Genomic DNA, 133,585 nt, shown 5'->3' on the forward strand with positions numbered 1-133,585 from the left:
AATCTATCTACAAAATTGTACATTCAATTTGCAGTAAATGCTTTAGCTAGCTAGATTCTTTACATCCACTGTTTCACAAGACGACAGCCTGGTTTGCTGGTTGTTTCAGGAGTCCCTAAAACATTAAACAACCAGAATTACAATGCCATACTCATGTCACAACACCAATAAAGCTAACCAGCTAGCTGGCTAATGTTAGCTAGTCAGCTAGCTTGCTAAATCACAATTTTGTTAAATTAACTTTATGATTAAAAAAATATGCATAATCGTTTGTAACTACATTAACTACCATATTCCTGTCAACTGTACATTTTTTGCATGATTCATTATGACGTTATAATCACTTACATTTGCTTCCATCCTAGTATTTTTGTCAGCCATCTTTGCTTATGAAAGTCTCCAGCCTTGGGTCGCATAGCGTCAAATTTGTCATAGGAACCACTCGATTTGATTGGTCATTGCCGGTGATTTGCATAAAGTTGGGAAAAGTTTATATTTTTGACCGCCTCCCACGCCACCTTTGCACCGCCCAAATGCGTCCCGCACTCTCCGCTTCTCACTGCTTTCCTTCCATTGAAATGAATGGGAAGCAGTGTTTCACCCACCGGCATCCTGTGCTAGTGTCATGACTCCCACCGCAGGTGGCTCCCTTCTCTTTTCCTTTTCTGTTCGTTTGGTCTTATTGGTTGCACCTGTCTCTTATTTTGTTTCTTGATTAATGTCTATTTAAGCCTGTTAGGCCCACCTATTTTTGTGCGGGGTTGTTTTTCTGTTAGTGAGGTTGTGCGTGAGGTGTTCCTGCCCGTTTGTGCCCTGTGTTGGGTTGGACTATTTTCTGTCGATCTTTCGCCCGTTGTTTTGGGCATTTTGTTTTGGGAATCCTAATAAAGTCGGTTTCCCCAGTAGCCTCTGCACTCTGCATTTGACTCTGCACCCACCACTCCAGGTGTTTGTGACAGAGTCAGCAGGAGCAGCTGCACCTCCTCTCCCATCCATGGAGAAGCGAGTCCTCCATCATACGGCCATTTTTCACCATATCGGGTCAGCAATGGACCAGATGATGGAGAGGATGGACCGATGGGAGAGGAGTGGCCTCCCTACCTCACCCCCAGCACCACCTACCCCTCCTACGGCGTCCGGATCCGGTGCTCTGCGTCTGGCGCTCCCCAGGGACTACGATGGAACGGCGGCTGGGTACCAGGGGTTCTTACTACAGCTGGACCTGGCTACCGGTCGTCCGACTCCCTCCGGGGAGGAGAGCGTGAGCGTCCTCGTCTCCTGTCTAACGGGTCGAGCCCTGGAGTGGGCCAACGCAGTGTGGAATGGCCCAGACTCGGCGTGGGATCACTCCCCCGAGTTCAGCCTCCAGTTCCGGGCCGTGTTCGGCCACCCACCGGAAGGCCGAGCGGCGGGTGAATGGCTGTTTCACCTGCGACAGGAGATGAGGAGCGCACAGGACTTTGTGCTGGAGTTCCGGGCCTTGGCCGCTGGGGCGGGGTGGAACAACAGGGCCCTGATGGACCACTATCGCTGTAGCCTCCGGAAGGATGTCCGCCGGGAACTAGCTTGCTGGGATTACACCCTCTCCCTCGACGAACTCATTGACATGTCCATCCGACTAGACAACCTGCTGGCTGCCCGGCGGCGTCCAGAACGGGCCCTGTTAGTTCCACCTCCAGGCCCTCCCGCTCCAAGGGGGGACTCGGAGGAGGAGGCTCCTCCTGCACCAGGTGTGGTCGTAGAGGACACACTGCCGATCGGTGCTGGAGGAGCTCATCTGAGAGTCGGGATGGCAGGCAGAGCACACCTTGTTCACCCCAGGTGAGTCAGCACTAGACTCATCCAGAGCTCCCTGTTTGTCATATGTACCTACTAATTTCTTTCTCTGAGTTTTCTCCCTCTCTATAGCATAAGGCGCTAGCCGATTCAGGCGCAGCTGGGAACTTTATGGATCGTGGGCTCGCGTTAAGGCTAGGGATTCCCCTGGTGGCGCTAGACCAACCTTTCCCCGTGCACTCCTTAGATAGCCGACCATTAGGGTCAGGGCTGTTCAGGGAGGCCACAGTTCGACTGGACATGGTAACGCAGGGGAATCATAAGGAGCGGATTAGTCTCTTCCTTATTGATTCACCTGCGTTTCCAGTGGTGCTGGGAATTCCCTGGCTGGCTAATCACAAACCTGAGATTTCATGGAGACAGGGGGATCTCCGAGGGTGGTCAGAGGAGTGTTCAGGTAGGTGCATAGGAGTTTCCATCGGTGCGACGACGGTGGAGAGTCCAGACCAGGTTTCCACTGTGCGCATTCCCTCTGAATATGTCGATTTGGCTATCACCTTCAGTAAGAAGAGGGCGACCCAATTACCACCTCATCGACGAGGTGATTGCGCGACATACCTCCTGGTAAACGCTGTACTTCCCAGGAGTCACGTGTACCCGTGGTCCCAGGAAGAGACCGTGGCTATGGAGACATATGTAACTGAATCTCTGGGACAGGGGTACATTCAGCCCTCCACGTCACCCGTCTCCTCGAGCTTCTTTTTTGTGAAGAAAAAGGAGGGAGGTCTGCGTCCGTGCATTTATTATAGAGGTCTAAATTCCATCACAGTGGGGTTTAGTTACCCGCTACCTCTCATCGCCACGGTGGTGGAATCATTTCACGGGGTGCGTTTTTCCACAAAACTGGACCTTAGGAGTGCGTATAATTTGGTGCGTATCCGGGAGGGAGATGAGTGGAAGATGGCGTTTAGAACCACATCTGGCCATTATGAGTACCTCGTCATGCCGTATGGGTTGAAGAATGCTCCAGCAGTTTTCCAATCTTTCGTAGATGAGACTCTCAGAGACCTGCACGGGCAGGGTGTGGTGGTGTATATGGATGATATACTGATCTATTCTGCCACACGCGCCGCGCACGTGTCTCTGGTGCATAGGGTACTTGGGCGACTGCTGGAGCATGACCTGTATGTCAAGGCTGAGTGTGTGTTCTCCAAACAAGCCGTTTCCTTCCTGGGTTATCGCATTTCCACCTCTGGGGTGGTGATGGAGTGTGACAGCGTTAGAGCCATGCGTAATTGGCCGAGGAGGTGCAGCATTTTTTAGGGTTTGCCAATTACTACCGGAGGTTTATCCGGGGTTTTGGTCAGGTGGCTGCGCCCATTACCTCACTGCTGAAGGCGGGGCCGGCGCGCTTGCGCTGGTCAGCGGAGGCGGGCAGAGCCTTCAGTCGGAGCTGTTCACCGACGCTCCTGTGCTGGCTCATCCGGACCCCTCTTTGGCATTCATAGTGGAGGTGGACGCGTCCGAGGCTGGGGTGGGAGCAGTGCTATCATAGCGCTCGGGCACGCCACCGAAGCTCCACCCCAGCCCTTTCTTCTCAAGGAAGCTCGGTCCGGCGGAGCGGAACTATGACGTGGGGGACCGGGAGTTGTTAGCTGTGGTCAAGGCTCTGAAGGTGTGGAGACATTGGCTCGAGGGGGCCAAGCACCCTTTCCTCATCTGGACTGACCATCGTAATCTCGAGTATATCCGGGCAGCGAGGAGATTGAATCAGCGTCAGGCCAGGTGGGCCATGTTTTTTTTACCCGATTTCGTTTCACGATCTCCTAGGCCAGGCTCCCTTAATACGAAGGCCGATGCGCTGTCCTGTCTCGATGACACTGAGGAGCAGTCCATCAATCCTACTCCCATCCTTCCCCCTCAGTGTCCAGCGGGTGTTCAATACGTGCCACTTGGTGTCCGTGTTCGTTTGATTCGATGGGCCCATACACTACCCTCTTCGGGTCATCCTGGTATCGAGAGGACAGTGCGGAGTCTTAGGGGGAGGTACTGGTGGCCCACTTTGGTCAAGGACGTGAGGTTTTATGTCTCCTCCTGCTCGGTGTGCGCTCAGAGCAAGGCTCCTCGACACCTGCCTCGAGGGAAGTTACAGCCCCTCCCAGTTCCACAACGGCCGTGGTCGCATTTGTCGGTGGATTTTCTCACCGACCTTCCTCCGCCTCAGGGAAACACCACAATCCTGGTCGTTGTGGATCGGTTTTCTAAGTCCTGCCGTCTCATCCCATTGCCCGGTCTACGCCACTACAGACTGAGGAGGCTCTGTTTACCCATGTCTTCCGGCACTACGGGGTGCCTGAGGACATCGTTTCTGATCGGGGTCCCCGGTTCCGAGTTTGGAGGGCGTTCATGGAACGGCTGGGGTCTCGACCAGCCTGACCTCGGGTTTTCACCCCGAGAGTAATGGGCAAGTGGAGAGAGTGAACCAGGATGTGGGTAGGTTTCTGCGGTCCTATTGCCGGGACCGGCCTGGTGAATGGGCGAGGTACGTCCCATGGGCAGAGGTGGCTCAGAATTCCCTCCGCCACTCCTCCACTAACATGTCACCGTTCCAGTGCGTGTTGGGCTACCAGCCAGTCCTGGCTCCATGCATCAGAGCCAGACCGAAGCTCCTGCGGTGGAGGAATGGGTGCAGCGCTCGAAGGACACCTGGAGAGCTGTCCAGGAATCATTGAAACAAGCTAGTGGACGGCAGAAGAAGAGTGCTGACCAGCACCGCAGTGAGGCCCCCGTGTTCGCACCGGGGGACCAGGTCTGGCTCTTGACCTGAAACCTGCCTCTTCACCTGCCCTGCCGGAAGCTGGGGCCGCAGTGTGTGAGGCCATTTAAAGTCCTGAGGAGGATAAACGAGGTGTGTTATAGGTTAAAACGTCCTCCTTACTATCGTATTAACCCCTCGTTTCATGTGTCTATCCTCAGGCCGGTGGTAGCTGGTCCCCTGCAGGAAGGTGAGGTGCCAGAGGTCGCTCCGCCCCCTCTGGACATCGAGGGGTCCCCGGCGTACACTGTACGTTCTATTCTGGACTCTAGACACCGCGTGAGGGGCCTGCAGTGCCTCGTGGACTGGGAGGGGTACGGTCCGGAGGAGAGGTGCTGGGTACCGGTGGGGGACATTTTGGACCCATCACTACTGAGGGACTTCCACCGCCTCCACCCGGATCGCCCTGCACCCTCGAGGCCTGTGGTGGCACGCTGCGGGAGCCGCACGTCATGGGGGTGTACTGTCACGACTCCCACCAAAGGTGGCTCCCCTGCCTGTTGGGCGGCGCTCTGCGCTCGTCGCCGCCGGTCTACTAACCGCCACCGATCCCCTTTTCCTTTTCTGTTTGTTTGGTCTTATAGGTTGCACCGGTCTCATTTTTTTCTTGATTCATGTCTATTTAAGCCTGTTAGGCCCGCCTATTTTTGTTTTTCTGTTAGTCAGGTTGTGCTTGTTGTGTTCCTGCCTGTTTGTGCCCTGTGTTGGGTTGGACTATTTTCTGTCGATTTTTCGCCCGTTTCCCCGGTATCATCTGCTCTCTGCACCCACCACTCCAGGCGTTTGTGACAGCTAGTGTATCATGCCTGAAAGGAGAGGGAAGTAGACCTACGCTAGACAGAGCCAATATCAGGCCAGGGTGACAGCTCAAGTAAATTTATTGAAGTGACTTATTCTAAAAATGTATAACTACGGCATATAATTACTTTTTGCGCAATCCACTGTCTCATCAACCCAGCCAGGCACTTTATAAACTTGATCTCCACTATAAAAAGCATCTAGACATTATCTCATACTTCTTTAAGACTAACATTTAGTTTTCAACAGCGGAGATTTGTATAAACCTTGATGTCTGTCTTTTGCAACATTGTTTCACTATTCAAATTCGATCTCCAGCTGTCACATAGTAATGAAGGTGTCTGGAGTCGGGATGAGATGGACAGGGAGGCAGCCAGTCCAAATCATGAATCAGCATTTTTATAGATATATGCAAAGAACTATCAATAGAAAACAGGTCAAACGGAACAAAGTGCAGCTAGTTTGCAGTCTTTCCAACTTCAGTGTGAAGTGATTGTGTTAGCTGTGTTGTTGGCTAGCTCCTCTGAACAACAGTGTCCTGACAAGAGAACACATTTTCCATGCCAGATGAAAATACGCCTCATTAGCTAATTGTTATGGATGTATCCAAATAAAATGTCACTAAAAAGCTTAAACAAATGCAAATGCACCTACTTTGCTGTTATTCTTGCTGCACTTTTTGACGTGACTGTAAATTAGCTATAGTTGGCTAGCAGGCAAGGGATAAGAACGTTGCCAGCCAGTATGGCAATGGAACATTTAAAACGAACGACTGGGTCGCATCCATTGATACAGAACAGAAAGACTGAGCAACTGGGCCACGTCTCTGGCAACCGAACCGATAGAACGAACGACCGGTGTCAGGACTATATCTTGTGAAAGGATGAAATAGTATGAATACATTAATCAATATAAAGTTTTTAATGAAAATATGTCAATCATTATTTGAATATGTTGGTAACCCATTGTATAAAAGTGATAATGCCTTGAACCAGTGTTTGGAGGATATATTGGTATGGTTTGCCGGCCCTCGACCTCATCTCGGGCCTAACAACACCTGTGCAAATATATCCTCCGAACACCGGCTTCTCGGGCATTATCACCTAACTAGAACCAACCCGCTCCATCCACTCAATGCGTAATGAATGATGCACGAACCACACAAAATAGGTGACTCATGTGGAGTTAGTTGCTCGTGTTTGCCAGATGCATTGAGGTCAAATGACAACATTTCATGGTAGCCCTTTAGCATCTATAAAGGGTTTGTAAAGGATCTTTAGGCCTATGTAGAAAATTAAATGTTAATATTTCATTAAGAAATACTTTAAAACACAATAATAATGTGACCTAATGTGATCTAATTTCACCGTTTTCATACGATTCAGAAGAGTTAGGCCCCAATGACCAAAAAAAAAAAGTTTTAATGTCAGCCAACCATGACTGAATGTTCCGGGTAAGTAAACAGATATGATCAGAGTTAAGAAATTGTCATTTTTTACATGTACAGGTCCAGCGTTGTGGAGTAACTGATTACAGTTACATGTAATCTGAATACAAAAAAACTGTAACTCTAATCTGTTACGTAACCAGCCAAAATATTGTAATCAGATTACAGATACCTAATAGAAACAGATTGTGTTTAGAAAGTAACCTACAGGCCCATACCTTGCTTTTTAATAGTTACAAACTGAAAAACACATGGGTAAAAAAGCAAAGATTTATTAGCATTGGACAATGATCATCCACCATGAAGATTGTAACTGTAATTGCAGAGTCCTAGTGGATTTAATCTTTGCCAGATGAATAGAAACACTGCTCCAATCAGGCTCCACAACCACCACAACAACTCTTTAGTCCTCGAGGTTGACCGAAGAAGAGCCTTCATAGGAGTTTGTGTTTCACTTCCTCTTATGCTGCCCTATTTATCTCCATCATCATCGCATATCAGATGTTAGGGCATGCATGGTGGCAGAGAAAAACAAAAAGCCCATAAAACCTGTCCAGACTTATCTATCTAGCTCTCTGGCTGTAACACAAATAAGACGCATAGAGAGGTGATTATTGCCTGAGATTATAATGTAAATTGAACAGCTACGGATAGAAAAGAGCAGATGCTCTGAGCTTTCCTCCCAAGACCAAGACACTACTACTACTACTATTCCTGAAACCGATTTACTGTAACAGTTTACTACTATTCCACTTGTACACATTACCAAGAAAAGAGACAGCACTGCTCTACTCTGTCCAGTGTCCACGGCTGCCATCATCATGTCCAAGCTCATCTGTGTGGCTCTCCTACTGGTCTTTCTGGTCTCCATTTGGTGCCACAACACAGGTGAATATGCAGAATACTATATGTGGGTTTACAATATAGGTGATATCAGCTTCATGTCACACTTGAACAGTGGTGTAAAGTACTTAAGTAAAAATACTTTAAAGTACAACTTAAATAGTTTTAATGGGTAGCTGTACTTTACTATTTATATTTTTGACAACTTTTACTTTTACTTCACTACATTCTTAAAGAAAATAAGGTCCTTTTTACTCCATACATTTCTCTTGACACCCAAAAGTATTAGTTATATTTTGAATGCTTAGCAGGACAGGAAAATGGTCCAATTCACGCACTTATCATGAGAACATCCCTGGTCATCCCTACTGCCTCTGATCTGGCGGACTCACTAAACACACATGCTTCCTTTGTCAATTATATCTGAGTGTTGGAGTGTGCCCCTGGCTATCTGTTAATTTTTTTAAAGTGGTGCTGTCTGGTTTGCTTAATATAAGGAATTTGAAATTATTTATACTTTTACTTTTGATACTTAAGTATATATAAAACCAAATACTTTTAGACTTCTACTCAAGTAGTATTTTACTGGGTGACTTTCACTTTTACTTGAGTCATTCTCTATTAAAGTATCTTTAGGTGTACTCAAGTATGACAATTGGGTATTTTTTCCAGCAGTGCACTTGAATTAAACAACAAAGTATTTGTTGTCTGCATATAGTCAATTCTGTACAGATAGATTTATCATGCCTGAACACTACTAGGTCAATGACTAACAGATCTTTTACTGTTAAATGCACCTTTTGAATGGACTGTTGTTTTCTCAAGGGTTACTCAGTAATGAATTGTTGCAGTAGTTCAACATTTATGACAAAATGGGACCAATGATTAAGTTAACTCTTCCTCCACTCTGTGTATAGTCTCTTTTACCAAATGGTCTGTGAGGGACGTGCTCCGTAAGTGTCGGTGCAAAGGTGAGCATGCCTATTTAGTAAGTGTGAAATGATAAATGCCAATGGTAACAGATTCATTGTATTTGTTGACTATAAAGCAATTACTGTAAGTTAACACCACTGCCTAATTAAAAACCTTAACTCAAACTTAAACTTAATTCTGTACAGTCTCCTACAAAGGTTATCATCATCATCATCATCCTCACTTGCATACTTATGATGACTTACTGAATATGATATGAATATAAAGAGATGTGTGTAATTTAGAACTGTGGATTTCATTCTCTCTCCAGTTCTTCCCAATGGGAGAGAGATCTGCCTCAAGCCACTCTTTCCCAAAACCCCTGAGGAGACAAAGCAACTGATTAAATGCTTCTGCAGGAAATCTAACTTGTATAGTGAGTATAGTGTGTGTGTATGTGTGTGTGTGTGTGTGTGTGTGTGTGTGTGTGTGTGTGTGTGTGTGTGTGTGTGTGTGTGTGTGTGTGTGTGTGTGTGTGTGTGTGTGTGTGTGCAGTTGTTTTTGCTTTCTATAACTTTGTCTGCCTGTCTTTCTGTCTTTGTAGAACACAGTGCAAAGCTGAACTTAGAGACAAAGCGGGACTTGGAGAAATGTTCATTTATCTGGTCCAACCCCTTCTGAGGATGAGAGGGCAAGGGGGTGAACAAATGATTTTAAATCATTGTTACACCAGCATAATCAGTCTTTTAAACATGTCGATCAAATAAATAAATGATTTTTCTATATTATCAATTCACATGTTGTGTTTATATTCATTTTTGTGTATGTGTGTTGCGTTTTAGTCATAGTGTGAAAACATAATCACAACTTATTCAATCATGTTTTGCATGCAGAGCCCCTATACCATACAGATGAGTGCTTACAGTAGGTTTCACAGTGTCGGGTTGTCACACTCTAGAGCCCTTTTATACCTGCCGTTAACATGCGTCCCTTCGTCCTGAACTTGTCTGTTTAAACTTATGAGATGCGTATTTTAATAGTCTACACCTGTCTGAAAAAATTGGGCACAATAAGAATGTGGACAAGATCAACTAACTAAAAACAAACTAGGTTTACCTTTTTGTCTGTGGATTACTCGTCAGAGTAGAGAAGAAATACACTATTTTGTATGACTCCACGTCAAAATTCAGGTAAAATAATGACCCAATCTCCAAGGATATGTACATTCATGTTTATTGTGTGTTTTGACCTGCCCCCAAATTAATATAGTTGGTTCACAGTTGGTTCTGATATTTTAACCTGCATGTCAGATTACAGACTCACACCATTGGGCTTTGGCACTAGAGTTTACATCTCTTTCTCTCACTCACTCAATCACCCTCAAATCATTGTTGCATGAACAGGCCTTCATGGTCAAATTGCTGCGAAGAAAGCACCACTAAAGGACACAAATACTAAGAAGAGATGTGCTTGGGCCAAGAAAAACGAGCAATGGACATTAGAAAGGTGGAAATCTGTCCTTTGGTCAGATTAAATTTGAGATATTTGGTTCCAACCGATGTGTCTTTGTGAGACGCAGATTAGGTGAACAGATGATCTCTGCATTGGTCGTTCCGACCGTGAAGCATGGAGGAGTGATGGTGTGAGGGTGCTTTGCTGGTGACACTGTCAGTGATTTATTTAGAATTCAAGGCACACTTAATCAGCATGGTTACCACAGCATTCTGCAGCGAAACTCCATCCCATCTGGTTTGCGCTTAGTGGGACTATCATTTGTTTTTCAACAGGACAATATCCCAACACACCTCCAGGCTGTGTAAGGGCTATTTTACCAGGAAGGAGAGTGATGGAGTGCTGCATCAACTGTTGGAAAAGCATTTCTCATGAAGCTGGTTGAGAGAATGCCAAGAGTGTGCAAAGCTGTCATCAAGGCAAAGGGTGGCTACTTTGAAGAATCTCAAATATAAGATATATTTTTATTTGTTTAACACTTTTTTGGTAACTACATGATTCCATATGTGTTATTTTATAGTTTTTATTTTGCAATGTAGAAAATAGTACAAATAAAGAAAAACTCTTGAATGAGTAGGTGTCTGAACTTTTGACTGGTACTGTGCATAAATTCCTTATATCATATGATGCTGTACTTCCTATAAAGTCAGACACCTTTGGTCATTCTTAACACATACATAAAGGCTTAATGATATAAATACACATTTATTAATGTTTAGGGAATTATTACTAACAGCTAAAACAAAAAAATATTGAAGACGTTTTAAACATACATTTCCTTTTATTTGTATTTTTTTTCAGCGATCACTGCCTCATTGCCTGTGTCCGTAATGGGTCTGCGGTGAAATGACCACCCCTCATCACTGTCAAACTCTCCCTAAAACACTTCAGCGAGCAGGCCTTTCTAATCAACCTGGCCCAGGTATCTTGGAAGGATATGGACCTCATTCCGTCAGTAGAGGATGCCTGGTTATTCTTTAAAAGTGCTTTCCTCGCCATCTTAAATAAGCACGCCCCATTCCAAAAATGTAGAACCAGGAACAGATATAGCCCTTGGTTCACTCCAGGCCTGACTGCCTTGACCAGGACAAACACATCCTGTGGGGTACTGCATCGAATAGCCCCCGCTATATGCAACTTTTCTGGGAAGTTAGGAACCAATATACACAGGCAGTTAGGAAAGCAAAGGCTAGCTTTTTCAAACAGAAATGTTCATCCTGTAGCAAAAACTACAAAAAGTTCTGGGACATTGTAAAGTCCATGGAGAATAAGAGCACCTCCTCCCAGCTGCCCACTGCACTGAGGCAAGGAAACACTGTCATCACCGATAAATCTGCGATAATTGAGAATTTCAATAAGCATTTTTCTACGGCTGGCCGTGCTTTACACCTGGCTACCCCTATCAACAGTCCTGCGCCCCCCTGCGGCCCCCACAGCAACTTGCACAAGCCTCACCCATTTCTCCTTCACCCAAATGATGTTCTGAAAGAACTGTAAAATCTGGACCCCTACAAATCAGCTGGGCTAGACAATCTGGACCCTCTCTTTCTAAAATTATCCACCAAAATGGTTGCAACCCCTATTATTAGCCTGTTCAACTTCTCTTTCGTATCGTCTGAGATCCCCAAAGATTGGAAAGCTGCCGCGGTCATCCCCCCATCAAAGGGGGAGACACTAGGCCCAAACTGCTACAGATCTATATCTATCCTACCCTGCCTTTCTAAGGTCTTTGAAAGCCAAGTTAACAAACAGATCACCTACCATTTCGAATCCCACCATACCTTCTCCGCTATGCAATCTGGTTTCCGAGCTGGTCATGGGTGCACCTCAGCCACCATCGACCTGGCCAAGGCTTTCAACTAACCACCACATTCTTATCGGCAGACTCAACAGCCTTGGTTTCTCAAATGACTGCCTCGCCTGGTTCACCAACTACTTCTCAGACAGAGTTCCGTTATCCGGGCCTGTTGTCCGGGCCTCTGGCAGTCTCTATGGGGGTGCCACAGGGTTCAATCCTCGGGCCGCCTCTTTTCGCTGTATACATCAATGATGTCGCTCTTGCTGCTGGTGATTCTCTGATCCACCTCTACGCAGACAACACCATTCTGTATCCTTCTGGCCCTTCTTTGGACACTGTTTTAATGCTATGCTAGTTACACAAATGCTTGTCTAGCTTTGGCTGTAAAGCATATTTTGAAAATCTGAGATGACAGGGTGATTAACAAAAGGCTAAGCTGTGTTCCAATATATTTCACTTGTGATTTTCATGAATAGGAAGATTTTCTATTAAGATTTATGTCCATTGCGTTATGCTAATTAGTGTCAGGCGATGATTACACTCCCGGACCTGGGATGGGGAGTCACAAGAAGTTAAAGTAACAGCAAAGAAAGTTAGCAGGTCTGTTAGGAAACGCCTTTGTCACACCATCTGGATAAGGGGATTTCTGTGCTGTGCCAGAAACTGTAAATGTGAAGATGTGACTCTCCATTCAATTCGTATCATTATATTCCTCTTTCATTTACAAATCTCATGACGTGACAATGAGACATGGCTGTATCTAGGGGGATTTAAATTTAGCTGAGTCTGCTAGCTTGCACAATTTCGACTAGCTAGCAATTTCTGTGAATTCACCAAAATTATTTTAAATAACAACTGAGGTAGCTACAGTATATAATCTAACACTTAGCTACAATAAACTAATTTCAATTACAATAAATAAAGGCTAAACTTGCTTTTTTCTGTCCAGTGGCAGCATAACTGGGCCATTTGATTTGCGAACACATCACATGATAAGCATCTCATCAGCAACACTAATACATACTTCTGGGTCACAGAATAGTAGAAAAGTGTCAATAACCATTCATGATATATGAAACATAATTCTCTAACCATGAACAATTATTCCTATTTGGGTTTTGGGTTTCACCTGTCTTTGTGCTTTGGGTTTTAAAACATGTTCCAAGTTCAAATAAATTCCACCAATGCAAACCACTGTTTATGGAATACATATTGGCTTAGATTAAGAACTATTCTGGGTGCTGTCACACCCTGATCGGTTTCACCTGTCTTGGTGCTTGTCTCCGCCCCCTCCAGGTGTCACCTATTTTCCCCAATATCCCCTGTGTATTTATACCTGTGTTCTCTGTTTGTCTGTTGCCAGTTCATCTTGTCTTGTCAGGTATTACCAGCATGTGTTCCTGTCTTCCTGCCTTTTCAAGTTTATGTTTCCTAGTTTCCCCGGTTCTGACCATTCTGCCTGTCTTGACCCAGAGTCTGTCTGTCGTTCAGTACCTGCATGACTCTGAACCGATTACAAACCTCTGCCTGCCCTGACGCCGAGCCTGCCTGCTGTTCTGTACCTCATTGACAATGCCCTGGATTACGGACCTCTGCCTGCCCTGACTTGTCTTTTGCGGGAGTTGCCCATGGACCTCGACTCCCTCATAGCTTTGACCATCCGGATCGATGGGTGGCTACGAGAATGTAGGAGGGAGAGGGAATCTGTCCCCTGTCGCCTTCACTCTCCCTCGATTCCAACCTCAACTCCGAGGAATCTCGAAAACCCCTGAAGGCATTTCCGAGAGACTCCGACATCACCTGAGTGCTCACGGGAATCACAGAGGGCGGTCGACTCGCCTCCTCCAGAGCTCAAGCTACTGGGAAGGGCTCGATTGTCTCCAGATGAACGTTTACGCAGACTGAACACCAGAAGCTGTATGTATTGCGGGACTACAGGACACTGAAAGACCAGGCTCATCAGTAGGCACGAGTACTCTGGTGTGCTGTACAGGGATTTTCCAATCTCCCATTACTCGCACCCCTCTCCATGTCACTCTGTTATGGGATGACCAGGCCAAATCACTCCTGGTGCTCATTGATTCTGGGGCCACTGAAAGCTTTATCGATGCTACCTTAGTGTTGGAGCTTGGTATCACCACTCAGCCCTTCTCCATCCCCATGGATGTCAGAGCACTGGATGGGTGAACTACTGGCAGAGTGACCAGCAATACAATTCCTATTGACCTACAAGTATCAGGGAATCACAGTGAATGTATGCAGTTCCTGCTCATCGAGTCTCCCCATGTACCTGTGGTTTTGGTGTCACGCCCTGACCGTAGAGAGCTTTTTATGTCTCTATTTTGGTTTGGTCAGGGTGTGATTTTAGTGGGCATTCTATGTCATTTTTCTATGTTTTGTATTTCTTTCTTTTGGCCGGTGTCATGCATAGGTGTAATAGGTGGCAGGGAAGTCAGGCGCAGGAGAGTCAAATGGAGTGTAAAATGGAGTCTTTTAATAAAGTCCACGGAGTATGCTCCATAACACTAAATAACACTACATAACACACAAACATGGGTACGAGGACCCGACGCGCACCTATATAACAATCACACTACACGGACAATAAAACAATCTCTGACAAAGACATGAGGGGAAACAGAGGGTAAATACACAACAGGTAATGAATGGGATTGAAAACAGGTGTGTGGGAAGACAAGACAAAACCAATGGAAAATGAAAAAAGGATCAATGATGGCTAGAAGACCGGTGACGTCGAACGCTGAGCACCGCCCGAACAAGGAGAGGCAACGACTTCGGCAGAAGTCGTGACAGCCGGGTATGGTTCTCAATCAGGGACAGCTGTCTATCGTTGTCTCTGATTGGGAACCATACTTAGGTAGCTTTTTCCCACATGGGTTTTGTGGGTAGTTATTTTCTGTTTAGTGTTTGCACCTTACGGGACTGTTTCGGTTTCATTTATTCTCTTGTTATTTTGTATTAGTGTTCAGTTCAATAAACAAACATGAACACTTACCACGCTGCACTTTGGTCCGACTACTCTTTCTACCCTTCCTTACCTCAAAGCCGTTACATTTGGGATATTCATGGCTCCAGAAGCACAATCCCCTGATCGACTGGTCTACTGGTGCTATTGTGGGTTGGAGACCGTGCTGCCATGCTCATGCTCATCACCCATCTGCCTCCCCCGCCGGCGCAGGGTTCTTCTTTGTGGAGAAGAAGGACCAAACCCTGCACCCGTGTATCGACTACAGGGTCCTCAATGATATCATGGTAAAAAAAACGTTACCCTCTACCACTCATCTCCTTGGCTGTCGAACGTTTTCGGGGAGCGACCATCTTCTCCAAGTTGGACCTTCGGAACACCTACCATCTGGTTCGGATATGGGAAGGAGATGAGTGGAAGACTTCCTTTAACATGGCTAGCTGGCACTATGAGTACTTAATTATACCATTCGGGCTGACCAATGCTCCCACTGTGTTCCAGGCCCTGGTCAACAATGTGCTCCAGGACATGCTGAACCGGTTCGTGTTTGTGTACCTCAATGATATCTTGGTCTTTTCCCGGTCAGCTCAAGAACACATCCTCCACATCTGACAAGTCCTTCAGCATCTCCTGGAGAACCAGCTTTTCATTAACCTCTCTGGTACAAGTGGGACGGTAGCGTCCCACCTCGACAACGGCCAGTGAAATTGCAGGGCACCAAATTCAAAACAACAGTATTCCCATAATTAAAATTCCTCAAACATACAAGTATTATACACCGTTATTATACACACTTCTTGTAAATCCAACCACAGTGTCCGATTTTAAAAAGGCTTTACTGCAAAAGCACACCATGCGATTATGTTAGGTCAGTGCCTAGTCACAGAAAACCATACAGCCATTTTCCAGCCAAGGAGAGGGCTCACAAAAGTCAGAAATAGCGATTAAATGAATCACTAACCTTTGATGAGCTTCATCAGATGGCACTCCCAGGACTCCATGTTAGACAATAAATGTGTGTTTTGTTCGATAAAGTTCATCTTTATGTCCATAAACCTCATCTGAAATTGGCGCGTTATGTTCAGAAATGCATTGTTTCAAACAAACATTCGGTGAAAGTGCAGAGAGCCACATCAATTTACATAAATATTCACCATAAACATTGATCTAAGATACAAGTGTTTAACATACGATTAATGATAAACTTCTCCTTAATTCAACCGCTGTGTCCGATTACAAAAAGGCTTTACGGCAAAAGCACACCTTGCGATTCTGTTAGGTCAGCCAGCGCCTAGCCACAGAAAACCATACAGACATTTTCCAGCCAAAGGAGAGGTATCACAAAAGTCAGAAATAGCGTTAAAATTATTCACTTATCTTTGATGATCTTCATCTGATGACACTCCCAGGTATCCATGTTAGACAACAAATGTTTGTTTTGTTCAATAAAGTTCATCTTTATGTCCAAATACCTCCTTTTTGTTTGCACGTTTAGTCCTGTAATCCAAATGCACAATGCGTGGGCACTAAGTCCAGATGAAAAGTCAAAATTGTGCCATTACAGTTTGTAGAAACATGTCAAATGATGTATAGAATCAATCTTTAGGATGTTTTTATCATAAATCTTCAATAATATTCCAACTGGACAATTCCTTTGTCTTTAGAAATGAAAGGGAACGGAGCTCGTGCTCACGGCTGTGCGCTTGACTAAACTAAAGGCTTTCAACCAGACCACTGGTTCAAACAGATTCACTCCCCCTTCACAGTAGAAGCCTGAAACAACATTCTAAAGACGGTTGACATCTAGTGGAAGCCTTGGGAAGTGCAATCTGACCCCATAGACACAGTATATTGGATAGGCAATCACTTGAAAAACTACAAACCTCAGATTTCCCACTTCCTGGATGGATTTTCCTCAGGTTTTCGCCTGCCATATCAGTTATGTTATACTCACACACAATATTTTAACAGTTTTGGAAACTTTAGAGTGTTTTCTATCCAAATCTACTAATTACATGCATATTCTAGCTTCTGGGCCTGAGTAGCAGGCAGTTAAATTTGGGCACGCTTTTCATCCAAAATTCCGAATGCTGCCCCCTACCCTAGTGAAGTCAAAACATAGAAATGTGAGCTCCATTGCTCCAATATCTCCTTCCTTGGATACGTCATCGCTGCAGAACATATACAGATGGATCCAGACAAGGTGAGAGCGATGGTAGATTGGCCTCAACCCACATCCAGAGTGCAGCTGCAACATTTCCTGGGGTTTCTAACTTCTACCGCCACTTCATCCGAGGTTACAGCATCCTGGCTTCCCTCATCTCAGCACTCACCTCTCCCAAGGTTCCCTTGATATGGTCGCCAGCAGCTGACCAGGTGTTCTCGGACCTTAAACGTCGATTCACTACAGCCCCCATCTTAGTCCATCCGGACCCATCCCGTCAGTTTGTGGTGGAGGTCGACGCCTCGGATGTCGGAGTGGGGGCTGTCCTGTCCTGGCCGGGACCAAAAGCTGCACCCCTGCGCTTTCCTCTCCCATCGTCTTACCCCTGCTGAGAGAAATTATGATGTGGAAAATTGAGAACTCCTTGCCATGACTTACAGTCATTCATGAATACATTTTTACATATGGGTTGTCCTGGGAATTTAACCCAATATCCTGGCATTGCAATTCTCTACCAAGATGCATTACAGGGTTAGAGATGCTTTTTGGGGCCTCAATTTAATATGATTTATAAGGCCTATATTAAGCGGTGTTTATGTCACCCTTTATAAAGCACAAGTTTATGTCATATTTGACATAGTGGGTTATGTCACATTTGACATGGGTGGTCATCCCACACCCTTTATAAAGCATGACCTGTGGTTATAGATGATTTGTAACACATTTATGAAGTGTTTATGAAGGATTTGTGAAGCCTTTATAAGCTGCATGTCATTTAAAGCGTGACCACATTCTATTCTTATTTACAATAAAAATGACTCCAAAATGACACAATGCATAATTTACCATTAATTTCTATTGTGCAGAAAATAATCTGAAACACAACCAAAACAAACAGCAAATGTGTAGAGCCACAAGCTTGATGTAGTCATTGCATGCTATGAATATGGGATCAAATACTACAGTTTTGATTACTTTAATACACATATAAATTAATTTGTCACAATATTTTTGGTCCTCTAAAATGTAGGGACTATGTACAAAAAGTGCTTTTCACCCGATATGGATGAAAATACCTTCAAATTAAAGCTGTCAGTCTGCACTTTAACATCATAGTCATTGTATCAATTTAAATCCAAAGTTCTGGAGTACAGAGACAAAACAACCAAAAATGTGTCACTGTTGCAATATTGGAAGAATTGATTAAACTACCTTTGGGCTATGAGCAAAAGTATGCTTCTGGGGTCAAAATGACCCCAGTCGGTAGCTTGAGGGTTAAACATGTAAATCAAATAAATAAAGGATTTTGCTATATTTTTACGTCACATATGTGTTCTTGTGTTGATCCACATTATTTGCAAGTGGAAAAGCATAATGGTATTGGGTGTGTATATAAATTGTAAAGTAGCATTTACTACCATACTTAAGTCATTTGTTAAATGCATTGTGTCTCAGTCAGCAGTAGCCCCTATACACAACAGGAGAGTACATAGGTTTCAGTGGTGGGAATTCACACTCTAGGGCTCTCCTGATCTCTATCAACTCTCACTGACATCAGGGTCATCATTATATCTCAATGACAGGTCACACACACACACACCACTGGGCTTTGGCGTCAGTTACATCATCAATCAACAACAGGAAGTCACAATCTTCAGTTGACAGTTTAATACTGTGAGAAGTGTTTAATAGTTCTATTCAATATGGGTGATATACACCTGATTTGTTCTAGGATTCACACTCTTGGATGAATAACAGCAGCAAACAAATCAACGTCTGCATAGAAACAGGTTAGACAGCCCTATGGCGCCTCAAAAATCTGATTAGCAAGTTTTTTGTAAGTTTTCATGGGAACGTGAGTCCACTGCTGTTTACTCCATGTGGTTCAGTCATTTTACACTATAAACCCCTGGTAGGGAGGAGGAGCAGAGAGGTAAAACGTGACAGTCCAGTAATCTGAGAGGACTGAGCGATGCGTAAACCCTGATCTAGAGAGTCCTGTACAGGAACCCAGTCTTCTGTCCTCTCTTCTTCCTTCACACACTCTTAGAAAAAAAGGTGCTAGCTAGAACCAGAAAGGGTGCATTGGCTGTCCCTCCAGGTAGAACTATCTCGGGTTCCAGGTAGAACACTTTCTACAGAAGGTTCTACATGGAACCCAAAAGGGTTCTACCTGAAACCAAAAAGGGTTCTCCTATGGGGACAGCCAAAGAACCCTTTTTTGTTTTGCCTGTCTGTTTTACCTGTAAGACCACCAGTGTGGTGGGGGTGTGTCCCTGTCTTCCTCTGCTGGACTGTATCAGCTATGTGCCCCCTCTGTCAGGGAGTGATAGAGGCATAGAGGTAAGGTCAAACTAAAGGGCCTTCTTCATTGATTCATGGTATTACACTAATTAATCAATTGTTTAATTGATATAGTACTATCAGGAAGGCATATTATTAGAATATATGAATAATATTATATTAATATACAGTATATTCTCCCACGTCACCATGGTAATGTAATAACAGTCCAACAAAATGGTTTGCCAATGAAAAACTTCCATATTTTTTTGGTAAGCACTAATGTTGAATTTTTGTCGTTGTTGTTCAGTACCCCTAGTACCTTTATTTTTTTGCCGTACAGCGGAGGCCTAACTGAACTTGAATGTAATAGCAGTGTAATACACATGCATCTGGCTATGCAGACAACGTGCGCAGACGCTAGTAGCTGGTAGGTGTTGTTTGTCAACACAATACCCTGACATGGCGCCTGTTTGTCTCTAGGGCCTTTGAAATTGATGATCATCAGGTCACACAGTCTCAGTCACTGACTGCACTTGGCAGTAAGCAAATCTGGGCAACACAGTAGGCCAAAAGTATTACATTTCTATGGCCTGACTCCAAGAGATGGTCTCAGCCCACTGCCAGTGCTCATCAGTTCCTCTCTTATCGCTCTTCTTCCTCTCTATCAGAGACATTCAGTTCTGTCCTTTTGGTCCAAACATGCCCCTTGGCCCAGGCACCCTCTTATTGTTGATAAAGTGGGCTGTTGCTACTACTGCAGTCTATAAGCTATAGATACTTTCTGCTAAGCAGTATAGCAGTATGTGTCTGAAGGTTTTCTTATGGAGGAGCATCTGATTTTCTTGTCATGACAAATAGAAAGAGATTTATTCACCTGTTGGACACCAAACGTGTTCCTAATAATGCACGGGATGATGTCCTAACCATGTGATCTAAACAGAAAACCACTCAAATCAGGACCGCAATTACGATTACTCTGGGGTGGCCCTGCAGTACACTGCTTCTGTCTATGGAGAGAGCTCTTTTACTTGTTTCTGCTTGTCACCATTGACGTTAAAGAAAAAACAGGCCATTTAAATACTTGAAGACTAAGTAAAGATTTGAGCCACGCATGTACTGTATGTTATGTCTGTTGTCAAGATGTGTTGAGTTTGAGCAGTTCTAGAAGTCATTGGCATGTGAATGCTAGATAATTCTATGTGATATGTCATGCAGGCTACGTTAACACCCGTAGACAAATTCAGTTAACACCCTACAAGGGCTTGTTATTGTTTGTTTGTAACCACCTACACGGTTTGAGCTATTTATATATATTTTTTCTCTCTCTCTCTCTCTCTCTCTCTCTCTCTCTCTCTCTCTCTCTCCCTCCCTCCCTCCCTCCCTCCCTCCATGGGAAACATATATTTTTACATTGCCAAAGCAAGTGAAGTAGATAATAAACAAAAGTGAAATAAACAATAAACAAAATGTACAGTAAACATTACTCACAAAAGTAAGAATAGAGACATTAGAGAAAGAATACAGACATTCCTAATGTCACGTCTAAATACAGTGTTGTAATGATGTGCAAATAGTAAAAGTACAAAAGAGAAAATAAATAAACATAAATATGGGTTGTATTTACAATGGTGTATGTTTTTCACTGGTTTCCCTATTCTTGTGGCAACAGGTCACAAATCGTGCTGCCGTGATTGCACACTGTGGTATTTCACCCAATAGATATGGGAGTTTATCAAAATTGGATTTGTTTTCGAATTCTTTGTTGGTCTGTGTAATCTGAGGAAAATATGTGTCTCTGATATGGTCATACATTTGGCAGGAGGTCAGGAAGTGCAGCTCAGTTTCCACCTCCTTGTGTGGGCAGTGTGCACATAGCCTGTGGCGGTCTTTCTAAATAGCAAGGCTATGCTCATTGAGTCTGTATATAGTCAAAGATTTCCTTAATTTGGGTCAGTCACAGTGTTCAGGTATTCTGCCACTGTGAACTCTCTGTTTAGGGCCAGATAGAATCCTAGTTTGCCCTGTTTTTTTGTAAATTATTTCCAATGTATCAAGTAATTATCTACCTCTCTCTCGCTACCTCTCCTCTCTTTCGCTCCCTTACTCCGCCTTTTAAACAATGGAGAATGAAGGGATTATGAAAAACAGGGATGATGAGTGATATGCAGTATAAGTGGGTGACTCAGCTTAAAAACCCTTTCCTGCAGTCAAGTGAACACATCGCCCTCTATAGTTGCCTCATGGGTGGAATGTTATTAGTATTTTTCATTTATTAGTATTTTTTGCATTATTTCCAAAAACACGCCGAAAATACGAGTTTGAAAATGTTTCTATGTCAAACGGTTTTGTTACATTTCAGTCTTCTGTGATGTATATAAAGTGTAATATTGGGATGCAAACTCAAATTGAAATACATTTCAACTCTCTATCTGACATGATACAGGTGTCTGCTTCTTTGTAAAGCCCCTAACCATGTGTGTTAGGTGTATACCTTTGCTTCAAAGTAGATTTGTTTAAGATGACCAAGGAACACTCTGTCACCCTGATTTAGCACCCCTGTATTAAAGTAGCTAGAAACAATCATGTTGATGCTGACAACTGGTCTTTCCAGTCTGGGTAAATAAACAAAGAGGGTAATATCCACTGCTGCTTCTATTTGTATTCATTCTGCACAACATGCACACAATGAAGTTACCTAAACTATTGCCACAACAACAATTGTCTCTCAGTGACTCTTTTAACGTCACTTTGGGTGTGATGAGGTGGAGGTGGAATGCAGTCAGTCGATGTTCTACTATCTCTCAGGTTTATGTTTTAGAGGTTGAGATGACCTCCTTCAACCAACAAACCCAGATTCCAGGAAACATGAAAGGAATTGAGTCATTGTCTATGTTTTTGTGAAAAATTACACTGGTCATTCAAAAAATGTATTAAGTTAAAATAGACCTCACTTTAGATTATCCCACACAAAAATACTTAACTAATGATTACTAAATGGTTTATAATGACCTATATTATACATGTTATGAATTATCTTATTAATCATTAGTGCAAACTTTAAAAATGGTTTATACATGTGTTAATAACTAGCTTACTAACATTTACAAATGTAGGAGTAAAGATTAATGAAGATTATGAATCAACTATTTACTAACCAATTATAAATACTTAATAATTATGATTAATGGTTCTTATTGGTGTTATTATAAAGCACTACCGGACACATTTCTTCAATATTTTAATTGTTAATGTTAAGGTTTTCTTCTGTTGAAGGAGAGGCGGACCAAAATGCAGCATGGTTATTTCGATACATGTTTAATAAAAGATAAACATGAACAATACAAAACAATAAACGTAACGTGAAAACCTAAACAGCCTATTCTGGTGCAAACTAACACAGAGACAGGAACAATCACCCACGAAACACTCAAATAATATTGCTGCCTAAATATGGTTCCCAATCAGAGACAACGATAAACACCTGCCTCTGATTGAGAACCACTCCAGGCAACCATAGACTTTTCTAGACAACCCCACTAACCACAATCCCATAACCTATAAAAAAAAAAACTAGACAAAACACACCACATAAATAACCCATGTCACACCCTGGCCTGACCAAAATAATAAAGAAAACACAAAATACTAAGACCAGGGCGTGACAGTTAAACATTTTTTGGCCCCAGACTTTTGCAAGGGGCGGCAGGGTAGCCTAGTGGTTAGAGCGTTGGACTAGTAACCGGAAGGTTGCAAGTTCAAACTGACAAGGTACAAATCTGTTGTTCTGCCCCTGAACAGGCAGTTAACCCACTGTTCCTAGGCCGTCATTGAAAATAAGAATTTGTTCTTAACTGACTTGCCTAGTTAAATGAAGGTTAAAAAAGAAAGAAGTGTGACAGCCAAGCTTAGTACTGGTCTGTTTGTGTACAGTATAGCACATTATTTTAGGTGATTCTAGAGCAGGGTTGTTCCTGGAGAACTACCCTCTGTAGGTTTTCGCACCAACCCGCAGTTGTTACTAACCTCATGCAGCTGATCAACCAGCTAATTATTAGAATCGGGTGTGGTAGACTAGGGTTGGAGTGAAAACCTACAGGACTGTACCTCTCCAGGAACAGGGTTGGAGAGCCCTGTTCCAGAGAAACAGTAGCACTGCAAGCTTTTTGGAAGAATCTTGATAAACTACAATGCTAGCATACCTTCATATCTTCAATGCTACCAGATATCATAATTTAAAATAACTTGCATGGTTTGCATGGTTTGTCAAGCTTAACTTGTTTGGACACAAAAAAGGCTTGATGATAATGATTAGGGCCCTGACGTTTTCCTGACCATATGACCTGACCAGGAGACACTATGCATATAACAGTAAATTACAGTGCCCCAGAATTTCGAGTTTGTCGTGGTCGGGTCAGTCTTTTGAGGTGTGGGGCTTATGAGGAAAGCCTGTGTCTGACAGTCTCAACTATTTAGTCAAACTGGATGGACTAGTTAATGGGTGAAACAGTAAGCCATTGCCAAGTGTGTGTGTGCGCGTGTGCATGTTGAGCTTTTCCTACATATGCCACACTTCTTGCTTGGTTTCAGTCACTCAGCATTCCTCTTCACCATCCTCTTCTCTGAAGCTAACTCAGGTAAGACTATGTCTATGAGCAAAGACCAGGGAGCTTAGTCCCTCTATACGGAAAATCAATATTTGTGAAAATATGAAATATCTTTTGGCTATATTTTATATTTCAAATTTATTTTGAAATATAAAAAAATTGACCAAACGTATATTGAATATTTACACATATATTAAAAGATGTATTTATTTTCTGTATGTCAAAAGGAATGAAAGGGAAAGGGAAAGGGGAATCACATGCTGCTGAATGTAATGATAATTTACAAGCCTGGTCTCACTAGATGTAACACAGTAAACATAAATCAGGAACTCTCAAATTAGAATATGTTACGTATAGTATGATTACATAAGACAGAGGGTTACTTGTAGGGTGGTTGGTCATGGTGAGTGGGCGTATAATCCAAACATCTAGGAACCCCAAAGGGTGCGGGTTCGAATCTCATCACAACTTCAGCGCTTTAGCGGATAAGTAACTACTTACTAGTTTTTAGCTACTTTGCAACTACTTAGCATGTTAGCTAACCCTAATCCTAACCTTAACCCTTTAACCTATCTCATAACTCTTTAATTTAACCCTAACTCTAAACTTAACCCTTAACCCAAAGCCTAGCTCACATTAGCCACCTAGCTAACATTAGTGTTAGCCCCCTAGCCACCTAGCTAATGTTAGCCACAACAAATTGGAATTCGTAACATATCATATGTTTTGCAAATTCGTAACATGCTGTACAAATTGGAATTGGAAAACAAATCTAGAACCTAAAAGGGTTCTCCGGCTGTCCCCATAGGAGAACCCTTTTAGGTTACAGCTAGAACCCTTGTATGTTCTATGTAGAACCCTTTTAGGTTCAATGTAGGACCCTTTTAGGCTCAATGTAGAACCCTTTTAGGTTCAATGTAGAACCCTTTTAGGTTCAATGTACAACCCTTTCAGGTTCAATGTAGAACCCTTTTAGGTTCAATGTAGAACTCTTTCCACTGAGGGTTCTACATGGAACTCAAAAAGGGTTTTACCTGGAACCAAAAATAGTTCTACCAGGAACCAAAAAGAGGTCTCCTATGGGGACAACTGAAGAACCCTTTTGGAACCTTTTTTCTATGAGTATATAATATGAAATGGGTGACAGACATCCACAAATGAATACATAACATACCATACGAAATGTAACATGTCATACTAATTGGAGTGTTATGGATTTACAGTTTTACTCTATTACGTCTACCCCTGAGTCCAGGTTGAATTTACAGTTTGAGTTGGACTATGACTCCTTCTAGCTCATGTTCAAAGGAGCAGTTGTAAGGCCTGGGGACAACTAAGCTTTAAACACTAGGCTTCTCTGTAGAGCATACAGCATTTTGAATAACTTCAACTCGTTTTGAAGAATTTCACAAACTATCTTGAGAACTAGTTCTGGTGCCATTATTATGAAGCATGAAACATTGCCCTATATTCATTTGCTGGTGGTGTGACGTCTGTAAAAAAATATATATATACATATATGCTCTTTTTTTTAAATCCTCACAGAAGACGCCACCATGGCAAACACGATGGTCATCCAGCAGCCCAAGCCCTTTGTTCAGGCCATTACCTCAAACCAATGGAGCTCCGAAATCTGTGACTGCACCAAGGATATGTCTTCGTGTAAGTGTGTGTGTTTGTGTGTGCGTACGAGCATGTTTGTGTGTGTACATATATTGATCGTCTTTAAACAAGGCCTCTGTTACCGCTCAACTCCATTCAATGGGGGGCAAACTTGTTTCAATCAACAACATAACACATTCGTTTAGAGTTTGAGCTCCCGAGTGACGCAGCGGTCTAAGACACTGCGGTCTAAGATACTGCATCTCAGTGCAAGAGGTGTCACTGCAGTACCTGGTTTGAATCCAGGCTGCATCACATCCGGCTGTGATTGGGAGTCCCATAAGGTGGTGCACAATTGGCCCAGTGTTGGCCGGGGTAGTCATTGTAAATAAGAATTTGTTCTTAATTAACTGACTTGCCTGAATGAATAAATGTCAATAAAAAATTATCCCATGGGTAAATCACTGTCATTTCTTGTCCTCTATCTCCCTTTATAGGTTGCTTAGCATTCTGGTGCTTCCCCTGCTTTGCCTGTATAACGGCGAGGGAGGCTGGGGAGTGCCTGTGTCTGCCCCTGCTAGACGGCTTCGGCCTTATCCCCCCCGCCACCATGTCCCTGAGGGTGGGGATCCGCCAGCGCTACGGCATCGAGGTAAGGACACACAGAACACCATGACCTTGTCTAGAGTCATGACGTTTGGTTTTCTCATTGTTTACTGTTAGCACAAATCAAATCAAAGCAACATTTGTCACGTGCGCCGAATACAACAGGTGTGTGTATACCTTACAGTGAAATGCTTACTTACAGGCTCTAACCAACCGTGCAAAAAAGGTATTATGTGAACAATAGGTAAGTAAAGTAATAAAAACAACAGTAAAAAGAGAGTGAAAAATAACAGTAGCGAGCAGAGGTGGGACCAAGTCATTGTTTTACAAGTAAGTCTTAAGTCTTAGCACTCAAGTACCAAGTCAAGTCTCAAGTCACGACAGGGAAGTCCGAGTAAAGTCTCAAGTCAAGTCTCAAGTCCTAAACCTGAAGTTTTGAGTCCTAAACAAGTCATAATGTGCTCTTCACCAAATGTAATACCAAGAGTAATAGTTAGTATATTACATTTACGCAAATCATAAATGCTTTTAAAAATATGTATATATTTATTACCTTTCCCAATAAACGTTATATTTCCATGGAAATACATGGGCAGACATGAGAAAGACCCCCCCCAACAATAGTTATCGACTATCAAGGATCGTTATGGGGCGCAGTAGACTTGTACACAATCGCCCAACCTTAACACACACACACACACTTTCTCTCTCTTTCTCTCTCTCTCTCTCTCTCTCTCTCTGTGTGGTTACAGTAGGCTAACGTGTGTCAGTGGTTTTAGGAACAGCAGTAACATCAGGCAGGATCTAGGCTACCAACTGCCTAGCCAGTTGTAGCTCAATCTTGGGTGCAATGATCACATTCCCGCACTGACTGACTGTGTGGAAGCTCATTGATTTAACGTTAGGTTAGCCTACATGATACACTAGTAAAGTAATAAAATATATAGCTGTCGGCTATATTAGCCATGACTTTCCGTTCTTTGTGCAGCTTTAAATGTCGAACAAAGTTGGAAATTGTTGCGCCTCCGTCTGTAATTTTCTTCCTGCATGTTTGGCAAGTTGCAATCTGTTTTTTGTTGATACAGCTTCGTATTTCTATCTGAAAATAATAATTTTGGGTATCATCTTTCCAAGGGCTCCATCTGAATTCACCCGCCAACGTTCCTCTGCACTGCAACGCACAAGTTTTTCTCAGCTGGCACAACTTGATTGGCTGCTGTCCGATTCAAACTGTAATCCGTTAAATGAAGAGTTGATGCGCTGCACACTTTTTTTAATAGCATCATTTTTAATATTTGGGCTTGGGGAGGGTATCAAGTCAGGTCGAGTCATAAGGCTCAAGTCCAAGTCAAGTCACGAGTCATTGGTGTTAAAGTCAAAGTCGAGTTGCAAGTCATCATATTTGTGACTTGAGTCTGACTCGAGTTCAAGTCATGTGACTCGAGTCCACACCTCAGGTAACGAGGCTATAACAGTAGCGAGGCTACATACAGGCACCGGTTAGTCGGGCTGATTGAAGTAGTATGTACATGTAGATATGGTTAAAGTGACTATGCATATATGATGAACTGAGAGTAGCGGTAGTGTAAAAGAGGGGTTGGCGGTTGGTGGGTGGTGGGACACAATGCAGATAGCCCGGTTAGCCAATGTGCAGGAGCACTGGTTGGTCGGGCCAATTGAGGTAGTATGTACATGGGATGTATAGAAGAACACGAGTCATAAGGCTTGGCATGCCTTATTTCTAGAGTTTTTCCTGATCACAGGATCTGACCAGGAAAAACTCTGGGCTTTATAGTTCTAGGCCATAATTATTGTTGAAGATGTATTATTTAAACATTTTGTGAAAATAATGCATATGAATACAATGTCCATACAAATTATGTGTATCGCCCAGTTCCTTTGACTATACATGTGAATGTGTTATATCTCAAAATAGTGTACAACTATCAGTCCCTCCATCTCTCCAGTAATTCATGATCAAATCAAATCAAATTGTATTTGTCACATGCACCGAATACAAAAGGTGTAGACCTTACATTGAAATGCTTACTTACAAGCCCTTAACCAACAATGCAGTTTTAAGAAAAATACCTTAAAGTAAAGAAGAAATATAAGTAACAATGTTCACCTCACCTTCTAATCCGATCTCAGAACTCTCCTAACCAGTTCTAATGACCTAAGTTTCAGGAGTACCTGTGGCCCAGACCATTGCCACATTTTTTTTTTGAGTACTCAAACTCTGTTTCAATACCTGCATACTGAGGGTGTTGCCTGTGTACCAGTCTGTCTGTGTTAACATTCCTCTCCTTGCCAATCCTAGTCATGCAAATCAATGAGTTGTAATAATAGAACAAACTGATCGGAGACCAGGCTACTCAAGGATTAATGCATAATGTTCTGAAGATGGCACAGTGCTGAACTCCGATCAGACAGTCTATCTCCGCTAATTGATTAATTGATTAATGTAGTCAATGTTAACTGATCCTAGATCAGGTGTAATGTGATGTATCTCTGTCTCCTCCCTAAAAGGGCACCATGTGTAATGACTGTGTCTATTCATTCTTCTGCGGGCCCTGCACCTGGTGTCAAATGTCAAGAGAGATGAAGACCCGCCTCCAACCAGTCACTCTCATCAACCCACATGTAAGATAAGGACAGACCTCGTTCTTCCTCATCCTCTTCTTCGTCATCATGCACCATCATCATCATATATCCCTCCTCTTCATCCTCTTCCTCCTCCACCTTCATCATAGTCATTAGACTAATAATAATCAACATCATCATCATTAGACTCGTATTAATGGAATAGTAACAATACCAAGCCTGCACTTTCTACTACAGGAAGCTGCTGATGGGAGGACGGCTCATAATAATGTCCGGAATGGAGCAAATGGTGGATTTAATACCATCCCATTAATTCCGCTCCAGCCATTACTACGGGCCCGTCCTCCACAATTAAAGGGCCACCAATCTCCCGTGTTTTCTATCCTCTGTTGACTCTTCTATCACCGATCACTGCCACCAAACTCATCACCATTGAACGTCACACACGTGTACACCTGTACTGTGAGCCACCCAAAACTGTTCTCCATTCTGTTTCAAGCAGGTCTGCAATAGTATCCTGTTCTTAGGTTTTTCACGTTCACTTCCACCCGGCTGACAGCTGAAATAGTTTACTCTGTATCTGTAAAGGCCCTTTAGATTTTTTGGGGTGTGTGAAAGATGAATGAATATGTGTGTATAAATACATTTCCAAAACCCTTTTGAAAACTGGACCTTTTTATCTACCACTATACGAAATGTACAAAACATGTGCAAATGTATTGTAGAAACATATGAGAGAAATAGGTGTGACACATTTCCAAACAACAAAACATACATTCAGATATATCTTTCATGTTTGCAGTATAAATGTATCTTAATTAATGGTGAATACATGATTAAAAGATGAGTGCCTGTCCTGTCTCTGTGACGTTAATACAGAGGATACTGTATTTCACTGATCTTTAGTGAGGGTGTTAAATCTTATGCAAACCACACACATGCAAATAGTGACTGTTCTATAATTTAGTTCCTGAATTATATGATTTTTAATGCCACCTCTGGTCTGGAGATACCTATCACAAACCTGGATACAGCCAGGCATAGCTGTCCATTTCAGGTGAGTATATTTTATTAAGAGTCATAATTCAATAAAACAGGACTTAGATTGAACATGCCCCACTACTAGAATTATAGGGTGCAATGATTTGTATTTGATGGGGAGACTTATACATAGACTACATAGACTTATACGTTTTAACATCAGATTAATGGTGATTAATGGTTAATGGTTCAGCAAGTTGGCATTGGGGGGTATTTCATATTTGGCAGGAAAAAGTAACAATCCATTGATGTTTGTTGTTGCTTTTTGTTCAGGTTCTTTGTCCTTAGTCGAGTGGCCAGCCGGCCAGTCACCATGGCAACGAGTGTGATAATCAACAACCAGCATTCTCAGCCTCCTCAGCCCCAGACACCAGCTTTCATAGCTGTCCACTCTAACCAGTGGAACACTGGCATTTGCGACTGCTTCGACGACTTGCAAGTCTGTGAGTCTGTCTGTCTATTTGTTTGTCCATTTATCCAATGTCCAGCGAATCATTCACATTTCTCTGCAAAAATGTTGAATTCAGAGTTCACTATTTATTTACATTGTTCACTATTCATTCACATTTACATTGTATTTCGGAATACCTTGTTAAAACATTGTTTTATAAAAAGCACATATGTTATACATGACATTGTTCCGTTTTGACTAACGCCGTGCTTGGAATATTTTGAGACATCAATGGAGTATTATAGCCCATACACTCAGGTCCATAAATATTTGGACATAGTCCAAGTTATTATTACTTTAGCTGTCTACCACAGCATATTGGAGTTCAAATTAAATAATGAATATGAGCTGAAAGTACATACTTTCAGCTTTAATTTGAGGTATGCATTTACATCCAAATCAGGTGAATGGTTTTCTAATTACAGCACTTTTTATTTGTGCCACCCCCCTTTTTTAATGGACCAAAAGTAATTGGACAATTGGCTGCTCAGCTGTTCCATGGCCAGGTGTGTGTTATTCCCTCATTAGTTCATTTTCAAGTAAGCAGATAAAAGGTCTAGAGTTGTGTGACATTTGCATTTAGAATCTGTTGCTGTTAACCCTCAATATGAAGTCCTAAGAGCTGTCACTGCCAGTGAAGCAAGCCATCATTAGGCTGAAAATCAACAAACCCATCATAGAGATAGCAAAAACATTAGGTGTGGCCAAATCAACCATTTGGTACATTCTTAAAAAGAAAGAACACACTGGTGAGCTCAGGAACACCAAAAAGACCCGGAAGACCACGGGAAACAACTGTGGTGGATGACAGAATAATTTTTTCCCTAGTGAAGAGAAACCCCTTCAGTTGGCCAGATCCAGAACACCCTTCAGTAGGTAGCCGTATCTGTGTCAAAGTCAACAATTAAGAGAAGACTAGTAAATAGAGGGATTACCACAAGATGTAAACAATTGGTAAGCATCAAAAACAGGAAGACCAGATTAGAGTTTGTCAACAAACATGTAAAAAAGCCTGCATAGTTCTGGAACAACATCCTATGGACAGATGAGACAAAGATCAACTTGTACCAGAATGATGGGAAGAGAGAAGAGTTATGGAGAAGTGAAGGAACTGCTCATGATCCGAAGCATACCACCTCATCTGTGAAGCATGGTGGAGGGAGTGTTATGGAGAAGGGAAGGTACTGCTCATCATTAGAGCATACCACCTCATCTGTGAAGCATGGTGGAGAGAGTGTTATGGCGTGGCCATGTATGGCTGCCAATGGAGCTGGTTCCTTTGTATTTATTGATGATGTGACTGCTGACAAATGCAGCAGGATGAATTCTGACGTGGTTAGGGCTATATTATCTGCTCAGATTCAGCCAAATGCTTCAAAACTCATTGGACGACACTTCACCGTACAGATGGACAATGACCCGAAGCATATTGTGAAAGTAACCCAATACTTTTTTAAGGCAAAGAAGTGGAATGTTCTGAGATGACCAAGTCAATCACCTGACCTGAATCCAATTAATCATGCATTTCACTTGCTGAAGGCAAAATTGAAGGCAAAATGCCCCAATAACAAGCAGGAACAAACAGCTGCAGTAAAGGCCTGGCAGAGCATCGCCAGGGAAGAAACATCAAGTGATGTCTGTCGGTTACAGACTTCAGGCAGTCATTGACTGCAAGGGATTTCCAACCAAGTATTAAAACTCACAATTAAATTTATGATTATGTTAGTTTGTCCAATTACTTCTGAGCCCCTAAAATTGGGGGGGGCTATGTATAAAAATAGTTATAATTCCTACACGGTTCATAAAATTATTTTGACAAAACCATTAAATTAAAGATGAAAGTCTACACTTAAAACAGATCTTGATTGTTTCCTTTCAAATCCATTGTGGTGGCGTGCAGAGCCAGAATTATACAAATTCTGTCACTGTCCAAATACATATGGACCTGACTGACAGCGTTACTAGCCACTAATCAAAGTGAGTGAGATAAGTGTCGTAATCAGTGTTAACAGATCTCTTCCCTGACCTGCACTTTGCGACCCTATGATCAGGCTGTTTTGCCTACTGGTGCTTCCCCTGTTTCGCCTGCACCACCACCTCAGAGTTCGGAGAGTGTTTCTGTCTCCCCATGCTGGACGGATTATGTTCCTCCACCCAGCTGGTAGGGGTGCCAACCTGCATTCCTCCTGTGTCCATGTCCATGAGGGTGGCTGTACGTACCCGCTATGGCATTCAGGTGGGTTAATGAATGTCAATCTGAACGCCTGAATAAAGAAACTAGACAAGGAAGATTGTTAGGGTAGGCCTACAGACTGTGTAAACGTGAGGCAGTACACACAACACAGCAAATCAAAAAACATGTTATTTGTCACATACACGTGTTTAGCAGATGTTATTGCGGGTGTAGCGAAATGCTTGTGTTTCTGGCTCCAAAAGTGTAGTAATATCTAACAAGTAAAATCGAACAATACACACAGATCTACAGTAAAGGAATGGAATTAACAATATATAAATATTTGGGCTAGCAATGTTGGAGCTGCATAGAGTAAGATACAGAAGAATAGGATAGAATAAAGTATATACATATGAGATGAGTAACGCTAGATATATAAACATTATTAAAGTGGCCAGTGATTTCAGGTCTATTTATATAGGGCAGTCACCTATAATGTGCTAGTCATGGCTTTTTAACAATCTGACCTTGAGATAGAAGCTGTTTTTCAGTCCCTCGGTCCCAGCTTTGATGCACCTGTACTGACCGTGTCTTCTGGATGATATCGGGGTGAACAGGCAGTGGTTCGGGTGGTTGTTGTGCTTGATGATCTTTTTGGCCTTCCTGTGACATCGGGTACTGTAGGTGTCCTGGAGGGCAGGTAGTTTTCCCCCAGTGATGCGTTGGACAGACCGCACCACCCTCTGGAGAGCCCTGCGGTTGCGGGTGGTGCAGTTTCCGTACCAGGCAGTGATATAGCCTGACAGGATGCTCTCAATTGTGCATCTGTAAAAGTTTGTGAGGGTTTTAAGTGCCAAGCCAAATTTCTTCAGCCTCCTGAAAGCTTCTGTCCAGTTAATGCAACAGCCCGGTAGTCAGTGTAATCATACAGTATCCCAGGTTTGAAACCTCTGCTGATACCTCATTGCAAGTAAATACAAAATCCTGGGTGGAACATTGCCAGAATCAGGCAGGAATAAGCAAGAAATCCAAGAATCATCCAAACTGGGATTTCTAGAAAAACAGGGAATTTTGGGATCATAACCCTGTCTATATGTGTGTTCAGGGTGACATGACGGCAGACTGTGTGTACTCCACCTTCTGCAACATCTGCTCCTGGTGCCAGATGGCCAGGGAGATCAAGAGACGCAGACAGACCTTCACCGTCATCAACGCCCAGCCCACCATGCTGCCCGGTCAGCCCATGTTGATGGCCTCCCAGCCTGGGGTCATCACATCTCAGCCTATGATTACCTCTGCCCCTCAGGCCATCTTGAGCACTAGATTCATGTAACCTTTGACCCAAGACACAGAAACCACACTGGGTTAGCCACGCCCTCTGGTGGTGATTTCATAGAGGTGATGTAATGGAGGTGATGCACAATGTATAAGACTTGAGGCATTGGAATTCATGTCAAATCTTGCACATTTCCAGCATTTACTGTACATAAGGATAGCTGTGAAATGTAAGTATCTACTCTTTTAACTATGTCAATCAACCAATGCAGATTGTTATATAATAATGAACATTTGGTGGGTGCCTATATTGGTCCTATTTCATATGTGCAAGTGTGTATTGTATGCATGTGTGAATTGGAAATGTATTTTTTGCATATCCCAACTCCCCCTGAGACACCCTCTGAGAGCGGGGTCACGGCCAGGGTCTGCCATTATCAACGGCGACCCTGGAGCATTTAGAATTAAGTGCCTTGCTCAAGGGCACATCGATTCACACAATGTGACGTAAGTAAGCCTTCTGTTACCTTGAGAGCCAGACAGTTATTAATGTCTGTGGATAAGGCCAGTATCAGAGGGAGAGAGAGGGAGGGAGTGAGAGAGAGAGGGAGTGAGAGAGGGAGAGGGAGAGTAAGAGAGAGAGAGAGGGGAAGGCTGTAGCCCTCTCTGATAGGACTGTGCTAACAGTCACAGTGACTCATGTTCATCATTAAATGTTTATTTTTATACTGCTGTGACCTCCCTCCCTCTGACTTTCCAAAACAGTAAAGGACGTTACTGTACTTTAGGGAAGAGTGGAGTCCATCTCTAATGTCATGGATGTAATGTTGAATATGTTACAGTATGGTCCTACTGCATTTAAAGATTAAAACATCATCTACACAAAGATAATGTTAATGTGTAATGTTGCTTTGCCTGAAACGTGTATATTCTCAGTTAAACTCAATAAACATTTATCAAAAACAAGGATTTTCCAGTCTGCTTATGAAAATGTTACAATATAAACAATTTGACAATATATTACGCATCAAGAAACTGTCAGTTAACAAGCTCACTCCAGCTTGGTCTTTCTCCTGGAGCTCTTGCAGCACAGTCTGCTGCAGACAGAAACTGAGGCCCAGAGAGAAGCCCCGCTGAGGGCCAGGAGCAGCGTCGCCACATCCAAGCTGTGGTTGGAGTACCAGGACATGCTGTAGGCTTCGGTGTGCAGGTGGGATGACGTTCCTCAACACGTCTGCTGAACGCTGCATGGAGAGCAAGTCAGCAGCAGAGGGGAAGTGACATTTGAGCAGGTTGGCGTACCGATGGTTAATAAAGAAATATTGCGCCACCACACTATAGACATAATGCAACACATTTCTGGTTCTCTACAGGAAGTCCATGTGGTCAGAGAGATCTTTGCCCGACACGGGGACGTAGGACAGTGGCGAGGGGGCAAAGGCGAAGTGACCCTCTCCCGTGTTGATCCAGGGCAGGTTGAAGACCAGAAGGAGACGGAGGTAGTTGGCCAGGAGGATCCCTGTGGGCAGAGCAGGGTGTCAGCACCAGGTCAAACTGAGCATCCCAGAGCCGAGCCATGAACGCTGGATCACCATGAATGCTGGATCATCTGCGCCAGAACGTCCGCTCTGACGCAGATATTGTGGCCTGTCGGCTGCATGGATGTGATCTCGTACTGATTGAGGAAGGACCGCAGGAAGGGCGGCAGGGTCCGGATTCCCAGAATCGTTTGCAGCATCTTGTCGTGGAAGTTCTTGTCCACCTCGTCCTCCAGCATGAGGGCGGTGATGGAGCTGTAGAGAGGGAACTTCTGGGAGATGTACCAGCTCTTGGCAGAGCGCAGCACGGTGAGGTCGTGATCTCGGGAGTGGAGCTCATGGAGGATGACCTCCATGTTGACCCAGTGGCTGCCATCCACCGGGACCACCAGGATCTTCATACTGCAGGCGCTACAATGGCAACCATTGCCGGGCGATAGAAGCAGGAAGTAGAGGGCAGCCAAGAAAGGAGATGTCACTCTTATAATCATAGCTGTCTGTGGAGAAGTCATACAACAGATATGGAATTGATTAAGGAGGTGAAATCCAACACAATAAATAAAGAATGTGTAAAACAGAGCCAGCTCTGATGTGACTCATGTTTTGTTTTTTTTGTATTTATTTAACCTTTATTTAACGAGGCAAGTCAGTTATTTACAATGACGGCCTAACGGTGAACAGTGGGTTAACTGCCTTGTTCAGGGGCAGAACGACAGATTTTTACCTTGTCAGCCCGGGGATTCGATCCAGCAACCTTTTGCGCTAACCGCTAGGCTACCTGCTCCATGTGAGCTAATGCGAGCTAGTACTTTAGACGAGACTCTACAATACTTATTAAAGTGTGGTAATGCATCAACAAACAAAGTGTTGTATTATTTAATACAACTCAGAAAGCAGGCTACTGAAATACCATTATAGCCCAACTTCACTAAAGTCCATAGTGAATTTCAGTTTAATGAACCTTAATAACACTGCCCTGGTAACAACACAGTTAAGGCAATATGCTCTACAGAGGGGGCATTGTATCATATCGGTCTGCTTGGTCTGCTGGAGCCAGAGGCAGGGGACTGGAATATTAAGTAGTGAAAGGCTTCATGGATCCTGATCCATGACATGTAATATAAAATATAGACTTGCAAAGGTTACATGTAGAACAATGAATATATATATATATATCAATCTGAGTTCCCAATCTCCACACATACACACGCTCTGTTCTTTGCAGAGTGCAAGGGTAGTGTTGCAGTACTCTATTTGCATTGACAGAGGTACAGATGGTTTGATACACTGAGTGTACAAAACATTAGGAACACCTTCCTAATATTAGGTTGCACCCCATTTTGCCCTCAGAACAGCCTCAATTCATTGGGGCATGGACTCTACAAGGTGTCTACAGCGTTCCACGGGGATGCTGGCCCATGTTGACTCCAATGCTTCCCACAGTTGTGTCAAGTTGGTTGGATGTCCTTTGGGTGGTGGACCATTCTTGATAGACACGGGAAACTGTTGAGGGTGAAAAACCCAGCAGTGTTGCAGTTCTTGACACCGGTGCGCCTGGCAGCTACTACTCACCTTCCAACAGGACAACGACCTTAAGCATAAAGCCAAGACAACGCAGGAGTGGCTTCGGGACAACTCTCTGAATGTCCTTGGGTGGCCCAGCCAGAGCCCAGATTTGAACGCAATCTAACATCTTTGAGACCTGAAAAAAGTTGTGACGCGACGCTCCCCATCCAACTTGACAGAGCTTGAGAGGATCTGCAGAGAGGAATGTGAGAAAGTCCGCAAATATACAGTAGGTGTGCCAAGCTTGTAGTGTCACACCCAAGAAGACTTAAGGCTGTAATCACTGCCAAAGGTGCTTCAACAAAGTACTGAGTAAAGGGTCTAAATACTTAGGTAAATGTAATATTTAAGTTTTTTTAATATAAATTTGTTTTTGCTTTGTCATTATGGGGTATTGTGTGTAGATTGATGAGGATATATATATTGTTTTATCCATAATGCTGTAATGAAACAAAATGTGGAAAAAGTCAAGGGGTCTGAATACTTTCCGAATGCACTGTAGGGCCAGAGAACTACACAGACAGTGAAACATGGACAGACAGTGACACATTCAATACCGCCTTGCACACTCTTGCCTGTATCTAGCTGATCTAGGGTAAAATCATTTGTTCAACAGTTGCAAACAAGTGTATCTATTGGACAAATTCTGGTATGTTTATCCCCGTTTCATTTTGTTTGCTTCCGTTTAAGAAACGTTTTTCAACAGGATCGGCAGAATGAATACACCCCTGATCACAAGTAAACACAGTTTACTTTCATAGCAGCCACGTTGTATTCCTTCTCGCATCAATGCGCTCTCCTCCTCTCACCTTTTCCCTTCGCTTGTGGATTTCAATGCACACCAGCTGTATGTGACCAAGCGGAAAAACCTTTCCAAGCCAAACCATATCATAACTGCTACACACATCCTACATCAATGTCACCATATTACCTGAAGTAACATCATAGTCAACATATCTAATAGAACTTACACGTTAGTAAACCCACTACAATCACCTAGTAACATTAGTGTACAGTCAGTAATCTACTCAGTAAGCAGTTTAGCAGTTACACCGGCAGGCCCTGGTGGCAATACATTTGTCAAACCAAAAGCTTACTTACTTGGAAGAGTTCTAGTGTTGTGTTGGATAGTCATAGTCAGCTAGCTAACATAGCATCCCTCTGTTTGAGCCGGGTGTTTGAGTAGCCTAAACTAGCTAGCAAGCTGCATTTGCTAGCTAAGTACGTGTTAAGTGAAAGTGAATACATTTTTGAATAAATTAATTTGTTCAAAACTGTTAAACAATTGTCTTTCTCTCTCTCTGAGTCAATTACTCAGTTCATGTCAGTTCATGCTGCAAGAGCTCTGTTAGGTTGGAGGATGTCTCCAGAAGTTGTCATATGGAGGGGGGTGAGAACCATGAGCCTCCTAGGTTTTGTATTGAATTCAATGTACCCAGAGGAGGACAGAAGCTAATCAATTATTTGGTGACGTGAATATATATATATATATATATATTGTTTTTTTTTTAAATAAAATTCACTGAGGATGGTCGTCCCCTTCCTCCTCTGAGGAGCACCCACTGGTTCAAAGGCAATTACATATTTTTTACCTTGGCAATTCACTCTTTAATATGGCACACAGATTACACACTCCATGTATAAATAGTCTCAGGGCTTAAAGCTCCTCCTTTAACCTGTCTCCTCCCCTTCATCAACAATGATTGAAGTTGATTTAACAGGTGACATCAATACGGGATCAAAGCTTTCACCTGGATTCACCTGGTGAGTCTATGTCATGTTTTGTACATTTTGACATTTCTTTCGTATAGATAATTGACCTGAATGTCTCACTTATGTGATGTTGGGTTGAACAAAGTAATATAGAGATTCCACATAGATTTTGGCATCACGTAGGTACTGTTTCGCTCTTCTGTCCATGGCTGGAGTGTCCTTGTTGCTGTGCGCATAGTTGGTCAAGGTCCATTTAGAACAACACCCTGTGTGACATTTAACCATGTTGTTATTTGCTCTGTGTTAACTTTCGCTATAATGCTAAACTGAACCCTACGGTGCTGGCTCGGATGTTTTCTTTTCACATTGTCCTTTCCAGTAACTATAGTGTGGTGGACGCGTAACCTGGCAAGTAGGCCTACAGTGCAGCTTGGCTTGGCTCAGTAGAGTGAAAAGGGTATGTGTATGCAATATCTTAGACATCTTGCCAGTCAGACATTTAACTTTGAAAAGGCATTGTTCCTTAGATATTTAAGTCATTGCCATGTATAGATGATGAAATAGAGCTGTGAGTCATAAGACGCATTCGACTTAACAACATTTTTACAACTTTGCACTTTATTGAACATGAAATGGATAACTGTGATGGCTTACTCAGACATTAGCAGTGATAGTTCAACGGCTTCAGTAAATACCCCTCCATACAATTTCATCTTCAATTATGACTTGCTAAATTGTGATATAGTATGCTAAAATGAATGGATCTAGTAAAAATGTAACAAAATATTAATTGGGAATTGAATTTCTTTCATATTGCATTTCCTCAATCAGCGTACACATATGAGTTACCAGTAGGCCTACAGATATAGTAACTGCATAAATTAAACATCTTTATGGTCTACAACTTCTACAAACAGTTAAAACCATAAAACGCTTTCTAATGGCTTCCATGTGAAATAAACAACACTCAAAGTTGATTCTTATTAAAAATGGGCAACCCTACAAATCCCTTCCACCATGGGGGGTGAGGAGCTCAATGTTCTTTACCCGGCTGCTTAGAATACAAGCTGTCCCCCAGGATGTCCGAACATGGCATTCCTCCCTCATCTTCCCTATCTAACTCAGAGGAGGAGTTAGTTGCTTGTTTGTTGGTGTGATGCTCGACTATAAAAACCAGTCCATCTGGGATCTCGTGTATTAACTAGCGACGAGGAAGAGGACAAGGGACAGTCTTTGTGTTACAGGTCACAGTGAGTTTATCATGTCTTTCACTAAACACTAACTGTGCTTCTCAGTGAAACTGAGACTGGCTATCCGTGCACACTGCTGCTACCGTGATATGATGAGAGTGCACTTGAAGAAGTAGGCGATAGATATATTGCATCGCTCTATGTATTGTATCTCACTATATGTTTTGTAAGTTTGGATTACCATAGTTTCTATTGCCTTGTTAGGCAAAAACATCACATAGTTAGCATATATTGTTGTAGTAAAAAATATTTTAATAAGAATCTTTCAAAAAGAAACCAATATGCATGCATTTTGCTTTACGGAAAGATATACATTTTTAAACTGATCATTTTTCAACTGGATATTAGCATAAAATATGATAAAAGGCTGGACGCTCCATGACATTTAGAGATAATGAAATAACCATAATAATCATCCAAAATAATATACTGAATTGAATAATTTCTAAATGATGCACAGCATACTGTGAGAGAGTGGAGCCAGTTGATGCTGATGGATTCTAGTTCAGAACCCTGTGTAAACCTCCAGTACAGACTATCAACAGCTTGTTGTGAAATAGACAAATTACTTATTTGAAATTTGTGACAGGCACATGAAAAAGTACACTGTGTGTATTAGACCATTTTCATGCCAACATTACACTATTTTCTTTCTTCATAATGCATTTGAGTACATTACACATTTCTATTTGTTGTGGCTAACGTTAGCTAGGCTAGCTAGGTGTCTAATGTTAGCTAAGGGGCTAACGTGAGCTAGGCTAGGGGTTAATGTTAGGGTTAGGTTTAGGGGCTAAGGTTAGGTAACCTGCTGGCTAAGTAGTTAAAGGGTTAAGGTTAGTGTTAGGAGTTAGGTTAAAGGGTTAAGGTTAGGTTATGGGAAGGGTTAGCTAACATGCTAAGTAAATGCAAAGTTGATAATTAGCTAAAATGCCAAAGTTTTCTGTGATGAGATTCAAACACACAACTGTTGGGTTGCTAAATGTTCACATTATACAGCAATCTTTCCTGTCTTAAGTAACCTAATGTCTTTATCTAGCAATGTACACAAAATTGTGTACTACACATGAAAACATATACTTTTTCATGTGCCTGTCACAAATTTCCAATAAGCAATTTGTGTCTGGGTTGAGTACATGGTGTTCTATAGTCTAACTGTGATGTCTTGCAGCAGGGAAGGGCAGCAGATAAACATGATAAACCAATGACCTGTGGTGAGGTCAGTAGCTGAGTAAGCACTGGCTATTATCAAAGCCAGATTTATTCACAAATAAACAAATTTCACCATACAACATAACTTCAACAACCAGAGTGACATAGGCTATTATTAACTGATATTGACAAACAATTTTTACCAAAATGTAAATACAAATGTAGCCAAGATACACTGCTCAACTCAGCTCAGTCATAGACCAATGTATCATCCACAGTTACAACTGATAGGTGGCACTAAAAGACCAATATATAGACACATTTCATCTGAATAATTCGCAATGCAAACTCCATAGCATTTCACAACTGATTTACAAGCCACTCCTGCATTGTCTTGGCTGTCTGCTTAGGGTCGTTGTCCTGTTGGAAGGTGAACCTTTGCCCCAGCCTGAGGACCTGAGCGCTCTGGAGCAAGTTTTCATCAAGGATCTCTCTGTACTTTGCTCCATTCATCTTTCCCTCGATCCTGACTAGTCTCCCCCTGCCACTGAAAAACATCCCCACAGCACAATGCTGCCACCACCATGCTTAACTGTAGGGATGGTGCCAGGTTTCCTCCAGATGTGATGCTTAGAATTCAGGCCAAAGAGTTCAATCTTGTTTTCATCAGACCAAAGAATCTTGTTTCTCATGGTCTGAGAGTCCTTTAGGTGCCTTTTTGCAATCTCTAAGCGGGCTGCCATGTTCATTTCACTGAGGAGTGGCTTCCGTCTGGCCACTCTACCTTAAAGACCTGATTGGTGGAGTGCTGCAGAGATGGGTGTCTTTCTGGAAGGTTCTCCCATCTCCACAAAGGAACTCTAGAGCGCCGTCAGAGAGTGACAATCGGGTTCTTTGTCACCTCCCTGACCAAGGCCCTTCTCCTCCAATTGCTCAGTTTGGCCGGCCGGCAAACTCTAGGAAGAGTCTTGGTGGTTCCAAACTTCTTCCATTTATGAATGATGGAGGCCACTGTGTTCTTGGGGACATTCAATGCTGGGGACATTCAATGCTGCAGACATTTTTTGATACCCAGACAATTCCTTTGACCTCATGGCTTGGTTTTTGCTCTGACATGCACTGTCAACTTTGGGACCTTATATAGACAGGTGTGTGCCTTTCAAATCATGTCCAATCAATGGAATTTACCACAGGTGGAATCCAATCATGTTGTAAAACTATCTCAAGGATGATAAATGGAAACAGGATGCACCTCAGCTCAATTTCAAGTCTCATAGCAAAGGCCCATTCTACAACAATGAAAAAATAAAGTAAAAATGTATAAAAACATTTTTTTTATTTACATATGTATTCAACTTATGTATAAAAAAATTTTTTTTAAACATTTCTAAAAACGCATTTTTGCTTTGTCATGTGGTATTGTGTGTAGATTGAGGATTTTTAAAATCCATTTAATCAATTTTAGAACAAGGCTGTAACAAATTGTGAAAAAAGTAAAGGGTAGACCTAAATGAATACTTTCCATGTTGACTTTATATTTTAAATAAGGTTTGAACAAATATTCCAAAAATTCTAGCTTGATAAATCAAATGCATTCACAGGGATGTTGTCTATTCTCATGATTCAACAGAAGCATAACCCACAAATTGCAAAAGAACATGCATTTAGGTCTACCTTTACCTTTAAATTAAGTCCATTAGTCAGTCCTTCCCTCTCAGTGACAACAGAAGCCCATGTCCATTATTTTATTCTGCATGCACACAGCAGGGAAGGCACACATGTAGAATGGGTGTAATGCAGTTAGTCACATCCATTTTGTAGAAGCCAAAGCTCAGGCACCAATGAAGTGGCCGGAGAAGTCCCATTCCCACTGTATATACAAAGCAAAAGTACATGTCCAAGAGGTCTAAAAAAAGTCAGGGTAAAAACTATGAATTTGTTATGATATTTCAAACAAGTCTACAGTGCAGTACTTCGTCTGCCCGACAGCTAGCAATGAGGGAGATGGTGGTTGCCTTGACTGTCATGAATAAAGCCACGTGTTGTATGCTGCCTCTGTCTGGTCTTAACTTTCATTATATTTGACGTTCCACTCTTCGAACCCTGCAAAAGGTACATTACATGATGATTCCAACAAGGCATCCATTTGTCAGGTTGTTTTTACTAGCTACAGTTCAGGTCCACATACACGCTAGCCAAATACATTTAACCTCAGTTTTCACAAATCCTGACATTTAATCCAAGTAAGAATTCCCTGTCTTAAGTCAGTTAGGATCACCACTTTGTTTTAAGAATGTGAAATGTCAGAAAAATAGTAGAGAGAACTATTTATTACAGCTTTTTTTTCTTTCATTACATTCCCAGAGTGTCAGAAGTTTACATACACTCAATTAGCATTTGGTAGCATCGCCTTTAAATTGTTTAACTTGAGTCAAATGTTTCGGGAAGCCTTCCACAAGCTTCCCACAATACGTTGGGTGAATTTTGGCCCATTCCTCCTGACAAAGCTGGTGTAACTGAGTCGGGTTTGTAGGCCTCCTTGCTCGCACACGCTTTTTCAGTTCTGGCCACAACTTTTCTACAGGGCTGAGGTCAGGACTTTGTGATGGCTACTCCAATACCTTTACTTTGTTGTCCCTATGCCATTTCGCCACAACTTTGGAAATCAAATGTATTTATATAGCCCTTCTTACATCAGCTGATATATCAAAGTGCTGTACAGAAACCCAGCCTAAAACCCCAAACAGCAAGCAATGCAGGTGTAGAAGCACAGTGGCTAGGAAAAACTCTAGAAAGGCCAAAACCTAGGAAGAAACCTAGAGAGGAACCAGGCTATGATGGGTGGCCAGTCCTGTTCTGGCTGTGCCGGGTGGAGATTATAACAGAACATGGCCAAGATGTTCAAATGTTCATAAATGACCAGCATGGTCAAACAATAATAATCACAGTAGTTGTCGAAGTCAGCACCTCAGGAGTAAATGTCAGTAGTCTTTTCATAGCCGATCATTAAGAGTATCTCTACCGCTCCTGCTGTCTCAAGAGAGTTGAAAACAGCAGTTCTGGGACAGGTAGCACATCCGGTGAACAGGTCAGAGTTCCATAGCCGCAGGCAGAACAGTTGAAACGAGCAGCAGCACGGCCAGGTGGGCTGGGGACAGCAAGGAGTCATGCCAGGTAGTCCTGAGGCATGGTCCTAGGGCTCAGGTCCTCTGAGAGAGAGAATGAAAGAAAGAGAGAAAGAGAGAATTAGAGAGAGCATACTTACATTCACACAGGACACCGGATAAGACAGGAGAAATACTCCAGATATAACAGACTGACCCTAGCCCCCCCGACACAAACTACTGCAGCATAACTACTGGAGGCTGAGACAGAAGGGGTCAGGAGACACTGTGGCCCCATCCGATGATACCCCCGGACAGGGCCAAACAGGCGGGATAACCCCACCGACTTTGCCAAAGTACAGCCCCCACACCACTAGAGGGATATCTTCAACCACCAAATTACCATCCTGAGAAGAGGCCGAGTATAGATCAAAGATCTCCACCACGGCACAACCCAAGGGGGGCCGCCAACCCAGACAGGAAGACCACGTCAGCGACTCAACCCACTCAAGTGACGCACCCCTCCTAGGGACGGCATGAAAGAGCACCAGTAAGCCAGTGCCTCAGCCCCTGTAATAGGGTTAGAGGCAGAGAATCCCAGTGGAGAGAGGGGAACCGGCCAGGCAGAGACAGCAAAAAAGCTGTCCTTGAAACAGTCTTGATATGTTCGTCAAAAGAGAGTTCAGGGTGCAGAGTAACACAGAGGTCCTTCAGTTTTATTTGAGACTGTACAACCATCAAGATTACTTGTCAGGTTCAACAGAAGATCTCTTTGTTTCTTGGGACCTAGAACAAGCATCTCTGTTTTGTCCGAGTTTAAAAGTAGAAAGTTTGCAGCCATCCACTTCCCTTATTTGTTGCGATTGCAAACGTAATAAAATGGTGGTCCGATAGTCCAGGGTTATGAGGATAAACATTAAGATCCACAACATTTATTCCATGGGACAAAACTAGGTCCAAAGTGTGACTGTGGCATTGAGTAGGTCCAGAGACATGTCGGACAAAACCCACTGAGTCGATGATGGCTCCGAAAACCTTTTGGAGTGGGTCTGTGGACTTTTCCATGTGAATATCTAAATCACCAAAGATTAGAATATTATCTGCTATGACTACAGTGTCCGATAGGAATTCAGGGGTCTCAGTAAGGAACGCTGTATATGGCCCAGGAGGCCTGTAAACAGTAGCTATAAAAAGTGATTGGGTAGGCTGCATAGATTTCATGGCTAGAAGCTCAAAAGACGAAAACAGCGTTTTTAAAATTTGTAAATTGAAATTTGCTATCGTAAATGTTTACAACACCTCTGCCTTTGCGCGATGCACGGGGGATATGGTCACTAGTGTAACCAGGAGGTGAGGCCTCATTTAACAAAATAAATTCATCAGGCTTAAGCCATGTTTCAGTCAGGCCAATCACATCAAGATTATGATCAGTGATTAGTTCATTAACGATAACTGCCTTGGAAGTGAGGGATCTAACATTAAGTATCCCTATTTTGAGTTATGAGGTATCACGAACTCTTTCAATAATGGCAGGAATGGAGGTCTGTATCCTTGTGAGATTGCTAAGGCGAACACCGCCATGTTTAGTTTTGCCCAACCTAGGTCGAGGCACAGACACGGTCTCAATGGGGATAGCTGAGCTGACTACACTGACTGTGCTAGTGGCAGACTAGCTAGGGTGCAGGCTAGTGGCCTGCACCCTATTTCATTGTGGAGTTAGAGCCCTGTCTATGTTGGTAGATAAGATGAGAGCACCCCTCCAGCTAGGATGGAGTCCGTCACTCCAACAGGCCAGGCTTGGTCCTGTTTGTGGGTGAGTCCCAGAAAGAGAGCCAATTATCTACAAATTCTATCTTTTGGGAGGGGCAGGAAACAGTTTTCAACCAGCGATTGAGTTGTGAGACTGCTGAAGAGCTCATCACTCCCCCTAACTGGGAGGGGGCCAGAGACAATTACTTGATGCCGACACATCTTTCTAGATCCACATCTTTCTTTATCCTTTCCTACACTGAAATTACCCTTGCCTAACGATTGCATCTGAAGCTGGGCTGTCAGCGCAGCTATCCTCGCCGTAAGGCGATCGTTCTCCTGTATATTATGAGTACAGCGACTGCAATTAGAAGGCATCAGGTTAATGTTACTACTTATCTTTGGCTGTAGGAAGTCCTGACGAACCATGTCCAGATAAAATGTCCGGAGTAAAAATTTGAATGAAAAAAAGTTGAGGGAAAAACTAAAAATATAAACTAATTATAAAGTGGGCAACAAAACGCACAGCAGCACGTAAACAAGTCTGCAAGTTGTGTCCATATGCTTGCGGTCATTGTCCTTTTGGAAGACCCATTTGCGACCAAGCTTTAACTTCCTGACTGATGTCTTGAGATGTTGCTTCAATATATCCACATAATTTTCCTTCCTCATGATCCATCTATTTTGTGAAGTGCACCAGTCCCTTCTTCAGCAAAGCACCCCCACAAAATGATGCTGCCACCCCCGTGCTTCACAGTTGGGATGGTGTTCTTCAGCTTGCAATCCTCTCCTTTTTCCTCCAAACATAACAATGGGCATTCTGGCTAAAAACAGTTATATTTTTGTTTCATCAGACCAGAGGTAATTTCTCCAAAAAGTACGATCTTTGTCCCCATGTGCAATTGCAAACCGTAGTCTGGATGTTTTTGGGCGGTTTTTGAGTAGTGGCTTCTTCCTTGCTGAGCAGCCTTTCAGGTTATGTCAATTTTTACTGTGGATATAGATACTTTTGTACCTATTCCTCCAGCATCTTCACAAGGACCTTCTTGCCACAGCTCGCATTGATGTGCCATCCTGGATGAGCTGCACTACCTGAGCCACTTGTGTGGGTTGTAGACTCCGTCTCATGCTACCACTAGAGTGAAAGCACCGCCAGCATTCAAAAGTGACCAAAACATCAGCCAGGAAGCATAGGAACTGTGGTCACCACCTGCAGAACCACTCCTTTATTGGGGGTGTCTTGCTAATTGCCTATAATTTCCACCTGTTGTCTATTCCATTTGCACAACAGCATGTGAAATCTATTGTCAATCAGTGTTGCTTCCTAAGTGGACAGTTTGAATTCACAGAAGTGTGATTGACTTGGAGTTACATTGTGTTGTTTAAGTGTTCCCTTTATTTTTTTGAGCAGTGTATATCCACAGTTACACCTCCAATTGACTCAAATGATGTCAATTAGCCTATCAGAAGCTTCTAAAGCCATGACATCATTTTCTGGAATTGTCCAAGCTGTTTAAAGGCCCAGTCAAATTAGTGTATGTAAACTTCTGACCCACTGGAATTGTAATACAGTGAATTATAAGTGAAATAATCTGTCTGTAAACAATTTTTGTGAACATTACTTGTGTCATGCAAAAAAGTAGATGTCTTATCTGTCTTGCCAAAACTATAGTTTGTTAAGAAGACATTTGTGGAGTGGTGTAAAAATGTGTTTTAAGATCTAGTGACACCCCATCCCGGGTCCGGGACCGTAATCATCGTCTGACACTAATTAGCATAACGCAACGGACATAAATATTACTAGAAAATATTCCTATTCATGAAAATCACAAGTGAAATATATTGAGACACAGCTTAGCCTTTTGTTAATCACCCTGTCATCTCAGATTTTCAAAATATGCTTTACAGCCAAAGCAAGACGCGCATTTGTGCAAGTTTATTGATAGCCTAGCAAACCATTTTATCCAGCTAGCAGCAGGTAACTTGGTCACGAAAATCAGAAAAGCAATCAAATTCAATTTTGACCTTTGATGAGCTTCGGATGTTTTCACTCATGAGACTCCCAGTTAGATAGCCAATATTCCTTTTTTCCAAAAATATTATTTTTGTAGGCGAAATAGCTCTGTTTGTTCTTCACGTTTGGCTGGGAAATCGACCGGAAATTGCGGTCACGAAAACTTAGCTCCATAATATCGACAGAAACATGGCAAATGTTGTTTATAATCAATCCTCAAGGTGTTTTTCAAATATCTATTCGATAATATATCCACCGGGACAATTGGTTTTTCAGTAGGACCAATTGGAAAAATGGCTACCTCTGTATTTTACGTGAGAATCACTCTGAGAGCCATCAGGTGACCACTTACACAATGTAGCCGCTTACGGGTATTCTTTAACATAAATGCGTAAAACTACTTCACAATGCTGTAGACACCTTGGGGAATACATAGAATAAGTAATCTGGTTGATAGCCCATTCACTGCTCAATAGGGACGCATTGGAACGCAGAGCTTTCAAAACACGAGGCCCTTCCGGATTGGATTTTTCTCAGGCTTTCGCCTGCAATAGCAGTTCTGTTATACTCTCAGACAATATTTTTACAGTTTTGGAAACTTTAGAGTGTTTTCTATCCTAAGCTGTCAATTATATGCATATTCTAGCATCTTGTCCTGACAAAATATCCCATTTACTTTGGGAATGTTATTTTTCCAGAAATGAAAATACTGCCCCCTAGTCTGACTCCAACCTAAGTGTATGTAAACGTCCGACTTCAACTGTAGCTAACATTGTTCAATTGAAGGGATGCAAGCACCAAAATATTTAGACACGTCCAAACATGCACAGCTTACCCCAGACAATACCCACACAACATGTTTAAGCAAAAGCATGCAGGGCAGTGTCTGGAGTCAGCAATGGCTGTGTGTCAAGGATTTGAATGGATGGAAAGAAAGGCATGAATACCTTGGGGCCTTTCCTGAAGTTTTGTTGCAGGTTTAGCAAATATTTTTAACATAAAATCCCCAGAATCATAATCATTAGATTATCACAAGGGAACCACTGCCTACCCTGCCTCAAACAAGGAGGTACTATCTGGACTTAGAAACGCTTGTTTTTCTTTGCAAAATGTTTTGTTGCAGTGTGTGCCCTAATTAATGCAACCCAGATCTAGCTAAATGGCCAAAGCTAAAGGGTGTGTGGACCAGTGGAGGCTGCTGAGGGGAGGACGGCTCATAATAATGGCTGGAACGGAGCGAATGGAATGGCATCAGACACCTGGAGACCATTCCACCTATTCCGCTCCAGCCATTACCACAAGCGCACCCTCCCCAATTAAGGTGCCACCAACCTCCTGTGGTGTGGACTGTGTAGTATCTGTGTCTACTGAGCATGTAGTATTTGTAATGCCTGTACTGATGCATCAGTGAATGGAGAGGGTCTATAACGTGGGAGTGGAGGAAATTGACTGATAAGGTCCACTGTACTGTGTTCATCTCTGTATTTCATCCAGATTGAAAAACCATACAGTTATATTGTGTGGTAACTTAGGGAACCAATCTGCCCATAGTGGTACGAGGTGGTGCCAACTCTGAGAATACATCATATCGTGCATCTACTGTGTGGCTTGATGCTTCATTCTCACTGTAGCATAACATGGGAATACTGTTTCCACACAATGTAAAAAAATGTCCCCCTCCCTTCCTTCATAACAGTTTTATCTAGTGTTTCAGCATGTACAGCTTTAGAAAATAACCCAGTGGACATCTGCCAATTGCAGAGGCTGACATGTCGACTATGGAATTTATTTTGTACAGAAAAGACAATACCTCGATAAAGCTACTTTATAGTCAGACCATGTAATCTCTTTCTCAGTCCTTGCATTCTGTATGCTAAAACTGCTCATGAAAATCAAACCATTTCTATTGTATACTTTTTCTAAATATAACATATACTATCGTGGAGAAGAGAAGATAGAACATTTTCCTGAGATCGTAAACAAACATGTTTTTTTCTTGTTGTTTGTTCCCAGCTCCAATGACGTAATGGGCATGTGCGGTGGAACAGCGGTGGTCCTTCGACGAATACTCTGCCTCCTCATCTTAATTCGGGGTTGCTGCAGTAATGGCAGTGGGGGAGGTAGAATCCTGGTCTTCCCAGAGGATGGCAGCCACTGGCTCAACATGGAGGTTATCCTCCGAGAGCTCCACTCCAGAGGTCACAACCTCACCGTGCTGCGCTCTGCCAAGAGCTGGTACATTCCCCAGAATTCCCCTGTCTACACCTCTATCACCGTGAACCCTGCTCCTCCTCCGGCGGGCGAGGACCTGGGTCCTGACTTCTACACCATCCTGATGCAGCGCTCACTGAAACTCCGCAGGATGTTACCGGTCCTCCGTTTCCTGGAGCAGCAGAAGGACACGGCGGCCATGTTGATGATGTTTCACAGCGAGGCACTCTGCATGATCTCCACCATCTTGGATGACTCCGTCCTCGTCGCCAAACTGAGGGTGTCCAGATTCGACCTGATGCTCACCGACCCTGCCTTCCCTGCTGGAGTGCTCCTGGCCCAATACCTAGGCATGCCCATGGTTTATAATGTCCGCTGGCTCAACGCAGGCGAGGCCCACATGACTGTCGCCCCCACGCTGCCTTCCTATGTTCCGATGTACAACTCCCTGTTCAGCGATAATATGGACCTCCTGCAGAGGACAGAGAACTTCCTGCGTTACCTGGTCATCCTCCTCCAGGAGCACCTGGTCATCCTGCCACTCTACGCCAACCTGCTCCAACGTCACTTCCCCCCTGGTGCTGACCTGCTCTCCATGCAGCGCTCAGCAGACGTGTGGCTGATGCGGGTGGATTTTGTCTTTGAGTTCCCGCGGCCTACCATGCCCAATGTGGTCTATGTGGGGGGCTTCCAGTGCCGTCCAGCTGAGCCACTTCCTGCTGACCTGGAGGCCTTCATGCAGAGCTCTGGAAAGCACGGGGTGGTGGTCATGTCTCTGGGAACGCTGGTGTCTGCCCTGCCTAAGGAGGTGACTGAAGCAGTGGCCCAAGCCTTTGCCAAGCTGCCCCACAAGGTGGTGTGGAGGTTCCTGGGAGAAAGACCAATTTCCCTGGGGAACAACACCCTGCTACTGGACTGGCTCCCCCAGAACGACCTCCTGGGCCACCCCAAAACCCGCGCCTTCGTGGCTCACGGAGGCACCAACGGCCTGTATGAGGCCATCTACCACGGGGTCCCTGTGCTGGGCCTGCCGCTCCTCTTCGACCAGTTTGACAATGTCCTGCGGCTGCGGGTGCGCGGGGTGGCACGGGTGCTGGAGGCCGCCACTCTCACCACAGAGGACTTCCTGGAGGCCCTAAGGGATGTGCTGGAGAATAAGTCCTACCGCCACAACATGCAGAAGCTCTCTGGCCTGCACCGCGACACGCCCCTGTCCCCGCTCGCCAGTGCCACCTTCTGGATTGAGTACGTGATGAGGAACGGTGGAGCGTCCCACCTGCGCACCGAAGCCTACAGCCTGCCCTGGTACTCATACCACAGCCTGGACGTGGCGGCGCTGCTCCTGGCCCTCAGCGGGGCCTCTCTCTGGGCCTCAGTCTATGTCTGCAGCAGGCTGTGCTACAGGAGCTCCAGGAGGAAGACCAAGCTGGAATGAGACATGAATCTAAAGATGGCCCAAGATGGGTATTTTAGATGTTGTACGTATTTGACCATCAATTGGCACTTTTCTGTCAATGATTTAAAAAATTGCTCAAAAGAATCTTGAGAAAAATTTTACAAATTCAAAAAAGAACTCCAAAGCCCACCATAAATGCATAATAACATTAAAGGGAAGTACATGACTCAATAAAAACTGATGAAAAGTTATTTATATTCAGACTGGCCTTAGGGAATGTGGTGCCATGGAACTGTCAGATTACATATTGGATTTCAGTCTGGTGAGGGAAAGTACAAGATGACAAAGATAACAATCTCCTCTCTATGATATCATGTGTTAAAAATACAGCCTAGCCAACATTGTCTCACACTCCCATTCTCCTCAAACAATTTGAATTGTGTAGTCGTAGCTTTTCCCTGTGCCTGAGCTACAAAGTAATCTTGGTGCAAATTATGACTATACTGTATACCACAGTCGTACACAGCCAACAAATATGTTTGTTCAAAGGAAAAATATATGTCATCCTCATACTTTTCCACCTAAAAGCCCCAGTAAGAAGTCTCAATAAAGATGTAATTACTGTCATCCGAGTACAGTCAATTGACATTACACACTCCTTTTTCTGTTGAGTGGTGCGCGTTGTGTTGCATTTACACTGTCTCTTTGTTAGGCTGTAATCTCAGCCTGTCAGTTGCTTCCTCCTCCTTCTCCGGTGCAGAGGCTGATCCTCTCATCACATGGCCTCTGTGGCCTGTTATCTCTGCTTTCTGACACAGAAACACACACACGCAGTGAGAGGCATCCATTGTTTAAGAGAAGACAAAGGGGAAATATGTTATGTTACAGAATATTTGTTTCTTAAATGCTTTGCCTTAGTTTCCCCAACCATGAGAAATGGTCACAAATTCATAGATTGTTACAAGAATACCATCCATAAAGCACTTAGAATGTTTCCCTTCCTTCCCTACACTCATAAAACCTGTCTCCTTCTCACTCACTTTTTTTCCTCCTCTAACGGTAAAAGAAGGAGGGAAAAGGGAGAAAGAGGGCGGAGAGGAGTGAGTGTTTTTGTTCAGGAAAAGAAAGGGGTTCTCCTGTGGTTCTCAGGATGTTGCCCTTTAAGCCTGGAAAAGTGGGCTTCCTGTCCAGGGTAACAATCAGAGAATAGACTAGGCCCTGAGGATTATGACGCTGTGTTCCTTCAGCAGCAGACACAGTCACTTTGTGTTGTACACTAAGCAGCTGGAGGGAAGAAGAGGTTTGTGGAACGATTTCTACTGCATGGATTTTTAGAGCTGTATGGGTGAGGTGAATGAAAAGATTCTCAAAATAAGTTGTTTTCTTGGCCATTTTTTTTCCTTCTCTTTTTTTATGCTTAAATTGTATGGGTTTCACTTTTAATCTCATGCTCCAATGCAACTGTTGTACATAGTACAATACTGTACATGTTTGTGTAATGTTCTGATTTAATGTTGTAGAAATGCTGTACTAATCTTGTCATGATCCTCCTATCATCTTCATCCTTCTCCTCCTCAGGTTTTCCACCAGGATTTGAGATCACTGGATCCTAAGCAGAATGGAATTTGCGTGATGGATACCTGACTCTAGGAGCCAATAGAAACAATATGGACATATCACATGCATATGAATTTATAGATTTTATGAATGATTTGGATTAGAAAACTTCCTCTGTCGAGTGCATCTTTTTCCACCTTTTCTATCAGAAGTATTGCATTTATGAATGAATTGAATGGATATAAATCCAGAGACTGTCACACCACTGTCTCTCTCTGGGAATATAGATTTGCACCAGAGGGTGAAATAAGCACCTGTGTACTGTAGTACCTGGTTTCTTGTCAAGGGACTTTGAGGGTATCCCCCCTCACCCAGAGACTGTCAGAGACTATGTCCAACAGCAATGACAGCTGCAACCTCCCCCTGAACACCGACACACTTGGTCTCACCTACATCTACAGCCTGGCCTTCTCACTCGGTCTCCCTTGCAACCTGCTGTCCCTCTGGGGACTGTACCAACTGGGCCGGTCCGGCGGGGGTGGCTGTCAGCTGGTCTACATCCTCAACCTGCTGCTCTCGGACCTCCTCCAGCTCCTCACCCTCCCTCTCTGGATCCTCTATCTCCAGGGGGCGCACCGCTGGCCCTACGGCCGCCCCGCCTGCGAGTTCGTGGGCTATGTCTTCTACGTCAACGTCTACGCTAGCGTGGTGTTCCTCTGTATCATCGCACTGGACCGTTGCCTGGCGATAGTACACCCGTTGAGTAGTCGTGGCGTTCGGACCGTGCGGGTGGCAGCGGTATTGGGGGTGGCGGTCTGGACACTGACCTTTCTGTTCTGTTTGGGCGGGCTTCTTCCGTCAGTGTTTGATGCGGAGAGGCTGTTGTGTCTGGAGCAGTACCCTGTCAGCCTCAGATATGCTCACTTTAAGATTGCTACGGTTGTCATGGGGTTCCTGCTGCCCTGTGGTATACTGGGGTGAGTTGGAAACGGAGTATGAAGTATGCTTGGCTGACATGTTATGTGTGATTGCATAAAGAAATGGAGGAGTGTGTCCTGCACTCTGCATCTACATGTGTCTGTCGATAATGCTTTGATAAATATGAAGTGAACACTATAAACAACTTTATATTAACATGTCACATTACATGCAAAAGGATGTGTCAATGAGAGGAGTCTTGTTAAGTCACATCTAACATATTTATCTGACATGACCTTTGACCTTGGCCTCTATCTCTCTCCCGCACCCTCCCCTTACAGCTACACTTCCGCCCGCATAGGCGTGACTCTCCATCACTCGCCATCCGTCTCCGACCAGGGCCGTCACAAAATCACAGGCATCCTCATTGTCATCACTGTCATCTTCATCGTCGTCTTCGGACCCTACCACCTCGTCGGGGGGTACCGTTTCGTCTCCTTGCTCCTCACAGATGACCCCTGTGAGTTGGAGCGGTCCATTTTCCTGTGTTACCGGCTGTGCTATGGCCTGACGAGCCTCAACACCCTGCTGGACCCTCTGTTCTACATCTTCCTGTGTCATGACGCCCGTCTGGAGCTCCGCAGGTCACTGACGCCCTGTCTGGGACAGGGGCACACAGCCCCCAAACAGGTCAGACTCAGTCTCAGAGGGAATCCTGATCAGAGTGACAGTGTGTAGAGAGACTGGATTGGACACGTTTTTAAGTTTCCTGTTCCTTTGATTCTGAGGAAGAAGAATCTGGATAAACTGTATTATGTTACCCGTTTCTTGTTCTTTGATGGTCGAGAGGAGAGGACACATTTTGTGGTGACACCAGCCATACACTACAATGCAGTGTTTTCATAGACTTGCTCAAGGAACTGACTCCACTGGTTTGGCTGCTGAGAATAGGTGATGGGAAAAAAACAGCGATTGTGCCACCTAGTGGGGAGAGCATGTATGCTGTTGGCTGAAATTGGAAAAGGTGTTTCCATCTGCTTCACCTTTCTGCTGACAGTCATCTCTAACTTATAATGCACTGCAATAGCTGCCTCAGTTTATACAGCCATATGAATGACTATCTGTGGATATCAACAATAATGTCAAATATGTCTTGATTACTTGCTTATTGCAGTAAATAAAATCATTTTAAATACCTTATTTATTCATTTGTATGAGAAACTCTTATCATACCCAGTGATACTAAACATACACTAAAACATATTAACAAACACATACTCCAGAGACTAAAACAGACAGTCTGAGAGTCAGTCTTTGTGTCTTTTACTGAGGAGTGGCTTCTGTCGCCCACTCTACCATAAAGGCCTGATTGGTTGAGTGCTGCAGAGCTGGCTGACCTCCTGAAAGGTTGACCCATCTCCACAGAGGAACTCTGGAGCTCTGTCAGAGTGACCATTGGGTTCTTGGTCACCTCTCTGACCAAGGCTCTTTTCACCCAATTGCTCAATGTGGCCAGGCTGTGTTCTTGGGGACCTTTAATGCCGCAGACATTTTCTGGTACGCTTCCCCAGATCTGTGCCTTGACACAATCCTGTCTCAGCACCACCATAGGGAATTCCTTCAACCTCATGGCTTGGTTTTTGCTCTGACGTGCACTGTCAATTGTGGGACCTTATATAGACAGGCGTGTGCCTTTCAAAATCATGTCCAATCAATTGAATTTACCACAATGGACTCCAATCAAGTGGTAGAAACATCTCAAGGATGATCAATGGAAACAGGATGCAACTGAGCTCAATTTAAGGATCTAAATACTTATGTAAACAAATTCTGTTTTTTATTTTCAATACATTTGTCCGAAATTCTAAAAACCTGTACTTGCCTTGTATTAGGGGGAATTGTGTGTAGATTGCTGAGGATTTATTTTATTTAATCCATTTTAGAATAAGGCTGTAAAGTAACAAAATGTGGAAAAAGTCAAGGGGTCTGAATACTTTCCGAAGGCACCATAGAGACTTACAATGGAGAACTCGCTCAATTTGGGCTCCTCTCAAGATACAGATAAGCAGGTCTTTAGGATCAATTTCACAAGACCTGAAAAAAACCTACTTGGTTTTATCAACATTTAACACTCATTTAAGATCGGTGAGCGATTCTGGAATGGAATCAAAGCCAAGGGTCGCGAACGGCCTGCTGCACTGATGGGGCACATGAATAAATAATGAATCCGCATAGAGATATAAGCCCATTTTTATTATTCAGGGACAAACATTATTAATGTAAATAGTGAACAGTAAAAGGCATAGTATTGAACCTTGTGGCACTCCTTGGTTATGTAAAAAAAAAATTTTTTTTAAATAGACTGAACTCCATCAGCAGACAGACACTGAGTGTACAAGACATTACAAGCACCGGCTCTTTCCATGACATAGACTGACCAGGTGAATCCAGGTGAATGCTATGATCCCTGTTTGCTGTCACTTGTTAAATCCACTTCAATCAGTGTAGAGGAAGACGAGACAGGTTAAAGAAAGATTTTTAAGCCTTGACACAATTGAAGCATGGAGTGTGTATGTGCCAATCAAAGGGTGAATGGGCAAAACAAAATATTTAAGTGCCTTTGAACGGAGTATTGTAGTAGGTGCCAGGCACACTGGTTTGAGTCAGGAACTGCAACACTGATGGGTTTTTTCATGCTCAACAGTTTCCCGTGTGTATCAAGAATAGTCCACCACCCAAAGAACATCCAGCCAACTTGACACAACTGTGAGAAGCATTGGAGTCAACATGAGCCAGCATCCCTGTGGAATGCTTTTGACACCTTGTAGAATCCATCCCCCAATGAAATGAGGCTGTTCTGAGGACAAAAGAGCGTGCAAATCAATATTTGGAAGGTGTTCCTAATGATTTGTACACTCAGTGTACATTTACGTCTGTCGTGTAGATCATTTTTGAACCAGCTACAGGCGAGTTGGTCTACACAAATTTCAGATAGCCTCCATAGCAGGAGTGCATGATCGAATGCTTTCAACAGATCAATATAAAGGGCAGTGCGGTGCCGTTTCCTGTTTCCTAGCGCGTTAACCATATAAAGCAGCCAAGATGGTGCTCTGTCCTGGCCTAAAGCCTGACTGGTGCGCATTCGGAATAGATTTTCCATCTAAAAAAGGAGAGCAGCTGAGAATTTACAGAGACTTCTAATATCTTCGCTAGACATGAAAGTTTTGAGATTGTGTGATAATTACGAAGATAGCAGGGATCACCACCTTTGTGGAGCGGGAGATCAAGGGCCACCTTCCACACCTTAGGAATAATACCCAAGAGAATGGATAGATTAAAAAGATATGTGTCAAGGGTTCCACAATCATATGTACAGCAAGTCGTAGAATACTTGGGTCAAGCATGTCTGTCCCAGTGGACTTTTACCATCAATAACTAAGAGCGTCCAGAAATTCCCTAGTAGTGACTTGCCAAAGCGAGACCAGTGGGTCACCATTTACATTAGCAGGCAAGTCTGCAATTGAAAAGGGGTGCATCAGAGCCTACTTGGAATGGGTACCGTACAAAAGCAAAAAGCAAATATAAAAGCATACTAGCACATTGCTGAGCCTTTGGTTTAACACTACTGAAACCATTGCAAAACACACAAGATATATTCCTCAATCCTTCTGGTGTCTATGCTGTACATAACACGGATTCAAAATACAATGATTTATAAACGGATCATTATGTATCCCACTGTTGCAGAACCTAGACGCGAACCTGGCTTTGGCATCGGAACTGTCATTGACACAACACCTTCTCAGTTAGCAGGGTGTGGTTCCTTCGTCTTCTGTGCCGCCTCCTCCTCCGCCCTGAAGTCTCTTCCTCTCAGGCTGGGGGCATTGTTGAGGGACCTCCTCCCCCTCAGCAGCAGCTCTGAGGTACTGCTGGAAGATCTCTGCGTGCTTTGTCGCCGTGACCACTCCCCTAGGTCCTCCGCCAGCACGCTCTCCATTACTGCCGCAAGGGACTGTCTGATCTTATGGCACAGGTCCGGACAGCTGAACACATAGAGGATGGGGTTTAGCACACTGTTGAGGAAGGCTAGGCTGGCGGTGGGGGGCAGGCCGCTGGCCACGAGGCCCCGGAGGGAGGGTCGATACTGAGCTACAGCCTCCAGGATGCTGAAGACGTGGTATGGAGCCCAGCAGACCACAAAGCTCATCAACACTGCTACCACTAGTCTAACGAACCGGAAAGGGTGCCGGTTGCGGCCACGCCGCGCGATACCAATGGTCACTGATACATAGCTCCACACAATGACCACCAGGGGAAGAATGAAGGCCAGGAGGAGCTTAGAGAAGGCCAGGGCATCCTGGCGAGCCTCACACAGCTCTTTTAGGTCAAACTCCCTAACTGGGAGATACTGAGCGTAGTTATAGTAACACATGACTCTCCCGTCATGCCGATGAATAGTATCCCGGAACAGGTAGTACGGTACCGTACAGAGCACAGCCAGGGCCCAGATGATTCCACATACCCTGCCAACCAGCTGCACGTTCCTCCGGTTATGGACCCAGACAGGCTTGTGAACCACCAGACAGCGGTCCAGAGAGATGGCCGCAAGCAGGAAGGCGCTGACGAACATGTTGAGGAAGAAGATGGAGGAGTGGAGTTTGCAGAAGGTGGTGCCCAGGGTCCAGGTGCCTCCGCGGGCCAGGAAGATGGTGAAGAAGGGGAGTGACGCCGTGGCCAAGAGGTCCGAGGCAGCCAGGTTGATGATCCACACGCTGATGACGGTACGGCGGACACGGAAACCCACAACCCCCAGGATGAGAATGTTCTCCAGGATGCCGAAGGAGGAGACCAGGCCGTGGAGACACACCGTGGCCAGGCTCAGAGCCCCCACCTCAGCCGAGGAGTTGGAGGGTACGCTGGCGTTCACCATGGCCTGGATGAGAGGGCAGTAGCCGGGGCTGCGGCTAGAATTGGTCATCTTGACAGTTCGGATTCTGCTTCTGACACTTTGTCCACTTTGACTCTGAATTCCTGTGTACAACACTGCAAAGAAACAAGGCAAAGAGGCATTACGAATTAGGACTCTACTCATTCCGTATCTTGGAAATTCAGAGTTACAGCATGATTGAAATTTAGGAGAATATTCCATCAATGTTACACCAAACATACAAAGAACATGGTTGCCGTGTTCACAGAACATAAAATATTAATGTTCTAGACATGTTTCATGAGAATGTTGCAAGAACATTCCCTTGTATCAGTTGTCAGGAGATCGCCTGATCGTCAAGCTTTGATTGTTGAATTACCTGTGTAGGGCAAAAAACAAAATGTGCACCCAGGGAGGACCCCAGGACCGAGTCTGGGGAACATTCTACTGTATATACGTTAGTTCTCCTTCAGAGAACATTCTTAGCATACCTCTACTTCTCTGCCTCGCTTCCTGATGCTTTAATAAATCGTAAAAGCCATCTCCAAACTGGCAATTGTTTTTGATTATTAGCCATGATGGTTTCTGTCTAACACGACTGAAGTGTCAAGTTTGCCTGAAAAAGTTTAACAGCCACTACCATCTCAAATTGTTAAGAGCGAGAGATGGCTTATCTCTGTCTCACTCTCTCCACATCCTCTGTGCAAGTTTGCCTTGTCTATCTATATATGTGAAAGCCATTGCACAAATAGACAACTTCTGTTCTAGCTATTTGCTAGTTTCCTAATACAGAACGGTGTGTTTGTGTTGATGGAAATGTACCCTATAGTAGGGGAGAGTGGGGTAAGTTGAGCCATTTTTTACATTCAGCATCACTCTGTCAGGGGAAATAAAGATATCTACATATATTTCAGGGTGTTGTTTATCCATGGAAATAATCAGAATTCATGTAAACATAACAGTTTTGAAAACATAGCTTTTTGTAAAAAAGCACATCTTATGGGGTAAATTGAGCAGCGGGACAGGGTAAGTTGAGCCACCTACAAATTCCTTTAAAACCCTGTCTACCTTTATTTCCCAAACACAATTCAACACAATCACTTTGTCTTTTAAAGGGATACTTTGACATTTTGGCAATGAGGTCATTTAACTCATGGATACCATTCTCATGTCTCCATGTCCAGTATGAAGTTGCTAGCAGATACGCATGCGGTTTGCAGTATGCCTTCAACATACAACATTTAAAAAAAAAATGTAAGCACAGGCTTAACACCTAACAAACACTTTGTAATTCATTGCATTACCTCTGGGAAGAAAATAATTGCTCAACCATTGGCTCAACTTACCCCGGGGCAAACATTTGGACTTTACAGTGCCTTCGGAAAGTATTCAGATCCCTTGACGTGTTCCACATTTTGTTACGTTACAGCCAGGTGTGACAAGCTTGTAGCATCATACCCAAGAAGACTTGATGCTGTAATCGCTGCCAAAGGTGCTTCAACAAAGTACTGAGTAAAGAGTCTGAATATTTATGTAAATGTGATATTTCAGTTTTATTTTATTTTTTTATTTACTACAACAACAACAAAATGTTTTCAATTATATAGTAAGGCTGTAACCTAACAAAATGTGGAAAAAGTCAAGGGGTCTGATACTTTTCAAAGGCACTGTCTTAGCCCACACAGCTACAAGGATGCTAGGTTTAGGACTTTATATTGAAGCTTATAGAGGCCCCAACGGATCTATAGAACAATCATAAAATTACACATAACTTCTAATAAACTCATTTGACTTGATGAAAATCAGTTTTTTGGACCTACCTAGCTTACTGCTTTTTCCATGTGGTTTCTTCCTTCACAGACTCCGTGAAATGATAACCTCTTTCTAAATATTTGGTGAAAAGACACATCTTGGTTTCCGAGAAACAAGGGTGGCTCAACTTTCCCTCCTCTCCATCTAAAATGACAAGACAGCTTTTTTGTAAGCCTACATTTCTCAGTTAAAGTGAAAAATACAGAGCCAAAACTTAGAGTAATTTACTCTGGATCTCATCTATTTGTAGTCCACATACAAAATGTTTCTAAATTCCAAAATAGTTTTGAATGGATTACAAATAAAAACCCACCTTAACTGAGAATTCTCTCTCTACTGCTGAGTCCACGTTGGGAGACTTGCTGGCCTGGTTGTGATCAGTGTAGTTATGATTGGTGGGTATTCAAGCACACTGACACGCCTGCAGTTACACCCACTATTCAGTTGAACTGGGGATGAAAAGCATTTGACAGATTAAAGATCTTATCTGGCCTTGTTAATACACTGACTACTGATTATTGGTGATATAGCTGAAGAAGTTTCAGAAGAAACCAATTAAAAGGACCTCAACCCAACCCAAAATGTGTAAAAACTGTATTATTTTTTTAAAAAGTGGACCTGGGGAATGAAAGCAGTTCATATCCTCATTCCTCAATGCAATCTTATGGTTTTGATACGCTCTGCGAATTTTTTGATGCATTATATTTCTCTCTCACACACACAAGCTGTTTCTTTGCAGTGCTGATTAAGAGATTGCTGACGACCACAAAAATATGCTCAAATACCACACCCAGTTGTGATGTGTCGATGGGGAAACTTCAGACGTGAGTCACCCATTGTTTGCTTCATCAACGAGTGAGAAAGCATCCATTCAAACATTCACACAAAATAACTACTCTTTTCTCAACCCACGTGCATGGTGTGTATGGCAAAGCATCATTGACAGTAAAACAATAATCCAAGCACAACAATTGCATCACTAATTAGACTTGCGTCACAGTGACAGGTTCTGTAGAACAGGAAATTCTAAGTTATCTCAGGCAAGATGTGATGTGCCATTGTCCATCTGCGGTTTATTGCCTGCAGTTCTAAAAAAAAAAAAAAAAGGGTAGCCTTTCTTTGCATTGGTGAATGCAAAATGATTCCACTCAACATAGGCTTTTGGTACTAAAGGCACAGCAACATAAAACATTTCAAATGATATCTCAAAAGAAATCTAATTTAGTGACTGTGGACAATATATTCTGTTCTTATAGATTGATAAGGGCCTAGTTAGAATACTAGTTGGGTGTTTCGAGAAACAGACTGGCCAGAGTGCTAATAATGGGCCAGTATGGGAACCTCAAGGAGAAAAATGGGCTGGTGTGTTAGTAATGCCTGAGGCTATTTCTCTGGGGATCCCAATCCATACCTGGCTATTGCAGAACACCAACCTGGTCAAAGAGCAATTCGTATTATTCTGTATGTAAACCAAAACACTCTATTTAGTATGATATGTTACAGGGTTAAGGTTAGGGGAAGGATTAGCGAACATACTAAGTAGTTGCAAAGTAGCTAAAAAAGTAATAAATACTCGAACATTTGCGGAAATGCTAAAGTTGTCCGTGACAACATTCGAACTCACAACCTTTGGGTTGCTAGACATTCATGTTATATGCCCAGCCAACCACCCAACTTCCATTTTTTCCTGAAGTAACCATAGATCTTATACCAAACGTACCACATGTAAAAGAAACCATACTCATTTGAGTGTCAAGGATTTACATTTACTATGTTACGTCTCGTCTATGAGACCTGGCTGAGAACTGGTTTCATGCTAAACTGAACAGAGAAGTGGTAAAGTTGGGTCGAGAGGTTCTGTCCCAAATGCACTAGTTTTGACCAGACAAATAGGGTGACATTTGGAATGTAGCGCTACAGTCCACACTGATCTGCGGGTTACAACGGCGCACTTTTCAGTCCTGTTCATCAGATCCTGAGCCACCCATTTGTATCAATGTTTATCCTATCAGTTTTGAATCCCAATTTACACATTAACGACAACTACGTTAAAATGTCAACGCCTAGCAGCCGATGTTTTTCAAACGGGTGTACGGAATGATTGCAAAATATGTTGAGACAGTGGTGTACCTCTTCCTTCCTCTGAGAGCCTCAGATAAACTGTCGAAACTCATTCTATTATGAACAGGTTTACCCTTGAAATGTACACTTGCCCCTAGTGGACTAATTGCGGTCTGCCACCTAACTGCTTTAAAACAAAACGTATAGGAGGTCGTATGTAACACACAACCTACTTTACTCAAATCTGGGACGTCAGACGTTTTTCAACCTTCGGGCTAGACAAAGTTTCATGAATAATTATACCTGACAATTAACTGCACACACCTGGACCAGGTTTAAATCAGTCCCTGATAAGAGGGGAACAAAAATTTGCAGTGGAACCTGGCTTCAAGGTCCAGAGCGGAGTTTGAGGCATATAGGGAAAATAAGGTGCAATTTGAGACCCAGGGCGCCCTGCTGCCTCTGGAACAGTCATGAGTCACTCTAGAACAGGGCTCTCCAACCCTGTTCCTGGAGCACGATACTTCTGTAGGCGTTCAATCCAAACCCAGTTGGAACTAACCTGGTTCCGTTTATCAACCAGCTAATTATTAGAATCAGGTGCGCTAGATTAGGGTTTCAGCCTAATCTACAGGACAGTAGCCCTTCAGGAACAAGGTTGGAGAGCACTGAACCAGAGAGCTAAATGCTCTGTAACAATATTAGGACTGAAATGAGGGTTTAGCACTGTGTTTGTAGAAACATTATCAGCATAGGCTGCTGTAATAGACAAAGGAATCATTTCAAAAGGTTGGAATTAATCTAGACTATTCAATCTATGTTACTGTCTTTTGTATTTCAGCGACTCCTGATTTAGCCCAAGGGACAAATACGTAAAAATGTATCAAACAATGAAAAGTCCTTTATTGCCATCAGAACATGAGTGAGAAGACCAGAGACAACCTGACACAGAGTGAAGAGTTGACAGTACCTAAACAGTACTACTAACATACACAAACGTCAACATTCTCCCCAACCAGAAAGACAGGGATACAGGGAGCCAAGAGAGGGAGATACAGTATAGACAAGTGAGGTATACGTTTCACACAAACAATACATTAAGTGTTCAATCGGTCATTTAATCCCACATGCAGGCATGCACAACTGAATTCATTATTTGAAATAATCAGTGCTCTGCTCTCATACCATGACACAGAAAGACAGTTTAACCAAAAGGGGGCAACACAATCCAGTTTTTTAATCCAGTAAACACACCTCATCCCACTCAATACTTGTGGCTGTGAGAACACTGATGTGCCAGGTTTGTGTTAAAAACATATTGTAATACTTAAGAGTAAGAAATGGGGCTAATTCTATTCTTAGTCATACCAGTAAAAAAGGCAGCCATCTTGTGGGTCAATGAGTGGTGGAAAGGTAGTCAGAGAAGCCACTACAGTACTAAAGTGTCTAAGGCAGGGCTCTCCAACCCTGGTTCTGGAGTTACCGCCTGGAAGGAGCAAAAGCCTGCCTACAGGATGGTAGTTCTCCAGGAACAACATTGGAGCCCTGCTCCAAGGTATGGATTCTTAAACACATTCGATGTGGACATTAGCAGCAGTTCTAGTAGTGGATGACGTAATGGTGAAGCTGAAACGTGACCCTCTCCCTCATGCAAAGCTACTGCTAAATGATCATGCAAATTAGCTTGTTTATCGATTTAGAAAAATAGAGCGCAAACTCAGACAGAAGAAATCAATCAGTTCATCTCAGACAGTTGATTTCACTTCCATTTTATTTCACATTTTCTATGATGTGGAAAGAACAAAAGTAGTTGAGAGGTAACCAAGACGACAGTAACAACATGAGCCCACAAGCCAATAAGAGTTTGAGTCTCCTCCCTCACGCCCCTCGCCCGCTACCTTTTAAGAACAGGACAACCACCTTGCTTATAGTTAGTTAATCTCAAAAACACTCACGTCTCCTCCGAACATAACGTGGGGCGACCACACTGACTGCACCCCACCGCCCGTGACTGAATTGCAACAGTGTCGTGTTGCGGTTGCAGTTTGTGCATCTGTGTGTAACCGTGCGTGTGTATAGCTCTCCTCATCTCTTTTGAAGCTGCGCTCGTCACAGTCAGTCTCCTCACTCCCCGCACGCCACGCAGACCCTCTAGAAGGGTGAAACAACGTGGCCAGCCTTCTACAGTCTACCACCCTCCATCTCGTGGTCACCATGGCGTGTGCGTTGGGTCTCCCATGCTGCGGTTCACCCAGGCGTTTGTTAGTGTGGCTGGGAGCTACAGCGCCATGTTACCCTACCTCCCTATTCCACACAGCCAGTAGGCCCGGAGAAAGAGGCACTGTGAAGTTTTGTTTACAGTCTAAATCCATCGACTAATCAAGTACTCAATCTATTTCCTTGTCTGTCAGTCTGAAAGGCTGTGTGTAGGACCAGCCCCGGACACGAGCGTCAAGCAAGGGAGAGGGGAAGTGACACAACACCCCTTCCTATCCTCCCAGCCAATAGTGGCCTCACCTGCCATTGTGAACTCATCACTGACCCAGGGTTGCCAGCTCTCAACTGTGCACACGTACATACATACATACATACATACATCACATACACACACACAGCCCAAACGCTGTCCAGTCCACTCTTAGGGAGGACAAGAGCCTTGAGTTTCTTGTTTGGCACCAGACTCTCTGGCCAGTCATTCGTTCCCTCGTTCTTTTCTGTATTACCACAGTTAATACCTCTGCAATCATTTAACTCCCCCTTCCCTCGCTACTGGTCTGTTCTCTTCTCAAAGAAAAACCTCTTTCCTGTGAAACAAAAACAAACTCGTTTTTTTTTTTTTTCAAATTCAAGGCACAATGTCTATCAATAATCACATCTGTTTGACTTTCTGTCCATCATCACCAACTGACGTTTAGGCCAGGGTACGTAACGTAACACGCCTGACGCTTGTTCTTCACCTCTTGGACTCGTCCGCCCATCCCTCCTATCCTCCAGCTAGCATCATCTATCCTCCGGACCTTAAGACTGGTAAAAGACATGTCTGTTTGAATGGGAGAGCGGCCAAAAGTCCAAACCAGTGATAACATCAAAATAAAACAAAAACTTGCAAAAAAAATAAAAAATAAAGTCCCATCCTGTGTTTGTTATTTCTTTAAAAATCAAGTCGTATCCACCAGCTATTTTCTGGCAAGCTAGGTGTTTTTTATTTAAATAAGCACTAAGTACTGATAGATAGGATAACATACACCATTACGTGTGTTTTTAAGATGCTTTTGTCGTTTTTATGTACTCTCTCCCCCCTCTCTCTCATAGTAGTATGAATCTGGTATTTTGTCGTTTTTCACTCATCTGTTTTAAGGTTTAAGTAAATGCAAGCAGGGACAGAGTTTGCCATGAAGTCTTGCTCTAGACGTGGGTTTTTAGGGGGCGAGGCCTAGTCCTCTACGAGACGCCGTTGACAAGGGTCTCGCTGGGTGTGGCCATGCCGTTGCTAGGGGAACGCTTGGAGGGGGCCATGTGCTCGTCCCTCTTGGCACTGCTCCCGTTCTCCTGAGGAAGGAGAGCAGGGGAGGGAAATGGTCAGTTTAACAGGAACACTAAAAGCTGACATCTTCGTGTGTGTGTGTGCGCATACCTTGAGCTCGGGAGCAGCAAGTGTTTCCTGGGGAAGGGTCTGTCGGCTCTGGGACTCGGCGCGGGAGATGTAGTCCGCCACGGTCACTGCAGAACAAAATCAACCCAGAGAAAAGTGATGTAACCACGAGATCCAGTATAATGACAACCCCAGCGCTGCACAGTGAGGGGATCAGACTAAGGAAGGATAGGGTAGAGAATAGAAATCTATCCAAGGTCCAGACTGACAACATGGAGGGACGGTCTGACACACTACTCACCTTCAACTGGCAGTCTGTCACAGCTGGCGGATCCTCCCTCTGGGTGATTGCCACGGTTACGGCGACGGCGGCTCCTGTTGCGGCGCTGGGGTCTGCCCTGCTCATCTGGTAAAAAAATATTTTTATAATGGATAGGAAGTCTGAGAAAATAAACATTATACTTCAACCTAGTCTCACAGCATAACCATCTGGCGTTCTACAAAATTAAGCCTCAAGCCCTCCTACCCAGTCCATTCTCATTGGGTCCGGCCTGGCTGTCTGACTCTGTGGCAGCGGCGTCCATCACACTGGGCTCCTGGTCATTGCGGCGACGGCGAGAGCGTCTCCTGAGGTCTACCTCTCCCACCCCCTCACTGGCATCTGTGTCACCCTGCTCACTCTCACCCTCCAGCAGGGAGAACGGGTTGCTGTCCGGGTCCTTCAGCACTGGACAGGGGAGAGAAAATGAGGGAACGTGAGAGACATGGGAAGATGAGGCCTACAACATCAAACTGCACCACCTTCCAGTTATGAGAAACAACTAGACCATGGGGTTTGACCTGGAAGATGCCAATATCACCCGGGTCCGATTCATTAGGGCTAACTGTAGAAAAACGATTTGCTGCGAAATATACAAACGAGCGTTTCTTATTGGACAAGTTCAGGCAGTACTTCCCTAATTCCGTCCGTTATCTTCCATTTGGTGCTTAATGAATACAACTCAGTACCCTAGCTTGGACTATTATCCCCCCGTGTTGTACCGGAGCTGATTGAGTTGGAAGGTCGTGAGGCGGGTCCTCCGCGGCCACGTCCGGTGTTGGATCCACGGCCCCTGCCACCCCGGCGGGAGCCTCGCTCATCTCCACCCACGCCCCGTGGACGCTGGTCACGCTCATTGAGGTCCTCAGGCTCAGAGGCGTTGGACTGCTCAGAGTTGGTACCTGTAACACAGACAGAAACATACAGCATAAAAACAATGGTATAGAACAAGGGATGAGCAAAAACAGAGGATAAAGAGAGGGTGTGCATGAGGAAAGAGGAAGATGCAGGGTGGGGTCTATGTCAAATAGAGGGTGATTATATTTGTCCTGTTTCACACATGTACAAGTGTGTAACCTGTACCGTGTGTGGTGTAAAATGGAGGACTTTTTTTAAATATCCCACTCACGGCCAGGGATCAGTCATTACTAACAGCGACCCTGGAGCAATTAGGTTTAAGATCCTTGCTCAAGGGCAGATGGACCAATTTTTCATCCTAGTCGGCTCGGGGATTACGAGACCAACGCTCTGAACGCTAAGTTACCTCCCACCATACGTGGGATGTTCTACCGGTAGTCTAAGTATGTACCAGTCAACTCATGAGCAAACCCATGAGAGAGGGTGTTCTCCTAGTAGAGTCAGACTAGTTGGTGTTCACTGCAGCAAAGCTCAAAATTTAACCAGATCATCGTCCCTGAAGACTATTGACAGAGTGTAGCCTGCAAACAACTAATATCACACAGAACCAACAACTAACAACCCAGAACGGAAATTGAATTATTCAGATAAGAAGCATGCCAGGTTTGTTAAGTCAGAATCTGTCATAAACAGGGAGGGATCAAAGGAGTTGTATAGTCACCATATCCAGAGTACTGGCTGTTGGAGGGCCTGCGCCCTCGGCCGCGGCCTCCGTAGATGCGGGAGGTGTGGAGGTTGGTGGAGTTGCTGCTCTCGTCCGTCAGGTAGCCCTTCTCCCTGTCCCCGGGGCCTGTGCCCCCGACCCGACTAGGGGGAGCACGATAACCCACCCCGATCTGACGGAGCTGCTCGTCAATCTGCAGCCGCTCCAGACGCAGCTGCTCCACTTCCTGTTAGAGACAGAAGTACATGTTAGAACTTACATCCTAGACTCATTCCTATTGGGCAGTGTACAGTGCCTTGCGAAAGTATTTGGCCCCCTTGAACTTTGCGACCTTTTGTCACATTTCAGGCTTCAAACAAAGATATAAAACTATTTTTTTGTGAAGAATCAACAACAAGTGGGACACAATCATGAAGTGGAACGACATTTATTGGATATTTCAAACTTTTTTAACAAATCAAAAACGGAAAAATTGGGAGTGCAAAATTATTTAGCCCCCTTAAGTTAATACTTTGTAGCGCCACCTTTTGCTGCGATTACAGCTGTAAGTCGCTTGGGGTATGTCTCTATCAGTTTTGCACATCGAGAGACTGAAATGTTTTCCTATTCCTCCTTGCAAAACAGCTCGAGCTCAGTGAGGTTGGATGGAGAGCATTTGTGAACAGCAGTTTTCAGTTCTTTCCACAGATTCTCGATTGGATTCAGGTCTGGACTTTGACTTGGCCATTCTAACACCTGGATATGTTTATTTTTGAACCATTCCATTGTAGATTTTGCTTTATGTTTTGGATCATTGTCTTGTTGGAAGACAAATCTCCGTCCCAGTCTCAGGTCTTTTGCAGACTCCATCAGGTTTTCTTCCAGAATGGTCCTGTATTTGGCTCCATCCATCTTCCCATCAATTTTAACCATCTTCCCTGTCCCTGCTGAAGAAAAGCAGGCCCAAACCATGATGCTGCCACCACCATGTTTGACAGTGGGGATGGTGTGGTCAGGGTGATGAGCTGTGTTGCTTTTACGCCAAACATAACGTTTTGCATTGTTGCCAAAAAGTTCAATTTTGGTTTCATCTGACCAGAGCACCTTCTTCCACATGTTTGGTGTGTCTCCCAGGTGGCTTGTGGCAAACTTTAAACAACACTTTTTATGGATATCTTTAAGAAATGGCTTTCTTCTTGCCACTCTTCCATAAAGGCCAGATTTGTGCAATATACGAATGATTGTTGTCCTATGGACAGAGTCTCCCACCTCAGCTGTAGATCTCTGCAGTTCATCCAGAGTGATCATGGGCCTCTTGGCTGCATCTCTGATCAGTCTTCTCCTTGTATGAGCTGAAAGTTTAGAGGGACGGCCAGGTCTTGGTAGATTTGCAGTGGTCTGATACTCCTTCCATTTCAGCTTCATTAAATGGTACCCGCAAAACACCAGTCTCAACGTCAACAGTGAAGAGGCGACTCCGGGATGCTGGCCTTCTAGGCAGAGTTCGTTTGTCCAGTGTCTGTGTTCTTTTGCCCATCTTAATCTTTTATTTTCATTGGCCAGTCTGAGAGTCTGAGATATGGCTATTTCTTTGCAACTCTGCCTAGAAGGCCAGCATCCCGGAGTCGCCTCTTCACTGTTGACGTTGAGACTGGTGTTTTGCGGGTACCATTTAATGAAGCTGCCAGTTGAGGACTTGAGGCGTCTGTTTCTCAAACAAGACACTAATGTACTTGTTCTCTTTCTCAATTGTGCTCTGGGGTGTCCCACTCTCTATCCTGCTTAGAGCCAGTTTGAGCTGTTCTGTGAAGGGTGTAGTACATGGCGTTGGCCAAGAAACTGAAGATCTCGTACATTTCTCGCATGGAATAGCCTTCATTTCTCAGAACAATAATAGACTGATGAGTTTCAGAAGTTGGTTCTTTGTTTCTGGACATTTTGAGCCTGTAATCGAACTCATAAATGCTGATGCGCCAGATACTCAACTAGTCTAAAGGACAGTTCTATTGCTTCTTTTATCAGAACAGTTTTCAGCTGTGCTAACACATTTGCAAAAGGGTTTTCTAATGATCAATTAGCCTTTTATAATGATAAACTTGGATTAGCTAAAACAACGTGCCACTGGAACACAGGAGTGATGGTTGCTGATAATGGGCCTGTGTACACCGATGTAGAAATTCCATTAAAAAAAAGAAACTGCCATTTCCAGCTACAATAGTCATTTACAACAATGTCTGATCAACTCAATGTTATTTTAATGGATGAAAATGTGTTTTTTTAAAGACATTTCTAAGTGACCTCAAACGTTTGAACGGTAGTGTACATCCTAGACACATTCCTATAGGGCAGAGCACGTTAGAACATACGCTGCCTGAGGAAGACTAGCTGAAACGCGTTGTAGTTGGGGGTCCTGATGCACTATGCTAACTGCTCCCATATGTATTCTTAAATAAATATATTCTGTTAATAGTCCACTGAAGTTTATTGGAAAGTACTGGCCGCCGACTCGTCTTCTTTCATTACAACATAGACAGAAAGAATATCTTGTGTGGGCAAAGAGCCTGGACCTTGTGGGCTGGCAAACATTTATTTTGAAACATACAGGACCCATCCCAAAACGGCATCACATTCCCTATATTGTGCACTACTTTTGTCGGGAGCTTTACGGGCCATACTGCAAAAGTTACACGTGAAATTTCAGTATCTGAGGAGAAGGAAAAAAGCCTTTTCAAGACTGACATATCTTTTTCAGTTCTGCAGTGTGGGCAAGACGGTGGGTAGCCGGATCAGTTTAGGAGTGTAAGGGCTGGGGATCAAGTACACTGACAGCAGTTCACTGGGACCTTTTGGTGAGGTGGCTGAGGGTGTCACTTCAGAATGCAACAGCTGCTGAACAGCTGACCCTTGAGGGAGGTGGCTGACCAGGAGCAAGGGGGTGCAAGGATGGGTAGAGGTGTTATTTTGGGAGGCTAGGGTCCAGATAACCTGTAATCTACACCGCTACCCCCTCTTCCCAACACTGAGCAGGGGACTATTTATAAAAGCACGCAGGGTAAGGGTAAAACGGAGCTACTCTCAGCAGCTTTCACATGGAGGTAAATGGTGGATGGAGGGGGGACAGGTGACCACTGAAATGATCTGGAACCCCCACCCACCCCACAAGTCCCCATACAGTGTACAGTACATCACCTATTGGAAGACACTAGTTTCCCATATTCACAAGTAGGTAGATTAGAAACTCTTGCTCCTGATTCAGGGTCAGATATTAATTGCCTTCTATGGTTATGGGGGAGGGTAAATTGATCCTAGAACTGTGGGTAAGGGGAACGCCTACCATGCGTGTATATTCAGGCCATTGGCCCAGTCACAGTGCCTAGGTTTACTCTAGATATTCAGAGGCATATAGGGTCAACATTTACTGTGCCTTGAGAAAGAATTCATACCCCTCGACTTACTCCACATTGTTCTGTTACAGCCTGAATTCAAGCTACACACAATACCCCATAATAACAAAGTGAAAACATGTTGAGACATTCCTGCAAATTTATTGAAAATGAAATAGAGAAATCAAATTTACATAAGTATTCAAACCCCTAAATCAATACAGATTAGAATCAACTTTGGCAGAGATTACAGCTGACAGTCTTTCAGGGAAAGTCTAAGAGCTTTTTGCACACCTGGATTGTACAATATTTGCACATTATTCTTTTAAATTATTTAAGCTCTGTGAAGTTGGTTAATGAACATTGCTTGACAGCCATTTTGAAGTCTTGGGTTTATGTGATTTAAATCAAAACTATGCCACTCAGGAACATAATGTCGCCTTGGTAAGCAACCCCAGTGTACACTGGGCCTGTGTTTTAGGTTATTGTCCTTCTGAAAGGTTCATTTGTTTCCCAGTGTCTGTTGTTTAGCATTATTTTCTTTCTTTTTTACCCCCCCCCGATGACAAGCATACCCATAACATCGCAGCCACCAACATGCTTGAAAATATGGAGTGGTACACAGTGATGTGTTGCGTTTGCCCCAAATATAAAGCTTTGTATCCAGGACATTGAGTTTTAATTTAGTGCAATTTTGCAAAAGGATGCATGTTTTGGAACATTTTATTCTGTACAGGCTTCCTTTTCACTCTGTCATTTTGGTTAGTATTGTGACTATAACGTGGACCAAACCTCAGTTCTCCCACATTACAGCCATTAAACACACTGTCTTAACGTCAACATTGGCCTCGTGGTGAATTCCCTGAGCGGTTTCCTTCCTTTCCGGCAACTGAGTTAGGAAGGATGCCCGTATCTTTGTAGTGACTGGGTGCATTGATACACCATCAAAAATGTCATTAGTAACTTACCATACTCAAAGCGACATTCATTATTAAACATTTCCACAAACAATTCCACTTTGACATCATTAAATCTCAATTTAATACAATTCAGCCTGTAACAAAATGTGGAAAAAGAGGAGTGAATACTTAGAGGGTTGAGTGTCTATTACTTGTCTGGTGGTCTGTGTACAGGTTTCTGCTTGTGTGTCTCACCTGTAGGTAGGCCACATGGTACTCCAGCAGGGCCTGGGCATTGCTGATGTTCTCCTTAGTTCCCACAAAGACGAAGGGGACCATACCCTGGAGAGGAGGAGAGGAGGATTTAAGACAGTAGACTGGTAGAGCAGACTTACTAGTGGAGAGCGCGTCATGGATTTGAGGAGGGAGAGTCCTGCTGTTTAGTCATGGACATTTGTACATTTCGCAAGGGCCAAAGAACCGATGTATTTACGATGATGTAGAAATATGCTGAATGAGAGAGGGTTCTCTTTGAAGGAAACATTTTAGAAAACTTGCGTGTACGCTCACAATCACAAGAAAGCACACTAAACAACAAACACCAACCGATGAGACCCCAGCCAACCCCCCTAGAACGGGTGCCGTACAGACAGACATGCTGTGGAAACTGAAATGGGATAACTGGCAGCCTGTAGACAGAGCTTATGGTTTTACAGAAATCCCAGTTGAAGGACTGCTGGATTTCCTGCTTATTCTCTCCTAACTCCAGAAATCTTCCAACCAGAATCTCTGGAAATGTTGGGAAAGCGATCAGAATTTTGACAAAGACTATGGCGGTGACAGTGAAAACATAGAAGCGGTAATTAACACTGTGGTACGGTTATTGTTAGAGCGGCCGCAGCGCTCCATTCACCTCTTGTTTAGGGGCAGTGTCTTCTCTGCCAGCCCCCTGCCTGCCTACCTCCTCCCGGGGAAGCTTTTTGTCGTTGTCCCCCTCAATCCGGACCCGAACCACACCCGACTTGTCTACGATCTCCTGAATGACTTTTCCGTTCTTGCCGATCACTTTGCCTGGGAGAGAGGGAGGGGGGGAGAGAAAAAGTGGACGAGTCAGGAATAGTTGGACGAGTCAAGTTTATATTAAAATTAAAAACAATGGCACAATTGAGATGGTATCAATGTTTCTCAATACATGTATGTATATATACAGGACATTTTGTGATTGACTAAATCACAGGTATGTGCTTTAACTTGTTGAGTGTAGGGAGGAGGATTTTTATTTTTTTGGGATGAAAAACATACCCATTTGAAACTGCCTATTTCTCAGACCCAGAAACTAGAATATGCATTTAATTGTCAGATTAGGATAGAAAACTCAAGTTTTCAAAACTGTCAAAATATTGTCTGCGAGTATAACAGAACTGATATGGCAGGCGAAAACAGGAGGAAAATCAAACCATGAAGTGGCTTCTATTTTGAAAGCTCCATGTTCCATAGCATGCCTTCGCTCCATTTAAAGGGATACAAACCAGATTCCTTTTCCTATGGCTTCCTCAAGGTGTCAACAGTCTTTAGACATAGATTCAGGCTTTTATTTTGAAAAAATGAGCGAGAAAGATAACATTGCGTCAGTGGATAGCTGGGTGTTCGCAGAGTTTTGCTTGCGCAACAGAGTGGGGCAGCCATTGTCTCTCCCTCTCCTATTGAAAAAGTGATTGTCCCGGTTTATATATTATCGATTATATATTTTAAAAACAACCTGAGGATTGATTATAAAAAACGTTTGACATGTTTCTGTGGACATTACGGATACTATTTGGAATTTTCGTCTGCAATGTCGTGACAACTCGAGCCTGTGGATTTCTGAACATACCGCGCCAAACAAATGGAAGTATTTTGGATATAAAAATAATCTTCATGGAACAAAGGGAACATTTGTGTAACTGGGAGTCTCGTGAGTGAAAACATTGCTTTTCGTGACCAAGCTACTTTGATACTAGGTGTTCATGTTTTTTTCTAGTGATCGATAAACACAAACGCTTGGCTTGCTTTCGCTGTAAAGCATATTTTCAAAATCTGACACGACAGGTAGATTAACAACAAGCTAAGCTGTGTTTTGCTATATTGCACTTGTGATTTCATGAAAATTAAATATGTTTAGTAATTTAATTTGAATTTCGCACACTGCAATTCAGCGGGTGTTTTTGAAAATTATCCCGCTAACGGGATGGGGTGCGTCAAGAAGTTAACTCACCTACGAGGTTCCTGGGCACCTGGAAGTAGTCTTCTTTGAACTCCAGGAAAACCCTGGCCAGTTTCACTGCTTCTGGAGTCTGCAATGCAAACAAGCCATTATACACAGAGACAAAGACTGACACACACACCAAGACCCCTCTCTCTCACCTAAACACACGCACAAACACGACACGCCCACACACCTCTCCATAGATCCTGAAGGTGCAGCTCTCCTCCTCCAGTTCGATGGCGGTGACGCCGGGCACCTTCCTGGCCTGCTGGATGTTGGCACCGTGGGAGCCAATGGCCAGACCCATCAGGTCTTCCCTTACCTTCACCTCCTCCTGGTATGCTGACGCCAACTGCTTACTGGTCTGGGGGGCAAGGAGAAAAGGGTGTATGTCTCGACATTTTGATGGCCGGTCTCCACGTTACATTTTAATTGAATGAACATGATGTGCATTTGTACCTCAAGGTGTTTAGTGGCTTCTTCGTTGCGGGACATGAGCATGAGCTTGGTACGGATGCTGCGGAAGTGCATGTCGCTCAGGAGAGCAGCACGCTTTACTGACGTCTCGTTCGTTGACTAGAGAAAGAGAGAATTAGTGTGAGAAAGCTACTTTTACAGAGGAAAAAAGGACAAAACTATGGTCCGTATTAAAAACATGTCGTAGTTGTTGTGTTGATATAGGATCAAGCCCCCAGTCCATATAACCTTATGAATGACCTAAAAAGGCTAAATTGATCCTAGATCAGCACTCCTACTCTGAGAAGCTTAGTGAATACAGGCCCTGGAAGCAGTAGTTGTGATACTGACCAGCACGGTGAGCTCGTGTGAGGCTGCACTGTAGAAGATACAGTTGGCTCCGATGGCTTTCCTGAAGTCTTTGTGGATGTTGTCGTTTGCACAGCTGTTGGTCCAACAATAAACTCTGGGTGAATCCACAGTTACTCATAACAATAACAACACACTATGTAGCTACTGAGAGAGGTGGCATTGGCCTGGCCAAACACGACAAAGGTCAGATGACATTTCAATGTATTTAACTGTAATAAGAACTCCCTCACAAATAGCACCGAATAACCTACATAGTTCACTACGAGACGGAACAGTCAAAAGTAGTGCACTAAATAGGAAATAGGTTTTCCATTTCATGTCAAAGCAATATACTCCAGTGACTATTGGAGTAACACCCATAGACGGTCAGTCTGAGTGCAGTGCTACAGCGCCACCAGTGGTGAGGCTGGTGTAGTGCAGTGCCAGGGTCAGACACTCACATGTCCCGGAGGTCTTCTGGGACAGCGATGGGGACCTTGTGGAAGGAGTTTCGGGAGGAGGGGCTGTTGGGGTTGACGGGCCGGATGCGTTCGTGTGTGACGATCTCGTTGTATGTGGCGTCGCAGGCTGCGTACTCGATGACATAGAACTGAAGGGTTCAAATAGAGACAAGGGTTCTCAGAGAGAAATGGCAACAGAAATAAAAGTAGTGCTGAAGAGTATTTAATCAATAGAGACCGACCCATATGAACATATGGGCCAAATAATATGGAGGAGCCATATTCAGTCAGGCTAGACACGTTTATACTACCCAACTACCTAGTCAGCAAACACCGCAACAAATCTAAAAAAGACCAAGACTGCATTCATACCACAGACAACTTATTTCTCCATCACATTGAGGATTAATAGGGTTTTTAAGGAAAATAAATCAAAAATGGCACCCTTTAATATTTCATCCAGCTTAGCCTTTATTCATTTGATTGATGAACCAAGCCCTTTTTCTTGTCCCCTCTGGCTCAGAATGAGAGCGAGAAAGAGGGAGGAGAAAGAGACGGAACACACCACACGCCATGCTCTTAGACCAGTATTAAAACCATCACTAAACAGATCAGACATTCCAACAGGGCTTTATCATGGATCCAAATGCAGTTGTCGTATCTAGCGTCACACAGCACGAGGCCTCAATAACAAACACCTCAGTCTCACCCTACTGACCCATAGTCAGTCTGCCTGTTTGATTCCCATTTGATTCCCAGAGCTCCGGTCAAAAGTAGTGCACTATATAGGGAATAGGGGGCCGACTCGGGAAGAAAACACCTCGCCACTCCTGAAGATCTGAGAGGATTGAATAGGTATAAAACAAATGGTAGTTGCTTTCGAGTTCCTTCTCATAGACTAGGTGAAACTTCCCCCATAATTCCACCTAGAGAATGCTTTCTGATCTACAGAAGTGCATCAGGTGTAGGGGTCAATATGGAATCTAGAATCTGTGTATAGTCTGGGTGGCCCTACAGTATGGGCCAGCCTGCATTAAAAACAATGCGCTTCCTGCTGCCTTAGCTGACCCTATTAACCTACACTAGACTGCTGTCGGTCGGTCTGGCCAAGGAATGACTGAGGGATATCCCATAGTGGATGAGGAGGGTGTGCAAAACGCTGATTCATCACACAACATGCACATGACACGAGAGTGCACCAAATGACAACATGGACTGATCTTGATGTTGAAAAGAGGACTAAATAGCTAAAGTATTGGTTGAGAATGAGATATTCTTCATGCCTCTGTTCACAAAAGAGAGTGAAACTTGACTCCTTACGAACACACACCGTGCCCCCCCACCGACCCCATGCCGGCCCCAGCGTGCACCCAACCCCTAACTCACCAGTCCCTGACTCACCTCTCCCTTCATCATTCTCACCCGGGCCAGCCACCAGCCACATGGCTCCTGCTCGTTGGCCCTGGAGTACACCTGGGGAGGGGTAGAGGAGAGATGATTAAAACTGGACAGAGTTTATACCTGCAAGGGATGCAAACTTCCACTATGTCCCTGGTTTAAAAATTCTGGATTTCCTGTTTAGGCCCATTTCCTCCTGTATATAGGAATCTTCCAAACAAAAGTTCTAGGAAACCTGAGAGTTCCCATAATTTTGCAACCCTAATTCCTGCTTAGGGATGCATATAGCAAGGATGGTACCAGAGCAATAAGAGGAATATAACTGGACAATTACAAAAAGAGGGAATCTCTCTTTGGAAATCAATGTAGCATAAACCATCACTTTCAGGTGTGAAAAACTTATAGGAAAGTGATAATTGTGAATGTATGAGATATAAATTAATTATATGGACAATGAGATGAGTTTGTCTCAATGGTGATAATGAGTGCTGCTGTGATGAATGGAATCCTAGCTGGCTAATCACGTGACTAAATTGGACCGTGGTTAATCTCTCTCTATATCACGCTGCCATGGTGAACAGGACTCTGGGTAATCTCTGGACTAGCAGGGAACTGCCACATGGGTAGTAATCTCCAGCTATGACTGGAATCATGGCGGAGGAAGCAAACTAGACCGTTGATAGTGATATGGATTAATGTATGGTACAGGACTCTGTATGACATCACAGTAACACTGGGGGAAAACCGCGACCCCCCCCCCCAGAAATCCCAGTTGGAAGATTCCTGGAACTTTTCTAGAAGCAGTTCCGCAACCCTAGAGGGAGATAGTGGGGTTTGTGACATGACATGAACAGCCTGGCGTACCTCAACCTCCTCTCCCTCGCCGATGTCCTTGTGGTAGTCGGCTGGAGGCGGCAGCCGCACGTCACTGAAGGGCAGCTGTCTCTCTGGTTGCCAGCTTTTTAGGGGGACAGGGAGAGAGGCCAAACAATCAAACACACACCGGTCAGCCATCTTACAAACAGGAGACACCTTAAAGACTACAACATCAGCTAACTCCCTCTTCCGGTCATGTGATTTATGACAGGAAACAAGTCCACTACCCGTAGCACTTTCTCTGGCCTCTGAATGCACGTGCATGCAGGGCTCTACAGTGCAACCATTTTACTCGAATATATGCACCAAAATATTTTGCTGTGAGACCTGGAATGTCATTTTTCATTGTGCTCCTAATTGTCTGTGTGCACCTACATTAACTTAGGCACACACGTGCTCCTTGTAAAAAAAGGTCAGTGTGTAGAGCCCTTGTGTGTGTGTGTGTGTGTGTGTACTTCCAGAACATAGTCCCTAATGAAATTACTAAGAAACACAGCAAAACACAAGACAGACCCAAGAGTGTCAACCCCTAACATAAGGCTTAATAGTCCTGCTGCCTGAGGCGGTGTTCTCTAGCTGACAGACAAATCTCATGGTGACAGTCAGTGAAAGGGAGTAGTGTACAGTTGAAGACGGAAGTTTACATATACCTTAGTCAAATACATTTAAACTCAGTGTCACAATTCCTGACATTTAATCCTAGTAAAAAAAATCCGTCTCAGGTCAGTTAGGATCACCACTTTATTTTAAGAATGTGAAATGTCAGAATAATAGTTGAGAATTTCAGCTTGTATTTCTTTCATCACATTCCCAGTGGGTCAGAAGTTTACATACAATCAATTAGTATTTGGTAGCATTGCCTTTAAATTGTTCAACTTGGGTCAAAGGTTTTAGGTAGCCTTCCACAAGCTTCCCACAATAAGTTGGGTGAATTTTGACGTATTCGTCCTGACAGAGCTGGTGTATCCGAGTCAGATTTGTAGGCCTCCTTGCTCCCAAGCGCTTTTTCAGTTCTGCCCACAAATTTTCCAACTTTGGAAGGATGCTTGGGGTCAATGTCCATTTGGAAGACCCATTTGCGACCAAGCTTTAACTTCCTGACTGATGTCTTGAGATGTTGCTTCAATATATCCATATTTTCCTACCTCATGATGCAATCTATTTTGTGAAGTGCACTAGTCCCTCCTGCAGCAAAGCACCCACAAAACATGATGCTGCCACCCCCGTGCTTCACAGTTGGGATGGTGTTCTTCAGCTTGCAAGCCTCCCCCTTTTTCCTCCAAACATAACAATGGTCATTATGGCCAAACAGTTCAAATTTGGTTTCATCAGACCAGAGGACATTTCTCCAAAAAACTACAATCATTGTCCCCATGTTCAGTTGCAAACCGTAGTCTGCCATTTTTATGGCGGTTTTGGAGCAGTGGCTTCTTCCTTGCTGAGCAGCCTTTCAGGTTATGTCAATATAGGACTCATTTTTCTGTGGATATAGATACTTTTGTACCGGTTTTCTCCAGCATCTTCACAAGGTCCTTTGCTGTTCTGGGATTGATTTGCACTTTTCACACCAAAGTACGTTCATCTCTAGGAGACTGAACGCATCACCTTCCTGAGCGGTATGACGGCTGCGTGGTCCCATGGTGTTTATACTTGCGTACTATTGTTTGTTCAGGTTAACATGGTACCATCAGGCATTTGGAAATTGCTCCCAAGGATGAACCAGACTTGTGGAGGTCTAGAATTTATTTTCTCAAGTCTTGGCTGATTTCTTTTGATTTTCCAATGATGTCAAGCAAAGGGGCATTCAGTTTGAAGGTAGGCCTTGAAATACATCCACAGGTAACCTCCAATTGACTCAAATGATGTCAATTAGCCTATCAGAAGCTTCTAAAGCCATGACATTTTCTGGAATTTTCCAAGCTGTTTAAAGGCACAGTCAATTTAGTATAAGTAAACTTCTGACCCACTGGAATTGTGTTACAGTGAATTATAAGTGAAATCTGTCTGTAAACAATTGTTGGAAAAATTACTTGTGTCGTGCACAAAGTAGATGCCCAAACCAACTTCCCAAAACTATAGTTTGTTAACAAGAAATTTGTGGAGTAGTTGAAAAACAAGTTAATGACTCCAATATAAGTAGATGTAAACTTCTGAATTCAACTGTATTTTTGCAATGGGAAAAGCCATAAACTTACTGGGTGTAACTCAATTACATTTGATCCTAAGATGGCACCTATAATCTACAGTAGATAAATCATCTACATATAGACTGTGTGTATAAAGGCAAAGTGAGACGATTAGAATCATCATCATAAACGTCAGTGGATTACAGAACTAGTATATCGGGGAGGTAGTGTGCGTACATTTATCTAAAACACTAAAAACGAGAGCTCGGCCTAAAAACAGCTCAATGGACTGCAGCTTCGTTAACAAATTCACAGAAAGATACTTATGCTCACCAAGTGAGGGGGTTCATGATAGTTTTAATATAGGCTAGCATTCATGTAAAATAAGGTTGAACTGTACACAGGTTGAGGATATTGGTGACAATATGAACAAAGCAGGCACTCATAGAAAGCACAGGTTTCAATCAGTCATGTAGTATGTCACACAAACAGCTACTCCTCCACAAGGCGGGGGGTTGGAACAGCAGAACCATCCCAAGAATGTCAGGGGCCACTGTCCAGTACGCCTGCCTGTATACCTCAGAGGACTATATTTAGGGACACCACAGACAGACAGAGTCAACTAGAGGAAGAGGAACGGGGGGGGTAGGAGCTACTATAAAGGGTTTTGTGGACAGCCGTGTCCCGAGCACAGGTGGTGCTGAAATGGGGATTTCAGGAAGAAAGTAAAACAAACAAGGAGAGCGATGACTCGAGCAGCGTGGGCAGGCTGGTGTGTGTGTCTAACTAGAATAAAACCTGTGACTCAGTAACTCACAAATAGAGGAGCTACTACACGTCACGAGTGTAAATAACAACTTACTTGTTTTCAAATACTATTGTGAGTGAGTCTTCATGGACATCTTTGATGAACCCCTGAAAAAGAGGAGAAAAGGTTGATGCGTATGCATGTCAGAGGGTAAAAACAGGTCTCTAGGGCCGGCACGATTTTGGATGAAGAGTCCTGAAAATAAAACCAGTGGAACAAATGGCTGACTGAAGAGGGGGCGGGGGGGGCATTCGTGCAGTCGAGTCCTTTTCTACAGTAACATGGACTCAATGTGAGGAAACATTGTTGCGCCTTGCAAAAATGTAGAATGTTTATTCAAATGTTGACCGAAGTGGCTCAAGCAATGGAGTGTTTGTCATGTTAGTCGAGTTGAATCAACAAATCACGGCACATTGAAGGTTACACATCCTTTTACCTTGTTTTGCTCCCATGCGTACACTAGCAATGGTCGCCAGTCCACTCATTATCGTCTCTGACTTGAATGAGGACGCCTGTATTATACATTCGATTTGTATTGCGGTACATGCAGTCAGGAGCAGAGGAGAAAACAGGAGTAAAAATGTGTTGCTGTTCGAACGGTTACTACGGCGAACGCAGTAATTTGGCTGGCAGCTATCCACAATTCCATGACCGCCACAACCCTAGGTCCGACTGCACAAGCGTGCACGCAGATCAAAAGTGCACAACACGACCCGCCCCACTGGAGAAAGTTAAGTGATACTGGATCAACAGCCATTACAAGAGACTCCTCCTCCAAATCTGTCCCCCATCCATCAGTCAGCCCTCCACAGATCTGTCACACTGTGCCATTAACTCCCGGTAAGGGTGACAGTTGGGAGTAGGAGGGAGGTTGCCATGGTGCTCAGTGTTACACTGCCTTATATGGGGCCAAGAGGTCGCTGGCAGTGGCACTAGGGCCTGAGAGGGAGAGTGATTGTCAGAGCTTCACCTGCTGGAAAGGAAACCTAAGGTTTCGAGAGGCAGCGCAGGCGTTATGCATACTGAAAGGCCTTACAAGTGATAGCATCAGATTCCCTTATACTACACAATCTAACAATAACTTCAGTTCTACTGCTGCCACTTTTAGGCAGAGAGAGACGGCCCCAGAGAGAGACGGCCAATGAGCCAGAGGGACGCCAGATTGTGTTGTGACAGTGCAATTCAAACTGCCACTGTCTGTGTTGCTGTCACTCAAACTGCAGGCTAGTGCTACAGAGACGAGCTAGCTAGTAGTTACCAGAGGGGGGGGAGAAGAAAATAAAACACTTTGGATAGCTGCCTTGTTTGATGAAAGGAGACAGGCATAGTATATTCCAATACATGGCTTACTGAAGTAGTTCTAATGAATGGTGTTCATTTTACTACCAGGTCAAAGGCCAGGCATGCCTTTTGGCATGAGTGCAGAGGTTAGAGTGTCATTCCCGGTGGTACAGTGAGGTCACTCCTTCTCCGGCCATGTGCTGCACTAGGATAACTCCCCACATGCCCAAAGACGGACCACTCTGGCGTGGGGGTGCCAGGTCTACTCTACACAACCCTGGTATAGGACGACGTCTCTGTTAGCACCTGTGTAAGGAAGGTATTTTTTATTCTGTTTTAATATTGGACACAAGACCACAAATACCAGCAAATCTCCAAGTCACTTGAATATTGGAAATCTGTTCCAAAGTATTCCCACGCATAATGCTATAAGAGCCTACAATCTTCTGGGAAGGCTTTCCACTAGAAGTTGGAACACTGCTGCGTGTACTTGCTTCCATTCAGCCACAAGATTATTATTGAGGTCGAGCACCAATGTCAGGCGATTAGGGCTGGTTCGCAGCCGGCGTTCCAAATCATCCAAGGTGTTCGATGGGATTGAGGTCAGTGCTCTGTGTAGGCCAGGCAAGTTCTTCCACACCGATCTCGACAAACCATTTCTGTATGGAACTCGCTTTGTGCAAGGGGGCAGTGTCATGCTGAAACCGTAAAGGGCCTTCCCCAAACTGTTGCCACAAAGTTGGAAGCACTTTGTACAATGTCTACTCTCTTTGTACAATGTCATTGTATGCTGTATCGTTTAGATTACCCTTCACTGAAACTAAAGGGACCAAGCTCGAACCATGAAAAACAGCCCGAGACATTCTTCCTTCAAACTTTAGTTAGCACTATGCATTGAGGCAGGTAGCATTCTCCTGGCATCAGCCAAACCCAGATCGGTCCATCGGACTGCCATATGGTGAAGAGATTCATCACTCCAGGAGAATGCCCTTCCAATGATCCAGAGTCCAATGGCAGCGAGCTTTGTCACTCGAGCCGACGCTTGGCATTGCATATGGTGATCTTCGGCTTTTGTGTTGCTGCTCGGCCATGGAAACCCATTTCATGAAGCTCCCGACATTGTTCCAGAGGCAGTTTGAGAGCTCGGTAGCGAGTGTTGCAACCGAAGACAGATGATTTTTACACGCTAAGCGCTTCAGCACTCCGCGGTCCTGTTCTGTGAGCTTGTGCCCTACCACTTGGAGGCTGAGCCGTTGTTGATCCTAGATGCTTACACTTCACAATAACAGCACTTTCCAGAGCAGCACTAGCAGGGCAGAATTTTGAAAGACTTGTTGGAAACGTGTTGAAAGTCACTGAGCTCTTCAGTTTGTTTATGGCAATTGCATGGCTGTGTGCTCAATTTTATGCACCTGTCAGCAACGAGTGTGGCTGAAATAGCCAAATCCATTCATTTGTATATATAGTGTACATGTGATCGTATACAAAATTTAAGCAAGGTTTGAAATGGAGTTTTAGTCAAATATATCCATTTCGGCTTCTTGTGGTTAAGTTCCTGTCCACAATTTATTTGGCCCCATGACCATCCGCTCAAGAAAACCAGATCTATACATATACATAAACTAAATTTAAAAAAAAACATCCCTTTTTCAGTACCGTGTCTTTCAAAGAACATTTGTAAAAATCCAAATAAATTCACAGATCTTCATCGTAAAGTGTTAAACACTGTTCCCCATGCTTGTTTAATGAACCATAAACAATTAATGAACATGCACCTGTGGAACGGTCGTTAACTTGAGTGTAGGGGGTAGTATTTTGATGTTTGGATGAAAAACAAACCGAAATGAAACTGCCTATTTCTCAGGCCCAGAATATGCATATAATTATCAGATTAGGATAGAAAACTCTAAAGTTTCCAAAACTGTCAAAATATTGTCTGAGTATAACAGAACTGATATAGCTGTGCAGCAATGCTCCCCATCCAATCTGACAGAGCTTGAGAGGATCTGCAGAGAAGAATTGGAGAAACTCCCCAAATCCAAGTGTGCCATCGACAGAGCCGTCACAACATTCAGCCAGCATGATAGATGTTAACAAAGAGCAAGATCAGCCAATGACATTCCCATTCTTGCTCCTTTTCAACTAAATGGTTTATGTCACCACAGATCTCCATGTGGCAAAGTCATTATAGCGGTCATTATTCTTGACCTGTGAAACCTAGTGTCTAGTCACCACAGCTGACCCCTCAAGCAGGGACAACATTCCCCCTGGTCCTCCAGATCACGCTTAAAGGGGAAACCTGCAGTTCACACAACTGACAAATGGACGTATTTTGGATATAAAAATAATCTTTATGGAACAAAAGGAACATTTGTGTAACTGGGAGTCTCATGACTGCAAACATCCGAAGATCAAAGGTAAGCCATTCATTTTACTGCTTTTCTGACTTTCGTGACCAATCTACTTGGCTGCTAGCTGTTTGTAATGTTCTGTCTGCTGAAAGAGATGTCCTTACATCAACGCTTGGTATGCTTTCGCTGAAAAGCTTTTTTTGAAATCTGACACACCAGGTGGATTAACACCAAGCTAAACTGTGTTTTGCTATATTGCACTTGTGATTTCATAAAAATGTAATATTTTGAGTCATTTCATTTGAATTTGGCAATTCAGCGGATGTTGACGAAAATGATCCTGCTAACGGGATGGGATGGGTGAGTTAAGACACTAACAGCTTACAGATGGTAGGCAATTAAGGTCACAGTTATGAAAACTTAAGACACAAATGAGGTCGACCGGGCCTGTACTAGAGGTCGACCGGTAATGCTTTTTCAACCCCGATGCCAAATATTGGAGGACCAAAAAAGCTAATACCGATTAAACCGGATGAATTTTTTATTCATTTATTTGTAATAATGACAATTACAACAATACTGAATGAACACTTATTTTAACTTAATATAATACATCAATAAAATCAATTTAGTCTCAAGTAAATAATGAAACATGCTCAATTTGGTTTAAATAATGCAAAAACAAAGTGTTGGAGGGGTGAAAGTGCAATGTGTGCAACGTAAGAAAGCTAACGTTTAAGTTCCTTGCTCAGAACATGAGAACATATGAAAGCTGGTGGTTCCTTTTAACATGAGTCTTCAATATTCCCAGGTAAGAAGTTTTTGGTGGTAGTTATTATAGGAATTATAGGACCATTTCCCCCTATACCATTGGTATTTCATTAACCTTTGACTATTGGATGTTCTTAAAGACACTTTAGTACTGCCAGTGTAACAGTATAGCTTCCGTCCCTCTCCTCGCTCCTCCCTGGGCTCGAACCAGCAACACAACACCATCGAAGCAGCGTTACCCATGCAGAGCAAGGGGAACAACTGCTAGAAGGCTCAGAGCGAGTGACGTTTGAAACGCTATTAGCACGCGCTAACTAGCTAGCCATTTCACTTCCGTTACACCAGCCTCATCTCGGGAGTTGATAGGCTTGAAGTCATAAACAGCGCAATGCTTGACGCACAACGAAGAGCTGCTGGCAAAACGCACGAAAGTGCTGTTTGAATGAATGTTTACGCGCCTGCTTCTGCCTACCACCGCTCAGTCAGATACTTAGATACTTGTATGCTCTGTCAGATTATATGCAACCCAGGACACGCTAGATAATATCTAGTAATATCATCTACCATGTGTAGTTAACTAGTGATTATGATTGATTATTTTTTATAAGATAAGTTTAATGCTAGCTAGCAACTTACCTTGGCTTACTGCATTCGCGTAACAGGCAGTCTCCTCGTGGAGTGCAACGAGAGAGAGGCAGGTCATTATTGCGTGGGACGAGTTGACTGTAAGGTTGCAGGATTGGATCCCCGAACTGACAAGATGAAAATATATGTCTTTCTGCCCCTGAACAAGGCAGTTATCCCACCGTTCCTAGGCCATCATTGAAAATAAGAATGTGTTCTTAACTGACTTGCCTAGTTAAATAAAGGTCTTAAAAAATACATTTTAAAAAATACCGATTTCGATTGTTATGAAAACTTGAAATCGGCTTCTAGCTTGTACTCTGGAGTGGGATCGATTTGGAGGTGGAGGGTCCCTCATGGTCTGGGGTGGTCTTTGTTTGCAGTCATGTAACAGCATCAGACTGCCTGCAATGACATCAAGCTCAATCTCAACGCTGTGCGTTACAGGGAAGACACCCTCCTCCCTCATGTGGTACCCTTCCTGCAGGCTCATCCTGACATGACCCTCCAACATGACAATGCTACCAGCCATAGTGCTCGTTCTGTGCGTGATGTCCTGCAACACAGGTATGTCAGTGTTCTGCCATGGCCAGCGAAGAGCCCGGACCCGAATGCCATTGAGCACGTCTGGGACCTGTTGGATCGGAGGGTGAGGGCTAGGGCCATTTCCCCCAGAAATGTCCAGGAACTTGCAGGTGCCTTGGTGGAAGAGCGGGGTAAGATCTCACAGCAAGAAATGGAAAATCTGGTGCAGTCCATGAGGAGGAGATGCACTGCAGTACTTAATGAAGCTGGTGGCCACACCAGATACTGACTTTTGATTTTGACCCCTTTTGTTCAGGGACACATTATTCCATTTCTGTTAGTCACACGTCTGTGGAACTTGTGCAAACAATGTTCTTCCCCAAAAACATATCAAAATGACAATCTAGCTAACTATATAGCTGTCATCTAAAATAACCCTAATTTATAAGACAATTCTTATTTGATTAATGAGGGCTGGACCCATCTAAGTGAAGCTAGCCACAATAAGGATTAGCCACAATAATGGACTTTGCAGTTAGCGTTCAAAATGAAAGTATGGTACAATTCTACTATTTGTATTAATTTGCATCAGTCATTGACTAACTGCAAATTCCACTATTATGCCTATGCCTTAATTTGGCTAGCTTCACAACACACAACCCGGTCAAGACCTCACTAGCCACATGAAGCTTGCTGGCTACTTATAACGTTAGCTTTGGGCAACAGGGTTAGGTAGCTGGCTAGATATTCATTTTTGTGAACTCAAGTTCAATTTCAATAGGTGAACAACAAGTGGCAACCTAGTCAATACTTGCAAGGATTCCCAAATCATTGCTAAGAATAATGAAAATGACTGCAGTTTTTACTGGTCATTGTTTGCAGGCTGGTTGTATTGGTGCTAGCTAGGTACCAAGCTAAAGCTAGCTAACACAGAAGTTGCAGTCGAACAAATGATGCTCTATTACCAACGCAGAATTGTAAACACATCGTTCGTGGCCAGTGTTTGCTGACTTTTTTGTACAGCTTTGACAGGGCTACCGTCTCTTTTTTGACACGCAAAGACCTATACACCATTCCATAGTATGTATGTCATGAAGCTAATAGCAGTGATGCTATTACTGTGTAACTCCAGTAGGACATTATCGGAAAAATAGCGCACTTGGTAGTGTTAACCGTGCTTGACCAGTCGGCGAAAGCCAACGTCACCCACGACAGAACGGTTGATTGTCAAGGGCAATGAAATTAATTCTCTTGGCATTAATGGACTTCGCCTTCAAGTTGTCGTCTCACTGAAATTGTTACTCTTTCAAATGACTGCTTGACTCACACAGCAGACATTGTGGGGTAGGTTAGGAATGGTGTTGCACGTGTAGCGCAATTTTTTTTACGTGGCGTCATTACGTCATGTACCTACATTATTTAGGTATGCAAGTCAGCTTTGACATCGGTTTTGCGCATCAGCCGACAGATGTTGGTCCGATACCGATATGTTCACCGATATACTGTGCATCCTTACCTTTAGGAATACACAGGGAGAGACTGTGGAAGCCTATTATATTTTTTCCCACGTTCTCTCGAAATGGACTAAACAATATTGAGAAGTTATTTGAGAAGGCCAACATCCCGAAGTCGCCTCTTCACTGTTGACGTTAGAGACTAGTGTTGTGCGGGGTACTATTTAATGAATCTGCCAGTTGAGGACTTGCGAGGTGTCTGTTTCTCAAACTAGACACTTGTGCACAATTGAGTAATCGGACAAGTACACCGGGGCCTCCCACTCCTTTTTCCTCGTCTGGTTAGAGCCAGTTTGCGCTGGTCTGTGAAGGGTGTAGTACACAGCGCTGGCCAGGAAACTGAAGATCTCATACATTTCTCACATGGAATAGCCTTCATTTCTCAGAACAATAATAGACTGATGAGTTTCAGAAGTTGGTTCTTTGTTTCTGGACATTTTGAGCCTGTAAATCGAAACCACAAATGCTGATGCGCCAGATACTCAGCTAGTCGAAAGGACAGTTCTATTGCTTCTTTTATCAGAACAGTTTTCAGCTGTGCTAACACAATTGCAAAAGGGTTTTCTAATGATCAATTAGCCTTTTAAAATGAACTTGGATTAGCTAAAACGTGCCACTGGAACACAGAAGTGATGGTTGCTGATAATGGGCCTGTGTACGCCTATGTAGAAATTCCATTAAAAAAAGAATCTGCCATTTACAGCTACAATAGTCATTTACGACATTAATGTCTACACTGTATTTCTGATCAATTTGATGTTATTTTAATGGGCAAAAGTGCTTTTTTAAAGGGACATTTCCAAGTGACCCCAAACTTAACTATAGTTTGTCATTTTTTATTTAGCTAGGCAAGTCATTAAGGAACAAATTCTTATTTGCAGTGACGGCCTTGTTCAGGGACAGAACGACAGATTTTGACCTTGTCAGCTCGGGGATTGAATCTAATAACCTTTCAGCTACTGGCCCAAAGCGCTAACCACTAGGCTACCTGCCACCCCAATAAATACATATATACATAACCAGTCAAAAGTTTGGACATGCCTGCTCATTCAAGGGTTTCTCTTTAATTTTACTATTTTCTACATTGTAGAATAAGTGAAGAATTAACGATGAAAACACATATGGAATCAGGTAGTAAACAATCAAATTTTAAATCAAAATATATTTTGATGTTTTATTATTCAAAGTAGCCACCCTTTGCCTTGATGACAGCTTTGTTTACTCTTGGCATTCTCTCAACCAGCATCATGAGGAATGCTTTTCCAACAGTCTTAAAGGAGTTCCCACATATACTGAGCATTTTTTGGCTGCATTTCCTTCATGCTGCGGTTCAAATAATCTCGAACCATTTCAATTTGGTTGAGGTCGGGGAATTGGGGAGGCCAGGTCATCTGATGCAGCACTCCATCACTCTCTCGGTAAAATAGCCCTTACCCAGCCTGGAGGTGTTTTGGGTCATTATCCTGTTGAAAAAACAGATGGGATGGCGTATCACTGCAGAATGCTGTGGTAGCCATACTGGTTACGTGTGCCTTGAATTCTAAATAAAGCCCCTCGAGTCACCAGCAAAGCAGCCCCACACCATAACACAACCTCCTCCATGCTTCACGTGGGAACTACACGTGCGGAGAGCATCCGTCCACTTACCCTGCATCTCACGAAGACAAAGCAGTTGTAACCAAAAATCGCAAAATTGGACTCAGACTAAAGGACAGATTTCCACCGGTCTAATGTCAATCACTCGTGTTTCTTAGCCCAAGCAAGTCTCTTCTTATTGGTGTCCTTTAATAGTGGTTTCTTTGCAGCAATTCAACCATGAATGATTCAAGCAATCTCCTCTGAACAGTTGATGTTGAGATGTCTGGTACTTGAAATCCGAAGCATTTATTTGCATTTATTTTTATAAACATATCCTCTGCAGCAGAGGTAACTCTGGGTCTTCCATTCCTGTGGCAGTCCAGTCCTCGTGAGAGCCAGGTTCATTATAGCGCTTGTTGGTTTTTGCGACTGCACTTTTATAAACTTTAAAAGTTCTTGACATTTTCCGGATTGGCTGACCATGTCTTATCGTAACGATGGACTGTCATTTCTCTTGCCATAATATGGACTTGGTATTTTACCAAATAGGGCTACCTTTATTTAACCAGGTAGGCCAGTTGAGAACAAGTTCTCATTTGCAACTGCGACCTGGCCAAGATAAAGCATAGCAGTGTGAGCAGACAACACAGAGTTACACATGGAATAAACAATTAACAAGTCAATAACACAGTAGAAAACAAAGGGGGGAGTCTATATACAATGTGTGCAAAAGGCATGAGGAGGTAGGCGAATAATTACAATTTTGCAGATTAACACTGGAGGGATAAATGATCAATTGGTCACGTACAGGTATAGATATTGGTGTGCAAAAGAGCAAGTAAATAAATAAAAACAGTATGGGGATGAGGTAGGTGAAAATGGGTGGGCTATTTACCAATAGACTATGTACAGCAGCAGCGATCGGTTAGCTGCTCAAATAGCTGATGTTTGAAGTTGGTGAGGGAGATAAAAGTCTCCAAATTCAGCGATTTTGCAATTCGTTCCAGTCACAGGCAGCAGAGTACTGGAACGAAAGGCGGCCAAATGAGGTGTTGGCTTTAGGGATGATCAGTGAGATACACCTGCTGGAGCGCGTGCTACGGATGGGTGTTGCCATCGTGACCAGTGAACTGAGATAAGGCGGAGCTTTACCTAGCATGGACTTGTAGATGACCTGGAGCCAGTGGGTCTGGCGACGAATATGTAACGAGGGCCAGCCGACCAGAGCATACAGGTCGCAGTGGTGGGTGGTATAAGGTGCTTTAGTGACAAAACGGATGGCACTGTGATAGACTGCATCCAGTTTGCTGAGTAGAGTGTTGGAAGCCATTTTGTAGATGACATCGCCGAAGTCGAGGATCGGAAGGATAGTCAGTTTTACTAGGGTAAGCTTGGCGGCGTGAGTGAAGGAGGCTTTGTTGCGGAATAGAAAGCAGACTCTTGATTTGATTTTCGATTGGAGATGTTTGATATGAGTCTGGAAGGAGAGTTTGCAGTCTAGCCAGACACCTAGGTACTTATAGATGTCCACATATTCAAGGTCGGAACCATCCAGGGTGGTGATGCTAGTCGGGCATGCGGGTGCAGGCAACGATCGGTTGAAAAGCATGCATTTGGTTTTACTAGCGTTTAAGAGCAGTTGGAGGCCACGGAAGGAGTGTTGTATGGCATTGAAGCTTGTTTGGAGGTTAGATAGCACAGTGTCCAATGACGGGCCGGAAGTATATAGAATGGTGTCGTCTGCGTAGAGGTGGATCAGGGAATCGCCCGCAGCAAGAGCAACGTCATTGATATATACAGAGAAAAGAGTCGGCCCGAGAATTGAACCCTGTGGCACCCCATAGAGACTGCCAGAGGACCGGACAGCATGCCCTCCGATTTGACACACTGAACTCTGTCTGCAAAGTAATTGGTGAACCAGGCAAGGCAGTCATCCGAAAAACCGAGGCTACTGAGTCTGCCGATAAGAATATGGTGATTGACAGAGTCGAAAGCCTTGGCAAGGTCAATGAAGACGGCTGCACAGTACTGTCTTTTATCGATGGCGGTTATGATATCATTTAGTACCTTGAGTGTTGCTGAGGTGCACCTGTGACCGGCTCGGAAACCAGATTGCACAGCGGAGAAGGTACGGTGGGATTCGAGATGGTCAGTGACCTGTTTGTTGACTTGGCTTTCGAAGACCTTAGATAGGCAGGGCAGGATGGATATAGGTCTGTAACAGTTTGGGTCCAGGGTGTCTCCCCCTTTGAAGAGGGGGATGACTGCGGCAGCTTTCCAATCCTTGGGAATCTCAGACAATATGAAAGAGAGGTTGAACAGGCTGGTAATAGGGGTTGCGACAATGGCGGCGGAAAGTTTCAGAAATAGGGGGTCCAGATTGTCAAGCCCAGCTGATTTGTACGGGTCCAGGTTTTGCAGCTCTTTCAGAACATCTGCTATCTGGATTTGGGTAAAGGAGAACCTGGAGAGGCTTGGGCGAGGAGCTGCCGGGGGCAGAGCTGTTGGCCGAGGTTGGAGTAGCCAGGCGGAAGGCATGGCCAGCCGTTGAGAAATGCTTATTGAAGTTTTCGATAATCATGGATTTATCGGTGGTGAACGTGTTACCTAGCCTCAGTGCAGTGGGCAGCTGGGAGGAGGTGCTCTTGTTCTCCATGGACTTCACAGTGTCCCAGAACTTTTTGGAGTTGGAGCTACAGGATGCAAACTTCTGCCTGAAGAAGCTGGCCTTAGCTTTCCTGACTGACTGCGTGTATTGGTTCCGGATCTTCTATACTACTACCCCCTCAACTTGTCACAAGACAACTGATTGGCTCAAATGCATTAACAAAATAAATTACACAAACTTAACGAGGCACACCTGTTAATTGAAATGCATTCCAGGTGACTACCTCATGAAGCTGGTTGAGAGAATGCCAAGAGTAAACAATGCTGTCATCAAGGCAAAGGGTGGCTACTTTGAAGGTCAAATATATTTGTTTAAAACTTTTTGGGTTAATACATGATTCCAAATGTGTTATTGTATAGTTTTGATGTCTTCACTATTATTCTACAAAGTAGAGAACAGTAAAAACAAAGAAAAACGATGGAATGAGTAGGGCGGTCCAAACTTTTGACTGATATTGTATATATAAAGAAGTCAAAGGTGCTGCTCTCACAGGTTTCCTAGATAAATTAAGGGATGTCGAAAACGCTTGAAATGTGTGCTTGATATGAACGAGAGGAGATTAGTACAGTGCCTTCAGAAAGTATTCATACCCCTTGATTTAAAATCAACATGTGTTACAACCCGAATTCAAAATGGATAAAAATTTACTCTCACTCATCTACACAAAATAATGCGTGAGGACAAAGTGAGATTTTTTTTCTCACCAAAATTGTTTCAAATAGAACACAAGGGCCTCCCGGGTGGCGCAGTGGTTAAGGGTGCTGTACTGCAGCGCCAGCTGTGCCACCAGAGACTCTGGGTTCTCGCCCAGGCTCTGTCATAACCGGCCACGACCGGGAGGTCTGTGGGGCGATGCACAATTGGCCTAGCGTCGTCCGGGTTAGGGAGGGCTTGGCCGGTAGGGAAATCCTTGTCTCATTGTGCACCAGCGACTCCTGTGGCAGGCTGGGCGCAGTGCGCGCTAACCAAGGTTGCCAGGTGCACGGTGTTTCCTCCGACACATTGGTGCGGCTGGCTTCCGAGTTGGATGGCGCTGTGTTAAGAAGCAGTGCGGCTTGGTTGGGTTGTGTATCGGAGGACGCATGACTTTCAACCTTCGTCTCTCCCGAGCCTGTACGGGAGTTGTAGCGATGAGACAAGATAGTAGTTACTAAACAATTGGATACCACGAAATTGAAGAGAAAAAAGGGGTAAAATATTTTTTTTTAAATAGAACACAGAAATCTTATTTACAACCGAGTCAATACTTTGAAGCACATTTGGCAGTGTTTACAGTTGAGACTCTGGTTAAGTCTAAGAGCTTTCCACACCTGGATTGTGCAAATATTTGCCCATTGTTGTTTATTTGTATTTTTTTAAATCATTCCTAGACAACCATTTTCAGGTCTTGCAATAGGTTTTCATGTAGATTTAAGTCAAATCTAACTTGGCCACTTAGACATTCACTGTCTTCTTGCTAATCAACTTCAGTGTTGATTTAGCCTTGTGTTTTAGGCTATTGTCCTGCTGAAAGGTGAATTAATCTCCCAGTGTCTGATGGAAAGCAGACAAACAGGTTTTCCCAATAGGATTTCCCCTGTGCTTAGCTAAATTCCATTTTTTTATCCTGAAAAACTCCAGTCCTTAACTATGCCCACAACATGATGCAGACAGCACTATGCTGGAAATTAGTGGTGATACTCAGTAATGTGTTGGATATGCCCCAAACATAACACTTTGTATTCAAGCCAAAAAGTGAATTGCTTTGCCACATTACTTTATTCTATACAGGCTTCCTTTTCACTCTGTCAATTAGGTTAGTATTGTAGAGTACTAGAATGTTGTTGATCTATCCTCAGTGCTATCATATCACAGCCATTAAACTTCGTAACTGTTTTAAAGTCACCATTGGCCTCGTGGTGAAATCCCGGCGTAACCCTCATTCCTCTCCGGCAACAGTTAGGAACGACGCCTGTATATTTGTAGTGACTGGATGTATTGATACACCATCCAAAGCATAATGAACTTCACCATGCTCGAAGGTATATTCAATGTGGGGGTTTTTGTACCCATCTATCAATGGTGCCCTTCTTTGCAAGGCATTGGAAAACCTTCCAAGTCTTTGTGGTTGAATCTGTTTGAAATTCACTACTCGAATTAGGGATCTTACAGATAATTGTATGTGTGGAATACAGAGATGGGGTAATTCAAAAATCATGTTAAAACACTTAATGCACATAGAGAGTCCATGCAACTTATTATGTGACTTCTTATGCACATTTTCACTCCTGAACTTATTTAGGCTAGCATAACAAAGGGATTGAACACTGACACTTTAGCTTTTCATTTGAATGAATAGGTAAACATTTTCAAAAACACAATTCCACTTTGACATCACGGGGTAGTGTGTAGGCCAGTTACCCCCCCCCCAAAAAAAAAATCTAAATTTAATACATTTTAAATGAAGGCTGTAAGGCAACAAAATGTAAAAAGGTGTGAATACTTTCTAAACGCACTGTAAAGGTGAATGGATTGTATACTTTCAGGCCATAGAGACAAAATGTCGCAAAGTTCACAGAACAGGTGTGAGGGAGGAGGAGAATAAATATAGTCCAAACCAGGGGTATTAAACTCTTACCCTACGAGATCCTGAACCAGTTGGTTCTGTTCTACCTGATAATTAATGGCACCCACCTGGTGTCCAAGGTCTAAATCCATCCCTAATTAGATGGAAGCAATAAAAAAAATGCAGTGGAACTGTCTTCGAGGTCCAGAGTTTGAGGGGTTTAAACCACAAGGGGAGAGCAGAGCTAGAGAAAAAAAAACAGGACAGAGTGAATGAAAATTTGGACTGAAAGGGTGCTGAGATTAGGATCACCTGTTCCACCAACACCTGCTTCAGTTCTTCAGTTACTGTCAGGCAGGCTCAACTGAGCCATTCAACCATTAGCAAATCACTAGGGCCTATTCAACTGTCTGCCAGTACACAAACTGTCTGTTTTACTAAACTACAGCAAGCATTTGCACAGGGACTTCTGCCTTACTGACGTTAAATGTAGTCATTTGACTCAACTTGAATCACTGAATAAAATAACTGACATCCTCATAATGAAAATGAATGCATTGACTCCCTTATGTTGAGTCACCTAATTTGGTTGTCACTGTAGTGTGATGTTTGGAAACAGCCATGATATGACTGACTATCAATGTAAATAATTTGATTCACTGTACTAACGTAGGCTGACTCAGCCTCCTCGTTTGAACGAGAAATTGTTAGAAAAAAAACTTAAGGAACAATGTGAGAAAGTGGAAATAATTTAACAGCTTTATGGTAGGTACCTGCTTAGAAAGACTAATCAAATACATTACGTCAGTTAGGCTACTTACTTTGCTATGTCTCACCCGGGACAGTAAACAAACAGGTCGAGATCTCAGAACATTTTAGATTGTCCATCCTTCCACCGCCCTTATCCTCGCTAGCAAATGTGAGTGATTAGCTAGCAACTCCTACCAAAGAAAGGAGTGCCCCGAGAAGATGGTTAGCTGACTAGCTCAAGACAGCCAACAAAGTGTAAAATTGACATTTGGAATTGACCAAAACCAGGCCACAACAAGCGTGCTCCACAATGGCCAACGGTGACCTGATGAACAAAAAAAAAATCTAGGAATAGCGATCTTAACATTTTTTGGGCCTACTCTCAATGAATGATGCTGCTAACCAAAGCTGCCAGCTAGTTAGTTAACGTTACCAACGCTAGTTGGTATTTGCTAGCTAGTTAGAACAAAACTCTGTCGACATCAATATTTGCAATTGTTTACCAGTTGTGCATCCTTAGCTAACGTTAATCACTGCACTATTTCATTTACCTTGTAGAAGGCCCCGTTCGAACCGCGAACCTCCACCGCCAGCCCGTCCATAGTCGTCGGTAGGTCCGCACGACTGGGCTTCTCTGATTGAGCCGCTACGACTCCGTGCGGTTCCGGTACCACCCCCAGCTTCTCTGCCGCTGGCCCGTCGCCGCTCTCCGGCCGCTTGTGGATTTCCAGTGTTTCGGGAGGTGGAGGGAGAGGGGTGAAGGGATCGGGGAGTTGGGTGTTGATTATGGGATCAACGAATAGCTAACGTTAGCGTCTCCAGCGGTCAACTTCACGTTAGCTCACTACCTAGCTAACGTTAGCAAACTATCGACGATACCTTTGTTAGCTAGCGTGCAACGGCACTAGCAAGGTGCTGTCCTGCGTTGAGGGGGCCCACGGCGGTCTAGTTGCAATGTGCTTCAAAGCTAATGATGCTATGTGAAAGGAAGATGTTAGCAAGCAGCTAGCTTTCACCGACACCTTGATTCCGTCACTTGCGGGATGCCAAAACAGGCGTATACATGCAGCAGTCGGAGAGAAGTTACTGTATTAAGTCATCGCTGGGATTCCTTTTGTTGTTTTTTAAGTATATTTTAGCAAAAAAAAGTATCCTCCCGAACTAAGCGTTTGTGGTGCACTATCGCCCGACAACTCCTAATACTCCAACCACCCGTCCCTCAAACGCACGCCGACAGAGTACATCAGTGAGGTACTGAATGATCTCGATAAGCCCACCCCGCATTCTTGAGAGATACACCCAAAATAGCATACTGACTTATCATTGGTCAATATGACCGTAAATCAAATATAGATATTTTTCATTGGTTCAACAGTTAGAGGCCGGTCTGTGTTTCATCCAATAATTGAGCCAAATATCTATTTTAGGCATCTCTATTGGAGATACTGCCTGTCAGTTATGTTACCCAAATTACTGGCTCAAATGGCAATCTAATTTTGTGGACCTCTACATTCCCATCCTTATTGTGATTTAATTGAGTCCAGGGGTAGTCTATGAAAATTATCAAATCACGTTCATAAATGTGCAGACCACATTCATATTCATATAAAATAATTATTTGTGGAAGAAAAACAATGTACACTTTGCATTATTTTTTTTAGATCCATTAGTAGGTTACCGGGTATATAGAAATGTGAAAATGCAGATATTCACATTTGCAAGTGAAGTGACATACTTTCAGAAAAACGGCCTCAATGTCCAGTCCTAGTTAAGAGGTATTTTTTATACAATGACGCTTACCCCTGCCAAACCTGTAAAGGAGAGCTTGTAACAGCTGACTGAGCCCTCTACCAATCAGTGCCCAGTCAGTTGGTACATTATGCAAGAACCAAAGTTACAAAACCCCATCTGAGGGACCATGAATGACTATTATGGACCAGGGCACCTATTCAAAAAGTGTCTCAAAGTGGTAGTGCTGATCTGATTAATTTAAAGGGGTTAATCAGCAATTGCTACATCCATCTTTGGACTTTGAAATGAATGCTATAACGTTATACCAATTGAATCTTGAAGAATATCACTTATTAACGCAGCAGGAGCTTAGTTCAACTGTCACACTCCATCAGAACACAACATATAAGCATGCTTTACTCCATTGTTTGTAATCAATCCAATTGTAAAAAAAAATTTTAAAAAACATTGTATAGCTTTAAAACATGGTTAAAACTTCTGTCCTTGCATCCATAGCTTTTTCTATGAATTTGAGAGTAGTTACATTTCTCTAGTGCTATCCCTCAAAAAGAGCGGTCTGGTGGCCTCTTTGTTATTGTGTGAACTGCAGGTTTCCCCTTTAAGCATGATCTGGGGGAACAGGGGGAATGTCATCCCGGCCTGAAGGGTCAGCTGTGGTGACTAGACACTAGGTTTCACAGGTCAAGAATAGTGACAGCTATAATGACTTTGCCACATGGGTCTGACAGATCTATGGTGACATAAACCATTTAGTTGAAAAAGAGCAAGAATGTTGTAAAGCCCAGGGTGTAGTGGAGGAAGAAGTCAGGTGCAGGAAGCAGGGGGCCCCACTGCGTTGGCGGTCAGCACTCCTCTTCTGCCGTCCACTGGCTTGTTTGCGCGATTCCTGCCAGCCCTCCAGGTCTCCTTGGAGCGCTGCACCCACTCCTTCACCGCAGGAGCCTCGTCCGACTCGGATGCCAAGGTGCCAGGACCGTCTGGTAGCCCAACACACACTGAAACGGTGATAGGTTCGTCGAGGAGTGACGGAGTGAGTTTTGGGCCATGGGACGTACCTAGACCACTCGATGGGCCGGTCCTGGCAATACGACCGCAGAAACCTACCCACCTCCTGGTTCACACTCTCCACCTGCCCATTACTCTCGGGGTGATAACCGGAGGTCAGGCTGACCGAGACCCCCAGACGCTCCATGAACGCCCTCCATACCCGGGACGTGAACTGGGGACCCCGATCAGAGACGATGTCCTCTGGCACCCCGTGGTGCCGGAAGACGGGGGGAAATAACGCCTCCGCAGTCTGTAGGGCTGTAGGGAGACCGAGCAACGGGAGGAGACGGCAGGACTTAGAAAACCGATCCACAACCACCAAAACCGTAGTGTTCCCCTGAGACGGGGGGCGATCGGTCAGGAAATCCACTGATAAGTGAGACCATGGCCGTTGTGGAACGGGGTGGGGTTGTAACATCCCTCTAGGAAGGTTCCTAGGAGCCTTACTCTGGGCGCACACCGAACAGGAAGAGACATAAACCCTAACGTCCCTAGCCAAGGTGGGCCACCAATACTTCCCCCGGAGGACACGCATTGTCCTCGCCACCCCAGGATGACCCGAGGAGGGTAGGGTGTGAGCCCGCCGAATCAGTTGGTCCCGGATACCAAGCGGCACGTACTTAGGCCCAGCCGGACACTGAGGAGGCGCAGGCTCCACCCGTAATGCTCGCTCGATGTCCGAGTCCACCTCCCATACCACTGGTGCCATCAGCCTCAAGGCTGGAAGGATGGGAGTAGGCTCGGGAGACGGGACAGCGCGTCGGCCTTTATGTTCAGGGAGCCTGGTCTATAAGACAGAGTGAACCTGAATCGGGTGAAGAACATGGCTACCTTGCTTGAAGCGGATTCAGTCTCCTAGCTGCCCGAATATACTCCAGATTCTGGTGGTCGGTCCAGATGAGAAAGGGGTGCTTAGCCCCCTCAAGCCAGTGTCTCCACACCCTCATGCTCTCTCTAATTCTCTCTTTTTTTCTCTCTCTCGGAGGACCTGAGCCCTAGGACCATGCCCCAGGACTACCTGACATGATGACTCCTTGCTGTCCCCAGTCCATCTGACCGTGCTGCTGCTCCAGTTTCAACTGTTCTACCTTATTATTATACGACCATGCTGGTCATTTATGAACATTTGAACATCTTGGCCATGTTCTGTTATAATCTCCACCCAGCACAGCCAGAAGAGGACTGGCCACCCCACATAGCCTGGTTCCTCTCTAGGTTTCTTCCTAGGTTTTGGCCTTTCTAGGGAGTTTTTCCTAGCCACCGTGCTTCTACACCTGCATTGCTTGCTGTTTGGGGTTTTAGGCTGGGTTTCTGTACAGCACTTTGAGATATCAGCTGATGTACGAAGGGCTATATAAATAAATTTGATTTGATTTGATTTGACCACCGCTAACAACTCCCGGTCCCCCACATCATAGTTACGCTCCGCCGGACTGAGCTTCCTTGAAAAGAAAGCGCAGGGGCGGAGTTTTGGTGGGGTACCCGAGCGCCTCGGACGCGTCCACCTCCACTTTGAATGCTAGAGAGGAGTCCGGGTGCGCCAACACAGGTGCATCCATGAACAGCGCCTTCAACCTATTGAAGGCTCTGTCCGCCTCTGCCGACCACCGCAAACGCCCAGGCCCCCCCTTCAGCAGTGAGGTAATGGGGTCCGCTACCTGGCCAAAACCACGGATAAACCTCCGGTAGTAATTGGCAATCCCCAAAAACCGCTGCACACCACCCCCGAGGTGGAAATGCGATAACCCAGGAAGGAGACGGCTCATTTGGAGAACACAAACTTCTCAGCCTTGACGTATAGGTCATGCTCCAGCAGTCTACCAAGCACCTTGCGTACCAGAGACACATGCACGGCGCGGGTGGCGGAATAGATCAGAATATCATAGATATAGACAACCACGCCCTGCCCGTGCAGGTCCCTGAGAATCTCATCTACAAAGGATTGAAAGACGTCTGGAGCATTCTTTAACCCATACGTCATGACAAGGTACTCATAGTGGCCCGATGTGGTACTAAATGCAGTTTTCCACTCTTTTCCACCCCGAATACGCACCAGACTATACGCGCTCCTGAGATCCAGTTTTGTGAAAAATTGTGCTCTGTGAAATAATTCCACCGCCATAGCGATGAGAGGTAGTGGGTAACTAAACCCCATTGTGGCATTTAGACCTCTATAATCAATGCACAGACGCAGACCTCCCTCCTTTTTCTTCACAAAAAAGAAACTTGAGGAGACAGGTGAGATGGAGGGCCGAATGTACCCCTGCCCCAGAGATTCCATGACATATGTCTCCATAGCCAACGTCTGCTCCTGGGACAATGGATAGACGTGACTCTTGGGAAGCGCAGCGTTTACCTGTCGATGAGGTGGTAATTTAGTGGCTCTCTTTTTACTGAAAGCGATTGCCAAATCGGCATATTTCGGGGGGGATGCGCACCGTGGAACCCTGGTCTGGACTCTCCACCAACGTGGCACCGATGGAAACTCCCAGACACCTTCCAGAACACTCCTCTGACCACCCCTGGAGAACCCCCTGTCTCCACGAAATCTTAGGATTGTGACTAGCCAGCCAGGGAATCCCGAGCACCACTGGAAATGCAGGCGAATCGACAATGAAGAGACTAATTCGCTCCCTATGATTCCCCTGCATCACCATGTCCAGTGATTCCGTGGCCTCCCTGACCCTAATGGCTGGCTATCTAGGAAGTGCACGGGGAAGGGAGAATCTATCGGCACGAGCGAACACCCAGCTTGATGGTGAGTCCGCGATCCATAAAGTTCCCAGCTGCACCTGAATCGACTAGCGCCTTATGCTGGGAAGAGGGGGAAAAAAATCAAGAAACAAAATCAAGACAAACATGTGACCAACAGGGGGTTCTGGGTGAATTTGGTGCTGACTCACCTGGCGTGACCGAGAAGCGTTCTGCCTGCCCTCTCGACTCCCAGACGGGCCCCCCCAGCACCGATCGGCCGTGTGTCCTATCCTACCACAACTGGTGCAGGGGGAGCCTCTTCCTCCGGTACCCCTCGGCACGGCCCACCCTAACTCCATAGGAATGGGAGCGGGGGCGCTGGGTGGTGGAACGAACAGGACCCTCTCCGAATGCCTGCGGGCAGCCAGCAGATTGTCCAGCCGGATAGACATGTGGATGAGTTCATCAAGGGAGAGAGCGGTGTCCCGACACGCTAGCTCCCTGCGGACGTCCTCCCGGAGACTACACCAGTAGTGGTCTATCAGGGCCCTGTCGTTCCACCCAGCCCTAGCGGCCAAGGTCCGGATGTCCAACGCGTAATCCTGTGCGCTCCTCTTCTCCTGCCTAAGGTGGAACAGCCGCTCACCTGCCACTCGGCCCTCTGGAGGGTGATCAAACAAAAAAAAGCAGCGGGTGTATTCCGGGTAGTGCTCCTTCGCCGAGTCTGGGCCATTCCAGACCGCGTTTGCCCACTCCAGAGCATGGAGTGGGCAGGAGACAAGGACACTCACTCTCTCCGATCCCGAGGGAGTGGGCCTCAAGGTCGCCAGGTACAGTTCCAGTTGGAGCAAGAACCCCTGACACCCCGCCGCTCCTCCATCATAGTCCCTCGGGAGCGCAAGACGGAGAGCACTGGAGCCAGAGGGGGAGGGAGGAGAAGGGGGATCCAGAGCTGGTATGGTGGAGGACACGTTCCTCCATCGATGGGAGGGGGTTGGCAGCTGCTCCTGCTGACTCCATTCTTTAGGGGTGCGAGATTCTGTAATGCCCGGGGTGTAATGGAGGAAGAAGTCAGGCGCAGGAAGTAGCGCTACTTTTAATGCACCACAACGGTGAAATGACGCCATCCCAAACAAATTCCCCAAACAAGGGGAACTTAAAAAGTCCAGCAAAATACAAACACATGGACAACCGTGACCTACAGCCGTGTAACACGTATACTGAAAATAATCCCGCACAACCAGCAGGTGGGCCGGCTGGTAAATAAAGCCCAACCAATTAACCTAAACTAAACACAGATGCAACTAATAAACAGCAAAGGGGGAAAGGGGATCAGTGGCAGCTAGTAGGCCGGTGACGACGAGCGCCGAGCGCCACCCGAACAGGAAGGGGAGCCACCTTCGGTAGGAGTCTTGACAAATGGGAATGTCATTGGTTGATCTTGCTCTTTGTTAACATCTATCATGCTGGCTGAATGTTGTGACGGCTCTGTCGATGGCACACTTGGATTTGGGGAGTTTCTCCCATTCTTCTCTGCAGATCCTCTCAAGCTCTGTCAGATTGGATGGGGGGCATTGCTGCACAGCTATTTTCAGGTCTCTCAAGAGATGTTTGATCAGGTTCAAGTCCAGGCTCTGGCTGGGCTACTCAAGGACATTCAGAGACTTGTCCCGAAACCACTCCTGCGTTGTCTTGCCTGTGTGCTTAGGGTCATTGTCCTGTTGAAAGGTGAACCTTCACCCCAGTCAGAGGTCCTGAGTGCTCTAGAGCAAGTTTTCATCAAGGATTTCTCTGGACTTTGCTCCATTCATCTTTGCCTCAATCTTGACAAGTCTCCCAGTCCATGCTGCTAAAAAACATGATGCTGCTAAAAAGCATGATGCTGCCACCACCATGCTTAACCGTAGGGATGGTGCCAGGTTTCCTCCAGATGTGACGCTTGGCATTCAGACCAAAGAGTTCAATCTTGGTTTCATCAGACCAGACAATCTTGTTTCTCATGGTCTGAGAATCTTTAGGTGCCTTTTGGCAAACTCGAAACGAATTGTCATGTGCCTTTTACTGTGGAATGGCTTCCATCTGGCCACTCAACCATAAAGGCCTGATTGGTGTAGTTCCTGCAGAGATGGTTGTCCTACTGGAAGGTTCTCCCATCTCCACAGAGGAAATCTAGAGCAATGTCAGAGTTACCATCAGGTTCTTGGTCCCCTCCCTGACCAAGACCCTTCTCCCCCGATTGCTCAGTTTGGCCGGGCGGCCAGCTCTAGGAAGAGACTTGGTGGTTCCAAACATCTTCCTTTTAAGAATGGAGGCCACTGTGTTCTTGGGGTCCTTCAATGTTGCAGAAATGTTTCGGTACGCTTCCCCAGATGTGTCTAGACACACTCCTGTCTCAGGGCGCTACGGACAATTCCTTCGACCTCATGGCTTGGTTTTTGCTCTGACATGCACTGTCAACTGTGGGACCTTATATAGACAGGTGTGTGCCGTTCCAAGTCATGTCTAATCAACTTAATTTACCACAGGTGGATTCCAGTCAAGTTGTAGAAACATCTCAAGGATGATCAATGGAAACAGGATGCACCTATGCTCAATTTCAAGTCTCATAGCAAAGGGCCTGAATATTTATGTAAATATTATTTTTAATACAATTGCTAAAATTTCTAAAAACCTGGTTTCAATTTGTCATTATGGGGTATTGTGTGTAGATTGATAAGAAAACAATACATTGAATCAATTTTAGAATAATGTAACAAAATGTGAAAAAAGTCAAGGGGTTTGAATACTTTCCGAATGCACTGTATATATAAAATTCCTGTCAACAAACAATACAACACATGATAGTCCTCTGGCTCATCAAAACTCTGCAATGATATGAACAACTTATTTTCAAGTGTCTCATTTCATCCATCATACACACACGATGCCCAGAGGGCTGCAGGCAGAAGTTTACCGAGATCCAGGTCACTCTATGAAGTATACAATGACAATGTCATGAGTGACAGTGACACACACACACACCACAGCTGTGACCAATGATATTATCTCCACACACACATACATTAATGCATTGACAAGCGCGCACACACAAACACACACACACCAATGATATTATATCCAAGGTGCCCAGTGGGCTGCAGGCAGGAGTTTAGGGAGATGACTCAGATCCAGGTCACTCTATGACAGTATAACAATGTCATGAGTGACACGCACTCACTCACACACACACACACACACACACACACACACACACACACACACACACACACACACACGCACGCACACACACACACACACACACACACACAGACACACACACACACACACACACACACACACACACACACACACACACACACACACACACACACACACACACACACACACACACACAGGTTCCTCCCTCCACAGAGACACATTTGGTTGCCAGAGAGAACCTACAGTACACACTCTCATTAGCTGTGTGTCGACCCATCCACCCGTGTGTGAATTTGACTCTGTGTATCCAGTCTTGTTTTCTGCATCTCCACCCCTTCGAGGCACGGAGTAGACCTGACCATCACCATCACCTTCAGAAGCAGGAAGACTTTGAGATGTTTTTTTGTGGTTCTTCGATGAGAAGTCATTCTTTTTTATGCTGTATGCTATTTTTATGTCATACCCGGAAACTGAAAATTAAAATGGTTATGTGGAACCGTTCAAGCAGTTAAGGCACAACAAGTTTTAAACATTGTGTGGGTTAAAAGCACTTTCATTACCATTAATGCTTTTATATCACAATCAATACATTGCATCCTGGAATTTGTACGTGAAATAAATCATGAATTGTGTGCTTGCTTTTTAAACAATAACTTTATATTCAGCTCTAGAGCAGATGATAAGTTATTAATAAGAGAATAAAAGCTGTCATTTCATATAATAATACATCTAAGTAACTGCCAAAGTTATCGTAGCAAGAAAATGTTACTGACATGAATTTCATACAACAGTTACAACAGATCGGAACATGAACCATCGTTGATCCATTCTGTAAGTACCTAAACCCGTTCACCAATCAAAACACAATTGAACCACAACTTCAGTGTTTTGAGTGCTCTAAGAGCTCAGTTCCCAAGTCTCTTTAATCGCAGACTTAAAGCAACACATAAGCAACATCACTTGTGTGTGCTGCCACATTGCTCATGTGGGAGGCAACCCGTCTGCCTAGGGAGACTACCAGTAACCTAGAGATGAATCAAAGAGGAAGAGATGTCCTTTCTTATTCTGTTTACTGTGAAAAGACCAGACCAGCCCCTCTGATCCTAGCAGACATATAAAAACCAGCCTGCTACTAGAGTTTCAGATGGGACTTGTGATAGCAACCAATTAACACTGGTATAAGCTACTGACCTAGTCCCTCTGGCAGTAGTGAAATTAGATGTATTCTTTGTGACCTCAGAAGTTGAAAGGCCAGCAGTGATGATGTTGAATCTCTTAACTTGTTTTTTATTTTATTATTATTTATTTCTTTAACCCCTCCAACACCCCCCCTCTTCGGAGGACAAATATCTTCGTTTTTTTGCTACATGTGCATACATTTTACCTGTACATTTTACATACACATATAACATATACATTTGACATACATGGTACTTTTATATATAACAACAATACATTGGCAAACAAACTCTTTAATCCCAACCCTCAGCCACTCGCAGCCCATCCCTCCTGTCTCCATAGACCAACCCTCAGGCACTCTCAGCCCATCCCACCTGTCTCCATAGACCAACCCTCAGCCACTCTCAGCCCATCCCACCTGTCTCCATAGACCAACCCTCAGCCACTCTCAGCCCATCCCACCTGTCTCCATAGACCGCCCTTGTTTGGTTTCCATGTGCCATATGTTTTTCAATTGTGCTGTGATGTTTTACAAAATGTTTGAATCTTTGTAATCGTATATTAGCAACAGATTGTGAGCTAAAGATGAAAACCTTTCCAACGAGTATTATTATATTATTTATTGACTGGTTATGGCTTTTCAGATCGCCCAACACTGCTATTTGTAAGGTTAATTTTAAGTGGACGTAGTGATTTTTTAACCATTTGTGAGGGATCAGCCGGATCAAGTGGTCCGACTGCGCACTCTCCTGGAGCTGCTCCGCAGTACAGCCACTACTGATGAGCTCACCTGAGGCCAATTGACTGATTATTGGTTGTGTTCTCTTATTAATTATTGAGTGTAGGGAGCAGGATTTTCGTTTTTGGCAAAAAAAAAAGTACCCATTTGAAACTGCCTATTTCTCAGTCCCAGAAACTAGAATATGCATATACTTGTCAGATTAGGATAGAAAACACTCTAAAGTTTCCAAAACTGTCAAAATATTGTCTGTGAGTATAACAGCACTGATATTGCAGGTGAAAACCGGAGGAAAATCAAACCAGGAAGTGCTGTTTTTCCTGAAAGCTCTCTGTTCCATTGGATGCCTTGCCTCCATTTAAAGGGATATCAACCAGATTCCCTTTCCTATGGCTTCCTCAAGGTGTCAACAGTCTTTAGACATAGATTCAGGCATTTATTTAGAAAAAATGAGCGAGAAAGATAACATTGCGTCAGTGGATAGCTGGGTGTTCGCAGAGTTTTGCTTGCGCAACAGAGTGGGGCAGCCATTGTCTCTCCCTCTCCTATTGAAAAAGCGACAGTCCCGGTTGATATATTATCGATTATATATTTTAGAAACAACCTGAGGATTAATTATAAAAAATGTTTGACATGTTTCTGTGGACATTACAGATACTATTTGGAATTTTTGTCTGCGATGTCGTGACCGCTCGAGCCTGTGGATTTCTGAACATAACGCGCCAAACAAATGGAGGTATTTTGGATATAAAAATAATCTTTATAGAACAAAAGGAACATTTATGATGTAACTGGGAGTCTCGTGAGTGCAAACATCTGAAGATCATTAAAGGTAAGCGTTTTAATCTATTGCTTTTCTGACTTTCGTGATCAATCTACTTGGCTGTTAGTGTTTGTAATATTTTGTCTACTGAGAGAGATGTTCTTACATAAACGCTTGTTATAATTTCGCCGAAAAGCTGTATTGAAATCTGACACACCAGGTGGATTAACAACAAGCTAAGATGTATTTTGCTATATTGCACTTGTGATTTCATGAAAATTAAATATTTTTAGTAATTTAATTTGAATTTGGCTCGCTGCAATTCAACGGGTGTTTATGAAAATGATCCCGCTAAAGGGATTGGTGCATCAAGAAGTTTTTAAGGACCTGACTGAAGGGGCAGAAGGGAGAGAGTGATTATGAGCTGGAGACTATGTTTAATTCCAGGACAACAGGCTGCCCTGTTATAGGTTCCGCTCAAGCTGTTGGAGTGGCGTTGGGTAAAAACTGTTAGTTTATTTTTTATTTTTTTGTTTGGATAGCCATTACCCTGGCCTTTTTTTGTACAGTCCCTGAGAGAGTTGAAAGAACAACTCCCAATACAGATTCCTTATTTTTGTTGAAGTCACGTCTCTGAGTCTCATTTCGTGCTGTCCCGCCTTTGATTTCATCAGTGAATAGATACGGCCTTTCACACATTCCTGAACCTGTGACCAGAAACAAGCTATATTGGGGAAATACCAGAATAAGTGATCTATTGATTCTGTCTCTTCGCAACAATATCTACAGAGCTGAGATTGTTCTATGTCCCATATATATAGCATTCTGTTGGTGGCAATACTTTTATATAATCATTTAAATTGAAAAACTAATTGTTGAGTCAAGTGTCGTTTTTCTTTGTACCAGTTCATAAACCATGTGCCATGGAGTTGGTACATCGAAAATCTCCTTAAATTTACTTTGCAACCTGCATGGCGCAGCTGTCAACATTTTTGTCATCAGATGAAACTGGTTTATTTTTCTATTTATGCCAGTTCCTTTCAGCCAATTTGTATCTTCAATATATGGTAGGCAAACAAGTTCCCTACCTTCTCCCTTTTCCACTTGCCTCCTCCATTTTTGTGGTAGTGCTGCAATCAGGTGGTTGTAAATTTGTATTGAGCAAATGTTTCCATATATTTTCAATAACTGCATATGTGACATAACTACTCCATTTCTATTCATAATGCCATTAATAAATAAAAAAGGTAAACATTTATTTCCATAAAGAATGTTTTTTTATGAGTCAATATACACTGCTCAAAAAAATAAAGGGAACACTAAAATAACACATCCTAGATCTGAATGAATGAAATATTCTTATTAAATACTTTTTTCTTTACATAGTTGAATGTGCTGACAACAAAATCACAAAAAAATTATCAATGGAAATCAAATTTATCAACCCATGGAGGTCTGGATTTGGAGTCACACTCAAAATTAAAGTGGAAAACCACACTACAGGCTGATCCAACTTTGATGTAATGTCCTTAAAACAAGTCACAATGAGGCTCAGTAGTGTGTGTGGCCTCCACGTGCCTGTATGACCTCCCTACAACGCCTGGGCATGCTCCTGATGAGGTGGCAGATGGTCTCCTGATGGATCTCCTCCCAGACCTGGACTAAAGCATCTGCCAACTCCTGGACAGTCTGTGGTGCAACGTGGCGTTGGTGGATGGAGCGAGACATGATGTCCCAGATGTGCTCAATTGGAATCAGGTCTGGGGAACGAACGGGCGGGCCAGTCCATAGCATCAATGCCTTCCTCTTGCAGGAACTGCTGACACACTCCAGCCACATGAGGTCTAGCATTGTCTTGCATTAGGAGGAACCCAGGGCCAATCACACCAGGATATGGTCTCACAAGGGGTCTGAGGATCTCATCTCGGTACCTAATGGCAGTCATGCTACCTCTGGCGAGCACACGGGGGGCTGTGCGGCCCCCCAAAGAAATGCCACCCCACACCATGACTGACCCACCGCCAAACCGGTCATGCTGGAGGATGTTGCAGGCAGCAGAACTTTCTCCACTGTGTCTCCAGACTCTGTCACGTCTGTCACATGTGCTCAGTGTGAACCTGCTTTCATCTGTGAAGAGCACAGGGCGCCAATCTTGGTGTTCTCTGGCAAATGCCAAACGTCCTCATGGAGTCTGTTTATGACCGTTTGAGCAGACACATGCACATTTGTGGCCTGCTGGAGGTCATTTTGCAGGGCTCTGGCAGTGCTCCTCCTGCTCCTCCTTGCACAAAGGCGGAGGTAGCTGTCCTCCTGCTGGGTTGTTGCCCTCCTATGGCCTCCTCCACGTCTCCTGATGTACTGGCCTGTCTCCTGGTAGCGCTTCCATGCTCTGGACACTATGCTGACAGACACAGCAAACCTTCTTGCCACAGCTCACATTGATGTGCCATCCTGGATGAGCTGCACTACCTGAGCCACTTGTGTGGGTTGTAGACTCCATCTCATGCTACCACTAGAGTGAAAGCACCGCCAGCATTCAAAAGTGACCAAAACATCAGCCAGGAAGCATAGGAACTGAGAAGTGGTCTCTGGTCACCCCCTGCAGAACCACTCCTTTATTGGGGGTGTCTTGCTAATTTCCTATAATTTCCACCTGTTGTCTATTCCATTTGCACAACAGCATGTGAAATTTATTGTCAATCAGTGTTGCTTCCTAAATGGACAGTTTGATTTCACAGAAGTGTGATTGACTTGGAGTTACATTATGTTGTTTAAGTGTTCCCTTTATTTTTTTGAGCAGTGTATATATATATATTTTTTTTTTTTTTGAGAGAGAGAGAGAGAGAGAGAGAGTGTTTAATAATGGGATGGAAATCCTTTTGAGTTACATATCCTTAGGAAAAGCTTATATTAGCATAACAAGGTTGTTGGTTGAAGTTTGTCTATCTCTTTGTTCAGTTAATGTCAGGGGTGTTTGTAATTTACTCAAGCGTAAGGCTATTTTCCTGTATTGGAAACGGTTTAATGCAGACTTCTACTTTTTTACAAGAGAATCATGCTTGTTCTTCCGATCTATCTTTTTGGAAAAATCAATGGAGTAATGATTTCTGGTTATCATATGGCAACAACCACTCTGCAGGTGTAGCAGTTTTAAGAGGTGCATTTAAAGGGAAGGTCATCAGTCGTAAGACTCACCACTCTGGACGTTGGTTCATTTTAACAGTAAATTTCCACAGTGAAATGTTTTTATTAGGGAATATTTATGCATCCAACAACAAACAAAACAGGATGTTATTTCAAGAATTAAGAAATTAATAGTTATTTTAACAGTATTTCAGGATATCAAAGTTATCTTAGGTGGCAATTTTAATTCTGTAGCTAATGTGATGATTGACAGATATCCCCCTCCCAACATATCCAGCATAGTTAATCCTGAGTTTAATAATCTATGTCTAGGATTAGTCGATATTTGGAGATCTAAATATCCTGATAAAAAGGACTTCACTTGGAGTAAGGACATGTCCAGACAGTCAAGAATTGACTTCTGGTTGATTTATAATTCATTAGATAATTCTGTAGTCAAGGTATCAATTGAACCATCTATTCTTACTGATCATAAAGTTATATTCTTATCTTTAAATATGAATGGATCTTAAGTTAAACCGAATCGGAGTTATTGGAAAATCAACAGTAGACTGTTGGAGGAAGATAATTTCAAGATGGATGCCAAAGATATTATACGAGACAATTGGAGGAAAGCCCAACTATTTAAGTCTTATGGGAAATACTGGGAATTAATGAAGTATGAAATAAGACAAACAGCCATGAAGAGAGGTAAAGAAATTGCTGAACTTAAAAGATTGAGGGAAGATAAACTTAAAGAAATATTTTCTCATCTCTATGGAGGACCTTGATGAAGAAGGAAAGGCTCAGTTATTCTCTTTACAACTAGAAATGGACCGACTGTATGAAGAGAGAGCAAAAGGGGCATTTGTCAGATCAAGAAGGAGATGGTTGGTGGAAAGTGGAAGAAAAATATAAAATACTTTTACAATTAGAAAGAAATTCTGAATGTACGTCTTCATGAGCTCAATTTAGATAGCAAAGAAAATGAAAACCCCAAAGATATTTCAAAATATGTTTCAGAATTCTATGATAACCTTTATACCAGTAATGCCTTTCCTACTAGTGACATATCTGCCTTTCTAGACTCTGTCAAAGACTGTGCAAAATTCATAGATGAAGACTTCCAAAAGTCTTGTGAGGAAATTATTTCTATCAATGAAATAAAAAAAATGTGTCAGCAAGTTAAAAGAGAACAAATCTCCAGGGAATCTTGGCATTATCAGTGAAATCTATAAATATTTTCAGGAGGATATTATTGAATTAGTTTTTAAGGAGCCAATTTATTTAGGGGTCCTGCCTGTTTCTATGACATAAGGCCTAATTTCTGTAATAACCAAACAAAGATTCTATGATGTTAGAAAATTGGAGACCAATCACGTTAATGAAAAATTATGGAAAGCTACTTGCATCCATCTTTCCAGAAAGACTTTAAAAAGGTCTTGACCAAATCATTGACGATATCCAGTCTGGTTTTATGAAGGGCAGACATATATGTAATAATATTCTACTAGTATTGGACTTGACAATGAGCACATTATGGAAGATGGCTTTATTTTATGTGTAGACATTTACAAGGCATTTGATACAGTTTAACATTTTCTTTTTGAGACTTCGATATGTTGGTTTTGGTCATTATTTTCAAAGTGTAATTAAGACACTACAATAATATTAACAGCTCTGTTAAATTGTCCCATGGAACTTCACAAAGATTAGATGTGGAACTAAACAAGGATGCCCAATTTCCCCTTATTTTATTGGTCACACAAGTTATGGCACTTCATATAAATAAGGATTGTTTTAGCAGTATTCAGATACAGTTGCAAACGAGAACTTGTTCTCAACTAGCCTACCTGGTTAAATAAAGGTGAAATAAAATAAAAATTTAAATACAAGACAAAGAGAAAATGTTCACAATTGGCTGACGACACCATTTTTTTTGAAAGATCATAATGAAGTCAAAGCTATTGAGTGTATTAATGCCTTCACACATGTATCATATCTGAATATTAGGAAATGTGAATTATTTGCGTTGAAAAGATGTGACTTTAACTCAGTATGTAATATCCCTGTAAAAGATGTGATCACATATCTTGGTATTACAGTTAGCAAAGATCCGAAAGAAAGGGCCAGCTTAAATGTCTCTTCTATTGTAGAGAGAATTTGAAAGAGATTTAACTCCTGGTTATTAAGAGATCTTTATCTGGACGTGTACTTTTATCACAATCTGAAGGTCCAGATGAGTTTATACCTCCCTTGCCTTGGATGTTCCTCTGTCAGTAAATCAAATGGTTGATACTAAATTATTTAACTTCATATGGAGGAATGAACCTTATTATTTAAGAAAAGCGGTAATATGTAGCACCCAAGGTGAGGGAGGGTTGAATGCTCTGGATTTTAAAACCTCTAATATAATATTTTAAGATTAAATGGATACAAAACTATTTAAGAAATAAGGGTTGCATCTGGAATTATCATCCCTAATTTAATATTCCAACAAATTTGTGGTCTAGAATTCTTACTCAAATGCAACTTTGATATGGGTAAAATCCCTATTAAGCTTGCAAACATTTATAAACAAGTACTTCTAACTTGGAACCTGATGTTCAAACACAATTTTTCCCCTCATAGGTATACAATCTGGAATAATAAAGACATAAAATACAAAAACAAGTCTTTGGTTTTCCAGAACTGGTTTGACAACAACATTATTTGGGTTAAACAATTTATTGAGTAATGATGGACAACTATATGATTATCCAGAATTTATTAGAACACACAACGCTACATTCACTCCCAATGAGTTTCAAATGATTGTTAGCGCTGTTCCTAAAGCTGCTATTCTTCTTTTAGGAGAATATAACAATACTCCAAGTGCAACTGTTGAGGACTTTGTAGCCTCAATACAATTTAAAGGTATTGACATTTCAAACTATAAATGTAATAACATGTATATAAGGAAACTATGTTACTATTTCCTCTGCTAAAATGTACTGGAATGCAGCCCTAGGACAAGTGAACTGGAACAAAGTTTCGTTATCTGGTAAATATTGTATATCTAATGTGAAAGAAGTATCATACCAACTCATTCATAGAATCTACCCTGTAAAGACCTTTATTATACACAGATTTAAAATAGCTATTGATAACAAATGTGTGTTTTGTGATTGTGACCCAGAGACTCTTGACCATTTATTTTGGGACTGCTCTTATGTCAGAAGATTTTGGTGTGAGTTAGAAGATTTTATTTTAAAAGAAACAACTATCAATTTTAATTTTAAAGACTGACATTGTTTTATTTTGAACCAAATTATATGGACCCTGATTTAACTTTCATTGTTAATTTGTTTATTTTTCATGGAAGATTATTTGCCCATAAAATGAAGTGGGCAGAGAACAAACCCCTCTTCACATTATTTAAGATGGAATTGAAATATTATTTTGAAAGAATCAGTAAAAGCAATACGCACCATAAAAGTATTTAACAAATTGAAAATGAATCTTGATATGTAAGTCTGTTAGGTTTATGTACTCTTGATTGTTTATTTCATTTTTTTTGTATTTTGTGTTAATACATAAATAAATAAAACTGTTAGCTTGCTAATTTCAGGTAACGTCTAACGTTAATCATTTCCTTTCACTTCTGCCCACTCTCACCATCACAACTTCATTTGCAGCTAACTGGTATATTGACATGCCTCTCCTCTCACAGGCTTTGCGTTGACACAAATATGGTGAAGATCTTTATTGGAAACCTCCCTAACGAGGTCGAGAAGGATGAGCTCGAGGCTCTGTTTACTCAACATGGTGCAGTGACAGAATGTGCAAAGTTCAAAAACTATGCCTTCGTCCACATGGATGACCGTAAATCTGCCACCAAAGCCAACCGCAGCCTGCACCTCTTAAAGCTTCATGGCAGGCCAATCAATGTGGAGCCAAGCAGGGGAAAAAACCAGAGTCCGGTGAAACTTCACGTGGCTAACGTGGAGAAAAGGGAAGAAGATGCGCTCCCGTACCTTGTTTGAAGAGTATAGCACAGTCACAGAATGTGCTGTTGTCAAAAACTTAGCTTTTGTCCACATGTCCAACTCTGATGAGGCCATGGATGCCATAGAGGGATTAGACAACTCCGACTACCAAGGTAAGAAACAAAGACCCTCATTTAATATTCACTATTAAACTGTTGGGAAGTTTCAATGTTAAATATGGACTTTAGTTTTGTGTGTCACTGTCTGACTGGTAATCATGGTTTTCCTCTTTAGGCAGACATCTTCACGTTCAGAAATATCAAAAAGACGTCCCAGTCGGGAGGAAAAGGATTACGGCCCCCCACCAAATAATGGCGCATACTGGCCAGCACCTCACGGCTACCCTGTGGACAGGGGGGAGCCGGAACCCCATTATTACAGAGGTTGCATGTCAGGGGGGTACCCTGGCCTCCCTTCACTCCCTCCCCCTGGACGAGCCCCATACCCCCCAGAGCGTGCTTATGAGCGCGAGAGTGGTGGATTACTATGAGAAGTACAGAGCTCGCCCTGCCCTTTACGGTTGCTTCTCAGGCTATGGAGATGAGAGGCGAGTTGGCTCCATACCCCCACCACCACCCCCTTCTGCCATGGTTAGGGCGCGCCTTGCGGCCTCCTCTCTCGCCCGGTATGAGCGTCACCCCCTCCCACCTCTGTCCTCCTACTACGCCCGTGACCACAGTCCCATCAGGAGACCCTCTCCTCCCTCCATGCCCCGCATGGGTAACGGCTACTCCTATGAGCGCTTCCAGCTCTCTCCTCTGTCCAGGAATGCAATGTACAACCTACCACGTTCCAGGGACCCCTACGCTGACAGGGTCCCTCCACTGCCTCCTGCACGCTACTCTTACTGAACGCACACTGGCGTTTGACTCAAGGTGAGATATCAGAAACAGGGTATTATGCTATGCAAGTCCACTCCCTATCTAGCTCAATTTTTAATTTTTTTATATATCGAATTGGGGATAACCTCACGTTGACGCGTCATGTCCAAGGACATTGTTTCTCCATCTCCTTAGCCTTTATAAACTCTCCAAATCTGCTTCAACTGAACAATGTCAAATCGTAATATACCTTTATAAAGAATGCAGGGCATTTTTCTGAACCTGAGCGCGTTCATCCATGAGTACAATGCGCTTTGACTTGTGTGGTTTGCTCTCTTTCCAGGTTTAAATTATCTGCCAAGATTGTAGTCGTCTCCTGATGCACGTGGCGCTATACCCCACTTCGCCTGTGGCGGATTGCGTTGCGTTCACCTGCGACTTACTGGAAGACTCTATATTGCTTGCGGTCACTCCATACTTGAAAAAATAATGTAATGTTAATGGATGAAAACCTAAACTGTGACATTTATGAATGGAATATTTGAATAATAGTTAAAGAGCAATTTATGTAATTTTGGTAAACCTGAATGTTGCGAAGATTGTGGAGATATCTTTCAGAAATGTAAGAGATGTATCTAGCTACAGTTTGAGAAATAAACCACACAATAACGTTTTATTTATAACTTCGCTTTAATTGGTTTGGTCTTGGCTGTAGGTGGTATTTACCGGTATTCAAGACGTTTTGCGACGTAACTGTCGGCATAGTGATTTAACTTAACTACCAATGTATATTTGATTTGTTAGACATTTTTTGTTAAATGATATGCCGATTTTTATACCAAGATACCCCAAAGCTGCGTTTATGTATGATTTTCCTTTCTTTACAGATGACGTTTTGATTTCTATACAAAATACTCTTTGTCGTCATGGGAAGCCAACATGCATCAGCACTAACTTAATCTATGCCATTTCAGTCCATTCTACTGAAAATACGTTTTAGTGTTTAGTTATTTTCAAAGTAATGGGGGAAATTACCCACTTTATACATTTGCCATCGCAAAGTTCAAAATGTCATCTCTTGTGATCTCAAAGCGCTTTTAATTGCTCAATGACGCTTCCCATCACTCAACCACTAGATACCCTACCATGTTCCTCACCGTCACACTCTTAAATATATTTACTGTTTTGGCTTTTGCTCTCGCATTTATGACAATATTAGCCCTGGTGTTCTTAGTACCTGCTTTTTGTAGGTTGTTAGAACCATGATCTGTGGATAGGTGTTGTGGACACTGTACTGTAGGAGACTGCTGTTCTGAGGTAAGTAAGCCTGGGTGTCTTATACTGTCCAATGAGGATATATGGAGGTAATGTTACATTAATTGATAATTTATACAGAAGTATAATTTATCAAATGAAACAGTGGATTACATGTTTTAAGAACATTCTGCCAATCCCCCTCACCTACTTTAAATCACATTTGACATACTTTGCCCATGCTTAGTATCTTTTTTGTATCCTTTTCAATCCAACTGATCCCTGTCTTGTTTCTACCATCCTCTAGGCCTCGTGTTCTTTCCTTGCACAAGAGGTTGGTACGGAAGTGGAATTCTGCTCAAAGGTATTGTGAAATTATGTTAAGTGGAACTGTGAAATTATGTAGGTGTCGATAATGAAAATATTAGATTAGTCTGGTCGTTTATACTAAATGTCGGATCTGATTTATTTTTAATTGTATGGACACATTTTCCCCTGCTTAGTAGACCCTTTATAATTAAACTTGTCTCCATCCTATTTCTCCCATCTCTTCCCCTCTAGGCCAATTTAAAGGCAATGCTACCAAATACTAATTGAGTGTACGTAAACTTCTGACCCACTGGGAATGTGATGAAGGAAGTAAAAGCTGAAATATATCATTCTCTTAACTATTATTCTGACATTTCACATTCTTAAAATAAAATGGTGATCCTAGCTGACCGAAAACAGTTTTTTTTATTACTAGGATTAAATGTCAGGAATTGTGAAACTGAGTTTAAATATATTTGGCTAAGGTGTATGTAAACTTCTGACTTCAACTGTACATATCATAGAAATACTTGGAGATAGCACTACGGGACCATGGATTGTGCTGTTGTGAGCTTATTGGTCATGCTCCTGGCTGGGGTGTGGCATAGTGTTTCTCCTTCTGAAGCCACATTGGTTGAGTGTGGCACTGGGAAGACTTGTACTGTGGCCTTACTCAGCCTTAACCCTGCCACTCTGGTCTGCCCTGGTTCCTCCCTACACCCTTTGATCAAGTGGACCATCCAGGGAATCTTGGACACAGGCTACAGCTCATCTCCAATAGTGATCCAGACCAGTAGAGCCCCCACCAGTCTGCTGAAGGCTGACACCACCAACTGTGAAAGAGTGAATCTCCCCTAGTGTTACCTTCTGTGGACTTGGAGTACTCCGAAACCAACAGGCAAAGGTTTGGCTTGGGTCTGCAGAGAGCTCCAAGCAGGCAAAGAAGGAATATCAATCTATGGAGAGCTCTGTAACTATACTCCAATATCCAATACAGAGCTCTGGTCAGGATAGAACCAGGGGGTGTACAGGTTTTTCAATCATCCCTTATGGTGGCCAGCCAGACTCGCCCTCAGGCTCCTGCCTCCGCCGCCTTTGAGACACAGGACTTACCTCGCATCTAAACTCAGCATGCTCGCCAGTGAACCTCCTGCCTCTTTCTGCCCATGTGCAACCCTTAACCTCTGACCACATCAGACCAGCGACCCTCTGGCACAGTTTTCGACTGATAATGACCTCCAGTCACGCCTCAGAGGTGGAGAGCATAACCTTGTCTTCACTGACACCTGGGTCTGGACTCTATACCTGCCAGGTGCGGGATGTGACCCTGGCTCAGTTTGAGGTGCAGGATGTTTAGTGAAGTGCAGATATCACACGCATCCCACCATGGGCAATTGCCCAGGGAAAACTTAAGTGAGGCTGGGGGAGGTGTTCACAGTATGGGGTGCGTGGCAGGGTTGAAATTGCTGTGGGAAACAGAGAGAGGAAGAGGATTGGGTGAGTGTAGTTACATTGGAGACATATCCTTACTTATATTTAAGCAACATTTTCACACTGTGTCCCATTGCCTGCCATCAATGCATAACAAAGTGAAAGTTTGACCTGTGTGAGTAGATTTGCCTCAGAGGCAAGAGCAGCAAACTACTACAGGTTTAAGTTTTTCTATCTGTAACAGTGAGAGGTGTGGTGTCATTACAGCCACTAGAAGTGCTGTTTCATAACTTCCTTTGTTCTACTTAGGTTGTGCTATGCACAGGTCCTCAATGTGAGCACAGGAGAGGGGATCCCGGGTGCGGCCCTTGGGTCTGGGGTGGTTCAGAGATTACTAGAGAAATTACAAGGTTTCTCCATTGTCCTGGGCCAAGAGGTCATCATAGAAACATGTTGCCAGGACTGTCCGACCTCTTGTCTGCATGACTAGGATGACATTCCACTCCGCGGATCCTCCATCGGTCACTCCTGAAGCCTGTTGACATCACAGCCTCCTTGGATACTGTGCTACTGTGTCCCTCTGTCTCTGTGTACAGGTGAGCTGATGCCCATTTCCACTTCAGGGGCTCTTTAAGCTTTCAATAAGCCACCTACAACACACCAATCAGTCGACACATTTATGCATTTATAATGGATGATTCATGTATGTTATCAAAGTATAACGGGATATTTCAGATCCAACTACCAGTCTAACAATGTTACTACATTGTAGTATTGGTTCTAATATCTTTTATATTCTTTCTAATGACCTCCCTGCCTACAGCCCTGTATACTGGGAATGAGATGCACTGCCTCTAACCCAGCTGGACCTTCTCCAGAAGAACAGCTCCCACTCTCTGGATCTCTCACGGGAGAAACGGCTACCTCATCCACCAGGCCTCTCTGTCTGACTCGAGTCTACCGCTGTTTCCAGGGGGGGTGGCTGAGAGGGGGTTACCTCCTGCAGGTAGATGAGCATGAACGCATTCAGGTCCAGGCCCAAGTTGCGCTGGGCCATACTGGCTTCAGAGCTAGTTGCCCTGTCACTTCTCCTTCTCTGCCTTCATAGTTCTATTTCTGGTTACATTTTCCAGGCAAGTGAGTGGAAGAGGGGTTGATCGTTACCTAGGGATAGGGGACCTTGCCAATATGTCTTCACCGACTACAAGTCCTTTCATTTGAAGTTACTATGGCCTATTGTGATTCAGCTAGGCACTCAATGAATAAATATGATTGTGAGAAGATGTGAGAAATTGAATTTTACATTGTTTGACTGGCTCACTAACTTCAGCTCCAAGATAGAGAAAATAGGGGTCATATCATCTCACATGCAGGTAGACTAAAACATATACAGGTATAGCCAGTTTTTCAGAATGTGCCTTTGTTCCTCACAGGTAAAATGTGTTGCTTGTACTTGCCAAAGCCTTTAACACGATAATCAAATCAAAACTGTTTAATTGTTGTAATCAACATTTCCAAAACAGTGACATAACAATATCCTTCCCCCACCCTAACATCGTCCTTCATTGAATTCTGATACTTGCTCTTATTTGGGTATCATGAAAAAGGGTCATATTCACATTCTTTAGTGTCACATTTTATAAAATAACGTAAGTCTGAATAATACTTGGAGTGGGTTATAAGGTAGAATATAAAAACATTTGAGGTACTGATAGATTGTTGCCACAGTCAACATTTTGATTTAAGCTTTCAGAATGTTAAGCATTTTAAGAAAACTGATTCTAATTTAAAGAGAAAATAATACAATATGGCTGTTATTGTAGTAAAAGTAATCTATGAAAGAAACTCAATGCACAATTGCCTCACTGGGTCCTCAGCCTGGTACTTGTGTCCAGGGGCAATATGCAGTGTAGATCTGGAGGCATGTCATCAGCTCCTCTGTTTCCACAGTGTGAGACACCTCCATGATGGATCTTATGATGGCTGATGCAATTGAAGGGATGTTGTCTTTCACTTTCTGGTTAACTTGGTCTAAGAGAAAAACAGAGAGGAATATTCAATATTCACACTCCACCTCAGTCAGCATTTCCTCAAACATCCATTGGTTGAGTCATTCCACTGTGCTTTGAATGTAGCCTTTTTCATAGGTGTTCATGTTACATATCATAATCTGCAAATGTCGTAAGCACTAACAAGACTATCTTAATTAGATTTTACTGGTAACTAAACCATTCTGAATGTTCACTTCCAAAGTTTCTATATCTATCCTGTAAAGTTGGGTAAGCTGATCGAGGTAAAGACAGATTCAGGTTGGATATTTGTTAGATATTCACCTGTAGTTTTCCTTACGTCCACCAACAGCAATTAGGGACCGTCAACTGTGACAAATCAAAATGTTCTCATTTCAATAGCTCTTTAACCATTACTCCTTTGAATTTTGTAAACATTCTAATTTCAATAGCTCTTTGGTCACTCACACATTAACTTGGGCCTTCTCCCTGGGCCTTCCTGACCTCTAGGCAGGCACCCATTGACCTGGTGACCTCTGACTCCTGGCCTCTAGGCCTGCACTCCCTGGAACTACAGGCCTCCACATCTACTTTCCCTCCCCGGTCAACACCCCTCTTACTTGGTCTTAGAGTGTAGCTCCTGGAATTACTAAGACGTCTACAGTCCTGCTGTCAGGGACCAGGTGCACAGCATGGCATGTGGTTTCTGACAGCGGGACTGTAGACTTCTAATTCGAAACAGGCTCTGTGCACTTGGTAACCCGCCTGCTTTTTTTCTGCTCTCGGACTAAGTCCCCACTCCAACCTCCGGCCTGAGTGCTGCCCCCGAGTCCGGTCTCCCCTGCTTGGGCTCGGAGTGCCCCCTGCCTCAGAGGCGTCCTTGTGCACCTGATTACCTGAAACAAGCTCTGTGCACCTGGTGACCTGCCCGCTTTTATCCGCTCAGACTAAGTATCCAACCTCCAGCCCGAGTCTGGCCGCCCCTGCTCAGTCTGAGTGCCCCCTGCTGATTCTGTCAAGCCCGTTCCCTTGGCTGTGGTTTCACTAGATAGTAGCTAGGGACTGTGGGAATCTCATTCATCCATTCATGCGCGTCACTAATTAGATGACGAGGCATTTGGCTACCTCGAGACTCTTAAATATGCCCTGCCGTTTACCCCCGCTTCATCGAATTCTCACTTTGACCTGAGGGGGTCACAGCCAACCCGAAGGTGGTTTGAGTGCGACCGCGAAGGGTAGCATGCTACAGTCATATCATCAAATTGACATCCATTCGAGTCACGCCCGGTGGTATCAGAGACTTTTGTCTTACTAACTGGACATTAGTCGCTGCTACTAACCTTCAGCGGACTTTAACTGGGTTTTTACACCCAATCGACATCAAAAGCCAGTGCAATACTTATTGGCTTAAACCCAAATACCCCTCACAGTATCTATCTGCACAATTGCCTGGGTGTCGGAAGAAGCAACGAAATAATCATCCCCTTTCGATCATTTGCTTTCCCAGTCAGCCCTCCGGGACAGAGCCATAGGAACAACCTTTACTAGCGCTTCATTGATTTTCCTCACTTTGACATGAGGGGGTCACAGTCACACCACAGGTGATTTGAGTGTGACCGCGACAGGTGGGTACACTCCTTTTTGAATTTGATCAAGTTGACATTCAGTGATCCGTGCCCAGTGGGAACCTAGGTTTCTTCTGTCCGTTTTATGGTTCCGCAGCAAATCAATGGGCGTGGATGGCACTACCCACATCAGATGTTGGCCTCCCTCCTCAGACAAATTCTCCGGCCCGACCGACCCTGCCATTCAAGCCAATCCTTATCCTGAAGTTAAGTATCTTTTTTGCAAACTTCCCTTACCTACATTATGTGCCAGAGGCTGTTCATTTTGGGATAATTGCTGCTGATATGGGTATGGCCCGGCATGAGATTTGCGCTCACCGGACGACGCTGAAACCGCAATGATTTCCAGGGCCCCTCTCTCAAGGTGAACCCATTCCAGGGTGCCCTGCCCTTCACAAAGAAAAGAGAACTCTCCCCGGGGCTCCCGCCAGCTGCTCCGGGATCATTCACGTTACCGCTCATCTCTGACAGACCATGGACATTCTGAAATTTAAAAGTTAGAAAAATCATGTGCGATGAACATCGACAAACTAAAGGGTGTGCAATATAAGGGTAGTCAATGGACATTCTGAACCTTGTTTGAAGTCAGTAGGTCACATGACCAAGGAGCAATTGAAATGTTAATGTAAAAAGTGTCCTTTCGTTTACACTCTTAACTAATTCAACTAGGAATAGAAAATGCTGCTCACATTTCCACATGCTTATTCGCGTTGGTTAATTAGCAAATGAATGTCCAAATTGTGAAAATAAGACCTGTGCAATGTTGTGCGCAGTTTTTCCAACATCATGACACTTACTTGGTGTCTGTGGCTCAAGTGGATTGAGGTTTGAAAGCGTGAATATCCAACTTGAAATGGTCTTTATCTCGGTGGTAAGAATAGTTGTTTTGCCCGCAGCGTCTCAAAAGGTTGCTTTGTCTACTTGAACGGGTACAGCGAATTGTCTACTGACACGCCAAGTTGTGTGCCAACTATAACGAGTGTTGGAGTGAACAGGACAGCAAAAAACGGCAAGAGGACGATCGTTACGTCAGCAGCACCCGAAACAGCACCCCCAGTGGCAGTGACTGCTGCTTGCCTTGATCCTGTGATGGGAAATTATGTAATAATTAGCATGAGATGCTTAGGGAACGTCTGTTTTATGCGTTCACCTTTGAAGGCTCCATGCAACTTCCTTACGCTTTTCAGTAACAGACGGGCCCATATATCTATTTTATGACCGTGTGAGTACTGTCTTAAAAGACGCAGTGTCAATTAAACCAAATAATTATGTGATTCAGTTGCGTGTCAAATGATCTGTTTTGGGAAAGGAGAGTTTACTTCAATTGACTGCCATCTAATCAGAATGCCAAAAAAATCAGAAGCAGTGAAACTGATGGTTGCATGCAACACATAGCCCGACAGATAATGGCGGTAATAAAGTTGTTATTTTTAAACAGAAAAACGTTTGTTAAATAAAATACGGATAACAGGCAAGCTAATATATGTAATACCATTTGAATTAGTTGGTTCGAATGGTAGTATATTCATATGTACCTAACTAGGATAATAACCAACCCTACAAGCTATTTAGTATTATACATTTATAGCTAACTAATTCATGTCACAGACAGAGGTGGTCCGTATCGCTGGCCTACTCGTTGTGTGTTGGCTACATTGTAACAACTTGAAGTGTCATTGGTGGTCTGAATTACTCGAATAAACGTACATGTTGTTCCATTGGTCCATTCCCAGGCTAATCAATGAACAACGGTTGTCTAACCAATCAGCTGTGTTGACGCATCTCTATAGGCGGGCTTCTTTAGCACGCCGGTGTAGCCATTTTTTTCACGACCGTGAAGCAGTTAACTGATTGAGGTAAGCGTTCCATTCAATCTTTCTTGGTCAATAGAAAATAAATAGCTACTGCTAAAACATTTGACATTGACTCGAGGTATGAACTCTGTCTACCCGCATTGAAAAATATTCTGTTTTGCAATAAAATATTTTAGAGTACCGTTTCTCGAACGGGTACGTGCCTATTGGGGTGGCAAGCTAGCTAAATTAGCTACTTTAGCTAGGTAATGTAGCAAGACAACGAGATTTACAATATTCGACGCCGTTTTCTATGAATTTATTTTTGCTTCTATGAAATTTGGACATGATAATATTGCTGAAATAATAAACTTTTCGAGGTTTTAGAACGATCGGTTTCTGTCGAAAGTGGCTAGCTAACATTCTACTAGATTACTAGCACCCATGCTTGATGCCGATAACAAGTGCACCACTGTACTTAGTTTAAATGACAATCTCGCTGGTTCGCATAGTCTCATTAAGCTTTCCCCCCTCACATCAGGCTTTCTACAACACTGCTTCAAGTATGGTCAAGATCTTCATTGGGAACCTCCCTCGGGAGGCAGACAAGGATGAAATCCAGGTTTTGTTCTCCCAGTACGGTGCCGTCACAGAATGCGCCATCGTCAAGAATTTTGCTTTCGTCCACATGGATGACCGTAAATCTGCCACCAAAGCCATCCGCAGCCTGCACCTCTACAAGCTGCATGGCACGGCGATAAATGTCGAGGCTAGTCGCGGGAAGAACCAGGGAGCCGTCAAACTCCACGTGACAAACGTGGAGAAAGGCAACGATGATGAGCTCCGCACTTTGTTCGAGGAGTATGGCACAGTCTCTGAATGTGCTATTGTCAAAAACTTTGCGTTTGTACACATGGACAACTCCGACGAGGCTATGGATGCCATCAAGGGATTAGACAACATTGAATTCCAGGGTAAGATTTTTTTAAGTGTTATGCACTTTGAGAAGGTTACACATTTAGAAATGTGGCAACTGCTGGACTTCCACCTAATCATGTTCTTTGGCATTTCTTTCCCTAATAGGGAAACGTATCCATGTTCAGATATCAAAGAGCCGTCCCAGGTACGAGGAGGAAGACGACTACCCCCCACCCCCACCTGAGAGGGGGGGATACTGGCCCCCTCGTGGCTACCCCGGGGAGAGGCATGATCCTCCACCCCCTAGCTATCTAAGAGGTCGACAGCCACCCCCTCATCACGGGTACCCTGCCCCCTCCACCACCCCCTCCCCCTCGACGAGCCCCGTACCCTGAGCGTGCTTATGAGCGCGAGAGGCAGAGCTATGCCGTGGTGGATTACTATGAGAAATACAGGGCTCGTCCTGCCGCTTATGGCATAATGTCCTATGATGAGAGGCGTGTAGGCTCCTTACCCCCTCCTCCCCCGCCCCCTCTTCCATGGTCAGGGAGCGTTTCATGACCTCTGGCCTCGATCCATATGAGCGTCGCCCCCTCCCTCCTCCCCCTCTGCGTACTACGCCAGGGACCGCAGTCCCATTCGGAGGGCCCCTCCTCCCCCCATGCCCCCCGCCAGTAACGGTTACTCCTATGAGCGTTCCCGACTCTCTCCCATCTCTCGGCCCGCGATGTACAACCTACCACGTACCAGAGACCCCTACGCCGACAGGTTGCCGCCGCCGCCTGCGGCTCGCTATTACTAAGCAGTGTACACCGGCGTTTGACTCAAGGTGAGAATAGGCCTGCGCTACAAACATTCTAATGGGAGGTGAAGTAATACCTATCCTCTATATGGAGGTTCCAAGGTCACTTGATGCGCTCTTTAGACGGGCCTCATGCCTCAGTTCTGAGAGGAATGGTCTGACAGTCGCTCTTCGCTAAACCTTCAGAGTAACTGTGAAATGCTTGAACTGGGAGAAAAAGCATGTGTAAGAGAGCTCTGCGAGAAATCGTAATTCTTAATCCTCTCGTTGGCACTGCTTGTTTGTAGGCAACGATTGAGCTAAACATAAATCATGTATTGGTAAAAGTGAGGAACTGATATAGAGTATTAATTTGACCATTCAGATTGAAGTTGCTGATGAGAATAGAAAGATGAATGTAGATTGTTTATAAATGAAACACGTGTTCGCTGCGGGTGTAACGGGCGGTTGACGTGTGTGTGGTTTGCTCTCTTTCCAGGTTTAAATATTTCAACAAGATCTGCGTCGTCGTCTCCTGATGCACACAGCAATTTTACCCCCCTCGTCTGTGGCTGAGCGCGTTTCGTTCTCAGGAGGAATTGTAATGCATGACCTCGTCATTTAAAACCCTTTTATTACACTTGTATTGTTTCCTTATATTTTTTGCATTGTTTTAGTATTGTGCTTTAGCTATGTTTTTAGTCTCAGGCTCCCACGGGCCATTTAGTTGTGCGTTTTTATTTTACGTTAACATGATTTTGTCCTCTTGATATACTGTAACGTGTCATGATACAAACTTTTTGCTCTCAAATCTAATTTCTGAAATTTAATGATTGAAAGTTGCAACACGTTATTACGAAAAGGATGTTAATAATCGTGATTGAATATGAACACGTGTTTCCTTTGAACAACCATGCTAGTTTAAATTTAAATCTATCGTCTGAAATTATGCCAAGTTATGGATTATGGAAAGGTAGCGCTCTGCGACAATGTACAACAGCGTAATAAACCACTACGATGGACTAGTTTTTTAAATTTGTTAGTTGGACAAATATTTGCTGATGGTAGTGAGTTACACTAAGGTGGATAACATTCTTATTTGTGTAATCAGGACATGATTTTAATAAAACTGAATTGTGTAGAATTTTTAAAATCATATCGCAGATTCTTAATCTTATGATTCAATGGCGAATGATCAGTTGCTTCTCAATATACTTTAACCATTTTGAATGGGGATAAATGCTTGATAATGATCAAATGTCAAATAACGCTCTGTGTCCCCTCGACTTCAAGCGCTCAATCACAATTGAACTATGCCGATCTGCCCCTTCACTGCCCATCAATTTATTTCAGTGTCATGGGTTTGATAGAGCTTTATTGCCATATCCCCAGTTCTCACCATAATACACTCTCTGGAAGCATCTCTGGAGAGATGTTCTTGGCACCGCCTGCAGGAACCTAACCAGGTAAGATGGGAGCTGGGACCAGTTGTATGACACTTGGGGTTAAAGATTTTAGGTACACGGGAATCGGGAAAATGACACGACGTCTGCTTGGCATGGACAGGTAGTATAAATGCTAATCCTTTCCATACTAAAAATCTATGTGTCTGTGTTTAGACAGGCAGCCCAATTCTTATTTTTCCCCTCAACTAATTGGTCATTTGACAATTAAAAAACAAACATTTTTTAGTTTTTTTTCAAAGCTGAATGACAGTGTAAAAAAAATTATGCTGCCTGTATAAATGCAGCCTAATGTCTTTTAAAGGGGCAGTCTCGGATTCTGCAACATTTTTGGATCTTTAAATTTAGATATAGGCTAAACCACTGAATCTCGAAGAATATAACTTAAATGCCTGATGACCTTTAACTCCCACCTAAAAACACAAGTTAATCAGAGCTCCAAATATAAACCTATTACTCCATTGTTTAAGTAATCTAATTGTGAAAACACTATAGCTTTAAAACATGGTTAACTATCATTTTGAGCTTATAGATGGTCAGTCCATCTATCAAAGGCTCAGTCCATGAATTTCAGAGTGGTTAGTCATATACAGTTCTCCAGCCTCAGCTCTTAACCAAACAAGTGGCTGGGTCTTTGTTTGAATACCAGATTGCCCTTTTAAATATAACCATGATCTTGGTTGTGGAAATGTTAGGTGTCATTGTCAGGTGCAGATTTATTTTATAGATAATTCCGTCCATAAGCAAGTAGGGACACAGTCTTACGGTCAGCAGATACATATTGCTGTGGGGTTTATTAATTTAGTGTACACAAGCAAAACATTTTGCTGTGAAAACAAGCATTTCTTAATGGACACGTTAATGCTACTGAGTCCCCCTCTGTTTTGGCCCTTTTGGTTCCTATTGAATACACCCCTATGTTTGAAGTTCTAGACCCCTGGTAAGTTAAAGTAGAATTCATTAAACATTCATATGTATTGTAACCTATACTGTAAATGGTTATATTGGTTTGTATAGCTGTACTACTGAATTACATGGTTTTATAAGAGTCCCCTGAATGTCTTTCTGTGTCATTTCCTAATAAAATATTTAAACTGATCTTGTTTGTTCACTCTGGGTTGATAGTGTTCTCTCCAAACAAGGTATTTGTACATGTAATGTTGGAAGGCTGGCTCTAGCTTTTGAGCGTTGTAACAGATTTGGTTGGGGGGAGCACCTGGTGGCCCTCTTTCTTTGGGGTGGTGATTAAAAACATACAAAGTTTATTTATTTTATTTCACCTTTATTTAACCAGGTAGGCTAGTTGAGAACAAGTTCTCATTTACAACTGCTACCTGGCCAAGATAAAGCATAGCATTAAAGCTACACATTTTGGCATGGGGCGTAGAGAATGTTACTTTTAAAGAAAGTTTTCTGCAGTACTACACATTTTGCAATGTTGATATCGGAGTGAGGGCAACTAATCAACGAGGGCCCCCTGGAGGTCAGGGCCCCATCCAGTATTTTGGCCATGATTACAAGTGAAGATCACTAGATAGCCATGTCTGCTAACAATCTGAGTGACTGATGCACAAAAATGTTTGAATTTACACCTTGTGTATTCTAACGCTCATCAGTAAATTGAGACCCTGTTAGTTCCTGGTTGCTGGGGCCCCAAAGTGACTGATTATGCCTGGAGCCGGCCGTGCAAGTGAGACTACAGATCACTATAAATTCTGTTGGGGGGGTAGATTAACTCTTTCTATAAGCCATCATAGGACTGGTGATGAGGTCATTTGGGTGTGGCTGTTCCTTTTGTGGAAGCCAACTGCCCTATGCTGGGTAGTTTGTGCAGATCAAAGAAGTCTTGGCATCCAGTGCCTTCAGAAAGTATTCACACCCCTTTACTTTTTCCTCTTTTTGATGTAACAAATTGGGGTTGAAATTAATTACATTTTTTGTCATTCTACTTACAATTTTCTTCCACTTGGACAGAATATTTTAACATTTGAAAAAGAAAACCCTAATATCTTGATTAGTCTCAGAGGGTTTAATATTTATCTATACATGTTAAAATCACATTTGGCAGTGATAACTGCTGTGAATCTTTCTGGGTAAGTCTCTAAGAACTTTCCACACCTGGATTTTGCAACATTTACCCAAAGAATTGTCCTTAGATCTACAAGATATTTCTGAGGAAGGGTATAAAACTATTTCTAGTGTTGAAAGTTTCCAAGAGCACAGTGGTCTTCACTAAATGAAAACAAATTTTATTAGTCACATGCGCCGAATACAACAGGTGAAACAGTGAAATGCTTACTTACGAGCCCCTAACAATGCAGTTAAAACAAAATACGGATAAGAATAAGAAATAAAAGTAACAAGTAATTAAAGCGCAGCAGTAAAATAACAATAGCGAGACTATATACGGTGGGGGGTACAGAGTCAATGTGGGGGCTACCAAGGAACTTGAAGCTCTCAACCTGCCCCACTGCAATCCTGTCGATGAGAATGGGGGAGTGCTCGGTCCTCTTTTTCCTGTAGTCCACGATCATCTCCTTTGTCTTAATCACATTGAGGGAGAGGTTGTTGTCCTGGCAACACACGGCCAGGTCTCTGACCTCCCTATAGGCTGTCTCGTCTTTGTCGGTGATCAGGCCTACCACTGTTGTGTCATCAGCAAACTTAATGATAGTGTTGGAGCCGTGCCTGGCCATGCAGTCATGAGTGAGCAGGGAGAACAGGAGGGGACTGAGCACGCACCCTTGAGGGGCCCCTGTGTTGAGGATCAGCGTGGCGGATGTGTTGTTACCTACCTTTACCACCTGGGGGCAACCTGTCTGGAAGTCCAGGATCCAGTTGCAGAGGGAGGTGTTTAGTCCCAGGGTCCTTAGCTTATTGATGAGCTTTGAGGGCACTATGGTGTTGAACGCTGAGCTGTAGTCAATGAATAGCATTCTCACATAGGTGTTCCTTTTGTCCAGATGGGAAAGGGCAGTGTGGAGTGCAATAGAGATTGCATCATCTGTGGATCTGTTGGGGCGGTATGCAAATTGGAGTGGGTCTAGGGTTCCTGGGATAATGGTGTTGATGTGAGCCATGACCAGCCGTTTGAAACACTTCATGGCTTCAGATGTAGGTGCTACAGGTCGGTAGTCATTTAGGAAGGTTACTGATCTTTGGCACAGGCACTATGGTGGTCTGCTTAAAACATGTTGGTATTACAGACTCGGACAGGGAGAGGTTTAAAATGTCAGTGAAGACACTTGCCAGTTGGTCAGCACATGCTCACAGTACACATCCTGGTAATCTGTCTGGCCCTACGGCCTTGTGAATGTTGACCTGTTTAAAGGTCTTACTCACATTGGCTGCGGAGAGCGTGATCACAGTCTTCCAGAACAACTGGTGCTCTCATGCATGTTTCAGTGTTATTTGTCTCGAAGCGAGCATAAAGTAGTTTAGCTCATCTTGTAGGCTTCTGTCACTGGGAAGCTCTCGGCTGTGCTTCCCTTTGTAGTCTGTAATGGTTTGCAAGCCCTGCAACATCCAACGAGCATCAGAGCTGGTGTTGTACGATTCGATCTTAGTCTTGTATTGACGCTTTGCCTGTTTGATGGTTCGTCGGAGGGCATAGTGGGATTTCTTATAAGCTTCCGGGTTAGAGTCCCGCTCCTTGAAAGCGGCAGCTCTAGCCTTTATCTCAGTGCAGATGTTGCCTGTAATCCATGGCTTCTGGTTGGGGTATGTACGCACTGTCACTGTGGGGATGACGTCATCGATGCACTTATTGATGAAGCCAATGACTGATGTGGTGTACTCCTCAATGCCATCGGAGGAATCCCAGAACATATTCCAGTTTGTGCTATCAAAACAGTCCTTTAGCTTAGCATCTGCTTCATCTGACCACTTTATTGATCTAGTCACTGGTGCGTCCTGCTTTAATTTTTGCTTGTAAGCAGGAATCGGGAGGATAGAATTATGGTCAGATTTGACAAATGGAGGGCGAGCTTTGTATGCGTTTCTGTGTGTGGAGTAAAGGTGGTCCAGTTTTTTTTCTCCTCTGGTTGCACATTTAACATGCTGATAGAAATTTGTTAAAACGGATTTAAGTTTCCCTGCATTAAAGTCCCTGGCTACAAGGAGCACCACCTCTGGGTGAGCTTTTTCTTGTTTGCTTATGGCAGAATACAGCTCATTCAATGCGGTCTTAGTGCCAGCCTTTGACTGTGGTGGTATGTAAACAGCTATGAAAAATACAGAGGAAAACTCTATGTAAGTAGTGTGGTCTACAGTTTATCATGAGATACTCTACTTTAGGTGAGCAATAGCTCGAGACTTCCTTTGATATCGTGCACCTGCTGTTATTTACGAAAATGCATAGTCCGCCGCCCCTTGTCTTTCCAGACGCCACTGTTCTATCCTGCCAGTGCAGCGTATAACCAGCCAGCTGTATGTTGATAGTGTCATCATTCAGCCACGTCTCCATGAAGCATAAGATATTACAGTTTTGAACGTCCTGTTGGTAGTTTAATCTTCTGCGTAGGTCATCTATTTTATTGTCCAAAGATTTCACATTTGCTAGCAGAAGGGAAGGAAGTGGCGGTTTATTCAATCGCCTACAAATTCTCAGAAGGCATCCCGCCCTTTTTCAGTATATTGTTTGCATCGGCCGAGTCAGACTCGTTTTTAGGGAAAAAAAGGATTCTGCCAGTCCATTGTGAGTAATCACAGTCCTGATGTCCAGAAGTTATTTTCGGTCATAAGAGATATTATTGGGAAATTTAGAAAATATGGAACTACCCATACTCTGCCTAGAGCTAGCCGTCCAACCAAACTGAGCAACCGGGCAAGAAGGACCTTTGTCAGGGAGGTGACCAAGAACCCAATGACCACTTTGACAGAAAAAAATGCAGAGTTCCTTGGCTGAGATGGGAGAACTTGCCAGAAGTACAAGTTTCTACAGCACTAAACCAATCTGGGCTTTATGGGAGAGTGGCCAGACAGAAGCCACTCTTGAGAAAAAGGCACATGACAGCATGCCTGGAGTTTGCAAAAAGGCACTTGAAAGACAGCGCATAAGACAAAAGATAATGGTCTGATTGACTAAAATTGAACTCTGTGGCCTGAATGTAAAGCGCTATGTCTGGAGAAAACCAGGCACCTGTCTAACACCATCCCTACTGTGAAGCATGATGGTGGCAGCATCATGCTATGGGGATGTTTTTTAGTGGCAGGGACTGGAGGACTGGTTAGGATAGAAGGAACAATGAATGGAGCCAAATACATGAGAACCTGCTTCAGAGTGCCAAACGACCATAGACTGGGGGCGAAGATTTACTTTCCAACAGACCCCAAGCATACAGTCAAAGCAATGCTGAAATGGCTTCAGAATAAGAATGTGAACGTCCTTGAGTTGCACAGCCAAAGCCCACACTTGAATCCCATTGAAAATCTGTGGAAAGACTTGAAGATTGCTGTTCACCGCCTCCAGTGGTGATTTTAGCATGTAATCTTGGTGGAGCAACTCTCCATTTTTTTTAGATGCATGCAGCAAAGCCACTACACAACACAACACTAAACAATACATTAATTGCACTATAATGGTGACAAATGTTGCCAACAAACTGTTATGGCCCAACAGCAGTCCCAACCCCTTATCACTGCTATATCTGGCTATCAGCGGAGCCTTGTCTGGCAGCGAATCAGTTAATTCAGCCTCATTTACTGCCTTTTAAATAAACATAGCTAATATGGCAGACTTGCTTAAACAAATGTGGTTTCTACTGACAATTGGGATGTTCAAACTGTCATAAGGGGACGAACGGATAAGAGGAAAGCCGTCATTTCGATGAAAACATTAATGAGCGAGCTAGGACGGACGTAGTTAATCTAACTATTTGTTCAGCACTTTTTAAATGTACAGCAACAGAATTCAGAGCATGAGCTGTTCTTAACAGTATTCTCCCGGTACACCAAGTCACAACTGTAGGATAAAAAAGGGGGGTGTATAAGCAGACAATGAAAGCTCTAAAACAGGCTATAGGCTACATGTGCACCAGCAAGTCAGAACAGTAGGTTAAATTATGAGGGAAAAAGGGACCAAATTATTAGGGTGAGGTACATGGGCTACTAACAGCTTACTACACTTATGTATACTGTAGCTAAAAAAGTAATACTATCTCCCTGGCATATTACATAATTTACGCAGCAGCATACAATACATTTTTGTACTCACCTTTTTGTGGTGTGTTAACCTGAACGGGAACGTGGTGTGGCTGTCCTTGTGGGCAAATTTTGTCATCAAAGTCTGGCATTCTCTGGATATATGGTGCTTTTGGGATAACTGGGAACTCAGGGGAAAAAAAGGTTGAATCACAGTGATCTTCAGGTCGGAGCTCTAGAGGCCAGAGTTGGAATTCTGAGTTGGATGACCGTTCAAAAGGTATTTTCCCAGTCGGAGCTTGTTTTTTCCCCGAGTTCCCAGTTGTCTTGATCTTACTGAAGTCTGCGATTTCCCAGTTCCGAGTTTCCAGTTGTTTTGAAGCAGCAGAAGTCATGCTGGATTGACAGCATGGCCAATGTATTCAACCTTTTCTGGCCCATGGTGTTGAATGTTTATAATTTTAAGCTTGCAAGAGACCTTTAGACCCAGACTTGGACCACACACCCACTCCAACGAATAGCAGGCTAGTGATTGCTTTGCAACGCTTGCAGTTAGCCACTGATTCCTTCCAAACCACTCATTGTTAAATTTGCAATTTCCAACTTGTTGCGTAATGTATATGTCCAATGGTCGATGAGCACTGATACGTTTTATCTATAATTTGTCTTCATATGACAAGGATTTACCAGGAGATTGTCAACTTGATTCATGATGATGACTGCTTGTCTGGCTTGCTAGCTAAGATTTTGAAAGTATGATGTTGATATGATCAGTCC

The 133,585-nt window shown here is 43.6% G+C and overlaps 6 protein-coding genes, 1 long non-coding RNA gene and 2 pseudogenes across 14 annotated transcripts; 6 read left to right on the top strand and 3 right to left on the bottom strand.

Moving 5' to 3' along the window:
- Nucleotides 1-23,830: 23,830 nt before the first annotated feature.
- On the top strand, nt 23,831-30,200 carry LOC112259907 (cornifelin homolog B). Its single transcript, XM_024434599.2, has 5 exons — nt 23,831-23,971; nt 25,487-25,603; nt 26,041-26,195; nt 28,679-28,792; nt 30,068-30,200. The coding sequence occupies exons 1-5, from the start codon at nt 23,899-23,901 to the stop codon at nt 30,080-30,082; spliced, it is 474 nt and encodes a 157-aa protein (XP_024290367.1). The 5' UTR covers nt 23,831-23,898; the 3' UTR covers nt 30,083-30,200.
- On the top strand, nt 30,106-34,659 carry LOC112259906 (placenta-specific gene 8 protein). Its single transcript, XM_024434598.2, has 3 exons — nt 30,106-30,237; nt 32,297-32,481; nt 33,524-34,659. Exons 1-3 carry the CDS (start codon nt 30,108-30,110, stop codon nt 33,749-33,751), a joined length of 543 nt encoding a protein of 180 aa, XP_024290366.1. The 5' UTR covers nt 30,106-30,107; the 3' UTR covers nt 33,752-34,659.
- Nucleotides 34,660-38,507: 3,848 nt separating this feature from the next.
- ugt5g1 (UDP glucuronosyltransferase 5 family, polypeptide G1) lies at nt 38,508-53,319 on the top strand. Of its 3 annotated transcripts, XM_042328307.1 has the most exons (3): nt 38,906-38,967; nt 49,790-51,465; nt 52,962-53,319. In XM_042328307.1, the coding sequence occupies exon 2, from the start codon at nt 49,803-49,805 to the stop codon at nt 51,420-51,422; it is 1,620 nt and encodes a 539-aa protein (XP_042184241.1). In that variant the 5' UTR covers nt 38,906-38,967; nt 49,790-49,802; the 3' UTR covers nt 51,423-51,465; nt 52,962-53,319. The 3 variants fall into 3 exon arrangements, with proteins under 3 accessions (XP_042184240.1, XP_042184241.1, XP_042184239.1); XM_042328306.1 differs by lacking the exons at nt 38,906-38,967; nt 52,962-53,319 and adding an exon at nt 38,508-38,561 and having other exon boundaries at nt 49,790-52,010; XM_042328305.1 differs by lacking the exons at nt 38,906-38,967; nt 52,962-53,319 and adding an exon at nt 39,658-39,760 and having other exon boundaries at nt 49,790-52,010.
- An 11-nt stretch (nt 53,320-53,330) lies between these two features.
- si:dkey-165a24.9 (probable G-protein coupled receptor 132) lies at nt 53,331-54,596 on the top strand. The gene is made up of 2 exons (XM_024436358.1): nt 53,331-53,917; nt 54,200-54,596. The coding sequence occupies exons 1-2, from the start codon at nt 53,331-53,333 to the stop codon at nt 54,594-54,596; spliced, it is 984 nt and encodes a 327-aa protein (XP_024292126.1).
- Nucleotides 54,597-56,686: 2,090 nt separating this feature from the next.
- Nucleotides 56,687-61,651, bottom strand: LOC112259909 (prostaglandin D2 receptor 2). Of its 3 annotated transcripts, none has more exons than XM_024434602.2 (3): nt 60,911-61,651; nt 60,606-60,669; nt 56,687-58,901 (listed from the first exon to the last, which is right to left on the bottom strand). In XM_024434602.2, the coding sequence occupies exon 3, from the start codon at nt 58,834-58,836 to the stop codon at nt 57,661-57,663; it is 1,176 nt and encodes a 391-aa protein (XP_024290370.1). In that variant the 5' UTR covers nt 58,837-58,901; nt 60,606-60,669; nt 60,911-61,651; the 3' UTR covers nt 56,687-57,660. The 3 variants fall into 3 exon arrangements, with proteins under 3 accessions (XP_024290370.1, XP_024290369.1, XP_024290371.1); XM_024434601.2 differs by having other exon boundaries at nt 60,606-60,741; XM_024434603.2 differs by lacking the exon at nt 60,606-60,669.
- A 1,888-nt stretch (nt 61,652-63,539) lies between these two features.
- On the bottom strand, nt 63,540-96,991 carry LOC112259910 (fragile X mental retardation syndrome-related protein 1). Of its 4 annotated transcripts, none has more exons than XM_024434608.2 (17): nt 96,292-96,991; nt 81,188-81,240; nt 78,188-78,281; nt 77,327-77,398; nt 75,926-76,074; nt 75,465-75,558; nt 75,117-75,233; nt 74,851-75,021; nt 74,667-74,745; nt 73,374-73,483; nt 72,668-72,754; nt 68,149-68,377; nt 67,292-67,471; nt 66,777-66,977; nt 66,552-66,656; nt 66,293-66,378; nt 63,540-66,207 (listed from the first exon to the last, which is right to left on the bottom strand). In XM_024434608.2, exons 1-17 carry the CDS (start codon nt 96,340-96,342, stop codon nt 66,100-66,102), a joined length of 1,986 nt encoding a protein of 661 aa, XP_024290376.1. In that variant the 5' UTR covers nt 96,343-96,991; the 3' UTR covers nt 63,540-66,099. The 4 variants fall into 4 exon arrangements, with proteins under 4 accessions (XP_024290376.1, XP_024290373.1, XP_024290375.1 ...); XM_024434605.2 differs by having other exon boundaries at nt 73,326-73,483; XM_024434607.2 differs by having other exon boundaries at nt 77,312-77,398.
- A 16,975-nt stretch (nt 96,992-113,966) lies between these two features.
- Nucleotides 113,967-115,133, top strand: LOC112261040 (annotated as a pseudogene).
- Nucleotides 115,134-119,555: 4,422 nt separating this feature from the next.
- LOC121847429 lies at nt 119,556-122,787 on the bottom strand. The gene is made up of 3 exons (XR_006084279.1): nt 122,510-122,787; nt 122,031-122,195; nt 119,556-120,109 (listed from the first exon to the last, which is right to left on the bottom strand). It is a non-coding gene; the product is annotated as an uncharacterized LOC121847429 (long non-coding RNA).
- A 702-nt stretch (nt 122,788-123,489) lies between these two features.
- LOC112259913 lies at nt 123,490-127,765 on the top strand (annotated as a pseudogene).
- The last annotated feature ends 5,820 nt before the right edge of the window (nt 127,766-133,585 follow it).

Source organism: Oncorhynchus tshawytscha, linkage group LG10 (genome assembly GCF_018296145.1).
Source record: "Oncorhynchus tshawytscha isolate Ot180627B linkage group LG10, Otsh_v2.0, whole genome shotgun sequence".
NCBI lineage: Eukaryota > Metazoa > Chordata > Actinopteri > Salmoniformes > Salmonidae > Oncorhynchus > Oncorhynchus tshawytscha.

Bases quoted from the DNA above. Each gene is read 5' to 3' on its own strand.
- LOC112259910 (XM_024434604.2), bottom strand. From the start codon at position 96,342: ATGGACGGGCTGGCGGTGGAGGTTCGCGGTTCGAACGGGGCCTTCTAC. The intron at 72,755-73,325 runs GTGAATGGAGCG...CCTCCTCTCCAG, and splicing joins ACACTGCCCCTAAACAAGAG to GGTATGGTCCCCTTCGTCTT. The intron at 66,978-67,291 runs GTACAACACGGG...TCCCCTGTCCAG, and splicing joins TTCCAACTCAATCAGCTCCG to TGCTGAAGGACCCGGACAGC.
- LOC112259906 (XM_024434598.2), top strand. From the start codon at position 30,108: ATGGCAACGAGTGTGATAATCAACAACCAGCATTCTCAGCCTCCTCAG. The intron at 30,238-32,296 runs GTGAGTCTGTCT...CCCTATGATCAG, and splicing joins CTTCGACGACTTGCAAGTCT to GCTGTTTTGCCTACTGGTGC. The intron at 32,482-33,523 runs GTGGGTTAATGA...ATGTGTGTTCAG, and splicing joins GTACCCGCTATGGCATTCAG to GGTGACATGACGGCAGACTG.
- ugt5g1 (XM_042328306.1), top strand. From the start codon at position 49,803: ATGGGCATGTGCGGTGGAACAGCGGTGGTCCTTCGACGAATACTCTGC.
- LOC112259909 (XM_024434603.2), bottom strand. From the start codon at position 58,836: ATGACCAATTCTAGCCGCAGCCCCGGCTACTGCCCTCTCATCCAGGCC.
- LOC112259907 (XM_024434599.2), top strand. From the start codon at position 23,899: ATGCCACACTTCTTGCTTGGTTTCAGTCACTCAGCATTCCTCTTCACC. The intron at 23,972-25,486 runs GTAAGACTATGT...AAATCCTCACAG, and splicing joins CTTCTCTGAAGCTAACTCAG to AAGACGCCACCATGGCAAAC. The intron at 26,196-28,678 runs GTAAGGACACAC...CCTCCCTAAAAG, and splicing joins GCCAGCGCTACGGCATCGAG to GGCACCATGTGTAATGACTG.
- si:dkey-165a24.9 (XM_024436358.1), top strand. From the start codon at position 53,331: ATGTCCAACAGCAATGACAGCTGCAACCTCCCCCTGAACACCGACACA. The intron at 53,918-54,199 runs GTGAGTTGGAAA...CTCCCCTTACAG, and splicing joins CTGCCCTGTGGTATACTGGG to CTACACTTCCGCCCGCATAG.